Source organism: Hemiscyllium ocellatum, chromosome 14 (genome assembly GCF_020745735.1).
Source record: "Hemiscyllium ocellatum isolate sHemOce1 chromosome 14, sHemOce1.pat.X.cur, whole genome shotgun sequence".
Classification (NCBI taxonomy): domain Eukaryota; kingdom Metazoa; phylum Chordata; class Chondrichthyes; order Orectolobiformes; family Hemiscylliidae; genus Hemiscyllium; species Hemiscyllium ocellatum.
Window position 1 is genome coordinate 19,174,899 of NC_083414.1, and position 144,179 is coordinate 19,319,077.

The following is a 144,179-nucleotide window of genomic DNA, read 5'->3' on the forward strand; positions in this document are numbered from 1 at the left end:
CACACACCTCCTTCTGGAATGTGCCTATGCAGAAGAAGTCTGGAGAGGAATGCAGTGGTGCTTGTAGAGGTTCGTCCCGAGCAGTGCCATGATGCGGGAACCCGTGCTCTACGGTCTGTTCCCCGGGACGCACACCGAGGCGAACATCAACTGTATCTGGAGGATCATCAACGCGGTGAAGGACGCTCGCTGGGCGGACTGAAACCTGTTGATCTTCCAGCTGAAGGAGTTGACGCCGACTGAGAGTTCGATCCATAACACAACTGAGAAAGGTGGGCACTGCAGTCCAGTGCCTGAGGGGAAAGACAAGAGTTGCAACTGGGGAGGGATTCGCCTTCTGTTTTTGAATGGGGGTGACTGTGAAAATGGGCTCCATCTGCATAAAAGCTCCCCAGTGGTTTCAGGAGAGGCAGGCAGCAGGAAGGAGCTGGAGCTGAAGGTGGAGCTGGGGATGGGGGTGTGCGCAATCGCAGGTAACTGGCGAAGTGAAACTCACCTGAAAAGTGCACTCGGGCAGTTCCGGCTGTGGGCAGCCTTGGGGGGGAAAGGGTCAGGCACATGGGGACCCCGGTCAGGAAAGGCTTCTACAGACAAGAGCTGAACAAGACCGTCTGGGAAGTGCCGCTCAGGTACACCGACCTGACCCCGATAGGATCAGGGGCGTATGGAAGCGTGTGGTAAGTGGGCACCAGTCCCTCTAGTTACCTGATTGTACTGGCTTAGGGGGTGAATTATGTTTTAATATGGGCATCTTCGGTGGTCGAGTTGAAGGCGATGAATTTTCAGACAGTGGGTGTTTGAGATTTAGACAGCAGACAGCAACAAATAATATACAGTATTTAGTAAAAAAAACTATTTAAACTAGGGACGCAATCTGTGTGAACGGTGCAGTGTACGGGTTTCAGACAGAAACCATGTGTAAACAGACGGACAACTTGTGCATCCTGACAAGTGTGGGAGTAAGATTCTCCCCCCCCCCACCAGTGTCAGTGGGACCCTCAGGAGGGGGTGCTCAGTCTTGGTAAATGCCTCTCTCTTCCCCCGCGCCCATTCAGGGAGTTGATGTCAAGAATCTAAACATTTACAACTTGTCAACTTCAAGTGGAAAAAAAGTTGGTAAATAACATCAATGTCATAGAAAAAGTAAGAGTATATAATTGTTAAAAGAGGGAAGGGGGGAAACAGGGGGTGGCTCAGCAGGTTAGGTGCATTAGTCAGGGTAAACATATGATTAAATGGGTCTGGGTGGGTTACCCATCGGAGGGTCGGTGTGGACTTGTTGGCCCGAAGGGCCACTGTAGGGATTCTTAGTTTCGGAATTTCATTAATGGGGGAAAAATGACAGGTCTTTCGGGTGGTGGGGGTAGGGGTCTCGTTATATGCGTCTGGTATCTATTTCAGACGCTTGCCTGTCTGCAGTCTTTAAACCAGTACATGTGTGCCTCTCACGTTTTAGACTTTGGACCTTTCTCTCTCAGAAGCACTGTCAAGGTTGGGCTGTATAAATACAGGGGAGGAGGTGATAAAGCCCATCAAAGCTCAGCCACATTGCCAACCCAACTACCAACTGTTTCTCCACTCCTCTGAACAATTTAAATTCGGCTCCCTCTGTGTACCACCCCAGTTTGAACCTGTTCCCCCTACTATTGCTGTGGTTTGAATCAAACATTTAGTAGTTAACCTCACTGTACACTCATCTCTGTCTGTGCTTTGGAGCAGTTGAGAAAGATCAGGGTTGAATTCAATGGTTGTGTCATTGGGCACCACAGGAGATTTATTATTCAAAACTGGATCTAGAACAGAGATGTCTCAGTCCTACTTACCAGCAGCTACATCCACAATAATGATGGCACAATGACACCACAGTATTAGACATAGAGTAACAAAGTCCCATTGTCACTAATGCGAACGCATGCCAAAAAAATTAAAATGTTCCAATATTACTAATGGGACCAGGCTAATGTTCCTGCAGTGTTTATGTGCTCACAGCATGGGCATCATGAGTTCAACAAATCTGCCCCTTTGGAGCTGCACCAAAGCAAAGCAAGCATGGACCTGCCATCCCCACTGGTCCACCTGATATATAGAGACACAATCCCACACTACAAAGTACTCTCTCAATGCCTTTGGAAATGCCCACTGAATTAGTATGCACGCAGAGCTTCTCAGGACAATGAGCCGCATGCGATAACTGAAGTCGTATCCTGTGAACATGTGCAAAAAACAAAATCAGTGAAATGAGGAATCATAAAATTAAGAGGCTGTTGCAGGTATCTATTCTGCTACCATGTGATGCCAAGCTCATCTGCCTTGTAACGTCCTTACGTATCCACGGTAACTCATCTGCAACAGCTTTGTGATATCCATCATCTCCTGACACTGAGCTTGACTTCCCCTTTTTGCTGCCCTGCACTTTATTTGGTGAAGAAATCTCTGTAGCTAGGCAGTTCTGGTCGAGTGACTGAACTACTGATATTTCAATGTCACTTTTGCTCTTGCCATTTATAATACCTCGTCATTTGCCTTATGGGCTGTATGGGATTTTTCACGTTTGTCTCAGCATCCACATTTCAAAATCCTCTATTTCCTTTCTTTGCTTATTGTTCAGGCTTTACTTATTGTTCAGGGGCACAGAATAGAATGTATCATCATATGAATCTTTACTTGTTCCAAGCTTGTCTTTTCTTGTTGTTAATGGATCCTTTTGTTTTCACAAAATTTTGTCTGCTTCACTTATGTCTTCTTCAAACAGAGTCATAGAGCTGTACAGTATGGAAATAGATTCATCCATGCTGACTAGGTATCTTAAGTTAACCTAGACCCATTTGCCAGCATTTGGCCCATATCCCTTGAAACGTTTCTTAGCCATATACCCATCCAGATGCCTTTTAAATGTTGTAATTGTACCAGCCTCCACCATGTCCTCTGGCAGCTCATTCCATACATGTACCACCCTCTTTGGCCTAAACAGATGAACTTATTTATTTATTCTAGTGTGATAACCATTCATTTCAATTTTCATTCCAGTTTCTTCTAATAGATTCCATCTAACTACTATTGGTCTTGGCTTTTTGGCTTTTGAGTTCATACTCAAAGCATATTCTAACTTTCTAGATTTTACTTGATCTATGATATTTTTTAAGACCTCTTCCAATTCTGTTATTAGTGCCAAGTCGTCAATATACTACAGGTCTTTATGTTCTTGTCTCCAATTTTCATCCCAGAAGCACATCTAATTTTCTTAAAATTAGTTGTGTACAGATTGTGTAATTTTGGCAAAGCCTTATTGTACTCCACCTTTCATTTGAAACATTTCTGATTGTCCCTCTTCGAGCCTGGTGTTCCCTATTGGTCCCATTATAGGCCCTGGAGAAATCTCACATCTTTACTGTCAGTTTCAGCAAATTGTCTGTCCACCTTTGGCAATCAACATGACTGAATACATTTTCATTGTTCATGAAACAGAAGTAAATTTTATTGTTTACTTCTAAATATTTATCAACAATTGCTCCCTTTCTTGATTCTACTCTGGGTCAAACTCCAGACCTGTATCGTCAGTTTTTGCTTTAAATGTGTCATTTTTTTTTCCTGTCATGATTTTAAAGATCATTTTAATCAGCTGATTCTTAAGCTTATAGTTCTGAAGTGATTGCAATCCGTTGATAACTGAATGAATAAGTAATGTTTTAAGTCACTTGGAATGTATCCTTTGGTGTATGTTTGATCACAAACGTGTCTGTTTCTCCAAGAGTTTTTGGACCTCCTGGTATTACTTCACCTAAACCTGGAGCTTTACCGTAATTAACAATTACGAACTTTTAACTCATCCTTTAACTTTGAAGTCATAATGTTTGGTTTTTCATTTGCCTCCATATCTTGAGGACTCCCTTGATTTAGATCGTTATACAATCCACTTGTAGATTGTCAAATATTTGGTTTCTGTATCCCTTCCAAACAATATTTTACCATCTTTGCCCATTATCGATTATTATCTCTTGTTAGTCCATTTATCAAAGATTTTACTTTCTAGTGTATAGGCTTCATTTTATGATTTCTTTTCAACTCCAGCACTTTATTACAAATCTTTAATAGAACTTCCTCTTTAGCCTACCTACATTTTTTTAAAAATTCAGTTTCGTTGTACTTTTTTCCTCTCTTTCTATCATCATTGCTAGTTTCTCCTCAGTCATCTTGTCACTTCTTCATATCTATTTTAGTGATATTTGTCTTGCAGCATGATGTGATACTCTTCATCATGTTGTTTCATTTTCTTGCCAGGGATGTTATATGTTAACTCATATTGTACAGTATGCTCTCAACCCAGTGTAAAATAATACTTCCTCAGTAAGCAGTAACCCAATGAGTCATATGGGATAAATCTATATCTTCAGTATGCATCTAGTGAGATATATAGCATAACCTTGGGATATCCTTTACATCACAGTAACATAGTTACTAGACTAGTAACCCAGAGCCCAGGGCTAATATGACATAGGTTTTAGGAGTATGGCAACCAGGAGACAATATCTGAGATCAATACTAAGGTACACAAAATACTGGCAGAGTTGGATAGTACAAAATAAGGGAATAGTAAATTAAGAGGTGGGATCAGGAAAATGGAAAAAAAGAATACAGCTTAAATCAGGGTTGCTGTGCATATATGTGAATGCATGGAGGGTGGTTAGTAAGATTGGTGCAGATTGCCAGGTGGAAATACAATATTGTGACTATAACAGAGACCTGGCTCAAGGAATACTGGGTGTTAATATATGATATTCAAAAAAGATATAAAAGGAAGAAAAAGGGAAGGGGACGCAGTATTGACCAAAGACAGTATTGCAGTGCTGGAGACATGTCCAAAGGGAATAGGGACCAAATCTGTTTGACTTTAGTTAAGGACAAATGAATATACAATTCCATTGTAGTCTACAGACCACTACTGGTCGGAGGAGGTTGAGAAACAAATCTAAGGAAAATATTGTGAGGTGTAAGTATGATAAGGTGGTTGTACTGGGGACTTTAAATATCTGAATACAGACTGGGGTAATAGTAAGCAAAGAACACAGAGGGGCAAGGGTTCCTAGAATGAAAGTTTTCTGTAGAAGTGTGTGTGCTAGAGTAACAAAAAAGGAGGCACTGCTAGATCTGATTGTTGAAAATGAGACAGACATGTAGATCAAGTGTCAGTAGGGGATTAGTTAGGGCACCGTGATTATGATGGTTGACAATGAAAGGACAAAGAATAAACCAAAATAAGAATAATTAACTTTAGGACAGCGAAATTCAAAGGGATAAGAATGGATCTGAACTAGATAAGTATGAGTCAAATGTAGGTAGGAAAAACAGAGGCTGTACAAAGGGTTAAATTGAATTAGGTTTATTGTCACGTATTCATGTGAATGAAAGGTTTACAAGTTCCACACTTATGATGGAGGAGAAAGTGAGGACTGCAGATGCCGGAGATCAGAGCTGAAAATGTGTTGCTGGAAAAGCGCAGCAGGTCAGGCAGCATCCAAGGAGCAGGAGAATTGGCGTTTTGGGCATGAGCCCTTCTTCAGGACAAGGCAGAATAAATAAAGCTAGGAAAGATTGTTGAGAATGGTTCTAGGAATGAGAATTTTATTTGTGAAGATAGGTTGGAATTGTTAGGACAGTGCTTTTTTGGAGAAACGAAATGACAAAGAGGAGATTTGACAAAGGTATTCAAAATCATGAGATTTCTTGACAGAGTAGCTTGGAGAACCTGTTCTCACTTGTCAAAGAATGTAGTAAGGGGGCACAGTTTTAAAGTGATTAGCTAAGTGAAGCATAAGTGATATGAGAAAGATTGTTTTGGCACAGTCAATGATTAGAGCCCAGAATGCACTACCTTAACCAGTAGTAGCAGCAAGTTCAATTAATGCATTCAACAAAGAATTAAACTCCAGAAAGGAAGAAATGCAGGGTTATGGAGCAAGGGCAGGGAAATGGCACTAAGTGAATTGATTATTTGGAACTGGTGCAGACATAATAAGCCAAATGGCCTCTATCTGAGCTGTAACAGTTCTGTGAAGTTCTAATCCCACAATAAGACCTGCAGTAAATTCAAACTCAGTCAATTAAATAAATCTCAAATTTAAGACACACTTGTAGAAAGCACCCCCGGGGGAAAATGAATTTAATATTTTCAGGTAAATTGTTTTTACCTCAATGTTTTGCAACTTAAAGCAGGTAAGCAACTGATATCTCCTTAAATCATGGAAGAAAATCAATTCTCCAATTCTAATTAATATTATTAAATTTACACAGATATAAACTGAAGACAAATATGATGCATTTTGCAAAGTCATTTCACCTGGTTGTTCTTCACAATGTCTGATTTCTGCTTAATGTACTCTCACAGTGAGATTGAAGAGATGGTACTTGACAAATAATGGGGCTGAAGTCTTGTCCTATGATTCAGTGGTATATTGTATTTCAGCTCTTGCCACCATACTTCATCAGACGGATTTGAAACTTGAAAAGGTTCAAAAAGGATTTTACAAGACAGTTGCCAGGATTTGGAGGGTTTGATTTATACGGAGAGGCTGAATGTGCTTGGGCTATTTTCCCAATAGCTTTGGAGGCTGTGGGGTGACCTTATAGAGATTTTCCCCACATTAGGGGAGTCTCAAGCTAGAGGGCATTGGTTTAAGGTGAGCAGGGTAAGATGAAAAAAGGACCTAAGGGGCAACATTTTCAGGCAGAGAGTAGTGTGTATGTATGGAATGAACTGCCAGAGGAAGTGGTGGAGGCTAGTACAATTACAGCAGTTAAAGGCATCTGGATGGGTAGATGAATAGGAAGGGCTTAGAGGGATATAGGCCAAATGCTGGCAAATGGGACTAGATTAGGTTAGGATAGCTGGTCAGCATGGATGAGTTGTGCTGTATATCACTATGACTTCATGAGAAAGCCTGATAATGTACCTTTTGTTCCTATTATGTACAGTTCAGCTATTGACCAGAAGACAGGAGAGAAAGTTGCAGTAAAGAAACTGCACCGACCCTTCCAGTCTTTAACTCACGCCAAGCGAGCATACCGTGAACTCCGGCTGCTCAAACATAACAAACAGGAAAATGTGAGTTTGGGTCATGAGCCTTAGCAAATGAATGCTGAGCATAATGACATATTAACTTTGTTCATGTTTCTTGTATGTCTTTTTAAAGTCAGTCTTGTTTTTGCAGGTCATTTGTTTGCTCAATGTCTTTTCACCAGAAGACTATTTACATACATTCCAGAGCTTGTGAGTACATGCAGCACAGTTGAAAAAAATGCCTTTCTTCTTGTGGTGTTGTGAATTCCACCATGACATGTACGATCTTGCAATACGCCATAAGCAGCAATTAAATAGTGGGGCATTTATTCGTGTTCTCAGTTCTCCCTGCCTTTGCTGCACACATAACCGAATTGCAAATCTCCATTGCATCACGAAATAAGACCTTTTCCTTTCTAATAGATAGGAGACCAGAACTGACAAAGCAATTATTCATCAATTCTATGCATTGTTGAATGTTTTAGAGCAATTCTAATGCCCATCACCTTTCTATCAAGACATCCACACACTTTCTTCCTCACCAACAGGTTGCATGTAACTTTGATGTCCCATTCAACTCTTAAACTGAACTTCAAGTTCCATATTCTTTCAGTCATCGAGACCATCTGTTTGCACCTTTTAAAGAATTGTCTGCTTCTGTCTTCTCTCTCACTACAGAGGAATCCTTCATTAATGACTTTGCCACCTCTAGGCCTGATGTCTTACCTTGCTTTTGTCGATGGCCTTGTTTTGAGTTCATTAATGGGATGAGGACACCATCAGCAGTTGTCCATTCCTAATTGCCTCTTGAACTGAGTGGTTCAGTGGACCATTTCAGAGAGCAAATAGGAACTGAGCACATTACTGTGAATCTGTAGATCAGACATATATGGCAGATTTCCTTCCCCGAAGGGCAATAGTAAAACAGATCAGTTTAGCAACAATAATCTCGGTTTTAGGGTTAGCATTACTGAGATTTATTTTCACATTTCCAAAATTCCACCAATTAATAAGGTGGGATTTGAACCCATGATCTACAGCAGTAATCTGGGTCTCTGCATTACTAGTCCAGTGACATTACCACATAGTCACTGCCTCTCATTTCTATACAAACAACAACTTGCTCATCCACCCACATTCTATCTGGGTGTTCTGTCTTGTTCGGCAGCACCTCCATTGGCTCCCCTGTTCCCTGCAGCATTGAATTTGAAATCATCACAAGCTCCATGCAGCACCACCCTCCCTACCAATCCATTCTCCTGCAATCTGCTTCCCTACCTATGCCCCCCAGACTCGTTTACCTGTTTTCCTTTGCCCCCCATCCTAATCCATTCCACTTTCTATAGCACAGACTCCAGGTGTCATGGCTACCACCTTGGTCCAGCTGGCTATGTCTCTCACCACTTTCAGAAACCTTCTGAAAATTTACTTCTTAATGCCTTCGGACCCGAACACCACCTCTTGCTCAAAGCCTGTTTATGGCAATGTCTTGGAAAATTTTACTATGTGAAAGACATTTTGTAAATATCCTTGGTGGGGATATTATGAGACCCAATGGAAGACAAAGGAAAATAAAACATAAAAATTAAGAAAGAGCCATTTAATCTCTTTCTCTCACTTTATTCTTCTCTGTCTGTCTTTTGTTTTTACTGCTCAAACATTCCCATGCTTCTATCCGTGAGAATAGTTTTGGGAAACAGATTAAATGTTTAGTTACATGATCCCAACCACCTCCACCCTCTCCTCCCCCAAAGCAGGAATGTAGTGATTGCATAAACTCTCACATTGCCACTCTGTGTGGCTTTGCTACAACATGCTGAGAAAGTATTGATGCGGATGATGTGAATACAAGCCAAAACAACTTTAACCTTTCATGGGCTGTGGGTACCATATTTGTTGCCTAATTACCCTTGAACTGAATGGTTTGCTGAGTGTCAGCCATATCACTATGGGTCTGGAGTCACATACAGACCAGACCAGACTAGGATGGCAGATTTCCCTCCCTAATGCACAGCGGTGAATGAGATACATTTTTGCAACAATCAATGATAGCATATAGAACATTACAGCGCAGTACAGGCCCTTCAGCCCTCTATGTTGTGCCGATCTGTGGAACCAATCTGAATCCCATCTAACCTACACTGTTCCATTTAAATACCCTTAAAGTTGGCGAGTCTACTATATTATCAGGAAGGTGTTCCACGCCCTTTATACTCTCTGAGTAAAGAAACTACCTCTGACATCTGTCCTATATCTGTCACCCCTCAATTTAAAGCTATGTCTCCTCATGCTAGCCATCATCATATGAAGAATAAGGCTCTTGTGTCCAACCTATTTAATCCTCTGATTATCTTAAATGTCTCAATTAAGTCACCTCTCAACCTTCTTCTCTCTAATGAAAACAGCCTCATGTCCCTCAGCCTTTCCTCATAAGACCTTCCCTCCATATCAGGCAACATCCTAGTAAATCTCCTCTGAACTCTTTCCAAAGCTTTCACATCCTTCCTATAATGCGGTGACCAGAACTGTATGCAATACTCCAAGTGCGACTGCAGCAGAGATTTGTACAGCTGCAACATGACTGCATGGCCCTGAAACTCAACCCTTCAACAAGTAAAAACTAACACACCTTGTGCCTTAAACAACCCTATCAACCTGGGTGGCACCTCTGAGGGATCTATGTACCTGGACACCGAGATCTCTCTACTCATCTACATTACCAAGAATCTTTCTATTAACCGAGCACTCTTTATTCCTGTTGCTCCTTTCCAAAGTGAATCACCTCACACTTTTCTGCATTAAAATCCATTTACCACCTCTCAGCCCAACTCTGCAGCTTATCTACGTCCCTCTGTAACCTGCTACATCCTTCAGCACTGTCCGCAACTCCACTGACCTTAGTGTCATCTGCAAATTTACTTCTATGCCTTCATCCAGGTAATTTATAAAAATGACAAACAGCAGTGGCCCCACATTAGATCCTTACAGTACACCACTAGTAACTGAACTCCAGGATGAAGATTTCCCATCAACCACCACCCTCTGTCTTCTTTCAGGTAGCCAATTTCTGATCCAAACCACTAAATCATCCTCAATTCCACCCCTCTGTATTTTGAGTGATAGCCTACCCCATGGAAAATACCTTCTCTATTTAGCCTATCCATGCCCCTCATGATTTTATAAACTTCTATAAGGTCACCCCTCAGCCTCCGATGCTCCAGGGAAAACAGCCCCAACCTATTCAGCCTCTCCTTATAGCTCTTTTCTGAACCCTTTCGAGTTTCATGACATCTTTCCTATAGCAAGGTGACCAGAATTGCATGCAATGTTTCAAAAGTGGCCTAACCAATGTCCTATACAGCTTCTCAATTCCTATACTCAATGCACTGACCAACAAAGGCAAGCATTCCAAATGCTTTCTTCACTATCCTGCCTACCTCTGACTCCACTTTCAAGGAGCTATGAACCTGCACTCCAAGATTTCTTTGTTCAACAACACTCCCTAGGACCTTACCATTAAAGTGTATAAGTTCTGAACTGATTTGCCCTAGCAAAATGTAGCACCTCTCCTTTATCGAGATTAAATGTCATCTGCCATTCCTTGGCCCATCAGCCTATCTGATCAAGGTCGCATCGTAATCTGAGGTAACCTTCTTCGTTGTCCACTATACCACCAATTTTGGTATCACCTGCACATTTACTAACTATTCCTCCTACATTCACATTCAAATCATTTATATAAGTGACAAAAAATAATGAAGCCAGCGCTGATCGCAGGCACATCGCTGATCACAGGCCTCCATCTGAAAGTCAACCCTCTACTAACACCCATGATTTTCTACCTTCAAGCCAGGTTTGTATCCAAATGGCTAGTTCTCCAGATATTCCTTGCTAACCAGTCTATCATTCTTAGTCCAATGAATGGAAGACTGCCAGAATTTTTACCCAGTGCTCATCAATCAGAAATAAAAACAGGAACTGCCTTAGGGTTGCCAAAAACAGTAAATATTACAAATGAAAACTTTACTTCCAAAAATAATTTAATGGAAGAATATAGGAATGTAAAGTTTTAAAATGCATCTGAAATTGCTGGAAGAAATTCAATGCTTATATGTGTGTCTGTGTGTGTGTGTCTGTGTGTGTGTGTGTCTGTGTGTGTGTGTCTGTGTGTGTGTCTGTGTGTGTGTGTGTGTGTGTGTGTGTGTGTACATTCTATTCATAGTTACCTGGTGATGCCTTTTGTGGAGAGAGACCTCAGCCATATCCTGAAAAGACAGAAACTCTCTGAAAGTATGGTGGTGTTTCTTCTTTATCAGATTCTCTGTGGATTGAAGGTGAGCAGAATGAGGGCTGTCAGAGACGGGGTAACGGAACAGGGTGAATGTAGATCCAGCCTCGAGCACGATTGTTGTCATGGTGAGGTGAGGAGGGGAAGAAGCTTCTAGTTTGACAGTTCCTTGGGGATAACACTGACCTCAACACCAGACAGAAACAGAGATACCTAATCAGATTAGTGGATGTTAATGTAGCCAAACACTATAGTAATGCCCAACCCACTTATTGCTTTGTTCTTCTGTTATTTTCCCTAATTCACCTGAAGGGGTTTATGGCCATCACTGGGTTCCAGTTCTGTAGGTGCTGATCATTGGCTCACCCACTATTCATGTGTGAGACTGGAGGGTCGTTGCTGGCAAACTGCTCGATTGTACAGGTGCAATCCAGTCCACACCCAACAGGTGAGGGGAGCTGATGTCAACGCTCCTCCACATTCTACCTGTGATATGGAAGGTGGACGCTCAAAGGCCAATTCACCACTTAATTAGCAAATTGAGGGCTTCTTCCAGTGGTTGCTCTCATTTTACCACTAGCAGATGGGCACAAAGGGAGACTGCCTGGTGAATCTAGATCAAGCAGCCTCCCCTCATCATGGCACTGACTGTTCCTATGACAACATTCTTCCCCATCCTTTTAACTCCTCACATCACACCACCCCCTCTTCTTATGACCTGACAGATTAATCCATATGAATACCTTGCAACCTCACGTACATTCTTGCAATGGCAGTTTCCTTCCTTGCATCCTGGGCTGGGCGTAGTCCCAGTGGTGGGTACTGCCTCCCAGGGGTGCAGCTGAGACTAAAATGTGCTTCCATTTTAGGGTGCCACTCTCCCAAATTCCAGAGGGAAATCATGGCAAAGCATATTCCTGAACCAAACTTCTTTCCATCTCTGTTACTTTAACACATCTCAGGCGACTGACTGTGTGGAGTTTGCACATTCTCCCCGTGTCTGTGTGGGTTTCCTCCGGGTGCTCCGATTTCCTCCCACAGTCCAAAGATGTGCAGGTCAGGTGAATTGGCCATGCTAAATTGCCCGTAGTGTTAGGTTAGGGCTGTGGGTAGGTAAGGGGTAAATGTAGGGGTATGGGTGGGTTACGCTTCGGCGGGTCGGTGTGGACTAGTTGGGCCGAAGGGCCTGTTTCCACACTGTAATCTAATCTAATCTAATCTAATCTAATAACTAAAGTTGAATCCAAGCACACCGAAAGTCATTTGGGTAATGTGATAATTATAAAAACATAGGTTAAGACTAAATGATGGCAACCATGTTTTTAACACTCTAATTTTCCCACGATGCCTATCAGTATTTTGAGAAGTGGATTTCTGGATTTGTTCAATTTAATTCTTAATAAATAATTTAATTTTATTTAATTTGAATTGAATCACTGGTTACACTTAAAACAGAAGGCAAATTGTCTCCCCATCTTCCACTACAATCCTCCTCAGTGATTCAGCTTCTCGTCATAACTCTATTTCAGTTCCACTATGAGCGCTGAGTTGGCATTGGGAACGGATGTCAACATGGAGCAAAAGCTTGAAGTGAAAGGAGTTGAAAAGTTTATTGTGAATAAAAAAGGCTTTTTGTCATGTCTGGCAGTGACAGGAGTTGATCTGGCAGCAAATGCCTCTTCATCCCAAACTAATCAGCTCACTAGTTCTGCTAAATTGAAAGGAGCACACATGTTAAAGATTCCCTGAGGGCTAGTGGCCTTGCTATTGCGCTATGGAAGACCAAGCCTTCTGCCTAATTCAGGAAGTAAATTGCCCTGAAGCACCCCTCAAGGATGGCTCTGGAGCAGGTGTCCTGTGTAGTGATATATACACAAATGGCTGTAATTCTATACATATCTTTGAGTACGTGGTAATCTGCACACTTTATAAACTCAAAGCGATCTTTTAACAGATTGCATTGGATCCTTTTCTCGTATGGATGATCTCTCACAGAATCTCAGACTTTGACATTGAAGAAAGGAGAAGGGGGGGGACAAGTAAAAGGGGTAGAGTAAGAGAGAATTCAATAGATTTAAATGATATAAAATCATTTTATAGAGAGAAAATTTGAAACAAAGTGCATGCATTCATTGAATGAGCTGTGAGGTTCCTTAGGTTTCTGTCAGTTGCTGACTGACATTGTGCATTTTGGGTGAGACTGCAGGATCAGACAGATTACCAAATGCTCACCACAGACTTGCATTTACATTGTAGAATTTGCTGAAGTTTCCCCAGGTCCCCTCAGGTTAATTATGGATAGCCGTTAAATGCTAACCTAGCCAGTGGCTTAAAAAAAAATTAGCAATCAACAATGCAGCTTCCCTTTATATTAGATCAAAGTACGAAGCAGATGTTGTGATTACTCAAATAAAAACTAATAAGTTTCAGATACTGGAAATCTGAATTAAAAACAGCAATTGTGCAGAAACTCAGTGGGTCTAGCAGCAACTGTGAAAAGATAAACAGGTTGATGTTTCTAATCCAACATAATTGTTCGGAAGTCCCCTCAAGCAGGTATCCCATACACTCATAACGATTCACATGGCTGTAATTTTGCAGTATATCTTTGAATACATTCCTTATAAACCTAAACATGATCTACATTCCTGAACCTGAGGGACGTTCTGAAGAAGAGTCACACTGAACTCTGTTTTTCTCTCCACAGATGATGCCAGACCTGCTGAGTTTCTCCAGCACATTCTGTTTTTCATATCAGATACTTTGATCATTGTATGTGGCATATTAACTTTTGGCTATATGTTTGAATGGTATAACATGTACTATATTGATTTTACAACATGTTACAGATAAAACACCATGATCAACAACATGGTATATCCCTTTCACAATATATGTTCATGAATCATAAACTGTGTATAATAATTATTTTGTTAAACAAGTCTATTATGGCTGTTCAACCTTTGTTTAGCATTACAGGTGCAATATCCAAATATCTCCATGTTTAATATTTAGTCTCAAGGTAATGGGACATTTTATAGCCTTTTTTCTTCAAGTTGGAAACATCCATTTTTACCAAATCATCACTGGAAAAAAATCTAAGAGTTGAAGTTTTTAGAAGTCCCTAATTATGTCTGCTTGGCTTATACTACAGCTGATTATTCAGTGGAGGTTTAATCTTCAGTGAAGAATTGGACAGCCTCATGCACAATGGCATTAGTGGAACTTATCTTTGTTTTAAAAAAAATCCTCCCCAGATCTGAGTGCACTGGTGTGCCCCATGTCCACTCAAAATACAGTGATCTTCATTTTGAATCCTAAAAGTCGGTCAAATTATTCATTCAAAAAGAGGACCACGTTTTAGATTAGATTCCCTACAGTTAGGGGTACAGACCCTTCGACCCAACAAGTCCACAACGACTCTCCGAAGAGTAACCCACCCAGACCCATTCCCCTACCCTGTATTTACCCCTAACTAATGCACCTAATGGGCAATTAGTATGGTCAAGTCACCTAAACTTTCATCTCGATGTCATGGAGTGAGGTTTTTACTTTGATATTTACTAATATTCTGCCTGGTTTTTCCACAGTACATCCATTCCGCTGGGATTGTGCACAGGGTAAGGCACTTTCTTTCATAATCCTTTGCAGAATGTCACCTTGGGATCCATAACAGGGGATGGTGAATACAGTTTCTCCTAGCAGGAAGTAATGACCACCTCAGATAGCATTATCCTTCTGCATGGTCTATTTATACCATAAGTAATAGTACAGTAATATATAAGCTACTTGCAAAAGGACTATTCCATCTTATTCAATTGATCGACTGCACAGCATCTTGCTGAATCCCTGTAAAATGACAGTTTTGTGTGAATGCTATTCAGGTTGTCTCTTTTAAGAAAAGAAATGCTCCCAGCCTCTTTGAAGCTTCTCCAGATCTGAGATCCCAAGCCACACTGTCGCTTAGTTGGTGTTGCTACAAATTAGATGTGATCATCCCTGGCTTTTCATCATTCCTGATTAAAAAGAATGGAATATCCCTCATAGAAGAAGATGAATCCAGAGCCTCACTGTTTACATTTCCAATCAGAGAATACCAGCGAAAATCTCAGTCCAAACCTACAAGAACTCTGACCGAAGCATCCATAGTCAAATTTCAGTTGACAGGAGTTTCCAACCAGACAATCCAAGATTTCATCCCAGACTGAGAATCACTCCAAGTCAAGTGGAAATCCTAACCATAGTTTGAGTTTCAAACCAATTGACCATTGCTCTCTATGCTGATTGGAAAGGATTTTTTGAGCAGTTTTACTAAAATTAACAAATGAGAAAGATAGTGCTTCTTCTATGGAGATAATTGATGCCAAAATGTTGAGATTATGGTTATGTCACCATTGTCCTTTCAAACCATCAGTCTACCCTCTCATTAGAGAAAGATGACTGGCTGGTGATTTCACCTGAGGACCCCTCCTGAGGGGAGGGGTTGAGAAGGGAGAGGCCTTCATGGTGACCTTAGCTGGTGTAGGCAATTTGAACACATGCTATTGGCATCACACTGCTTCGCAAATCAACCATCCAAACCAACCGAGCTAAACCAACCCTCGGTATATTAGGAAACCTAGTGACAGTGTGCAAAATTGTTAGGGGTGGTAACAGAATGATTAAGAATAAGCCACATTTTCCCCTGATTGAATAAGCCATAACCTAGTGATAGACTTAAAGCTAGAGGCAGGAGGATACCTAAAAGGAAACATTTTCACCCAGAGATTGGTGTGTTTCTGGGACTCAGTGCCTGAAGGGATGGTTCAGGTAGAAACCCTTATAACATTTAACAAGTCTTTAGATTGGCATTTGAAACACCGTGACCTACAAGGCTATGAAACCTACAAACACCATAGCCTACAAGGCTATTGAAAAACAGATGGAAAGCACAATTAGGCCGGATAGCAACTGATAGTTGGCATGATTATGATGGACCAAGTGGCCTCCTTCTATGCTGCAAATTTATATGATCTGTGCTTGAAGCTCTGAAAGATAGTTATTTTTATTGTTCTTTGCAGGACCTCAAACCTAGCAATCTAGCAGTGAACCAGAACTGTGAATTGAAGGTAAGAATAAAGTTATGACACTAATTTCACATTCAATTGAATGCAGAAAACAGGAGAGCACTCAAGACATTAAATGTGAGTTGCATTGTACAATTTTAAAGGGGAGAATTACTCTGTTTTCCAAAGCTGTCAAAAGAATTAATAAATGATTCCTTTTGCTAGTAGGCTGACCCTATAGAGATTTATAAAATCATAGGATGAATAGCCAAAGTCCTTTTCTTCAGATGGGAGGGTGAAAAGCTAGAGGGCACAGGTTTACGGTGAGAGGGGAAAGATTTAAAGGAGACCTGAGGCACAACATTTTCACGCAGAGCGTGGTGTATGTATGGAATGAGCTGCCAGAGGAAATGGTGGAGGCTAGTACAATTACAGCATTTAAAAGGTATCTGGATGGGTATGTAAATAGGAAGTGTTTCGAGGAATATGGACCAAGTGCTGACAAATGGGATGAGATTAATTTAGGATATCTGGTTGGCACAAGTTTGACTGAAGAGTCTGTTTCTGTGCTGTACATCTCAATGGCCTTCTGACTCTAAGAGAGTGTTTGGGATGTTTTTAAGTTCACATCACATTTGTTTGTGCAAAGAATGAACAACAAAATTATGTGAATATTAAAATGAAAAGTTGTGTTGCTGCAGCCCAGACCAAGAGGATGAAGATTCCTTTTCTTTGCTGGCACTGAAGAGTTCTAAGTTACATTAAACAAAATCGTACAGTAAATTATACTTTGTGTTTGCTACTGGCATATCTGGATCCTGATAAAGGGAGATGGAGAAACACAATTGGAAATTGGATAGAGAAGGAGAAAAACAAACTGGGGAGGGCAATGTGCACATGTGAGAGTCAGAATGGGAGAGAACATCGCACACTGGGCCAGGGAAAAACAGAAAGTGCTGGAGAAACTTAGCAAGTGTGGCTGTGTCTGTAGAGAGAGAAACTGAGTGTAGGGTTTCAAGTCTAATATGACTCTTTGAAAATTTGACAATTTAGGTTGTACTTTGTGGTATAACCAAACTCCTGGAACTGCCTTCCTGACAGCACTGTTGGCATACCTACACCACAGAGATTGTAATGGTTTAAGCAATTACACCTTCTTAATGGAAGTTGGTGATGAGCAATACGTGTTGGCCTTCTTAACAATGGACACATACCATGAAAGAAGTTTTATGTCTTGGGAGTCTGGTAGCTTTGATGATTTTTTAATCTAAGAACTAATTCTCAGCTCCCTGAAGCTGGGTAACGTGGTAGGGTGTGGCAATCAATACACTGAATTCAATTTGGTGTTAGTTTCATTTTATTATTTTTATATCCTGCTGAATATTGTAAAAAGTCATAAAGTTGTACAAAGTGTGTTAGAAATTTGTTGCAGCTGAAGCCTATTTTGAATTTTCTTGGTGTTGAGATATTATAGAAATGTAGAACATAGAATATAGAAAAGTACAGCACAGAACAGGCCCTCTGGCCCACGATGTTGTGCCGAGGTTTAATCCTAACGTAAAATATAGTAACTTAACCTACGCACCTCTCAACTCACTGCTATCCGTGTGCATGTCCAGCAGTCACTTAAATGTCCCTAATGACTCTGCTTCCACCACCACCGCTGGCAACGCATTCCATGCATTCACAACTCTCTGCATAAAGAACCTACCTCTGATGTCTCCTTTATACCTTCCTCCTAATATCCTCAAACTATGACTCCTCATACTAATCAATCCTGCACTGGGGAAAAGTCTCTGGCTATTGACTCTATCTATGCCACTCATTATCTTGTATACCTTGATCAGGTCACCTCTCTTCCTCCTTCTCTTCAGAGAGAAAAGTCTGAGCTTATTCAACCTTTCCTCATAAGGCAAGCCCTCCAGTCAGGCAGCATCCTGGTGAACCTTCTTTGCACCCTCTCCAAAGCCTCTGTATCTTTCCTATAGTAGGGTGACCAGAACTAGACACAATATTCCAAGTGTGGTCTCACCAGGGACTTGAAGAGCTGCAGCAAAACCTCACGGCTCTTAAACTCGATCCCCTTGTTAATGAAAGCCAAAACACCATGTGCTTTCTTAACAATCCCATCCACTTTGAGGGATCTATGTACTTGCACATCCAGATCTCTCTGTTCCTCCACTCCGCCAAGAATCCTATCTTTAATCCTATATTCAGCATTCGAGTTCGACCTTCCAAAATGCATCATTTTGCATTTATCCAGGTTGAACTCCATCTGCCATTTCTCAGCCCAGCTCTGCATCCTGTCTATGTCACGTTGCAGCCTGCAGTGCCCTCTATACTATCGACGACACCTCCAACCTTTGTGTCATCTGAAAATTTACTAACCCACCCCTCAACCTCCTCATCCAAATCATTTATCAAAACTACAAAGAGCAGAAGCCCAAGAACAGAACCCCGCAGGACCCCACTCAACACTGTTCTCCAGGCAGAATACTTTCCATCTACAACCACTCTCTGCCTTCTGTCAGCCAGCCAATTCTGAATCCAGATATCCAAATCTCCCTGTATCCCATACTTCCTGACTTCATGAATGAGCCTACCATGGGGAACCCTATCGAATGCCTTGCTGAAGTCCATAGACTCCACATCCACAGCTCGACCGTCGTTGACCTGTCTCATCACCTCCTCAAAGAACTCAATAAGATTTGTGAGGCATGACCTGCCCCTCACAAAGCCATGCTGATTGCCTTTAATCACACTATGCTTTGCCAAATAGTCATAAATCCAATCCCTCAAAATTCTTTCCAAAACTTTGATGACCATAGACGTAAGACTGTAAATGCCTGGGATGTCCCTATTACCCTTCTTGAAAAGAGGAACAACATTCGCCTCCTTCCCATCCTCCAGTACGATTCCTGTTGAGAGTGTGGAGGCACATATCCTCGCCAGCAGCTTAGCCACCTCCTTTCTTACTTCCCAGAGCAGCCTAGGATAAATCTGGTTTGGCCCTGGGGACTTATCATTCTTAATGTTTTCCAAACATTCTAGCACCTCAACTTCGTCAATCATACCTCAAGTCATTTTAAAATTTAAACCATAATTATCTTTATAGCTTTCTGTTCTTTTGTATTTTTGATTGATGTTTGTCACATTATATCTCAAAAGGTCATATTTTAATTCAGAAATTTGAAACAAGGCAAATATCACATGATTAACTATCATATGATAACAACAACTTGCATTTTTATAGTATGTTTACCATCATAAAGCTTGAAAGATGTTTCACAGATACATTATCAGACATAGTTTGACACCAAACTGCAAGGAGTGATAGTCAGATAGGTGATCAAGGTATATCTTAAAGGAGGAAAGATGGGTGAAGGAATAGAGAGAGATTTAGGAAGAGAATTCCAAGCTGAACTGAAGGGAAGGCAGCCAGTCATGTAGTGATTAAAAGGAGGGAAGTGATTAAGGCCAGACTTGTCACTTCCTCAAAGGAATCACTGTGGTGTGTACTGCTATCCATATTTTCTCAGTGTGTGGTTTCTTTAGGGCTTCTGTAGCCTTGACCGTATGAGTGTAGCCACCATTTGATCCAATGAGAGGAGTCTAGTAGAGTAAACAAGATGTCATTATTGCATGTCTGCAAATATTTACAGGTTATAAGAATAGGCTGTAGAAAGGGCTTAGCCTATAGTCTATCTCCCACATAATCATATTTCCCTCACTCATATTGGTGTTGTTTATTACACTCAATCAAATATTAACCCTTTCAGATCCTTCAGATTCATATGCAACAGTTATGGAGGTTAGTCAGAGTAGAATTAGTTGGACTCTGAGTTTGAGTTGTAGGCGTTAAATGACAAACTGACAGAACCCTATTCAGATTGACTCCTTCTGTGAAAGTAACCGAATGTAAACAACCTTCATCCTTTCCTGTGCTTGAATCAGCAACTTACTTGTTAAATTACTAATTATATTAAACATATGATCAGAATGATCTCAGGATTCTGTATTGACTTATTATTGCAAGAAAGAGACAGAAATAATTGGTTATTTTAAACTTTGGACTTCAATGCTTTCATTCTGTCCTATATGTTTCTGTTTGTTATTATTTCCTGTCTAAATAACTTTTCTCTCAGATCTTAGATTTTGGACTAGCTCGTCCGACTGAGACAGAAATGACGGGTTACGTTATAACTCGTTGGTACCGACCTCCAGAGATCATTCTGAATTGGATGCACTACGGTTACTCAGGTGGGAATCTCTGGAAGCCTGAAAGTATAATGAGGCAGCCCGCATAGTTCACTGAAACAATTCAGTCAATAATTGTGATGCAAGTGTAAGATTTCACTGCTGGTTAGTCTGCCTCAGCTGTTGCCAGTAGTATTAAATAGCAATATTGGTTCAATACTGATTCAATTGGCTTTTGTTTCCTGGTCATTCATATTACATGGGGGTTGCTGACAGGACTTATATTTGTTACCTTTCATTAATTCCCATTGACCTTGAGTGCTAAGCTAGGCCATTAACTGCAGAGTAAAAAGTGAGGTCTGCAGATGCTGGAGATCAGAGCTGAAAATGTGTTGCTGGTTAAAGCACAGCAGGTCAGGCAGCATCCAAGGAACAGGAAATTTGACGTTTCGGGCCGGAGCCCTTCATCAGGAATGAGGAGAGGGTGCCAGGCAGGCTCAGATAAAAGGTAGGGAGGAGGGACTTGGGGGAGGGGCGATGGAGATGTGATAGGTGGAAGGAGGTCAAGGTGAGGGTGATAGGCCGGAGTGGGGTGGGGGTGGAGAGGTCAGGAAGAGGATTGCAGGTTAGGAGGGCGGTGCTGAGTTGAGGGAACCGACTAAGACAAGGTGGGGGGAGGGGAAATGAGGAAACTGGAGAAATCTGAGTTCATCCCTTGTGGTTGGAGGGTTCCCAGGCAGAAGATGAGGTGCTCTTCCTCCAACCGTCGTGTTGTTATGTTCTGGCGATGGAGGAGTCCAAGGACCTGCATGTCTTCGGTGGAGTGGGAGGGAGAGTTAAAGTGTTGAGCCACGGGGTGGTTGGGTTGGTTGGTCCGGGCGTCCCAGAGGTGTTCCCTGAAGCGTTCTGCAAGTAGGCGGCCCGTCTCCCCAATATAGAGGAGGCCACATCGGGTGCAGCGAATGCAATAGATGATGTGTGTGGAGGTGCAGGTGAATTTGTGGTGGATATGGAAGGATCCCTTGGGGCCTTGGAGAGAAGTAAGGGAGGAGGTGTGGGCGCAAGTTTTGCATTTCCTGCGGTTGCAGGGGAAGGTGCCGGGAGTGGAGGTTGGGTTGGTGGGGGGTGTGGACCTGACGAGGGAGTCACGAAGGGAGTGGTCTTTGCGGAACGCTGATAGGGGAGGGGAGGGAAATATATCCCTGGTGGTGGGGTCCGTTTGGAGTTGGCGGAAATGACGGCAGATGATACGCTGTATACGGAGGTTGGTAGGGTGGTAGGTGAGAACCAGTGGGGTTCTGTCTTGGTGGCAGTTGGAGGGGCGGGGCTCAAGGGCAGAGGAGCGGGAAGTGGAGGAGATTCAGTGGAGGGCATCATCGATCACGTCTGGGGGGAATCTGCTGCCCTTGAAGAAGGAGGCCATCTGGGCTGTACGGTATTGGAACTGGTCCTCCTGGGAGCAGATGCGGCAGAGACGAAGGAATTGGGAATATGGGATGGAGTTTTTACAGGGGGCAGGGTGGGAGGAGGTGTAGTCCAGGTAACTGTGGGAGTCAGTCGGTTTATAGTAGATGTCTGTGTTGGGTCGGTCACCCGAGATAGAAATGGAAAGGTCTAGGAAGGGGAGGAAGGAGTCTGAGACAGTCCAGGTGAATTTGAGGTCGGGATGGAAGGTGTTGGTAAAGTTGATGAACTGTTCAACCTCCTCGTGGGAGCACGAGGCAGCGCCGATACAGTCATCGATGTAGCGGAGGAAAAGGTGGGAGGTGGTGCCAGTGTAGTTGCGGAAGATGGACTGTTCCACATATCCTACAAAGAGACAGGCATAGCTGGGGCCCATGCGGGTGCCCATGGCAACTCCTTTAGTTTGGAGGAAGTGGGAGGATTGGAAAGAGAAGTTATTCAGGGTGAGGACCAGTTCAGTCAGTCGGAGGAGGGTGTCAGTGGAAGGGTACTGGTTGGTGCGGCGGGAAAGGAAGAAGCGGAGGGCTTTGAGTCCTTCGTGATGGGGGATGGAGGTGTACAGGGACTGGATGTCTATTGTGAAGATAAGGCGTTGGGGACCGGGGAAGCGAAAATCCTGGAGGAGGTGGAGGGCGTGGGTGGTGTCCCGAACGTAGGTGGGGAGTTCTTGGACTAAAGGGGACAGAACCATGTCGAGGTACGCGGAGATGAGTTCGATGGGGCAGGAGCAGGCTGAGACAATGGGTTGGCCGGGGCAGTCAGGTTTGTGGATTTTGGGCAGGAGGTAGAAACGGGCGCCTCATCTTCTGCCTGGGAACCCTCCAACCACAAGGGATGAACTCAGATTTCTCCAGTTTCCTCATTTCCCCTCCCCCCACCTTGTTTCAGTCGATTCCCTTGAACTCAGCACCGCCCTCCTAACCTGCAATCCTCTTCCTGACCTCTCCACCCCCACCCCACTCCGGCCTATCACCCTCACCTTGTCCTCCTTCCACCTATCACACCTCCATCGCCCCTCCCCCAAGTCCCTCCTCCCTACCTCTTATCTTAGCCTGCCCTGGCACCCTCTCCTCATTCCTGATGAAGGGCTCTGGCCCGAAACGTCGAATTTCCTGTTCCTTGGATGCTGCCTGACCTGCTGTGCTTTAACCAGCAACACATTTTCAGCATTAACTGCAGAGGACAGTTAAGAGTCAATCACATTATTAAAGATCTGGAGTCACATGTAGACTAGATCAGGTATGGATGGCAGTTTCCTTCCCTAAAGGGCATTAGTTAGCCAGATGGGTTTACAATTTCGCAGTTTCGTAACACCATTATTGTAACTAGCTTTCAACTCCAGATTTTATTCATTGAACTGAAATTCCATGAGATGCCATGATGGGAGTTGAACACGTGCTCCCAAAGTCTGGATCTCTGGATTACATTAGATTACTCACTGATTAGATTACTCACAGTGTGGAAACAGGCCCTTTGGCCCATCAAGTCCACACCAACCTGCCGAAGCGTATACCACCCAGACCCATTCCCCTACATTTACCCCTTCACCTCACACTACGGCCAATTCACCTAACCTGCACATTTTTGGATTGTGGGAGGAAACCGGAGCACCCGGAGGAAACCCACGCAGACATGGGGAGAATGTGCAAACTCCACACAGAGAGTCGCCTGAGGCCGGAATTGAACCCAGGTCTCTGGCGCTGTGAGACAGCAGTGCTAACCACTGTTCCACCGTGCCGCCTACTGTGCTACTGTGCCGCCATTGTCCATGGTCATGGCCACTTCACTACCATCTTCTCATGTGTGTTGAGGCTGAGATTCTAATGTGCCTCAAAACCCATTCCTGGAGATAAATTCAGGCCCTGTTGCTTAGCCTGGGCTGTGTTGCCCAAAGGTTGAATAGCCATCTAGCCTTTGCTGTTGTTGCCCACTCATTAAGAATAGGAACTTGGAAATGTAGCATGTTCCTGATAATTGTGGAGGTGTTTCTTAATTATTCTGCAATCATTTACAAGTGAACCTCGAGGTGCCAAATGCAGGCAAACTAGACAAAAAGCAAAATGATAAAGATAACCAGAATTTACAGCTAAGAAATATGTCCAAATAATTCTTGTTGCCATCTATGCTCCGTCAAGTCTTGTCCCATCCTTCTTCATCTGATACTATCATCATGACCCTCAATTCCCCTTCTCTCTCATATACTTTCCCTTCAATGCAACCAAACTATCTATCTTCACTAATTTATCGAGTATTTGGTTCCACATACTCACTGCTGTCTGGGTAAAGAGATTTCTTCTGAATTCTCCAGCTGACTTCTGAGTGACCATCTAAATATGGTCTTCGCCAGAAGTGGGAATGTGCTTTCTGTATCTACTGTATTGGGTCCATCTTTAAGTCTTCTCTTTTCAGAGAAAAGAGACATTCTCTGTTCAGCTTTTCCTGATGCTGATTTTATGAAATCTGAAAATAAAAAAAAGTCTGGGATTCTTAGCCAAACAGTCAAAATTCTATGGTGGGTTACAGATGTGAGTTTCCAAAGTAAGATGTCTGGAAGAGATCTGAAACATTGACTGACTGTCTTCTGCTTTTTCACAGAAGCTGCTTGACCCATGTTTCCTTTTTGACCTTTTAGCATGTTAGAGTTTTTGAAAAGAATTGCCATGTGTTGTGTATAATTATAGTATTCCATTATCATAAAATACAAACCACTTTCTTGTACACAGGGAGGTGATGAGTGAATGGAAAATGTGGTGGGTAGCTAAAGGAGAACGAGGATGAAAGAATTCTTACAATAATATAATTTGTTCATTCGTCCGGTGCTTCATCACATTCAACACCTCAAAAAATGCAATTTTTTTTTGAAGTACAATGTTGTTATTTCTGGTATATTAGTCTAACTTTTGTTTTCTATTCTTTTATCCTTTTGTGCAGTGGATATTTGGTCAGTGGGCTGCATCTTGGCTGAAATGGTCACAAGATCAGTGATCTTCCCCGGATTTGACCGTATCCTTGAGTGAAATGCGATCTGATCGGTTCATTTGGATGAGAAGAAGCTTGATCCATTGCTGGGTGAACGCAGATTTCAGAAAGAAGAGATGCATTTTGCTTAACCCATAGGTTCAGGTGGAACACATTTAATCATTCTCTGCCTCTACAAGGTCAAACAATTACTCTCCGCTTAATTGGAAACTTCTGAAGTGAAGTGGAAAGGTAATGGTGTTTAGCTTTGCATGGCCTTTAATATTGCTGGGAGTGAATCAGGTATCAGCACAAATGCAAAAGAACTCTATCGCCTCTTCACTCTGATGCCAAGTTGCAACTTGATACTGAATTTAATTGCATCTATGCTTTAACTGCAGTGGTAATATAATCTGTCAGTTGTTATTTAAAACAAATAATGGCTACAAATTTTTTAAAAACTCTAAAAATCATGAAATTTTAATTTTTTTCTTGTTTATTTTACTTTATGACTCCATTTGAACACTTTCAGAACTTCTGAGGGAGAGTCACATCGGACTTGAAATATTAATTCTGTTTCTGTCAATACAAATACAGATATGATTCCATACATTAATATATATATAAAATGGTAGAGGTGAGTATAATTGCAATATTTAAAAGGCATTTGGATATGTACATGGAAAGGAAAGATTTAGAGGGGTATAGATTAAATTCAGGCAAATAGGCCAAGTTCAGTTCAGGAAACCTGGTTGGCATAGATGAGTTGGGCCGAAGGGTCTGTTTCCATGCTGTATGACTCTGTGACCACAGATGCTTCCAGATCCTCTGAGTTTCTGCTGCGTTTTCTCTTTTTATCCTTCATTTATAACCTGTATCCCCTAGTTCTAGTCTCTATGGCAAATTACTTTGGTAATTCCTTTAACACTTCCTTGAAGATTTTGATCAACTGACAAAGATCATGAATGTGACAGGAACGCCTCCACCAGCCCTGGTGGATAAGATGCAGAGTGAAGAGGTATGTATAAGATTATCCAAACCATCTTTAAAAATATTAAAAATCACGCAATTTTTTGGGGAAAGTTTATTTGAAAGCACTAGCAATTGAGATGGTTCATAAAAATATTGACCATTCCACTTGACAAATATCACTGTGGGTTTACTCCATTCAGCTGAGAGGGCAAATGGGATCTTTGTTTTACATTTTATTTGAAAGTATTTCCAACATTAATATGCTCGCTGGAGTGTCAGATCGGTTAACTTTTTTTTTGGGAGTTGATTTCAACCCACAACGTACTGATTGTCAAAGACAAGATCACCATCACTGAGCCACAGTGCTGTAAGTAATATGAAGAAAAAGACCATTTTTTGTTGGAGAATAAAAATAGATTTCCAGAAGATCCTTGGAATATTTTACTCTCTGCCGTTGTAAACGCTGTATTAATACACCAAAGCCATTTGCTAGTCGCTCTGTGTCTTCCTCTGACAGCATTAACTCCTGACAGGCCGTGCATCTTAGTCAAATGACCATTCGTTTACTGTAAACCAAGATTGAGTGACAATCAAGTGATAAGCTGGTACTTCCACCAGCTGATTTTTGTATTTGTCCTCTCCAGCCACAGTTCCTGAACAGTGCCCAAATGTAAGAAGCCAGGCAAATTGATCTCTTCTTAGAGATTGATGCTAATTATCAGATTCCTCCTGTCATCACAGTTGATAGACATTAATTGCAGGAGGATATCAAAGGGCTTGTTAAGTGGGCAGAGCAGTGGCAAATGGGATTCAACTTCTAAAAGGTATGAGGTAAGGCTTACTTGGATGGGGCTAACAAGACAAGGAATGATACAAGGAATGGTAGGACCAAGGAAAGTACTGAAGATCAAAGAGACCTTGATGTGCATTTCTAGAGATCCCCGAAGTTAGCAGGGCACGTTGCGAAGCCATATAGGATACTTGCTTTTACTGGCTGAGGCATTGAATACATGAGGAGGGAGGTTATGCTGTAACCATATAAAATGCTGGTTTGGCCATAACTGGAGTATTACATGCAATTCTGGTCACTACGTTTAGGAAGAATGCAATTGCATTAGAGAGCATGTAGAGGAGATCTGATCCAACAGGATACTTAGAATTTTTAGAATTGGAATCCGGGTGTATTGTCACATGTACTCAAGTTACAAAAGAGAATACAGTGGGCAGTGTAGAATGTTGCCAACACATGGTAGCACCTTTAGGTACAACAAAATAGAGAAAATAAAGAAAATATTACACTATATATATGCTGGGAAAATAAGAAATAAAGCTAAGAAGAGAGACACTTCATGTCTACCTATAAGGGCTTCCATGAGGTCTGACTGGGTTCCACCAGTTCCTAACCAGAAGCCATCTCCGCTCCAGACCCGCTGACCATCCCACTCTGCTCTGGGCCGCTCTCACTCTGCTCCAGGCTGCTGGTCATCCCTGCTCCACTCCCGACTCACTGTCCATTCCCGCCCCACTCTGGGCTGCTCTCACTCTGCTCCAGGCCACTGGTCATCCCTGCTCCAGGTCCACTGACCGTTCCTGCTCAACTCTGGGCCACTGGTCATCCCCACTCCACTCCAGGCCCGCTGGTTGTCCCCACTCCAGGCTGCTGGCTGCCCTCACTCTGCTCCAGGCCACCGGCCATCCCTGCTTTGCTCTGGGCCTGCAGGTCGCCATTGCTGTGCTCTGGGCAGCTTGCCCCCATCCCGCCCTGCTCTGGCTGCTGGCAGAAGAGAAAGAAAAGGAGAGGAAAAAATACAGAATAAAGAGAAAAATATAGAAAAGGATTGTATGGAGTCAACAAGCTCTGGCTGGAGCATCCTACTCTGCCGCCATCTTGGAAAGATGGCTTGGAGGGTCTGAGCAATGAGGAAAACTTTGAACAGGCTGAGGTTGTTTTCCTTGGAGCATTGAAGGTTGAAAAGGAACTTCACATAAGTGTATAATATTGAGGGAAATTGATAGGATGGATAGGAAGGCACTTGTTTTCATTAGTAGAGTTGTCAATAATTAGGAAGCATACATTTAATGCTGAAGGTTAAGAGAAAAATTGAAGGGAAGTTTCCCTTCAGCTAGAGGGTGGTAGGCATCTGGAACCCACTGCCTGAAAACGTGACTGACTCAGAAACTGTTACATCATTTAAGCAGTATTTTGATATTCACTTGCATTGCTGTAGCCTCCAAGGCTCTGAGGCAAAACCTGGAAAATGGGATTGGTGTAGTCAGAGCTCTGTTGGACCGAAGGGTCTGTTTCCATGCTATACATCTGTATGACTCTATGTTGACCAGTGCAGACATAATGTTGTGCTGAGTCTCTGGGCCTAAGAGATCAGAGATCTCAGCACAGATATTCGCTGGAAATGTGCTGGTGAATGTGGCTCAGATACATTCTGAATTTACTCACTAAGCCATGTGAAATCAAGCCTAAATCACTTTTAATAATACAATGGAGATGTGGGATGCTCACTACTCTGAACTTTGGGTTTCTTCATTTGACATTGTTTGCCAGATAAGTAAACCTGCGATAAGAGGGTGATTGGGACGTGTATTCTCTAGAATTTATAGGAATGGGAAGTGATCTCTTTGAAGCATTGAAAGATTCTAAAGGGGATTAATAGTGTAAATGCTGAGAGATTGTCTCCACTGATGAAGAAATCTAAAACATGGGAGAATAGTCTCATGGTAGGAGAAAGATAATTTTAAACTGAGATGAAGAGAAATGCGTTCACTGACAGGGTGTTGCAACTCACTGGGGTAGTGTGCTGGAAACCTCGTCTCACCATTCCCAGAGTCGTCATCACAAGTTAAAGATTTCAAGAAGTACAGAAAACTCCCTAATTTGCCTGACTTTCACATCCTGATTGATAGAGGCACTGACCAGGTTTCTGTCTTGAACACTAATCATTATTTAGACATGGACGTAGACATAGAACATTACAGCACAGTACAGGCCCTTTAGCTCTCTGTTGCACTGACCTGTGAAACCAGTCTGAAGCCTATCTATCCTACACTATTCCATCTTCATCCATATGTTTATCCAATGACTATTTAAATGCCCTTAAAATTGGCGGGTCTACTACTATTACAGGCAGTGTGTTCCATGCCCCTAATACTCTGAGTAAAGAAATTACCTCTGACATCTGTCCTATATCTATCACCTCTCAATTTAAAGCCAAGTCCTCTCCAGCTAGCAATCACCATCTGAGGAAAAAGGCTCTGCTTATCCTATACGTCTCAATTAAGTCACCTCTCAACCTTCTTCTCTCTAACGAAAACAGCTTCAAGTCCCTCAGCCTTTCCTCATACGACCTTCCTCTATACCAGGCAACATCCTAGTAAATCTCCTCTGCACTCTTTCCAAAATCTCCACATCCTTCCTATAATGCGGATTACAAATAATTTGAGTCTCGCTATAGGTAAACATATAACAGTAATTAAAACATTAATCCCAGCCATGACCGTATTGAATAGCAGAGCTATGAACTGTATGATCTACTGTAGGGATGGCACGGTGGCTCAGTGGTTAGCACTGCTGCCTCACAGCACCAGGGACCTGAGTTCAACTCCAGCCTCAGACGACAGTCTGTGTGGAGTTTGCACATTCTCCCTGTGTCTGTGTGGGTTTCCTCCAGTTTTGTCCCACAGTCCAAAAATGCGCAACTTAGGTGATTTGGCCATGCTTAAATTGCCCATAGTGTTAGATGCATTCATCAGAGGGTAATGGGTCTGGGTGGGTTACCCTTCGGAGGGTTGGTGTGGACTTGTTGGGCTGAAGGGCTTGTTGCCACACTGTAAGGGAATCTACTCTGTCTTCAATTGTGTAAGCTTTGTTTGCAATTAACATGTTTGGATCTTTTCAGGCAAGAAACTATGTTTGCTCTCTCAAACCAAAGCAGAAGAAAGATTTTCAGCAGGTTTTTCCCACGATGAATAAACAAGGTATCGGAATTACTGCCAAAGTTAATTTGGAGTGTGTGAGGGGAGGCTTTGCTAAAGTGGTGGTAATTACACAAGGCTAGTTCCATTTTCTCTTAAATAAATTGACATTCTTTGGAACAGTAAATAGCCTGCAGGCTTTAGTTCCATTGAGGCAAGAGGAATGGAATAGATGAGTGTAGAAAATTTAAAACAAAACAAAAGTTATAATTAAAGAACAATGTGAAAATAGGCAAAATAGAGTCTTCATATTGAGAGTACTGATCACTGTTCAAGGAGAGTGGGTGTGGAATAATATTGTACATCAACATCTGTGTATCCTGGATGTATAGAGCATAAGGCTTGAGACCACATTAACTGATCCATTTTTGTCTCTCCCTCTTCTAGCGGTTGATTTGCTGGAAAAGATGCTGCACCTAGACCCTGATGAGAGAATTACTGCTTGTGATGCTTTAGCACATCCATATCTTATTGAGCATCATGATCCAGATAATGAGCCAGTGGCAGAACCATATGATGATTCCTTTGAAAGTCTAGACCTAAAGGTTGAAGAATGGAAAAGTAAATTTTATTCAGTGTTTCTCACTTTGCAATGTACCTTTTTAACTTTTCATAACTCAGCGTGGTGACTGTCCATGGTTGAAATGAAATGGAGAGGTACTGCTTCCATTCATGGGGTGATGAGTCTCAACCTCCCAGTGAGCTGAGAATCCATCCTCACTTGACTCTTCATGCTAGTGGTACAGGCAGAACAGTAAGCTGTTGTGCGGGAAGGACTTAGGCATGATTTACTCAGTATACTGTATTTCATGGGTATTGTACATTAGAATACTGCCCCATTGTATATAGATTAGTGAGAAAGAACTAGTTAATCCATGGTTTGATACGATCAGGTGAGGATGTGTGAATTGGCTCCCCTTTCCTAATCCTCTCTTGATCTGTTGCAACAATATTTTTATTTATTTTTAGCTTACAAATATATTAAAGGACAATTAAAATATTGTTAAGTAGATTACAATGAAGGAGTTCTCTTGAGTGAAAGAGAGAGTAATTTTATTACTTGCTAACCCTGTGATAAATCATAAAGCATGTCATCAAGTATGTACATGAATACAAGTATAAAGTTTTTTAAAGAGAGTGTTTAGAAGAAACAGGACAATGAAGAAGATGCAGCTTAAAAAGTCCTAGAATCCTTGAGGTTTTGCGTTTAAAAACCTGAGGCAACGTTGCTTAAATGGTGAATTATATTCTCAGCAGGAGCAAAGTTTGGAGATGTTCTTTAGTTCAGAGAATAAGTATTTCTCCGAATCGCATTTCAGTAGCCATAATCATCGGAGAGGTTGAGGAACAGGGAGACTTAAGGCAAGACATCTAGTTCTGCTGTTTTGAATCCATTTTCTTCTCTCTGCCCAAAAACTTTTGCCTGAAATATGGTTCAGCTGTATATTCCCATATCTGGCATTGTAGTTCTTTCAACCTGTATAACCTGCAAATGATGTTCATCCCAATCTGCAATACTTCCAGAATGGTGTGAATCAAAAATAGGAGCAAGAGTTCTTTCAGATCTGACTGGGTTTTGATGAAATATTAACTTTGGCTCAGACTATTTATCCTCACATTATTTTCTTCTCAAGATGTTCAGATGATCACAGTGGCCATCTTAAATTATTAATTTATCTATCTTAAAAACAGCCATTCTGTCAACGACAGTCTCTGGTATGAAAGTCTGACAATCGAAGTTGAAATTGATAGGCTAGACCTTACCGTTATCATGACGGGCTGAAAATATAATTGCACACCTGGCAACTTCTCTCTGGCAATACATAAATTCCAGATGGAAATGGCTGCAGATATTTTATTCAGTCAACTCAGTGCTGTTAAATAGTAGTTGGCTTTTCCCCACTGAGGGTAACATGGCTTCTCTGAGGCTAATTCAGTATGTTGAATGCTTTATTGTATGAAGGGATTCATATAGTTCATCACATTGGGCTGAAAAACAGTTGCTTTTAAAGAAGTGTCCAATTGCATTTTTTATTACATGGTTTCTTTATATCCATAGTCTTCCAAATTAATTTTCTGTTCCTTGCTTATAGAGTGATAATACATGTACGACAAAAACTGTCAAGATGTCGAGACGGATAGTTGAATTTGTACTAATTAGTGTCACTTATTCACTGGTGTTTATTTAAACGCTGATCAACTTGTTACAAGCTTATAGCAGGAAAATATAATTTCAGTTAACATTGAAGGGATTTGGCCCAGGAGCAGGTTGATGGGACTAGTCTAGTTTGGGATTATGATCGGAATGGACTGGTTGGACTGAAGGGTCTATTTTTGTGCTGTACGACTCTATATGACATGGCTAAAATTTCCTGCTCTTTCTTTCTGACGGTAAGAGTGCAATTAAGATATGTGTTGTTGTCCTAACTTAGGGATGCACACATTTCCTGGTTTTTGCAGCACTGACTTCTATAAGCTTTCTGCTGGATTTGGGAAGACATTGGCACCTAATTGGACTGAACTCCTGCTACACTGTTTCTCTTGTAATGTATTTATGTACATCAGTTTTCCTCATTGCTTCCTCCCAATGCTAGGAATTGACCTACATAACTTTTCTCTCACTGTATCCTGAAACCTTTTCCTTAGAATGAATAATTTTGAGAGTGACAATCAGGTGTGAGATTGGAGCATTACCTTGTGGGGAAGAAAGTGACGCTCCTGACCTGTCTTTGCTATTTGGAGCATAGTCACCAATGAAATGGTACTTGCCATGATCACTGTCCCCTACATTTGGAAATGGCTAGTTAGAGGGTACATTTACATGTGAGTTGTGTAAATTCAGGCTCGATTGTGATCATCAATTGAAATGGGTGCGAGATAGAAAGGGTAGTATCTTTTTAGCTTGAGTGTCTATAACTGGATGTGCCCTTAACCTGGTATTGACATTATAATTAAATACCAAAACAGGAACATTATCACGTTTAACAAACAGTAAGGGGCAGAGTACACTATAAAGTGTGGAAATAGCTGGAGAATTATTCGTGACAGGGAAAGGGTTGGTTTGCTGCGTATCAGTAGGAAGGGAATAACAGGGCTTAGAGAAGGAAGCAGAGTATGTTCCAAACCCATCCTGAACATGGCCAGAAATACTGTTAGACATCATGTGATATCACGTGAGCATTTAAAGGCCAACGTGGTTGTCCAAATGTCCTGGAATATGCAGAGATTAGATTTTCAAAGAAAATAACAGGCTGTTTCAATGGATATTGTTGCATATTAAATATTTTCATATGTAATGGTTTGTGCTTTTATTTATGTAGGCCTTCTTCACATGGAGATCACAACATTTGACCCAGATAATCCAAGACAAATGGCAACATGATGTCTCTCAATCATGCTTCGTGATACTTTTAAAATGAGACAATGCTGATTCATTTTTTTTACATCATTAAAACTGAAGTAGAAATACTTAAGATGTGTCATTGATGCAAATTTCGTTGTATCCATTTCCTTCCTTTGCTACACAAAGCAGCAACTTTACAAATGTAATATCAAAGTTACATCCAGCAAAGGTACAATGACAAGAAATAAAACAGTAAATTCCAGGCAAATGGATTCAGCCCAGACCTGTTGTGGACCAAAAGCTTTCCAATAATATCAACTTACAGCAAGTTTAAGCAGCTACAAATGTTTACTCACAAGTAAATGACCGTAATCCTGCAACTAACTCAAGAAACTTTCTTAAACAGAGTGAGACTCAGGTTATTTTAGATGAATTTTTAAAGGTGTTACTTGGATATACTGCAAAGCAGAACTCGTGCAAAGGCATTAAGGACCCTGCACAATCTTTTAGCTTTATGACCCTGTCCTTCTCTGTCCTCCTGATTCACTTTTGGAAATCAATATTGTGCATTGTTCTGAAAAAGTTCTGATTTATACTTAGATTTACTTCACATGATAAAACAAAACATTACAATAATGACTATACATTATCATTACTTTACACACTTCACAGGCTTTGTACAAGAAATGCACTTTAAAATATACAGGGTGGTTCATAGTGTGTTCTTGCAACAGTTTCTAGATTATTTTATGCACAAGTTGCACACAAATATTATGTTATTTTATATTTTCTGTATTGCAGTTTTTAAATATTCATGTAGATATACAGATTTCCAACACAGCAGCATAGAAATGAAATTTTCAGAAAGACAGAAATATAAGTACATTAAAATCTGTGTCAATACGCGTGGATGTAGATCAGTAGATTTATTTGATGGGGTGGCACAGTAGCTCAGCACTGCTGTTTTACAGCACCAGGGACCCAAGTTCGATTCCAGCCTTGGGCGACTGCCTGTGTGGAGTTTGTATGTTCTCCCTGTGTTAGTGTGGGTTTCCTCCAGGTGCTCTGGTTTCCTCCCACAGATCAAAAGATGTGTAGGCTAGGTGAATTGGCCATTCTAAATTGACCATAGTGTTAGGTGCATTACTCAGAGAGAAATGGGTCTGGGTGGGTTACTTTTTGGAGGGTTGGTGTGGACTTGTTGGGACAAAAGGGCCTGTTTCCACACTGTAGGGAATCTAAGTCTTTTGTTCCCACTGCTGAAGTCTGTTTCTTTACTTAAGCAGCTTCATGAATAGTTCATTGTTTTTGTGCCACCCAAATTTTGTTCCTCCAGGTAACTACGTGGTGGTTGTGCCAGTCCTGATCTAAAGTTCCCATCGATTCCTGATTTGTGCTGCGTTGGCTGTTCTCAACCCTGAGTGCTGCAATTGGCCTCAGAGCGAGGCAAGTTTTTAAAATATATAAAAACTGAATTGCAGATGCTGGAAATCAGAAATGAAAACCGAAACTGCTGGAAAAGCTCAGCAGGTCTGGCAACATCTGGGGAGAGAAAGCAGAGTTAATGTTCAGAACCGAGGAAAGGTGACTGGACCCAAAATGCTAACTTTTTAAAATATTGCCTATTGTACCTGCAGCCTAATTGCTGTCTACTGACCTCTGCTGGTCATTGGCTATATGTACAGAAGCTACTACATGACAGAAAAGCCAGTTGATACTGTTCCATATGGAGGTAACACAGGTGCTCAAAGCTATGGAACACTCAACCTAGAATCATTCCAGAACGTCATAGAAGAAAACTAGTTTTAAAAAATTAGAACCCCAGTTAACTTTTTCAGGACATACTTCATTTGTTTGTTAGTTGTTCTGTGTGCTGATAGAGGCCTATAGCAGTAATGGAAGAATTCCAATCATGTTGACTATATTGAGTATTGAAGCTGATGATGTCTTTCAGAGACCAACTCGACATCAAACGTCACATAAATGGATAGGGTAAATAGACACGGTCTTTCCCCTGGGTTGGAGGAGTCCAGAACTTTAGGGTGAGAGGGGAAAGGTATAAAAGAGACCAAAGGGGCAACTTTTTCACACAGAGGGTGGTGCATGTATAGAATGAGCTGCCAGAGGAAGTGGTGGAGACTGGTACAATGATTAAAAAGCCTCTGGATGCATATGTGAATATAATGGGTTGAGAGAGATATGGGCCAATTGCTGGCAAATGGGACTCGATTAGGTTAGGATATCCAGTCAGCATGGATGAGTTGGACCAAAGGGTCTGTTTCTGTGCTGTACATCTCTATGACTATACTGGATTTCTGACAGATTCAAAAACTATGATTTTTGACTTTGACCACCCCAGTCCAACACCAGCACCTTCAAATCATTTCTGACAGATGTCAGTGAATAGTGATAAGGTTCACTAGCTAGTTTACCACTCCCAATCCAAGCACTATCAACATCCACACAAGTTAAACCTGTTTTATATGATGTAATTATTTCCCTGACAACTCACTGCGCTGTCCAATGAGCTATTCAAAAATAGTTTCTCAGTTTCTCTTCATTTAAGCAACAGCTATCACCACATAATTGTTGATCAATCCAGCCTTTGTCGCGTCAGAAATCCTCATCACCGAACACTATATTACATTGTGCTAGTTTTTCAACTTGGGATAAGTTTACTGCTAACGTTCTCATTTAGGGTGGAAGGTGTGTTAGAATTAAACCACTTGCTAGCCTAGTGAGAAGAGGCATGGGCATTATTGCATATTAGCAGTCTAAAGATAAGGGGTAAGCCAGTCAGGACTGAGGTGAGGAAGAATTTCTTCACTCTGAGTTAAGAACCTGTGGAATTCTATTGTGGTTCTGTTCGCCGAGCTGGAAGTTTTTGTTGCAAACGTTTCGTCCCCTGGCTAGGAGACATCATCAGTGCTCTGGAGCCTCCTGCGAAGCGCTTCTTTGATGTTTCTTCCGGTATTTATAGTGGTCTGTCCTTGCCGCTTCCGGGTGTCAGTTTCAGCTGTCCGCTGTAGTGGTTGGTATATTGGGTCCAGGTCGATGTGTTTGTTGATGGACTGGGAAAACACTACTATCATAGGGCAAGCCAGACAGAGAACAGCCAGGGAATTCCTAGAGGCATGGCATTCATCCACAAACTCCATCAACAAACACATCGACCTGGACCCAATATACAACCACTACAGCGGACAGCTGAAACTGACACCCGGAAGCGGCAAGGACAGACCACTATAAATACTGGAAGAAACATCAAAGAAGCGCTTCGCAGGAGGCTCCAGAGCACTGATGATGTCTCCTAGCCAGGGGACGAAACGTTTGCAACAAAAACTTCCAGCTCGGCGAACAGAACCACAACAACGAGCACCCGAGCTACAAATCTTCGCACAAACCTTGAACTGTGGAATTCTCTCCCACAGGAAGTTGTCGGGGCCACTTCATTAGATATATTCAAGAGAGAGCTGGATATGGCCTTTGCAGCTAAAGGGATCAAAGGATATGGAGAGAAAGTGGGAGTAAAATACTGAAATTGTGTGATTGGCCATGATCATGTTGAATAGTGGTGCAGGCTTGGAGGGCCGAATGGCCTATTCCTGCATCTATTTTCTGTTTCTATGAATACAAGTTACATTGATCCAATGTACATATTACAGAACCCGAGGAGGAGGACATGGATGGTTTGTCACTAAATAATTTCACGCGCAATTTATACAAAGTCTAGTATTTTACTCCATTGATATCCAAAGCTGTTTTCTCATCAAGTCTGGTATAATTATAGTGGTCACACTTTACTATTAATCCTTTCAAACTCCTAAACAATACAACACCCTTCATTCTCCAGCTATGGGCAATCTTGGCCTGAACTATCTTATTTGCTCTTAAACAAAATGCCCATGTCCTTCGAGTTTTAAAGAGGTCAGTTCCTCTTGTGTATGAGACACATATCCCTCCACAACTCTTAGCTGCCTAAAAACTCAAGAACATTTCATTCGTAATGTATATTAATATAGCACCTTTAACATTATAAAACATCCCAAGGCATTTCACATATGCATTATTAAACAAAATAGAATACTGAACCATGTTAGATAATGGCAGCATTTAATGCCCTCCCATGAGGAGCCTGCTTTCCAGCCTTTTAGCCACAAACCTGAATAATTCTATGGTGGGAAAGCTCATGGTTGACCTTACTACTAACTGACACTAAGTGACAATTGATGCCCACTTAAGGTGCAGAGAAAGTGAGGGATCCCTCACTCTAAGCCACTCCGGACCCAGAATAAAGGGAAAGGTGATTGCTGAAACTGCCCTTCAATCCCTTTCTCATGACTTCCATTCTGCAATCACTCCCACCTTTGAACAAAGAATAAGGAAAATTTACAGCCCAGGAACAGGCCCTTCAGCCCTCCAAGCTTGTGCCGATCTAAATCCACTGTCTAAACCTGTCACCCAATTCCTAAGCATCTGTATCCCTCTGTTCCCCACCCTATCATGCATCTGTCCAGACGCACCTTTTTGAATCTACTGTGCCTCTCCTACCTCTGCTAGCAAGGCGTGACCTCTCGTTATTGAATCCCTCACCCTGGGAAAAAGCTTATCTCTATCCACCCTGTCAATACCCTTCATGATTTTGTAGACCTCAATCAGGTCCCCCCCAATCTCCTTTTTTCTAATGAAAACAATTCTAGCCTACTCAACCTCTCTTCATAGCTAGCACCTTCCATACCAGGCAATATCCTTGTAAACCTTCTCTGCACCCCTCCAAAGCGTCCACATCCTTTTGGTAATGTGGCGACCAGAACTATACACAGCATTCTAAATGTGGCTGAACCAAAGTCTTGCACAATTTTAACATGACCTGCCAGCTCTTATACTCAATACCCCGTCCAATGAAAGCAAGCATACCATATTCTCAGGTTTGACACACAACCTTCCTTCCTTATCCTTTAGTGGACCAACCCTTTCTCTAGTTATCCTCGTTTCTTATATATGAATAACAGGCCTTGGGATCCTCCTTAATTCTGCTCACTAAAGTTATTTCATGACCCCCTTTTAGCCCACTGATTAGTTTAAGATTGGTCCTACTTTCCGGATATTCCTCCAGGGCTCATTCTGTTCTTAGCTGCCTGGACCTTATGTAAGCTTCCCTTTTCCTCCTGGCTAGTTGCACACTTTCTCCTGTCATCTATGATTCACAAGTCTTGCCTTTCCTATCCCTTGTTTTCAAAGTGACATGCCTATCCTACACTACCTTCAACCTACCTTCACTACCTTTGAAAGCCTCCCATGTATCAAATGTGGACTTCCCTTCAAATAGCTGCCCCCAATCCACATTTGCCAGCTCCTGCCGAATGTTAATTTGATCGGCCTTGGTCCAGTTTAGTACTCTTCCCTTAAGACCACTCTCATCTTTGTCTACAAATATTCTAAAACTTACAGGATTGTGGTCACTATTCCCAAAGAAATCCTCTACCACAACTACTACCACCTGGCCTGGCTCATTCCCCAACACTTTTTTCCTGTCCGGGAGCAGCAGGAGACAGAGCGGAGGTGACGTTGGGAGGTGACATTTGCCTGTCATAGCAATCCTTGACCTTAGATAGGTGCATTACCAGGAGCAGCCACTTCCTTCCTCATTATGTTATCGATCAATGAAGAGATGCTGCACTCTGAGTGACTGCAACTCTCAGTGAACAGGACCTCCACCCAGAACGCCCATTTGGTCAGGTTACTAAAGGCTTCTTCAAATAGATAGGCTTCAAAGAGTATCTTGAAGAACGAAAGCCAGGTAGAAAGGAAAGGTATAGGAGGGAACAGATGGGAGCAGATGTCTAAGAGGGTTGTGGGACTGAAGGAGGTTGGGGATAAGGAGGAGTGAGACCAAGGTGGAATTTAAAAACTATTTCAAGATAAAAATGTTTCTTGAATGGGAGCTAATATAGGTTAGCTAAAGATGATAGTTGAACGCAAGTTAGCACAATTTAAAGAAAAACCAGCAGAGCTTTGGGTGGTTACAAATTTATGGAGGGTAAGATATGCGAGGTTGGTCATGAATGTACTGGATAGTTAGGTTGAAAAGTAACAAAAGTACGAATGAGTATTTCAGCGGTAGATGAACTGAGACAGGAATGAAGTCAAGTGATGTTAGTGACGTAGATATCATTTTTTTTTAGTGATAACACAAATATGCAGTAAGAAAGATGTCAGGGAACAAATATGGCACCAGAATTGCAAACAGATTGATCTTGTCTTTCTCTGTTGGACAGGAACAGAGTTGGTAGCTGGGCAAGGAAGTTTGGAGCAGTAAGCAAAGCAATAACTTCAATCTCATTTTGGAGAAATCATTCACGTGCCTCTCTTATGGAGAAAGAAAAGCTCTTTCTTGCCTGGAACATCCATGACAATCAATTCCATCTTTTATTTGATATTGTAGTGCGCTTCAAGATCAAATAAATTTCTGCCCTTTAAAAAAATATAGGTGATAAACAACAAATTCAACACTACCAACATTCTATTCTCCAAGATGTTGAAATGGTGGAAGTTTTTAAATTCCTCAATCGTACCATATGAACTTTGACCTCTAAGATTGAAGTTGCAAAGTGAATCAATTAATCATTACTGTACTTCTTAAAATTAGGTTTTTGAAAAGTTTATTACTTTTCAAACAGCTAAAACAATTTTCTGTGTAGCACAAACAAGAGATATGACTGATGATGTGTAGAATTATCATTGTTTGGTCATTATTCCAACCTTGGAATGCCCATTTTCTTACACCATGTGGATTTGTTACTAACTTGGATACAAGGTAGCATATGTAAGTATGCAGCTACAATATATGTATTCAACAGATCCGTCTGCATGATCTGGAGTATTATCATAGAATCCCTAGTGTAGGGATTCCACCCAGACCCATTTCCCAACCCTATTACTCTAAATTTCCCCTGACGAATGTACCTAACCTACACTATCCCTGAACACTATGGACAATTTAGCATAGCCAATTCAACAACCTGCACATCATTAGATTGTGGCAAGAAACCGGAGCACCTGGAGGAAACCTACGCAGACATGGGGAGAATGTGCAATATCCACACAGACAGTCGCCCGAGGCTGGAATCGAACCCGGGTCTCTGGCGCTGTGAGGTATCAGTACTAACCACTGAGTCTGCGTACAGAAAATTTCCAGTATTCAGCTAATTGTTAAATTGGCATTATGTGGCCAAAGGGGAGTAACCTCTACTGTTCATTGCAGCTTTAAGCCTGCTGCACTTGTTCAATGCTTGGTTTGGAGAACAGGCCTCACGAAAATTGACAAGAAAACTTTCAACAGGGATTACTGGATTCTAAACAGCAGTAGAAGCTAATCTTTTTCCCAGGAAAAGCATACTGTAAAGCTCTGGGAAAACAATCAACCATTTTACACTTTAGAAAAGGTCTCCTGCTTCATCTTGTGCATGCAGTGATCTGTGTGTGTGTCATTTAGTATCAGGGAATACAAGTTCTACAAAACTGTTTTGTTGCTAAGCGTGAGCAGTGGTGCAATGTCCACTCTAGAGTCCAGCAAATATGGATTATAAACCCAATTAGGCCTAAAATGAGTCATTGCTTCACCTACTCAGGATAGGCAGCCGTCACATTTGTGGGGCAGGACTGACTGATCAGCTGGTCTTTTCCAGCCTGTCATTTTCCTAAATATTCTCCCAATCCAACCATTACCCTTGTACATACTTCTTTAAAACCCAACTTGCTGTCACCACTATAATATCCAACTGGCAATACTTTAATTGATTATAAATCAAATAGGTAAATTACGTTCTTGCTGCAGGCAGGCTTCAAGTTACTAAAAATAAACAATGAGGGCTAGATTTCAAATAAGTCGGCATCAAATTGTTTTAATATGTTCCAGAATGTTTATCCATGTATGATTAAATCCATCAAGGGGTGGCACAGTGGTGAGCACTGCTGCCTCACAGCACCAGGGTCTCAGGTTCGATTCCAACCTCGGGTGACTGTCTGTGTGGAGTTTGCACATTCTCCCTGTGTCTGTGTGGGTTTCCTTCGGGTGCTCTGGTTTCCTCCCACAGTGCAAAGATGTGCAGATTAAGTGAATTGGCCATGCTAAATTGCCCATAGTGTTGGTGCATTAGTCAGAGGGTGGGTTACTCTCGAGGGTCGGTATGGACTTGTTGGGCCAAAGGGCCTGTTTCCACACTGTAGAGAATCTAATCTAATCAAAATAGCTACTGTCATGGAATGTGAGCTGAAGCCTCAGTTCAAACCAGCACAGCTGCAAGTGGTGGCCCTTCGATACAGGGAAAAGGAGGAAAAACAGTCACAAATAATTGAGCTGAGGAGTTTTCTTAAAGTGTTTTGGGGTAAATTCAACCAGTATACTGATCCAGAGACATGAATAATAAAGAGCCTGTACTGAGAGATGCAAATAATACTGGTCAGTAATGAGAAGTAGCAGTTGGTGTGCTACAATTGGCCTCAGTGTCACTGAGCAAAGTGTGGGTAGAAAAGAAAAAAAAATTCAAGTTCTCTCTCTACCCCACTGCTCATGAAGTTCAAGGTCAAATTCCAACTTTAGGCGAGTGACTGTGTGGAGTTTGCACGTTCTCCCAGTGTCTGCGTGGGTTTCCTCCGGGTGCTCCGGTTTCCTCCCACAGTCCAAAAATGTGCAGGTCAGGTGAATTGGCCATGCTAAATTGCCCGTAATGTTAGGTAAGGGGTAAATGTAGGGGTATGGGTGGGTTGCGCTTCGGTGGGTCGCGCTTCGGTGGGTCGGTGTGGACTTGTTGGGTCGAAGGGTCTGTTTCCACACTGTAAGTAATCTAATCTAATCTAATTTATCTTACTCCCTTAAATATCGCACACATTGGGACAGGAGATCCAGCCTGCATCAGTACCTTCGGGAAGAAATTTGTTTTTCCCTGATAAACACTACAGAAAATGCAAATTCTGTAAATTATGACAGTGGAGTAGCAGGACAGAAACCAAACTGGAAAATAATCTTTTCATACAGGATGATTGACAGGTGAAAAAGGCTGCGTAGAATCATTTCACTTTTATGTCCTATCCTGAGAGAGTTGAGTGAATGGGCAAGGCTGTAGTGATTGTAACACGGTCAGCCAGGTGGATCTCATAGAATATCAGGAGCCTGATTGGTCCAGATTAACAGCCCCAGTCAGGGAGCCCTGGTGGACAGATATGATCAGGGGTTCTGCTCACTCTAGGAGCCAGTTCTGATCTAGCTGGGTCAGTGTCATATACTATGCACGTGTAAATAAAGTGTGACTTGGCAATGAGATACTGGCCTTCATGTATTTTTTCGGTGGCAACGTGTTACTAATTATGTAACATTGCAAAAACACCTTCTTGCCAGAGCCCAACTGGACTTTGAACAGGGACCACAATTGGCTTTTTTATTAGAAAACGTGGCAAATACAGCTTGAGTTACAAGGTATGCCGATGGAAGTGGACTGCCAATCTGACTGAGCTTGGGGAACACCACTTGCCTGAAGGCAATTGCAAGGCCTCACTCTGGACATACCTGAACACAGGAACTCCAGGTCAGCCCACAACAAAATCCCAAAACAAAGCCCAGCCTTGGCCAAATGGTTAAAATCTGCTGGAGGATCCGGGCTGGTAGGCGTTTGTTGTTGCTGCCAGTATGTTGACATGAGACAGCAAAAGAGTTCAACTAGACCTGAACTGAGTAAGAGAATTCATAAACCAGGATCCAGGAGAGTGCACACCCAGAGTGGAAAGTCCATCTATTGCTGGCTTGGAACAGTGAAATTCCTTAGCAACATCCAAATCAAAACCAATCAAGATAAATGACTAATCAATGATCACCCAGTTCTAATATGCCATTTTCCAGTGCACGATGGAGAGCACTTTACAAGGGCGACACAGGTTGCCATTTATCTGTATGCTAACAACCAAGACAACTAATAAAGAGCATTTAGAGAACTTGGACATAGTATTTAATCATTTCTGCCAGGCAGATGTACACCTTAGAAGGGGAAAATGTGTTCCAGGCACCGAAATGGCCTATTTGTCCTACAGAGTTGACAAAAATGAGGTTACACCCGTTGGAAGATAAAACGAAGGCAATCAAAGGTGCCCCGGCTCCCATGTCTGTACCAGAGTTTAGTTCCTTGCTTGGGTTGGTGCATTTTTATGGAAAATTCATACATAATCTGGCCTCCATCCTGGTATGCTTACAACTTCTACTGAAAAAGGGTCAGCTTTGGAACGGTCTCGTAAGCCATGCTGCTTTTAGGAAAGAGAAGCAGCAGCTATAGCATCTAAGATGTTGGCACACTATGAGATGTGGTGCTAACATGCAATGCAGTGCTGATGCCAAGTGAAAATACGCCCAGATGGAGACAGAAGGCTTGGTGGTCATATTTGATGGGAGAAAGTTCCACCAACCCTTTTCTAGCCGTCAATTTATAATAGTAACAGACCATAAACCTCTGCTAGGGCGACTAAAGTGGACAGGGCGGTGCTGCCCATTGCTTCAGATTGAATTCTGATTCTTATTGCGTACAATTACAAGTCGGAACCCTGTCCGGGAGATCAAGGGGCAAATGCAGATCCGACTCCTGCTGATGCTGCCACTAGATAAGTCCATTCTAGTATTAAACTTTCTGGACACACTTCCCGTCACCACTGACAAGATCTGACTGTTGTCACAAAGGTCAGCCAAGTGTTCTTCATAGAATATGAATTCCCTAATTGGGGCTGTTAATCCGGTTCAGTCAGGGAGTCCTGGCTGACAGATACAAAACAGGAGAGTCCGAGACCTGGAAGGGACATAGAGGTGGGCTGCCTTAGAGTGACCGGAAGGTGGGAGGGACGGGTGCACTTTTTAAAAAATGTAATTGGACTGGCTTGTATGTATTTGTTATTGTTTTGTGGTGACTGATAGTGGGATTTGAAGTCTGTCATCAGTTCCTGAAAACTGGTTGAACGGTAGGGTTTGGGACCTGGTTTAGCAGCCCCTCTCCCTTGTAAATTGCTGTTTTACTGTAAACAGCTGTTAATTGTTTTGTAAACTGTGCATTATAAAATAAAATTAAAAACTGTAACTAGGGAAAAAAAAACAGGAGTGTCAGGGGTTTGCTCATTTCAGGAGCCAGCCCTGAGCTAGTTGGGTCAGTTTCATATACTAGGCATAATTGTTGAATATGAAAATGATCTAATGCTATTTAGTACAATGGGGCTAGTGTCAAATTAATCATTCTAGGTTGAAGAGAAATGAGACAACTACTAAACAAATTGTGTTGGCAATTTGCTTGGTGACCAGATTGTAGTCTTTGTGGAGTTAATTCAAAGGCCTTTTCTGCTGGACTCCTCGCTATGTATTTGGAATATAGAGAACTGCATGGACAGGGAGCACTGGTGCTGAAATCATCTGTCAAGCATAACACAAGGACTGCATGTCACTGAACGTCACTGAAAACAGTTTTCAAACTTTACTGGAGGCAGAAATTGTGACAAATTGCCTGACTTCTTTCTAGAATCATTATAATCTTTTCTTTAAAACTTTTCATTTGGATAACTGCAAAGCTTTGATTTTTAAACCTTCCTATCCAATTAAAAGTTTATCTCTTCTGTGAAGCAAAACAAGTCTTCATGTATCTGGTGTATTTTGAAATAAAACGTTCCTTTACAGTAAAAGAATCTCTTGATCTAAATATCTATTATCCATATAGACAAATGCTCCATGGTCTCAAGAAATCAAGATATACAGGAATTCCTGCTCCTATTTCATCTATCCTTATCTTTCATCCATTTGGAAGTGGGTGTAATGCATAAAAACCAATGCCTTTTTAAAATTCTCAACTTCCAAGCAAATTACCAGCAGTTTTTTTTTAGTAGTTGTCTCATTTTTCTTCAATCTAGAATGATCGACACTTGCCCCATTGTACTAAATAGCATTAGATCACATTGATATTGTTTTCTGTGCCAGACATTTTAGAAAAGCTGAAGTGAATCTCCCAGAGAGCAGAGAAATCTGATTTGAGATGATCCTGGAGTTTAAACAATGGTTTGGAATTGTCCTAATGGATTCGAGGAGTTCTCATCACTTATATAATGATAATTTGAATTGGCAAGAAGAATGTAGACTGTGGTTGTCAAAGGGCTTACATGATTATATTATCTTAGAAAATTAAAATCTTTGAGTTGACTCTACGATTGTGAACTCTACTTTACAGCTATAGTGAAGACTGCTTTCAATTTTGGAAGCCTTGCCAAGTACAGCTATCTTCAGGAAACTTACTGCTTAAGAGTACAGAGATTAGTAAAGTGGGCAAGAAAGGTTTTAAAGAGTTGATCTACTTTGATGAAATCTGAAAGAGTTTTGCTAAAAGGTGTCATGAATAATGAGAATTACCTGTTGTCTTGGTAGGTCTGCTGGACGCCTTCAAAGACTATAATTCCTCAGATGCAGATCAAAGTGACTCCTGAACTTAAATGCGCCATTCTCCCGCTGAACATATAACTAAAGCTGATGTATAGGCGAGGATATGTTTTCGATAGGTTCACTGACTGATTATTTGAATATCCCTGCAATTGTTTTAACACATTTTAAATTAAATATAGATTTGTGACTTTGTCTATTATTTACTATGTAATTTATTTTAACAAGAACAATGCACCCAAAATGCATTTCCCTATGGAATTTTCCAAATGGGAATTAAAAGTGAAAATAAAGTGAATCCTTAGGTTTGAAGCTTCTTATTCCAGTGTTCAGTTGGCTAGCAATATTGAATGATCTGCATAACAACAGTGACTCATTTCTAAAAGCAATCTATTGGCGAAATGTCCAAAGGGTGTGAGAGGCTATTTAAACACAGGTTCTTTCTCTCTAAAGATAAAAAAGAACAAGGTCAAGATAATACTGCTCACAAAATTTTAAAAAAAACTTCAATTGCCAAAACTAATTGTCCCAATTATTGGAAAATAATATCCACTTTTCTCAAACAGCAAAAAGCCTACACGCAACATTCACGCACTGCAGTGTCTTTCAATTCCCTTTGAAAAGCACATATAACACTGGCAGGGTGAGGGCGAATGCAGCATATGTCAGTACAGTGTTATACACAGAATTTGCTCGGATATGTGATTCTAGCCTTTTCTCAGTCTCTGCTAAGCCATCAATCATATTCTCTGTAGCAAGAATCTGCCAATCCTGTGTCAATCCTGAAGAAACAGTCTGTGATGCCTTAGCCTGTGTGGCAGATTTTACTGTCTTAATGTCAGATGCCATCTTTCCAAGTGCCTGTTCCACACCAGTTAATTTCAATTCTAGTCCTTCTAATGCTGCACTGGTCTGTTTTGAGGAGCTTGCTTGTTTCTTCAAAGCATCCATGACATGATCTGGTTTCAGACCAGATTCTGCTTTTTTCAGTTTAGCGGTGGCCTCCTTACCTGCTTGCTGAAATGCACTTTCATCATGTACTAGTTCCTTCAGACTTGTTACAAGTGTACTGAGTTCTTGGCTTTGAATTTGGTGTACGGAGGCTTGCTCTTTAAGAGCTTCTTGCAAGTTAATTGGCCCTTTCTGTGCCTCAAGAAGTAATCCTTTCAGCTCCTGCAAGCGAACTCTGTTGATGTAGGTTGATCCCAGAACCCCGATCATTGCACCCAACACAGACCCAATCACAGACCAGTTTTTTGTTCTCTCTGCTCTAGTCCGCTCTTTCTCATGGCTTTCTCGCACTGCTGCAGAAAAGAGAGCGAATGTTTCACGTTCCAGCTCCTCTGCATTTTCATGAGCTGTTCGGTGCCGTCGCTCTTCCTGATCAAAAAAAGAACATTACAAGGAGGCTTAATTTTACGCTTTCCATTTAAGAAATTAGGACAGGTAACATTACGTGAGGGGACAAGTAATGCGGCTAAAATAAAGTTGGGTTCAGATTATTCAGATCAGATTACACAGCTCCCTCGATTATCCAAATATCAGTTATCCAAATATCGGATTATCTGAAGGAGATCTCAAGGTCCTGATAGAAACATTACATGAATGAGCTGTTTCAACAGTGATTGTGTCTTTTGTTTACACTGATTAAAAACGATCTCTGCCAAGAACAGTCCTGGACATCGATGGGAACCCAGGCATCGTCACCATATGACAGACGTCCTGCCCTCTCCCCACACTTTCCCTGGAGTTCTACATAGCGGCGTATGCTAAACCCCCTTTCCCCAGGTATTCTCTCTAACATTGCCCTGTACAGGGCAGAGGTGGAACTTGTCAAAAAGTTGCAATTAAAAAGGTTGTGTGTGTGGGGCTGACTATGTAAATGTGTGCGCTATTTGGAGACTTAGCCCAGAAAGGTAGCAGCAGTCTTACTGTTGGTGTCCAGTCCGGCTCCCCTGGAGGGGAGGTGGTGGCTGGGGTGCATGGGAAGTGGGGGGGAGTGGTGCTGGACAGGGTTGGGGGGGGGGGGGTGGGCAGAGGAGGCAGTGTTGGACAGGGTTGGGGCCGGTGTTGGATGGATTTGGGGGGGGACAATGTTGGTCAGGTTTGGGGTGCGGGCGAGGTTCCGTTGGACAGGGTTTTGGGGGCAGGCATGGAGCAGACGGGGTTGGGGAGGCAGGGCCTTGCGAGCAGTGTGCATCAGTCTCCTGAACAGGGAGCAGATTTAACAGAAAACTCCTGAGCCCCAGAGGAAAGGCATTGAATCGATTAAGCAAATATTCAATTATCCGAATGAAATAGTACTCATCCACCTCGTTTGAATAATCAATACCCACCCACCTCGTTCTGAATAACCTGTATTCAGAATTCTATCATATATTACTGTCATAAAACGTTGATGGCAGGGTCCTTGTGCAAAGTGGTAGTTACCCTATCTTTGAGCCAGGAGGCCCATGTTCAAGTCAACTTCCTCCAGATGTGTGTCATAACATCTCTAACATTTGATTAGAAAATATCTAGGGCTCTTGTGGTTGCAGTGGTAGTGTCCCTATGTCTGAGTCAGGAAGTTCAGGTATACATCCCAATTGCTCCACTAGCAAACTGATTTAAAAGAAAACCTAGAATGTTTGCAGCCCAGAAAGATACCATCTGGCCCACTGCTTCTGTGCCGTCCAAGAAATGAACTGTTCAGCCTAATCCCACTTTCTAACCTTGGATTTGTAAACCTGTAGAATTTATCAGACCCCAATCACCCTCTCGGCAAAAAAGCTTTTTCTCGTCACCCCTCTAACTTTTCATCCACTCACTCTAAATCCATATTATAGTCACTGAGCACTCTGAAAAGGAAACAAGTTCTTCCCATCCACTCTATCCAGGTGCTTCACAATGTTGTACGTCTCAACCAAACCATGTCTCAACCTCTTCTGTTGCAAAGAGACAATAACAGTCTATCCAAGTTTCTTCCCTCATTGTTGCAATTTTCCAGTTCTAGCAACCTCCTCATAAATATCCTCTATATCCGCTCTGGCAATTGCGTTCCTTCTGTATTGATGTGAAAGCAGCAGTTTTACACATCAAAACTAAAAAGTGGGATTAGGCTGCATAGTTACATTTCTTGGCTGGCACAGATGCAATGGGTCAAACTGTCTCTTTATGGTTCTCACTTTGTGGTCTAACTGATGATTTATACAGGTGCAGCAAAAGAAACCTCTCTGCTCTGATAAAATCAATAAGATGGTTAATAAGGGCCTTCTTAGGCCTTCTGAAACCACTGTATCAACTTCTGTTACTTTCAAAGAACGACATTCTCTCCAAGATCCTTAACTTGCTCTATACTTCTCGCTGTCACCCCATTATTTGTTTCATTAAAAAAAGGTCAAATGCTTTGTACTATTTTAATTTACAAACAGCCCAAAACTTAGCAGGAACACAATGTAAAATCGAGAAGTAAAATGGAAAAAAAACATTTCCTCACCTGTAGCAACTTATGCTCCTGTGTGGCCAGTTCTAGATAGCGATTGTCCTCTCGTGAGACTCTGTCTAATCTGTCTCGAACTTCCTTCAGTTTCGACTGCTGATTTTCAAGGGTTTCCCGACTCTGTCGAACAACACCTCGAGCCACCATGAAAGCTTTCTCTGCCTGACAGAAGTAGCACACCCAGTCAATCAAAACAAGTTTGGTATAGTGAGCCTTTTTACACTGGAACTCTAGTTTACTTTGGATAGTTCCAGTGTATTGTAGTGACGAAAAACATTATTCAGATTTAATAGTGCTGGAAGAAGGTAGCATTTACATGCCATTTTTAATGCAACAAAAGATCTCACAGGAGTATTAACAAACAAAATTTGACACTGAGTAACAGGTGGCCAAAAGTTTTGTCAAAGATGATAGAGATACTATTTATTAATGATGATTTGATGTAACACTTGCTTTCAGTGGTTTGACATCAAGCCATAATCAAAACAACCTCCTGGTTTATATAATCGAATCCCATTTTCATTTGCTAACACACCACAATCTTTGTATTTCAGGAATAAACCTTCATTGGAATTGAAGTGTTAACTTTGTTGTTAATTTCCAGATGCTATCTGACCTGCTGACTGTGTCCACTGCTTTCAGTTGCAAATTCAAATTTCCAGCATATGAAACACGTATATATAAATATACAATAAAATTCCACCTTGTACGCTCTTTACAGTCATTTTATATCTGCATGCATACATATTACAACAGGGGTCATTCCATTCTTTTTATAGGGAAATCAAGAGACACAGGACAAGTATGGAAATGTGGATGTGAGGAATGTCAAATCAGTAATGATCATATTGAATAGTGCAGCAGGCTTGAGGGGCTGAATGGCAACTCTTGTTCCTTTTTCTTATGGTCTTGTGCTGCATGATGCACAGGACCCCTAACTTTCTTTTTTAAACTCCTTTGGTAAATGGTGTTAAGACCACTTGGTGTGCCGCCAGCAAAGTCAGCACAGACCAGGAATAAAACTTGGTCATTGGACACAAAACAATAACTCTGATTTCTTTCCACAGATGCTGTTTGACCTGCTGAGATCTTCCAGCAATTTCTGTTTTTATTTCAGATTTCCAGCATCTGTAGTTCTTGTGGATTTTTGAGAATCTTTCTGCTATTCAAATCCTTAACTGTACTGGCCAGCAGTCTACAATGGGCCCAGGGTAATACTTTAGATCCCTGGATTTAAACCTATCATGGCAGTCTGAATTCCGTTAATAGATCTGCAAAATAAAGCTAGTCTGAGTGCTGGTGAACATGTCAACTATCATCAATTGTCATAAAACTCATCACTAATCGTCTTTTAACGAAAGAAATCTCCTGTCCCCACCTGGTCTGTCCTACACGTTAGTCTAGGCCTGTGGTTAACTCCTAACTGCCCTCTGAAATGGCCAGGCAAGCCTCTCAGTTCAGTGATAATTAGGGATGGGCAATAAATTCAGTCTTGACTGTGACGCCTACATTCCACAAAAAAGTAAAAATTTTAAAATTAAATTAAAATTTAAAATTCTTTCACTTTCTCTTCTTGCCAATGAGAACAGGTTTAACTTTTTTAGGTACTACTCACAATTGATCTATCTGGACCACAGGTTACATATCAGCATATAAATAGCAAATGAAAGCAGCAGCACAATACCTCAGTGACTTTGAACTGTGCCTCTTGCACCTCTTTCAGTCCAACAAACTCCTCATATTTCTCCCACATGGAATTGGTTGTGATTCGAATATGCTCTACAGCCTTTTTGCTTAAATCTTTGCTCAGTTCCACCCACTTCAGCTGCGTAGCACCGGTGGTTTCATATGGAGTCCTGGAGATGGGTTTTTGGGTGGGCTGTGAGCAGTAAACTCGCACTCGAAGATTGTTGCTTCTTGCAACATGAAAGCAAGATACACGGGAACACATCACACTGAGCAGCTGTCCCTTCATCTCGGAGTTCACTTCAAAGGGATGTTATTCAGCCAGGTCTACAAACAACAATCTGTGAATACAGAGACAAACATGACTTACAGGCCTCATTCAGCAATGTGAATACTAGCCAGCATTTAGATAAAAAGGCAAGTTGCTTCACAGAAACAATATCAAATAAAACGTGATATCAAACCATATAATGAGATATTAGGGCAGGGCCTTTGGTCAAGGGGTAAGCAAAAAAGGTTAGAAAAAGTGAGGCAAAGGGTTTTAGGGAAGGCATTCCAATGTGTAGGCAGCTAAAGACAGTGTCAATGTTAGTGTGAAGAAAATTAGGAATGGTCAAGAAGCTAGATAATTTGGAAAAGTGCAGCTTTCAGGGGCCTGTAAAGTTAAAGAAAATCACAAAGAAAGGGAGGGGAGAACATGAGCATTTTAAAAGTTGAAGTGTTAGTTGGGAGTCAATATAAGTCAACAAGTATAGAGGTGATTGATAAATAGGATACGGTGAGAGTCAATTCTGCTGCCTATGTTCTTTAGATGACTTCCAGTATAAGGAGGGTAGAACGTGCAAGGGCATGCAGGAGAATATACTGAAACAGTCAAGTCTAAAGGGGTGAATGAGATGACTTCAATAGAGCAATAGTGAAAGAGATTGAAATTGTAAATCATAGTAATTTTGCAAGTAGATGGTTAACATTCATCTTGGGGTGAAACAAGGGTCACAAACAACCCTTTGCTGTTTGGTAATGAAAAGCAGCTCTCCCAATTATTCTCTACTCCACATATACCAATTCATCCATTCAAGGTTAAAAATCATACAACACCAAGTTATAGTCAAACAGGTTTATTTGGAAGCACTAGCTTTTGGAGTGCTGCTCCTTCATCAGGTGGTTGTGTAGTATAAGATTGTAAGACTCTGTGTCTTATGATCTTATACTCCACAACCACTGACGAAGGAGCAGCACTCTGAAAGCTTGTGCTTCCAAATAAACCTGCTGGGATGATAACTTGGCGTTGTGTGATTTTTAACTTTGTAAACCCCAGTCCGACACCAGCATCTCCAAATCATGACTACTGTCATCCATTCAAGGCATCATCTAAAGAACGTAATTGAGTTGTTCTAGAAGTATGAACAATGTAAATCTTCTACTTGTTTGTTTGAAAACATCTCATTCACTTCAACAAGTTACTGTAAAAGTAAAGGAATAATTTGCTTTCAAATCTCACTAACATTGATTGACAGTTATGATTTAAGTCCTGTTCTATCATTGCACTGTTAATGGTTCCACTATCTTGGCCATGGGAAATTCAGGGTGTGGGGTCTGGGTGAGATACTGTTCAGAGGGTCAGTGTGGATTGGATGGACCGAATGACTTGCTTCCACACCGGAAGGATTCTATGAGACAATGCAACATCGCTGTCCCACACAACGGGACGGCCGGTCACTTTCTCCAGCTTCATACCTTTGCTTCATCAAACTCACACAACCCGCTCCGCGACAGAAGTCACCGGCCTCTGGGGTTGGGAGGAATTCACCTCGCGCTTCTCAGTGCGACAAGGCTGGCTCATATATAAATCTATCAGATCGCTCTCGGTGTGAGTGGCAACTGCAGCACAGGTTCCAAGGCCCAGGCTGGAGTTTTTGTGCTGACTGCCGCATTCCTGCTGAGAGCCTCTGCCTCCCAGCTCCGACCTTTCACCCCCAGCTCCGACCTTTCACCCCCACTGCGATCACGGCGCCTCCGCTGAAAGGAACCGGTTTCCCTGGAAACCGCAGCCATTTCTCCCCCCCCCCATCATCATCCCCTTCCTCCCTCGCTGCCGCCCGCCTTGACAACGGTCGTTTGCTACTCCCTCCCCACCGAGCGCCCCCGCGATCCCGGGTTCCGCCCAGCGACATCGTAGCGAGTTGAAACCATTACATTTGAACTAATTTACGGGAGCCCCGCCCCGCCTCCCTCACCAACCGCAAACGCATCCACTCAGTTCACCATCCGCGTCAACCGATTCGTCTAAATCATGCCGGCAACTGACATCTCACATAGAAAGAAACCCGGCACTCTCCCCTTCTGTTTAGAATATGTTATTTGTACTTTTATTTCCAGTTGTTGCCATTGCCACTGAGTGTCCGTTTCGGAATTAGTTCTTTCGAAAGTGCGGGTGATAAACCAGTCACTGCATTTGCTCTCCGGAATGTCACTCCCCATCACTCCCAGCAGATTCGCTTCTTTCATTCATTCTGATAATTCAGGCAGCTGGAAAACAGAGTTGCTTGTGAGCGCTCAGAATAAATGGACCAGGGCAAATCGTCGCAATGCATATATTTCTAGTCAGATTTTCCTCTTTGCGCCTTGCGTGTTTTGTTCCAGGAAATTAATGTGGTGTGGATTGTGTTGAATGTGCTGTATACTGAATGCAGAGTCAGTTGTTGGTGGAGGAGGCGCCTTTGTTCCATCTTGTGAGTGGAACCCTGGGTTAACATTCAAACTGAGGGGGAAAGAGCCATTTGGTAACAGAGAGAGAGGGTAGGAGAGGCTGGAGCAGGTCTGGACTCTGTGTCTGTGTGAGTTTGGCTCTGTGTTCAGTCTCCTCCTGAACCCTGGCTTCCTCTGTGTGTGAGTGGGGGTGGGGATGCCCATGCCCATGGGAGAGATGCTGTTGTTATGGAGCCCACAGCCTGGTTCCTTTACTGACTGACTGGTGGTGATGGGCCTGCTCTGGAACAGCACACTGCAAATCCCCATCATCTAATCACACACACCATCACCTCTCTACACTGACATCACCACAGGAGCACAACAGAAATGATCCATCCTCTTAACTTGGTAATATACTTAAATATGTATGTTTTTCAGTTGCTCTATTCTTAAATGCTTAGCCAGTCCAACTCCTGCTCCTCAGTTATAAATATTTGTTGTACAATATGCTGATAGACGGAAGGAAACTCAAAGAACAACTTTAATTTTGATACGTTTTGTCATTTATTTGCAGAGCTGATGTTTTGTTGAGGCTGCCAAAAGGATCCAAGTGTCACTATGGCTGATGTGGTTTTTCAGCAAATAGTTGAATTTAGTTCACAATTATTGTGCATGTATGCTGATTTGGCAGGCTAATGCTGCTATTATCATTGAGCTGGTTATGCTTATGTGTGTTCTGCCAAACTAAGAGCTATCTCCCTGATATGTCATTGTTGGAGTTAAAGGTTAACTTGCAGTTTTGTGAATATATGATGAATGAAACTGATAGAATTGGAGTCAGATGCTTGTTGGTACTGATTTGTCATTTGGTTGCAGTCAAATTTGTTCTTTATTGTGTATGAAGGATGGTGTTTAAAGCACCATTGCAAATGTGGTCAATGTCTTGCTTGCAGAATGACGTATGAAGTTACATTTTTGCTAATGTGTTCTGTGTGTGGAGTATTTTTTTTCTTTATTCATACATGGAATGTGGGCATTGCTGGCAAATCCAGCATTTGGTGCCATTCTTAATTATCATTGAATAGAGTAGCTAGCAAGGCATTTCAGAGAGCATTAAGAGTCATCACATTGCTATCGATCTGGACTCGCATATAGGCCAACCAGGTTAGGATGGCAGGTTTTTCTTCCCGAAAGAAAGTTAGTGAATTAAATGGATTTTTGCAACAATCAATGACAGTTTTATATTCCAAATGCAGTAACCAAATTCAAATTCTACCAGCTGCTGTAGTGAGATATGTCCCCAGAGCATTAGACTAGATTAGTCTAGTTCACAGACTTTATCACTACACTGCCATCGTCCCATTGGTGCAAGCATTAGATTTGAAATATTTCAGGCAGATTATTGTGTTGTTTATCTGACAATTACTGCTGTGCACACAACACTGAACTTGAAAATGTTTGTGGTATTGCACAATTTTATAGGCATTGCCCATGGATGTTTGTTTTATGCAGACAACATTGGATCTGGCATCCCTGGGTGAACACAATGCTGTGCACAGATGATGTGACTATGTGAATCACTTCACTTTGAATGTGGTTGATTATCACTTGAGTTGCATCTGTCATTGCTAAAGAAAGGTTGTAGCTTTTACAATTCCACTTTGCTCCATGAACATTTAGTTTTCAAGCCTTTTATTGATTACTGGCTGATTAGATTTTGTAGATTAGACTTACAGTGTGGAAACAGGCCCTTCGGCCCAACAAGTCCACACCGACCCGCCGACGCGCAACCCACCCATACCCCTACATTTACCCCTTACCTAACACTACGGGCAATTTAGCTTGGCCAATTCACCTGACCCGCACATCTTTGGACTGTGGGAGGAAACCGGAGCACCCGGAGGAAACCCACGCAGACACGGGGAGAACGTGCAAACTCCACACAGTCAGTCGCCTGAGTCGGGAATTGAACCCGGGTCTACAGGCGCTGTGAGGCAGCAGTGCTAACCACTGTGCCACCGTGCCGCCCATGATCTTCCATGGTATTGCTCTAGATTGGCTTATTGAATGACTGGTGCTGTTTGTGCTGTTCAGCTATCAAGTCAGCCTGTCTCAGACCACTGCAAAGGTGCTTTGCATCAAGAAGTTATTTCGGTAGTAATTTCTTTGGCTTTTTTGGAACTAAACTGAAATGGAAGTGTTTAACTTTCTGATCGCTTCTGCCCTGAGGTAAAAGCCAGAAGACAAGTAGGAAACACTTGGCTTGATTATGTTCTGGTGTTTCAGGGTATTCCACTCTGATATGTTTTGTGCAAAGTAAGATCTAATGGAAAAATATACCAGTGAGTTTATGCACTCCCAGATGTAGTATTTAAAAAAACATGTATTGCTGAATGTTCTACATGTCTCTTTCTTTGTTTGCAAAGCAAGTGGTTTAACTGCTTGTTCTGCAGCCAGTACCAGTGGCTGTGTCATTGAAACCATCAGGGTTGCAAACGCAGTCCTGGCTGGTATGGTGTATTTAACTAACAAGTGTAACCGATGCTATGAAATGGAAAAAGTCTTACTTTTATGTCAGATCACTTGTTATGTCTTTTTATGAATATACGATTAGCTTGTACCAAAGCCTGTTCGAGTGCTGGCCTGACCAACCTCCCACTTGGGACCCCTGTAAACTTGAACTTATCTGCAAGTGAGCTGCTCACTTCCTAACTCAACAGGTATTATCACTCACCAGTTCGTTGACCTACGTGGGCTCCTAGCAATCACCAGTTTTTAAAACTCTAATCCTTGTTTTCCAATCTCTCTATGGTCTGTCTCCTAACCATCTTTGTCAACCACTTTCAGCAAAACAATCCTTTGATATCTCTGTACTTCCCCCAGTCTAGCCTTTGGACAGCCCTTTTTAATGCACTCTACCTTTGGCAGCCAAGCCACTTCCTGGGCCTGAAGTTCTGAAATTCCCTATCTAAACTCCTGGAGTAATCTCTGCTTCTTTCAGATGCTCCTTAAAACCTATGTGACCAAGATTTTTCACTTGACTTTATATTGCTTTATGTGGCTTCATGGCAAATTTTATAATTTGATAATGCTCCTGCAAAGCACTGAGAGATGTCTATTGATAAGTTGTTTTTGCAGTGGCAAGGTTAAGTATCCATAATGTCATTCCATTAATAATTATTTGAAACAGCAATGGATTTAGTCTTCAAACTCTCAGATTTTTGACTGCATGAAAGGAGACAAACTTGCTTTTCTTTTAGATTAGATTCCCTACAGTATAGAAGCAGGCCCTTCGGCCCAACAAGTCCACACTGACCCTCCAAAGCGTAACCCACCCTGACCCATTCCCCTACCCTATATTTACCCCTGATTAATGCACCTAACACTATGGACAATTCACCTGGCCTGCGCATCTTTGGATTGTGGGAGGAAACCGGAGCACCAAGAGGAAACCCACACAGACACTGGGAGAATGTGCAAACTCCACACAGAGACATGAGGACACTGTGAGGCAGCAGTGCTAACCACTGAGCCACCGTACCGCCCACTTGACCAATAACATTTGCAACATACTTAAACATGTGGCAATTCTTATGTGGCAAGTTGTCAATAACTAGTTCAGGAAGCTCTAAGTTGAGCCCATGTATTTTTCTACAAGGAAGTCAAATTGTGGAATGGACAAAATTGTGTGTATCCTAATTGTAAACATGAGTTATCTGTTAGATCGTAGGAGCAGTTTGCACCTCATGCTCAGATGTTAGAAGGAAGGAGCTGGGTTCACAAAGGAAGGAGTAAATATAATTTATAAAATTTAAGTTAAAAGTTAAAGATAAAAATACCAAAGCATTTCCCTGGATTTGTCAGTGTTTGAAGTTGTGCTATGTTAAGGATCCTTGCAAGTTACCATTCTGTTTTTCTGGTAAGTGATGAGTTTGAACTCTCTTTGGGGATTTATATATTCAGTGACCAAGGTGATACTTTCGTTTCATGGCAGCAATGTTGAATTCCGAAAAGTCCGCAGCAAGTTCTCAAGTTCTGCAAGCAGTCATAATTAAACAGAGGATCAATAAACAGGAGTGCAAGACAAACGTGGAATATTGACATGGATTTAATGCTGTGTGTGGGATAATTTAAATTGTCCAATTAGTGCATCTTCCTAGTTTTGTTCCCATTCTGGTATCTTGCTATAGAGTAATAGAATTGTACGGCTTTGAAACAGATCCTTCGGTCCAAACAGGCCATGCTAACCGTAATCTTAAACTCATCCTATCCACCTGCCTGTGCTAGACCCACATTCTTCCAAACGTTTCATGTATTTATCTAAATGTCTTTTAAACGTTGTAACTGTGCGCGCATCCACCACTTCCTCTAGAAGTTCATTCCACACATGAACTACTCTGTGTAAAAAAAAATTGGTCCTCATGTCTTTTTAAAATCTTTCTCCTGTCCCCTTAAAAATATGCTCACTAGTCTAGAAGTCCCCCACCCTAGAGAAAAGATACCTGTCATTTACCTTATCTATACTCCTCATGATTTTATAAACCTTCATACGGACACCTCTCAACCTCCTAAGCTCTGGTGATAAAAGTTCCAGCCTATCTAGCCTTTATTTATAAGTCAAGCCCTCAATTCCCAGCAACATCCTGGTAAATCTCTTCTGAACCCTCTCCTCTTTAATAATATCCTACCTATAACTGGGAAACCGCAACCAGACACAGTACTCCAGAAGAAGCCTCACCAATGTCCCATACAACCTCAATATAATGCTCCAACTCCTATACACAAAGGCCTGAGCAATGAAGGCAAGTGTGCTCAACACCTTCTTTACCACTCTGTCTACCTGTGATGCAAATCGGTTTTTGACCTTTTCGTGTTTTTCCTGCATGATTCAAGCACAGTAACATTTAATGTGCTGAATGAAACTCCACACAGTCAGGTGCAGTAGTCGACAAGTATACCATCTTAAACGAAACATATTTATTACAACTTAAGTACATGCTACTGTGATTCAAAACTGATAGTACATTCGGTCATTCATGCACCGCAATAGCATTAATGTCATAATGAACTGAATGCTCTCTAGCTCAGTTTAGCACAACACTGAAAAAAACATGAGCTAGTTCAAACACAGCAGTGTGTTGCTACCAGGTGACATTGCTCAGTCTGACTAAACTTTTCACCCAATGTCTTTGCACCACATTGTGCTGAGTGAATCCTGCCCATTCAAGGCACCGTGGTGTATTTGACTTGTTCAGTAAGATCATGAATAATGAATGGCCTGTGACGATTTTCCATCTGTTTTTATTACAGTTGCTACTGTGCTCTCTATTGAGTAAATTACAATGGTTAGGTAAGCCTTGTCGCATGTTGGAAATAGATTAAATTGGTTAAATATCTCAAGTGCAATACTTTTGTTTTATTTGCTTATACCCACTCAGCATTTTCAATGAGCAACTACATATCTCATCACCATATCTGGTTTTGACACGTTTTGTGATTCCAGCATCTGGCTGAAGCAGAGCAGTGCTTTGTCTAATGACTTGCCATTAAACTGACCTGACTTGTGAAGAACATGTACAGCTGACGCTCGACTTGTTCTCCTAACCTGTCACCCTGTAATCATGCAAATTATCCTTGGTAGTAATCTTCCTAACTCAAAAAACATTTAGATCACTAGATTAGATCAAGTCCCAAATACTTCAATTTTGGGGATATAATATTAACAACCAAGCACAGCTTGTAAAGAAATATCAGAGAATTCCAGAAAAGTTACCATCTTATGGATTTTTATTTCCTGCTGGAGTCTATTCCCCAGTGGCACAACTCCATATCTTGAACTCTGTAATTCAGATGATGTTAAAAGATTGTATCTAATGAGACTGTCCTGTTGATATGTAGTATGTAACACTGATTGGATTTTTGTTTCTGTTTTCAGGAATAGCAGGATGGGTCTGGACTTTGATGTGAAAACATTTTGTCACAACCTGCGTGCAACCAAGCCTCCTTATGAGTGTCCGGTGGAGAGCTGTCGGAAAATCTACAAAAGTTACAGTGGCATTGAGTACCACTTGTACCACTATGATCATGACAACCCCGCTCAGCAAACCCCAGTGCGGAAGCCTAAGAAGAAGGGGCGTAACTCGCGGACGGGCACACAGCAGTCTCCGAACCCGTCGGAGATCTCCCAGTCACCGACCCGGGAGATGCTGACGTATGCTCAGGCGCAGCGCTTGGTCGAGGTGGACATTGAAGGACGGCTGCACAGGATTAGCATTTTTGATAATCTGGAGGTGCTGTCAGAGGATGACACGACAGCAGAGGATATTGTTGAGTGCAACAGCAACAAGGAAAACGCAGAGACTCCGACGGCAACCCCGAAAGCCAACAAGCACAAAAACAAAGATAAGCGCAAGGACTCCAGCCATAACACCAGTGCTTCTGCTACCAAACTGCCTGAAGTGATCTATCGTGAAATTGACCACAGTGCGTCAGATGCTCCTCCCCGCCCATTGTCATATTACCGTTACATTGAAAAGTCTGTAGAGGAATTGGATGAGGAGGTTGAATACGACATGGATGAGGAGGACTATGTTTGGCTGGACATCATGAATGAGAAAAGGAAAAACGAAGGAGTGAACTTTATTCCACAGGAGGTGTTTGAGTACCTCATGGATCGGCTGGAGAAAGAATCCTACTTTGAAAGCCACAACAAAGGAGACCCAAATACATTGATCGATGAGGATGCTGTCTGTTGTATCTGTAATGATGGCGAGTGCCAAAATAGCAATGTGATTCTTTTCTGTGATATGTGTAACTTGGCTGTACACCAGGAATGCTATGGAGTCCCCTATATCCCTGAGGGCCAGTGGCTTTGTCGTAGGTGTCTGCAGTCTCCTTCACGGGCAGTAGATTGTGCATTATGTCCCAACAAGGGTGGTGCATTTAAACAGACAGATGATGGGCGATGGGCACATGTAGTCTGTGCCCTGTGGATCCCAGAAGTCTGCTTTGCAAACACTGTTTTCCTAGAACCGATTGACAGTATTGAGCACATCCCACCAGCGCGTTGGAAGTTGACTTGTTATATCTGTAAGCAACGAGGGTCGGGGGCATGTATCCAGTGCCACAAAGCCAACTGTTACACAGCATTTCATGTGACCTGTGCACAGCAAGCGGGACTGTACATGAAGATGGAGCCTGTGCGGGAAACTGGTGCGAACGGCACCTCATTCAGTGTACGCAAAACGGCATACTGTGACATTCACACACCACCAGGGTCAGTACGTAAGCCTCCTGCTCTTTCCCATAGTGAAGGCGAGGAGGAGGAGGACGATGAAGGAGAGGACGGGAAGGGGCCCAGTTCAGAGAAAGTGAAAAAGGCCAAAGCCAAGTCGAGGCTAAAAATGAAGAAAGCACGGAAGATCTTAGCAGAAAAACGGGCTGCAGCGCCTGTAGTTTCAGTACCTTGTATTCCACCTCATAGGTAAGTGTGTTTCAGAGTGTGCACTTTGTAATGGATACTTGTTAGTCTGTAAATTGGATCTGAGCTGTTATAGGTATTTGTCATCTATGACTAAATAATACAAAGCTGTCTCAGTAGGTATTAGACTTCAAGGGGTTAACTTGTTATGCTAATCAGGGAGGAATGATTTGAAAATGCATACCAAAATCCCCATGAGTGAGGGCAGTGTGTGATCTTTCTCATGACATGTACATTTTATTTAACATCCTTGTACATTTGCTGAACTAACAGTTGTTAATGATGCCTGTTTTTATAATATAACAGTATTTTTACATGAATTGAAACAGATAGTCGTACTGGAGGAGAGAGTTAATATTTGGAGTAAGTCCTGGACAGCACCCATTCCAATGTGTATTCCAAGAGATTTTAGCTGTGGATGGAATAGCCTAATGTCAAACAGTGACTGCATTGGGAGAAGAGCCTGTCAGGAGTTACTAATTCTGACAGTGTGAAGGAGTTGAATAAGTGCACACCAGTTGAAATAAATTTATCCCAAGAGACATGGGATTAATAATAGTATCTATGTTGGCATTAATTTACTCCCTCACTCTGGCTCGATAACTCTGAGCTAAATTTGACAGAAAATATCAGCAGCAGCAGACAGGATACTCCTGACAGTTTTCCAAATTAAAATTGCAAGTCATCAATTTAGTGTTTTTAAGGATGCATTTAAAAAAAAATGTTGCTGTCTGTTAGCTGTTACTACATCTAGGGATATAGTTGGCAGAGCAAATCAGTTACCCTTAAGGCTATGTTTATACCTTTGTGAGTGGCCATTACAGAGCACTGGGGAGCAATTTTTAATGGCGTGTTAACTTCAAAATTTTAACTAAACTTACCCACTGGCCCTGAAAAGCTAACTATATATTTGTGCAATGTTATATTTCTGTCTAAAGCTAAATAAATTTGCATATTTCAAAAAAGACTTAAAAGAAACTCCTTTTTTGCATATTTGCATGGACTAAGATGGAATCTAAAACAATCATAATTGTGTAGAACTCCATTGAAAATTTGAATTAAAAGTGAGGGATTCACCACACCATAACCAGCCTCCCCTCTACCAAGCTGTTTCAGTACAGTTACAACACTGTTATCAACCTAACAATATGGAAAATTGTGCAGCTACATCCTGTACACAAAAACCAAGATAAATTCGACCTGGTCAGTTACCACCGTAAGAGTCTAATGTCAGTTATCAGCAAGGTAAACAAAGGGGTCGTCAATTGTGCTATCAAGCAACACTTTCAAAGAAATGTAACGGTGTTACAATTGAGCAAAGGTAACTACAAAGAGATGAGGGAGGATCTGGCTAGAGTTGATTGGAAGGGGAGCCCAGGTTCTAAGATGGTGGAGCAGCAATAGCAGGAGTTTCTGAGGATAATTCAGGAGGCACAACAGAAATTCATCCCAAGGAAGAGGAAATATACTAAGGGGAGATTGAGACAACTGTGCCTGACACAATGTGTTAGGAACAGCATAAAAGCAAAAGAACAAACATATAATTGGTAATGATTTGTGGGAATCCAGAGGATTTGGAAGTCTTTAAAAGCTGGCAGACGACAAGTTTAAAAAAAACTAAGGGTGGAGAGATAAAAAATGAGGTTAAGCCAGCAAGTAATATTAAAAAAAATTGCAAGAGCTTTTTTCAGATATGCGAAAGGAAAGAGACCAGAAACTGGACTGCTGGAAACTGAGGTTGCAGAAGTCGTAATGGGGAACTAAGAAATGGCAGAGGAACTGATTAGGTACTTTGCATCAGTTTTTGCATTGGAAAAGCTGTAGAATAGAAGCAGAAATTCAAGAGGGTTAGGGAATGAGGTGGCCATCACTAAGGAGAAGGTGCTCAGGAAGCTGAAAGGCCTAATGGTACATAAATCTCCTGGACCGAATGGATTACGCCACACCGTTCTGGAGGAGATAGCTGAGGAGATCATGGATGTATTGATAGTAAGTTTTCAGCATCTCTAGTCAGGGAGCATCCCAGAGAACTGGAAAATGGCTAATGTAACACCTGTGGTTAAGAAGGGAGAGAGGCAGGAGAAAGGAACGTACAGGTCAGTTACCCTGACCTTGGTTGTTAGTAAGATTTTAGAGTCCATTATTAAGGATGAGGTTGTGGAGTGAAGTGCAAGGTAAAATAGGGCTGAGTCAACCCGGCTTTATCAAGGGGAGGTCATGGCTGATAAATCTGTTGGAGTTCTTTTGAGGAGGTAACAAGCAAATTAGACAGGAGAACCATGGATGTGATATATTTGGATTTCCAAAAGGCCTTTGACAAGGTACTGCACAGGAGGCTGCTAAATAAGAAAAGAGCCCATGTTGATAGGGGCAAGGCAGTTGCGTGGATAGAGGATTGGCTGACTGGCAGAAGCAGAGAATGGGAAGCGAGGGTGGGAAGCCAGTGACCCATGGAGTCCTGTAGGAGTCAGTGTTGGGACCACAAGTATTCACATTAAACGTTAATGACCTGGACGAAGGAACTGAGGGCATTGTTATGAAGTTTGCAGATGAGATCGATATAGGTGGAGGGACAAGTAGTCTTGAGGAGGCAGGGAGGCTGCAGAAGGAATTGAACAAACTAGGAGAGTGGGCAAAGAAGAGAGTATCTCATCATCATCCCATGACATTCAGTGGTATCACCATTGCTGAATCTCCCAAGATCTGTGGGATTACCATTGATTAAAGACTGGAGCCAACAGCAGTCATACAAATACACTCTACAAAAGCAAGACAGAGGCTAGGAATTCTGTGGTGAGTAATTCACCTGTCTGCCCAGAGTCTGTCCACCATCTATAAAGTGCAGGTCAGGAGGGGGATGGAGTTGCCTGGAAGGGTGCTGTTCCAATGACACTCAAGAAGCTTGACACTATATAGGATAAAACAGCTTGCTGTATTGGCAACCCCATCCAGCACCTTCACTATTCACTCCCCTCACCTCAGATGCATAGTGGCAGTCAGGTGTACTGTTTACAAGATAACTGCAGAATTCATCAAGGCTCCTCCAACAGCACTGTCCAGACACATGACTTCTCCCACCTAGAAGGAAAAGGGCAACAGATGCATGGGAAAACCAGCTGCAAGTTGCTCTCCAAGTCTCACAGCATCCTGACAGAATCATAACACTATTCCTTCAACATTGCTGATTCAAAATCTTGGAGCTCTGTTCTGAGTAGTACTGTGGATATGCCTACACCCTAAGGAGTGCAGTGCTTCAGGAAGGCAGCTGACCACTGCATTCTCAAGCACAATTGTGGATGGGCAATAAATAGTGGCTTAGATCATGTTGTACATATGAACAGACAAAAAAGGAATTACCTTATTGCTATCTGAGAAGATTTCAATAGTTGACCTGTTTACTGATGTCCGTTTGACTTGGCAGCAGATTTAAATTGCAATCAGGAGACAAGAAAACATTGCCATAAGGATTGCTAGATCTTTGAGGGCTGCTTTCTTTGAGGTCAATGGCACATGCTTTTATTTTAACTGCAAAACCTTTTGGCTAAATGAAACTTAGGATTGTGATATTTAAACACTTGAAAGTCCTGGTGCTATTCATCTTCACGGAAATTGAGATAATCGGATTGGCAGAGGAAGACATGAGGAAGAATTCAGAGTATATTTGGGACAGTTTCTAGAACAATATGTTGAATGAAATCACCTGGTGCTGTGTAATGAGGCAGATTTAAGAAATGCTGTTGAAATGAAAGTTCCTCTTGGAAACAGTGACCATAAAGTGGTAGAACTTGGTATTCAGTTTGGGATGTGCAGGCGAGGTGGATTAGCCATGGGTAATACAGGGTTACAGGGATAGGGTAGAGGGGTGGGTCTGTGTAGGATGCTGTTTTGGAGGGCAGTGTGGACTCAATGAGCCAGATGGCTTCTTTCCTCACTGTAGGTATTCTACGAGAAAGGCACGTGTCCTGAATGTCTTAACTACCTTATTAAACTGCCCTGCTACTTTCGTGGATTAATGGACATGCACCCTGAGATTCCTCTGTTCTTCTGAGCTTCCTAATGTCCTACTGTTCATTGAGTAGTCTCTTCCAACGTGTATCCCCACACTTAGCAGGGTTAAATCCCATCTGACCAATTCTTTATATTCTCCTGTAACTGGAGACCTCCTTCCCCACTTTTAACCATCTGGCCAATCTGTGTGTCATCTACAAACATACTTCTTATTCCAACCCCTTACACATATTCTCATCTCTATCATTTATATACATCACAAGCAATAAGGGACCCCGCACTGCCACTCGATACCAGCCTCCAGTCACACAAGTAGCTTTCCACCATCACCCTCTGCCTCCTGCCACTGCACTAATTTTGGATAATAATGGCAGAGGATTTGAATAAGTACTCTGCAGGAGTTTTCACATAGAAACCAAGAATAGCACTTCAAAATTACTAAATAATCAAGGCACCTTCACTGATGTTTGCTTTGAAGGAATTAAAACCTGTATTGCAGGGTGTATTTTCTTGTCTTCCAAAACAGACAGAAGGGAGGAGACAAAGAGAGCCAAGCCTTGGTGAAAGGCTCATTGCTGTCAATACTTCTTCATTTTTCATCAGATTAAGTGCTCTGTTCTCACCTTAAAGAAGACCACACCCATTTCAGTTACTTGTCAGTGCAGAGCTGCATGTTGCTACATTATAACGTGCAACTTCATAATATTTCCCTGACCAAGGGATTCCAATCTTCTGTATCCTTTCGGATTAATGTAATTGAATTAATTTGTAAGATTGCCCTCTTTAATGTATTATATTTTCCCAATAGGATAAGTGGGGTGAAAGTTCTGGAACCATTTAGGAGGTAGTTAGACACTGATCAGAGATGTAGGTTTTCTGTGGAGAGTTGAAATACGAGATGGACTAACTTGTCCATCCTTTTGGTTTGTTGTCTTTTTTTCTGTCCGTCTACTTCACTATAATAATGACGCCTAGAGGATTCACAATTTTAAGTTGCTTTGTTATGTATCTATCTCACCAATTAAAAATAATGCACTGCCTTAATTGCCTGTTTTTCATTATGACTGTAGCAGTATTGAATACAGTAATGGATATAATGAAGCGATATGTATTTGTGAGAAATTATTTCTTGTCTGTTAGCAATGCATGCTGTAATAACTTGTATGCTTCTACAGTGAAGTTGATAGGATTTAAATTGATTTCTAAAAGAGCATTGTAGTTGTAGGTTTGTGCTGGTGAGGGTCAGTTAGTGATTAAATGCTGTGCAAACAAGACCTTTTTTTTGGCAATAGTGTCAGAGTATGATTGACGGAGAGGAGGAAGAGATAGTATAGAACACTCATTATAGAGGACTGGATTATGATAATGATTGAATCAAATAAATGCATCTGCAGAAGTTAATGTCACCGGGCACTCATTCTCACAGTCCAGTTCCCTACAATGACTGTGCAACTTTGTCATTTCCTTTAGTACAGTCATACTTTTACACTGGCTTGTCAAATATCAAAAAAAAAGTGAGCTAGGCAAGACAGAATTCAACTGCAAGTAACTGCAGTAAATTTAGCCTATAGTTACATTGATCATTAATGTGCATATATTATATTATATTACGTTAATAACCTTATTCTAGCTTCAGCAGGAACAGGAAAACAATTCAACGGAAATGTGAAATGAACAGGGGTGTTCAAACCCTGTGGTTTAAGGTTTAGCCCATGACTGCCCATGCTTAGGTTGGGGATAGCTGAATAGAGCAGACTGCCTGCCTTTGTGGCTTGTGCCATGATTAATATTGTGGATGTGGTTGATGGAAATTCAAAAAAGGGTTAAAATTAAAACCCAGTACAAGGGGAGACAATGAAGCTCACTGTGAAAATGACAGTTGTGCAAACTTCAAAATACAGATGGATGTTCAGCAACACGTGAAAACAGCAGGGCAGTGGCACCACCTATCTTTCACTAACCAGTCTTTGTTCTCTGTATGAATGTTCAAATCATTGGGAGGGTTAAAAAAACGCAAAACTTGTGGTTTGCTTGTGCCGTTGTGCTTGAAAGGACTTGTGAAAGTGTAGCTAATTTTCTTGTTTTTATTACAAATGCACTTTGGGAAAAGCCTGGTGTAGATGCATTGGTTAATTTTAATATGTGTAATATTTACTGTACATACCTATACATGTCCTTGGAATGTGAACTATAATGGCAAGGATGCATTTTATTGCCCACCTATTGTTGCCTTGAAATTACTGATGGGGCCTTCCATTTGAATTGTGCCATCCTTGGATTGATAGTGGCGCCATAATGGTGTCACATAGAAGCGGCTGACCAACTGCCTAGTATAAGGTTGAGAGTGTGTTGGGAGTGGCATGTTTTTTGGCCAATATCCGAGTGAAATGTTTGATCAAAGAAAGAGCCAATGAAGGAAAATAAGAGCAAAATCGACAACTTGTGAGAAGTTTCGTATGATTGTTGAGTGTCTGCTTTGGATGTGAACTAGAATATAGCCCAGCTCTAGCACACTGACTATAGCGACAATTCTCAAAATTTAACCATCACTTCGAGTATTCCAGAGAACAAAGGCGTAGCAATAAATGCTGAATTTCTTAAGTAGATGTTTAGAATTTTATGGAGCAGCAGATTTCACATGTTATGCGTTTTTGTCCTTTTCTTTGTTCGGTGTTAACACTAGCATCTGTAGTAAAGAATCCTCCCCCTTCCACCCCAATTCCATTACTTTCAAGCAGCTTGCTTTGAAAGTATGTTTCTAGAAAGATGATAATATTATCGAAAATTTAGGATCTTAATAGGAGTCACAATCGCTGTGAAATACTATGAGTTATAATGCATATCTCTTGTTAAGCTGAATGTTATATCGAGCCTTTTAAAACACAGAATCATAAAGCATAGAAGGAGGTGATTTGAATCTGTTGTGTTTGTGTTGTTCCTTGAAGGCATTATCTCATTGACCTTTTTTGTTTTTCAAATATCTGTAGAACAGCTTGGACAGTAGCTCTCCTAAATGTTATATTTTTTCCCTGTTACTCTGTGTTACTCCACACAGTGCATAATGAATCATTGATCAACTGAAATGTCAGGCGACCTCAGTGTTGGGAAGCTACCCCATGGAGCTTTTAATTGGTGTTAGAGTATCAGGAATATGATTCACATCCTCTCCCATTGGAAGTGCCTAGCTCCGCCACCTCTCTTCATCCTCCATAAATTTAGTGGCGGAGAGAAGCAGTTATCTATTGTGAAGAAGAGGATTGGAAGAATGGCTCCTGATCTGTAGCAGGCAAAGCAGGCTCACCAATACTGGTAACCCAAGTCACAGTATGAGCTGGAGTATAATAGAGGGGAGGGTTGAGAGAACTTTATTTGGAGGACCTTTTTCTTATGTCTTTACTGTGACAGACTCTCGATATCAGTGAGGGTATGTCCACTGTGCTTACTGTGAATAGTTCAACAGTAATGCACAACCTAATGTCTTCAAATAATATGGAGAAATCAAAGCTACTTATTCTGGTCTTTTCACTGACTACTCACTGATATTGTATTGTATCTGTAATGTCATCTGTTTATGCTGATGAAGCTTTTATGTTCCATTCTCAGTATGCATTAATTACTATCATTTTAAATAGAAATAAACGTGTTATATCCTATTATTTATTTTTAGGTTAAGTAAGATTACGGGTCGACTATCTATTCAGCGTAAGAGCCAATTTATGCAGCGACTTCACAGTTATTGGACGTTAAAGCGACAGTCAAGAAATGGTGTCCCACTCCTTCGGCGGCTGCAGTCCCACTTGCAGTCTCAGCGAAATGCAGAGCAGGTACACTTGCTGTTATGTGGTTTGACCAGGTGACAAACTTAATCTGTAATGATAGCTAGAGCTACCAGTTAGAAAATAACATGACAAATGATTTGAAACACCCACATGTTTTCTTGCACTCATTACTGTTGCAGTGATTAGGGGCAAGCAGGAAGTAGAAAAAAGTTCATTCGTTGGCCCTTGTTCACCTATTGTTTAGATTCTATTCAGAACAAACGCTAAACTAATTTTTATTCCCTCTCTGCCCTGATACAAAGTTAATATTCTTTCAGCAAGAAATAGCAAAGTTTAATCTTTCATTTGCCAAATTAAAAATTAAACTTTGCTAGGTTGCCAATCTTTGTGTTCCTTTATGTCATAGAATCAGAGAATCTCTACTGTGTGGAAACAGGCCCTTCGGCCCAACAAGTTCATACCAACTCCCCAAAGAGTAACCCATCCAGACCCATTTCCCAACCCTAATACTCTATATTTACCCCTGACTAATGTGCCTAACCTACACATCCCTGAACACTATGGGCAATTTAGCTTGACCAATTCACCTTACCTGCATATCTTTGAACTGTGGGAGGAAACTGGAGCACCCAGAGGAAACCCACGCAGACACTGGGAGAATGCGCAAACTCCACACAGTCAGTCGCCCGAGACTGGAATCGAATCTGGGTCCCTGGCGCTGTGAGAAAGTGAGGAAATGTGGAAGTGCTTAATACTGTTTTCTTTTTAACTTCAGAGAGAGTCAGAGGAGAAAAATTGTGCGTTGAAAGAACAGCTGAAATCATGGCAGCGACTGCGACATGACTTGGAAAGAGCACGGCTGCTAGTGGAACTAATCCGTAAACGAGAAAAGTTAAAGCGAGAGGAGGTGAGGCAGCTCTTTAATTTAAATAACCGTGTGGTCTGTTGTAATGCTAAGTTGTTTTCGTATGCATGGATTTATTTTAACTTTTAAGTTTTGTTATGTGTCTATAGTTTGAAAAACCAGTTTCAAGGTAAACAAAATACTTAACACAAATGACTGAGGTTGCTTTGTAACCGAATAGAGGTCTTTACATTTATCAAAGGGTTTGATAAGGCAGATACTGAGAATATTGTTTCCACTTGTGATAAATACTTGCTGGAGGGATCATAGGTTTAAGGTAGTCACCAGTACACTCATCAGAGAATTCAGAAGAAACCTGTTCACCCAGCGTTCTGAGAATTGTTAACTTCCTACCGCAAATGGTTGAGACATATAGCTTGGATACCTGAAAGAGGAAATTAGGTAAGCACATGAGTGAGAAAAGAATGGAGGTTGTACTGATTGGCTTAGACAATTTAGATGTTTGTCCTGCAGACTCCAAGTAATTCTGTCAGAATAATTGGCTCAATTGTGTGGAAGTGGAGCAGGTCAGGCAGCATCCAAGGAACAGGAGAATCGACGTTTCGGGCATAAGCCCTTCTTCAGGAATGGAATTCCTGAAGAAGGGCTTGTGCCCGAAACGTCGATTCTCCTGTTCCTTGGATGCTGCCTGACCTGCTGTGCTTTTCCAGCAACACATTTTCAGCTCTGATCTCCAGCATCTGCAGTCCTCACTTTCTCCTCAATTGTGGGGAATCCCTCTTTAAATATAGCATATATCACTTCATTAATTATTACTGTTCATATATTCTAGTCATGTCTCATTAATAACATCAGTTCATCTGTTAAATGGAAATGAGGTGAGCCAATAGATGAAGTGTCGTTGGGAAAACACTTGGTGTGACTGCGGAAATGGATGATGAACAATCCAGAGTGAGGATAATTAATGGGGAAAATGGGGTCAGAACAATCTGGTTCAGTAATTGGAATCAAAAATTGGCAGGCAAAACAATATCTAAGCAATGGTCTGCTTTTAAAGAAGAAATCACTCCAGCACAGTCATCACATATTGCTTCGAAAAGGAAAGGTAGGGCAAACAAATCCAGAGTTGCCTCGATAACAAAGGAGAGAGAAATTATGATGAAGAAAACATGCGCATGTGACTGATGTCTGATAGAGAATGCAATTAAGAACTCGCTGAATCCAAAAGGTTCGTAGAGTGGTAGTAAAAAAAAAAGACAAATGAGGAAAACAAAGGGAGCGTGAAAAGAGACTGGTAGTGGAACCCGAATATATTCTGTAGACATTTGGATATATGAATATTACAAAGGTGGTAAAAAGAATGACAATTAGGTGCCAAAAAGGGGATGTACATGTATGCAGAGGTCATGATTGATGCTAAATTTAATACTTCAATTCCATCTTCACCAGGCCATGGTGAGAAAGGGGGAAATTCAGTTGCCAGAGTGTTTAAAATTGACAAGAAGTGCATATTGGTTCAGCCATTTTACTTAAATGTTGATAAGACACCAAAATCATACATTTTTTACTCATTTGAAAGTATGTGGGCTTCAATAGCTATGCATATGTTTATTATCCATCGCTAATTGCCCTAAAGAAGGAGGTGATGATGTGCCTTCTTGAACTACGGCACATCCTTTGGGTAAAAGTGCATTCAAAATGCTGTTCGGTAAAGAGTTCCAGGATTTTAATCAGCGACTGTGAAGGAACAGTGATATAATTTCAAGTCAGGATTGGGTGGGGCTAGGAGAGGAACTTATATTTATTGCCCTTGTCTGTCTAGGTGGTAGAGGTCATGTGTTTGGAAGGTGTTTTGTCGGAACTTTGGTGAGGTGTTGCAGTGCATCTTGTAGAAGATGATGTACCACATAGCTGGTGAAGGGAGTGAATGTTGAAGGTGGGCTGCTGTTCCTGGATGGTGTTGAGCTGCTTGCTTGTTGTTGCAGCTGCTTGGCAACAGGTAAATGGAAAGTACTCTGCTATACTCCTGACTTGTGCATGAGAAGTGATGGAAAGACTTGGGAAACAGGAGATGAATTCGCCTCCACAGAATTACTGGCCCCTGACCCATTCTTGTAGAAAAATTTATGAGACGCCATTCCATTCTCACAGTTTCTCTGTTGCATCTGTTTTGATAATGTCATCTTCTGCAGAGGTCTCAGAAATAGAATCATTGAATCATAGAATCCCTACAGTATAGAAGTAGATCACTCTGACCATCGAGTCCCCACACCCTCCAAACAGCATCCCACCAGACCCACCCCACCCTTAACCCTTGTAACCCTGTGCTTCCCATGGTTAACCTATTGAGCCAGCACATCCCTGGACACCATGAGTAACTTAGCATGGCCAATCCACCAAACTTTCACATCTTTGGACTGTGGGAGGAAACTAGAGCACTCTGAGGAAACCCACGCAGAATATGCAAACTTCACACAGACAGTCGCTGAGGCTGGAATCAAACCCAGGTCCCTGGCGCTGACAGGCAGCAGTGCTAATCACTGAGCCACTGTACCACACATACATCCACTTTTTTCCTCAACCGTGGGTTCCCCACTACTGTGGTTGACAGGGTCCTTAGTCGGGCCCAACCCATTTGCCAAACCTTTGCCCTCATCCCTTCTTTTCCCTCCTACAACACAAATAGAATCCTTCAAGTCTTCACGTTCCACCTCACCAGTATCCACATCCAGAGGATCATAAGCTGCCATTTCTGCCACCTTCAGTGGGATGCCACCACCAGACACACATTCCCCTCTCTTCCCTGGTCAGCACTTTGCAGGGATCATTTCCTCTAGGACACTGTGGCGCACTCCACATCCACTCCTAACACCTCTCACAGCCCCACTGCACCTTCCCATGCAATTCCAGAAGGTGCAACACTTGCCTATTTACCTCCTCCCTCCTCATGGTTCCAGACACACCTTCTAGAGGAAGCAGCAATTTACCTGCATTTCACTCAATCTAGTCTACCCACACAATGGTCTGCTGTACACTGGGGAGTCGAAGTGCAGGCAGAATGACTACTTTGCAGTTCTGCCTGTTAAAAATGACCCTGAGTTTCCAGTTGCCTGCCACTTCAACACACCACCATGTTCCCTGGCTAATGTTTCTGTTTCAGGCCTGCTGCACTTCTCCAGCGGGACTTGGTGCAAGCTGGAAGAACAGCATCTCATCTACTGGTTGGGAAGCCTGTAGCCTTCAGGACTCAATACCTATCAAGTTCACTTGACCATCTGCTTCCATGTCCTTTACCCAGGCTACACCCCAGGCTCTGCCCTGACATGGACTGTTTTCAGCACAGCCAACTCCATTCCATTTACTCATTGTTCCATTATCAGCTTTCCATCTTCCCTGGCTTACTGTCAACTATCCCTTTGTCTGCCTAACTTTCTTTCACTCTCTGTCAGGACTCCATTTCCATCTATCTGCTCACTATTCCCCTTCCTCCACCCCCTCCTTGTCATCAGCATAAATACCACCTTCTCTTGGATGCTGCTGTCAGTTCTGAAGAAGGGTCACTAGCTTTGGAAAGTTATCTCTACTTTCTTTCTGCACATGCTGCCAGACCTGCTGAGTTCCTCAAGCATTTTCTGTTTTTGTTTCATATCTTCAGCATCCACAGTTCTTTGTTTCACTTCAATCTTTTGCTACAATTTCAAAATTTGCAGCTGATAGAAAACTTGGAAACATTGTAAACTATGAAGGGTAATAATGTAGAACTTCAAAAGGATATAAATAACTTGGTGGAATAGGTGGATCGATGGCAAAGTAAGTTCAATCTGGAGAAGTGTTAGCTGATACATTTTAATCATGAAAACATGGCAAGACAATATAAAATTATTCTAAAAAGGGTGTGGGCGCAAGGAACCTGGTTATGTATGCATGTAACATAATGTGCGTAATGTAGGGAAGGTTCAGAGAACAGTTAATAAAGTACAGTAGACTATTAGTAAGGGCATAGAGTACATGCAAAGGGGTTATTTTAAACTTGTGCAAGATATTGGTTTAGTCTCAGGTGGAATATTGTGCCCTGTTCTGGGTATCACATTTTATGAAGGACCTAATGGCACTGGAGAGTGTGCAGAAAGGTTTTACGTTTCCAGGGATGAGGAATTTCAGTTCTGAAGATCGAATGGAGAACTTGAGATTGTTGTCTTTGAAGAAGAGAAGGCTGAGGGGAGATTGGATAGGCCTATTCAAAATCATCTAGGAGAAAGTGAGGACTGTAGATGCCGGAGATCAGAGCTGAAAAAATGTGTTGCTGGAAAAGCGCAGCAGGTAAGGCAGCATCCAAGGAGCAGGAGAATTCGTTGTTCAGGAAGGGCTTACGCCCGAAACGTCGATTCACCTGCTTCTTGGATGCTGCCTGACCTGCTGCGCTTTTCCAGCAACACATTTTTCAGCCATATTCAAAATCATGAGAGGTAAATAGGGAGAAAATGTCCCACTGGTGAAAGGATGCAGAAAGAAAAGGTGTACATTTAAACTATTTAGGAAAAGAAGCAAAAATGATATGAGGAAAATATTTTCCACACAAGTAGTGTTTAGGGGCTGGGAAAGCACTCCTTGTGAATGCAGTAGAGGCAGGTTCAATTGTAGCATTCAAGAGGGAGTTAGATGTTTGTGGAAAGGCAGAACACCCAGGGTTACTGGGAGAAGGCTGAAGGTTGGCAGTAGGTGGGATGCTCATTTGGAATGCTGGCACAGGCACAATGGGCTGAATGGCTTTTTTTTGTAGCTATCTTGTGATTCTGAATGTTATTGTCTGCCCAGGAATTGCAAGTATCATAGTTTCAATGTTATGACATTGACAGTTGTCTTCCTCGTATGGATGGCCAATATTGTGAACCTGTGTTACCCTTAATCCTGTTGCCTTGCCAGGAGTGGCCCTTTAGTTGGCAGGCTGCAGGCACATTCAGGTGCCTTTAACATTTGTGAACTTAATGGAGTACCACTACAGCTGAGTTTTTTAATAAAGGATTTCTGTATTACTGACTTAGAGTTGGATGCTGCTAAGTTAAGCTTAATGCTGGCTCTGTTCATAAACACATTTCTCAATGGGATCTGTCAGCAGGTGTTAGACTTCTGTTGACACAGATAAGGCTGTTTTAGTCTCACAAATATAATATCGGGATCAACACCAAGCACATGCAATCCCACTGTAAATTAGTGTACTTTGTATCCTTTCTATTAACCAAAAGTGGGTGCAGTTCATGCTAATTTCTACCCCTTCATGTTCCATTTCAACAATTTATTTTGCTGTACAATGCTCCTGTACCTGTCACAGGCATTAATACATTAATTACATTTGGTTGAGTTGCCTTCCCGTATTGACATAAACAAGTTCTGCTTAACACAATGGGGGGAGGTGCATGATAGCAGAGGTAAAGAATCATTGGCTTATTTTGCTAAATGATCCTTTACCAGGGCATGGTTTCAAAAATTCAGAATCAGTGAAATATATAATTTCAAGAATTGTTTAGCACATTCAGCATTAATTCTGTGTGCTTCGCTGAATTTGTATAAAACATTTTGTAGTGACTTATTAGAAAACTGATAAGAATATTCCATATATTTATATAGTGACTCAATTTTGAAACATATGTCTAAATGCTGACACGGTGAGATTTCACCTTTTTGAAGTGCATCAACTTGTATGGATCTAAAAGCACAACCCTTGATACCACAAAAAGCAATGAGAGAAATGGTCAATTAATTATGCTTTTAACAGTATTGTTTGAGAGGGCAATGTTAATTTTAACACTGACTGAGATAGTAGATGCAGCTTCAGTTTAATGTCTCACCCTGAAAAATGGGACCTTCAACAATGAGCCGAAGAGTACTGTGCTGAAATGGTTGCTGATATTATGAACTTAGCTTCTGAAGTGGGACTTCAAATTTCAATTTTTGGCTCAGATATGAAATTTGTAAGTTATAGTAAGAAGGGCTGTTTGAACAAAGAAAGTATTTTAACATGAAAGAGAAGAGTTTTGTTCATTGTAAATTATGTTTCTAATTTGAATCTTTTTGATTTGGTTGGAACCCAGCTTAAGATACAGCAGTTTGCAATGGAGTTGCAGCTGACTCCGTTCCTTATCCTTCTCCGTAAGACGCTCGAACAGCTCCAGGAGAAGGATACAGGAAACATATTTGGTGAACCTGTGCCCCTAAAGGAGGTAAGCTTTTCTAATTGTGAACTTCTGATAATTGACTTTTGTATTTTAATATATTTCTAGCTTTGGAATATTAATTAAATGTATTAAATCCTAAGTAAGTTAAGTGCCAGTTTAAAGACAAATGACATTAATTCTAATAATTGACTTTTTGTAATGTCCAGGTTCCGGATTATTTGGATCACATTAAAAAACCGATGGATTTCCAGACCATGAAGACACAGCTTGAGGGCCATCAGTATCGGACGTTTGACCAGTTTGAAGAGGATTTTAACTTGATTGTGAATAACTGCTTACAATATAATGCCAAGGATACAATCTTTTACCGTGCAGCGATCAGGCTAAGAGACCAAGGAGGTGCAGTGCTGAAATATGCTCGCAAACAAGCAGAGAAAATTAGCTTTGATTATGAAACAGGAATGCACGTACCTGAACCTGTGCCAACGGAAGATACGGGACAGCTCTTCTGGGAAGATGGTGAGTTCATTTTGAATATTTGATATTTGTTTTAATTGGAAATGCCACCCAGTTATGGTGAGAAGAGCCAGGATATCAAATTCCTTCTGTTCGAAAAAGATCTGTTTACCAAACGTGGAAACTCATTGTGTTCAGTTTTACTTTGGATCCCAATTTGAGTTCTCAAGTCAATTTATTTAGTCCTTGGCTATAGAATAGAAAATCTATCATTATCTTTGAAGCAAAGAGAGGCAAGGTGTTTTGCAAATTGCAGTGTTTCATATTCCATGTCTAATTTGTTCCCTTTCTGCTCTGAATGTACTAATTCCTGGGATGGAGTGATGTAAATTATATGACTTTATATGTTGTCTTAGATAGTGAGAGTCAGTCAGATAGCCCTTCAACTTTGGAGGTTATCTACATGTGAGACTGAACCTAAGGTCTTAAAGGAAGTGGCAGCAGAGATAGTGGATCTTTTGCTTATAAAATTGCAAAATTCTCTGGATTCAGGAAAGATTCCAGTGGATTGGAATAATACAAATATAAGCAGCCTTATTCAGAAAGACAGGGAAGTAGAAAGTAGGAACTACAGCCCTGTCAGTTTAATATGTTCTTGGGAAATTGTTAGAATCCATTATTAAGGAAGTAATAACAGAATGATTGAAAAGTCAAAATATAATTTATTGGAGTCGTCTTTTTTTTATGAATGGTGAGTCACGTTGGATTAATTTGCTGAAGTTCTTTGATGTAGCAAACAACATAGACAATGGTGATCCTGTACATGTGGTATATCTGGACTTCAAGAAGGCATTTATTAAGATGCCTCATAAAGGTTTATGCAGAAGGTAAGATCAGTGGGGTTGGGGTAATTCGTTAGTTTTGACACAGGATTGACTAACCGTAAGAAAGCAGAAAGTTCACAGGATTGACTAACCGTAAGAAAGCAGAAAGTTAGAATAAATGAGTCTTTTACTTGCTGGCCTTTTATGAATTTTTAATGGGGTGCCACAAGGTTTGGCCCTCAGGGCTGTAACTTGTTTCAATCTATATAAATATCTTGGATGTTGGGGTAAGAAGTACTTTAGAGTCAAGATTAGAGTGGTGCTGGAAAAGCACAGCAGGTCAGGCAGCATCCTGATGAAGGGCTCCTGCCCAAAATGATGATTTTCCTGCTCCTCAAATGCTGCCTGGCCTGCTATGCTTTTCCTGCACTACTCTAATCTTGACTCTAATCTCCAGCATCTGCAGGCCTCACTTTCGCCTAGGAAGCACTTCAGCCAAATGTACGAATGACACGGATGGAAGTTGCGATGAAGAAATAAGAAATTTACAAACGGATATGGATAGATTAGGTGAATGGACCAAATTTGGCAGATGAAGCTTAACATGGATAAGTGTGAGGTTATCTATTTTGGCTAGAGGAATAGAAAGGCATCATATTATCTAAATGGAGAAAAACTTCAGAATTCTTCAGTGGAGAGGGATCTGCATACCCTCAAGCATGAACTGCAGAAAATCAGTATGCAGGTACAGCAAGTATTAAGAAAGGCAAATTAGATTTTGGTATTTATTGCTAAAGGAATAGAGTATAAAAATAGGACAGTGATGCTGGACCTATACCTGGCATTAGTGACACTGTACCTAGAGTATTGTGTACAGTTTTAGTCCCCTTACTTGAGAAAGTGCTGGAGGCAGTTCAGAGGTGGTTCACTCAATTGATTCCAAAGATCAGGGGGTTGTGTTAAGAAGAGAGATTGAGCAGTTTAGGCCTAAAATCTGGAATTTAAAAGAATGAGACGTCTAAGGTATATAAGGTAGTGAAAGGGATTGACAAAGTAGACAGAAAGACTATTTCCTCATGTGTAGTAATCTGGAATGAGAGGGCATAATTCTTGAATAAAGGGTATCATACAGATGAGAAACTACTTCATTCAAAGAATTATGAATCATTAGCCCAGAGTATGATGGATGCTGGGTCATTGAGTAAATTTAAGGAAGAGTTAGACACATTTTTAGTTAGCAGTGGGCTGCAGAGTTGTGGAGAGCTGACAGCAAAGTGAAGTTGAGGTGAGCCATAATCTTGCCATACGGTGGAATAGTCTCAAGAGGGTAAATTATCTGCGTCTGCTCCTAGTTTTTAGATTAGATTAGATTCTCTACAGTGTGTAAACAGGCCCTTCGGCCCAACAAGTCCACACTGACTCTCCAAAGAGTAACCCACCCAGTCATTTCCCTCTGACTCATGCACCGAACACTATGGGCAATTTAGCATGGCCAATTCACCTGACCTGCACATCTTTGAACTGTGGGAGGAAACCAGAGCACCCAGAGGAAACCCACACAGACACGGGGAGAATGTGCAAACTCCACACAGACAGTCGCCAGAGGCTGGAATTGAAATCTGGTCCCTGGTGCTATGAGGCAGCAGTGCTAACCACTGAGCCACGTGCCGCCTAGTTCTCATGCTCTTAGAATCTTATGCATATATAGAAGTATAAGTAGAAGTAGCTGGTTGATAGTCAGCAGCAGAAACCTTGGCTAATGTTATTTTGGTTTTATTTAATCTTCTCTAGCACTGGACTTTCTTGGCCCTTCCACCATTATTCAAGCTGAGATTACAACTTAGAGATAAAATGGGATTTGAGATCAACTAGTTCACCACACCAGAGATCAAATCTGAGACATTCCTGGGTTACACAATACCTAATATAGCCCTTGTTAAAACTTGGAGTTCAGTCTTGAACAAGAATATTTGAAACTGTAAGGCTCAGCTTGAGAAATAGTTAAATGGTGCAATAAAAATAATACAACAAGTCTGTGTGGACTGGTTGGGCCGAAGGGCCAGTTTCCACACTGTAGGGAATCTAATCTAATCAAAAAAAGCATAAATTGTGGAAAGTAGTTTTTTTGGAAAATAGCTTGAATTTTAACAGGATGTTTGGATTTCAGAAAACCCCACCCCTTGTACTTAATTGATGAATAAAACTTTGAAATGAGTCCAATGGTAAGGACAACAGTAAACGCATGGGAAAGGTGTCCAGTTCAGTTCCCAGTCTTTGATGTTAACTCCAAACTTGATACAAGTACTGTAGCCTAGGACAGGAAAATCAGCACTGTTGAAACAGACACGTGAGTGTGATACTCATTGGAATGTACAATTTGTTTTCAGTGATTAATCTGATTTTAGAAGAACAGAGACTTTGCTGTGAGAACAGATATCTGTGGAAGTGTCCCTTAACAAGAACTAACATCTTACAAAGAAGAAACTTGTCAAAGTAAAAATGTCATTTCCATAACACTGACATACAAGTAGCTGGTTATCCTTTACAAAAAGAGGTTTGGTCACTGGTCTGCCACGTGCTATATCCTGCACTGGAATACGTGTGATTTTTGAATCAAAATCAATTTCTTGTTTCCTCTGTCACTAATGATTTCTTTGATTGCTTTGGTCTTTCTCTGGTCCCCATTTCTTGCCAGAAGTGGATCGACTGCTGGTTCCTGAGAACAGATCCCATATGTCACTGGAGGAACAGCTGAAATTGCTTCTTGACAAACTGGACACAATGAGCTCGGTGAAGCAGAATGTTGGGCGCTCACGTCAAGCTAAGCTTCTGCGAAAGGAAATTGCCATGATTCGACGGAAACTTGGTCAGCACCGAGAGCCAAACGCAGGATCGGATCGGCATGGTGCCCCTGGGCGTGGATCTGCGGCTGGGCTTAACCCATCAAGTAAAGATGGACAGACAGACAGTGCTGCTGAAGAAAGCAGCAGCCACGAGACTGGGAAAGGTAAGGTGAAACCAAGTTCTCAATCTTAATTTCATACTAGGGCTTATAGAGAAATTTAAAAAAAAAAATTTCTGAATGAAGAATGACTAAACTAGTTCAGGCTTTTAAAGAAAGATATTTGTATAGAGCCATATTTACTTCAGGTTGGTATTTAAATCGCTTTAGGAGATTTGAATCCACTTAGGTTAAGGGAGAATCAGTTTGTCCAGCGATTGGGTGTTTTGGAAAAATTATAGGCTGACTTGTCTTTCAGCAAATGACATCAGAAATTGCTAATTCTTGCTTGGATGGGTACAGCTCTAACGACTCAAGAAGCTTGACACCATTCAGGATAAAACAGCCTGCTTGGGGGTTAGCACTCCATCCCTCTACTACCGACACTCAGTGCATACTGCTGCTACTATCTACAAGATGCACGACAGAAATTCACCAAAGATCCTCAGATAGTACGTTCCAAACCCTCAACCATTTCCATCTGGAAGAACAAGGGCAGCAGATACATGGGAACGCCGCAACCTTCAAGCTCCTCTCCAAGCCACTCACCATCCTGACTTGGAAATATATCGCCGTTACTTCACTGTCATTGGGTCAAATTCCCTCCCTATAGGCATTGTGGGTCAGCCCACAGCAGGTGGACTGCAGTGGGGGTTCAAGAAGGCAGCTCACCGCCATCTTCCCAAGAGCAAATAGGGACTGGCAATAAATACTGGCTAGCCAGCAACACCCACATCCCACAACTGAATAAAAAACAAATCTCATGAACACTTATTTTTGGTACCGGGGAAGGAAATGCTTCCTTCGGTTTGAATTTTTACTATGAAACCATGTGCTATGGCACTATCGACAGAAAGTTTTGAGATTTGCTTATTAACGGGGCAATGCCTTGTTTGAATTTTCATGTAGTCCTATAAGTTATAAAGTGATGGTAGCAACATATTTGTTAGAATTTCTCAGTTGCCTATTGTTTTAGTGGTTAAAGCTCCTAGCTCTGTATCCAGGGAGCGGGCTGTTTGCTTTGAAGTCGCTAGCATGGTCAATAGCCATGTGCTGCTGCAAGGGATCCAACTAATGCTTGGAATTGTGCTAAATGCCCTATCTTTATTTACTGATTACTGTTGTTCATAGGAGACCAGGCTACTGATCTAAAGTGAACAGAAAATGTTAACATGTTCAGCTCAGGCAGTCCTGGCAAATCCAGTTCTCTTTAGGCAGCCTGTGTTGCGTTATAGTTTGTAAAAGCTAAATAAAGTATTGAGAGATGACTAAGATCATTAAATGCAAATGCCTCAACTCTTAACAACAATTTGGTACAAAAAAGTACCAAATGCAGCAGTTATAGAGTCAATAGACAATAGGTGCAGGAGTAGGCCATTCTGCCGTTCGAGCCAGCACCACCATTCATTATGATCATGGCTGATCATCCTCAATCAGTATCCTGTTCCTGCCTTATCCCCATAACCCTTGATTCCACTATCCTTAAGAGCTCTATCCAACTCTTTCTTGAAAGTATCCAGAGACTTGGCCTCCACAGCCTTCTGGGGCAGAGCATTCCATACACCCTCCATTCTCTGGGGGAAGAAGTTTCTCCTCAACTCTGTTCTAAGCAGCCTACCCCTTATTTTTAAACTGTGTCCTCTGGTTCGGGACTCACCCATCAGCGGAAACATGCTTCCTGCCTCCAGAGTCTAATCCTTTAATACTCATATACGTCTCGACCAGATCCCCACTCAGCCTTCTAAACTCAAGCGTATACAAGCCCAGTTGCTCCAATCTTTCAGCGTAAGATAGTCTCGCCATTCCGGGAATTGACCTCGTGAACCTATGCTGCACTCCTTCAATAGCCAGAATGACTTTCCTCAAATTTGGAGACTAAAACTGCGCACAGTATTTCAGGTGCGGTCTCACCAGGGCCCTGTTCAGCTGCAGAAGGACCTCTTTGCTTCTATACTCAATCCCTCTTGTTATGAAGGCCAGCATGCTATTAGCTTTCTTCACTGCCTGCTGTACCTGCATTGACTGATGTACAAGAACACTGCCCCTTTACCTAACTTGACTCCATTTAGGTAGTAATCTGCCTTCCTGTTCTTGCCACCAAAGTGGATAACCACACACTTATCCACATTAAATTGCATCTGCTGTGCATCGTCCACTCACCTAGCCTGTCCAGGTCACCTTGTATTCTCCTAACATCCTCCTCACATTTCACCCAGTCACCCAGCCACCCAGCTTTGTGTCATGAGCAAATTTGCTAATATTACTTTTAATACCTTCATCTATATCATTAATGTACATTGTAAAAAGCTGCAGTCCCAGCACTGATCCCTGCGGTACCCCACTGGTCACCTCCTGCCATTTCGAAAGGGAGCCTTTTATTACTACGCTTTGTTTCCTGTCAGCGAACCAATTTTCAATCCTTGTCAGTATTTTGCCCCTAATACTATGTGCCCTTAGTGTGCTCACTAATCTCCTATGTGGGACAAAGGCTTTCTGAAAGTCCAGGTAAACTACGTCCACTGGATCTCCCTTGTCCATCTTCAGAGTTACATCCTCAAACAAATTCCAGAAGATTAGTCAAGCATGATTTCCCCTTCATAAATCCATGCTGACTTTGACCTATCCTGTTACTGCTATCCAGATGTGTCGTAATTTCATCCTTTATAATTGACTCCAGCATTTTTCCCACCACTGAGGTCAGACTAACTGGTCTATAATTCTGTTTTCTCTCTCCCTCCTTTCTTAAAAACTGGGACAATATTAGCCACCCTCCAATCCACAGGAACTGCTCCTGAATCTATAGCACATTGTAAAATGATCACCAATGCATCCACAATTTCTACAGCCATCTCCTTCAGTATCCTGGGATGCAGACTATCAGACCAAACAGTCTCTCCAACACCATTTCCTGCCTAATATAAATTCCCTTCAGTTCAGGTCCTTCAGCAACAATTACATCTGGGAGATTGCTTGTGTCTTCCCCTGTGAAGACACATCTAAAGTACCAATTCAACTCTTCTGCCGTTTCTTTGTTCCCTTAATAAATTCACCCGTTTCTGTCTTCAAGGGCCCAATTTTAGTCTTAACCATTTTTTTTCTTTTCACATACCTAAAAGAGCCTTTACTATCCTCCTTTATATTTTTGGCCAGTTTACCTTCGTACCTTATTTTTTCTTTGCGTTTTTCCTTTTTAATTATCCTCTGTTGTTCTTTAAAAGCTTCCCAGTCCTCCGGTTTCCCACTCAACTTTGCTATGTTATACTTTTTCCCTTTTGTCTTTATATGGTCCTTAACTTCCCTCGTCAGCCACGGCCAATACCCTACCTCTCCTTAGGATCTTTCTTCCTTTTTGGAATGAACTGATCCTGCATCTTCTGCATTATACCCAGAAATACCTGCCATTGTTGTTCCACTGCCATTCCTGCTAGGGTATTGAAGCATTGAACTTTGGCCAGCTCCTCCCTCATAGCTCCATAGTTCCCCTTATTCAACTGAAATATTGTCACTTCCAATTCTACTCTCTCCCTTTCAAACTGCAGATTATGGTGGTCACTACCTCCTAATGGCACCTTTACTTTGAGGTCCCTGATCAAATCCGCTTCATTGCACAACACCAGGTCCAGAATTGCTTTCTCCCTGGTAGACTCCAGTACAAGCTATTCTAAGAATCCATCTCAGAGGCACTCCACAAACTCCCTTTCATGGGGCCCAGTACCATCCTGATTCTCCCAGTCCACCTGCATGTTGAAATCCCCCAAAACAACTGCAGTAATATCTTTGCGACAGGCCAATTTCAGCTCCTTATTCAACTTACACACTACATCCAGGCTACTTTTTGGGGGCCTCTAGATAACTCCCATTAGGGTCTTTCTACCCTCAGAATTTCTCAGCTCTATCCACACTGACTCTACATCCCCTGATTCTAGGTACCCCCGTGCAAGGAACTGAATATCATTCCTTACCAACAGGGCCACCCCACCCCCTCTGCCAGTCAGTCTGTCCTTACGATAGCATGTATAGCCTTGAATATTCATTTCCCAGGCCCTGTCCACTTGAAGCCACATCTCAGTTATCCCCACAACATCGTAACTGCCAATTTCCTAATGAGCTTCAAGCTCATCTACCTTATTTCTAATGCTTTATGCATTCATATATATTTTTGTTACTCCCCTCACTCTTCTTATCAATCCCTATTTCACTTGACCTTATGGCATGATAGAGGTGTACAGCACGGAAAAAAATGCTCCGAATTTGTATTAAAGCCTTTGAGCCAAACGTTTCACTAATCGCAGACTGGAATAAGAAAATGCAAACAGCAGGTAGAGATAGGAGAAGATGTTGGTGTTGTGGTAATTGAGTAATACAGAGGCCCAGATATCTTAACCTCAGAGTCATAGAGATGTACAACACAGAAACAGACCCTTTGGTCCAACTCGTCCATGCTGACCAGATATCCCAACCCAATCTAGTCACACCTGCCAGCGCCCGGCCCATATTCCTCCAAACCCTTCCTATTCAAAAACCCATCCAGATGCCTTTTAAATGTTGCAATTGTACCAGTCTCCACCACTTCCTTTGGCAGCTCATTCCATACATTTACCACCCTTTGCATGAAAAGGTTGCCCCTTAGGTCTCTTTTACATTTTTCCCCTCTAATTCTGGACCCATACCCCCTAATTCTGGGCTCCCCCAACCCAGGGAAGAGACTTTGTCTATTTATCCTATCCATGTCCCTCATGATTTTATAAACCTCCATAAGGTCACCCCTCGGCCTCCAATGCTAGTCACAGGTGAGGTGCCAGAAGACTGGAGGTTGGCTAATGTGGTGCCACTGTTTAAGAAGGGTGGTAAGGACAAGCCACGGAACTATAGACTAGTGAGCATGATGTCGGTGGTGGGCAAGTTGTTGGAGGGATTCCGAAGGGACAGGATGTATTTGGAAAGGTATGAACTGATTAGGGATAGTCAACATGACTTGCATTTGTAATAAGGGGAACAAAATGAACATATATCTTTTGGCAAAAATCAGATTTTAAAGCAGAAGATAGGCTGGGACTTTTTTCCCAAGGAGGCTAAGGGGTGAGCTTTTTAAAATCATGAGAGTCATAGCGTAGGGTGAATAACCAAGGGCTTTTCCACAAGGTAGGGGAGTCAAAAACTACAGGGCAAGGTTTAAGATGAAAGGGAAAAATATAAAAGAGACCTGAGATGCATCTTTTTCACTCAGAGGGTGGTGAGGATATGGAGTGAACTGCCAGAGGAAGTAGTAGAGGCAAGCACAATTACAATTTTTAAAAGACATTTGGATGGGTGCATGAATAGGTAAAGTTTAGAGATGTGGGCCAAATGCAGGCAAATGGAACTAGCTCAGTTTGAGAAATCTGTTTGGCACAGACCAGTTGGACCAAAGGGTCTGTTGCTGTTCAGCATGACTCTATGGCTATAAATATGCAGTCAAATGGCACTAGTGTATTGCCTCTCATGTCTTTTACTTTGGTTCTTATAATGTTTTTATTTAATGCCTTCAATCATTCTTGGCCCCAGTTTTCCAGATTACTGGTACTGCTGTGCAAATGTGGTGGCAGTTGAAGGCTTTACCACCACAAGCATACTAACGTATGAATTATGAGCAGGAGTACATCATTTGACCCCTTAAGCCTAATCTGCTATTCATTAAGCACCTGGCTGACCTGATTGTAGCCTCAGCTCTGCATCCTTATCTCCCACCCACACCCTTTGACTCCTCTAGCCTGATATAATGGTCATCTTGCTCACGTTGATATCTCTTGTACACCCTGTGTCTCCATCTAAATCTTTTGCTCTGTACATCCTTGCTTCCTATGATCTGCCTGTACTGTTTGTAAACCAAGTTTTTCACTGTACTTCGGTACACATAACAATACATCAATCAATCCCTTGTCAATTAGAAGTTTAGGAAGCCTCCATAGAGTTCCACAGACTCATGGCTCTCAGAGAGAAAACAATTCTCACTTACATCTTAAAATGAGGAGCGCATATTCTTCAAATGGTGTCCCCTAGTTCGTCTCTTCCACAAGGAGAAACATTGTTCAACATCCACTCTGTGAAGTCCTTTCAATTATTTATATGTTTCCATAATATGACTGCTGATCTAGTAAATTCCAATGGATACAGGCATAAAAACAAACCTATTCAACTTCCTCGTAATATAAGAGCCCCATCTCATTTCCAGGTTTTAGTTGGGTGAATCCTGCCTGGACAAGACCCACCACATTTCTGTTGTTTCTTAAGTAAGGAGACAAAAACATTACTCCAGAAATTAAAATTGAATATGAATTTTGTCTTTTAACCATTGAATTGAATATTTAGACTTCAGTGGTTTGCTGATAACCCGAGATTTGTTTAGGTTTTACCAACCTTTCAAGTTGTCTGTTGTGGGAGGTTCAATCTGTGATTGCTGTTCTCATTAGACTTCCCATTTGTGCAGAGCTTGTTTTTTTTAAAAAAAATCAGCTTTCATTCACCTCTTAGAAAGATAATTGAGACAAAATCATTTTTGCTTATTGTCAAGTGTTACAGATGGAATAGTCAAAGTGTGATGTACACATATACTTGGGAATTGAATATTGCCTCTGGTTGTTTATACTAGTTAGTTTACCATTGAGACAGATCATAAGACATACAAGGATGCCCAGGGGTATTGCCTCGACCCAATGTGTTTATGTACATTTCTGCAGAATAAAACAAGGAGAAAGGAAGTTGAAGGGGCAGATTGGAATGAAGTTCCAGAGTCAGCTCTCAAGTCCTGTGTGAGTCTAATTCTGGATTCTTAAGGTCCAATTGGATCGTGTAGTGGAAACAAATGAAAATCCAGGAGGGAAAGAGAATGCATGGAGGGAGCGTGTCAGGGATTAGAATCTATTTGGTTAAAGTTAAACAATAGAAGTGCCATTACACCCTACAGATAAGTTCATTGAAAGTTTGTAAAGGACCAGGGATTTAGGGGAATTTAATTTTTCTATGGTAGGCTAGGATAGTTCTAGTAGCAGAAAAGGGGAAGATTTCCTGGTGTATTCAGGAAAATTTCCTTGATTGTCTTTGACTGGGCTGACCAGGAAAAAGGCAATGTTAGATATGATGAGAAGGTCCTGGTGTTGGACTGGGGTGGACAAAGTTAACAATCACACAACACCAGATTACAGTCCAACACATTTATTTGGAAGTACAAGCTTTCGGAGCGCTGCACCTTCACCAGGTAGCCAATGGAGCTAAATATGATTCAGATGAGTGAGGAGAGGTCAAATGAATCAAATATCAGTTGAGAAAGGTTTTAATGAACAGTGATCAGTTTAGATGAGCTAAGATGACGAAAACTCTGGAGGAAAATACTGGGGGAGGACCAACTTGCACATTGGATAAGGTGAATTGACAGTGGACCTTTCCCAAGTAAATTGATGTGGAGGTGCTGGACTGAGGTGGACAAAGTCCTAAGTCACATGATATGAGGTTATAGTCCAACAGGTTTATTTGAAATCATGAGCTTTCAGAGAGCTGCTCCTTTGTCACCTGACGAGTGCTCTGAAAGCTTGTGTTTTCAAATAAACATGTTGGACTATAACCTGGTGTTGTGTGACTTATGGCCAAGTAAATTGAAATTGGGGGATCCTCAAGGAAAACTGTAGTAGAACAATTAGCTACCTTCAAAAAAAATGATAGTTGGGCACAATTCCATGAGAGGAAGGTAGGACAAACACGTCAGTAACCTGGATGAAAAGTTCGACAAATAAGATGAAGCAGACAAAGGGTGTGCATTGCAAATGCCTGGTCAATAATATCATTGAGAAATAAGCTGAATATAGAAAGCTCTGGTGGGAAATGAAAAATGTTTAAGGAGCAAATTGTGTGTGAGTAGAGGTCAACAGATAATGCAAAAGGGAATCCAAAGTCTTCACAGGTAAATGAATAGTAGAAGTGCAGTAAAACTGCTGGAGCTAATTAGGAACCAAAAAGGGGAATTGATTACAAAAGTAGGGAAGTTCTGCTTCAGTTTTACAGGGCATTGGTGAGACCATGTCTTAAATACTTTGGAATAGTTTTGGTCACTTTTTATTTAAGAAAGGATGTTAATGCATTGGAAGCAGGTCAGAGAATACTTACCAGACTACCTGGAATGAGTGAATTATCATATGAGGAAAGTTTAAAGAGGCCAGCCTTGTTTCTATTGGAGATTAGAAACGTATGAGGTGACTGGATTGAAACATACAAGACCTTGAGAAGTCTTTACAAGGTATATGTAGAAAGGATCTTTACTCTTATTAGTCATGGAGAGAGCCAAAAAAAAGGCCTCATCTCTGTTTTAAATAGGCAATCTCTGGTTTTTAAACAGAGGGTCATGAGTCTTTGGAACTCTCTTCAAACAGTAGTGGAAACAGAGACCTCGAATATATTTAAGATAAAGATAGCTAGACCTCTTTATGCAAAGCAGTGAAATGTCATCAGGGATAGGCTGGAATGCAGATTTGGATTTATAAGAAGACCAGCCATATCTTACTGAGTGGTGCAGCAAGCCTGAGGGTTGGAATGGCCTACTTCTGCTCTTTTATTGGTATGTTCAAAGAAAGATATGAGAGATGATGTCAGAGCATTTGAGCTTTGCAAACGTTACACCCTGGATAAACTGCAGTCTGATAACTTAAACCTCAATGGTGAGAAAGCTTTTCGACATGATAAGGTGTGGATTATTTAAGACAAGCTAGCAAGGATTTGTTAAAGATAACGAGAGTTACTTAAATTACTTCATTAAAAAGTTAATTTGGAGGTTATTTACGTGTCAGTGCAGTTCATAGAGTCATAGAGACGTACAGCATGGAAACAGATTCTTCAGTCCAACCATGCCAACAGATATCCTAAATTAATCTACTCCCAATTTTGTTACGATCTACACAGAATTAGAAAAGGCTGTGCAAAATAGGAAAAGTACTACATGATTGACTCACCAGCAAAGTTGAAGCCCAATGGCATAAAATAGGCAGTGGCAGCTTAGATGCAAGTTGGCTATGTGACAGGAAACAGTTATTGGTGACCGACATATTCCTTATTCAAAAAACAGTGGGGCTCGGCAAAGGTACATAATGGGACCACTGCTTATCTTGATATACGTTAATGGCTCGGATGTGTAGGGCCATTTCAAAACTTGCTGTGGACTCAAATTTGGGAAGATTGTAAAGCAGGTAGAGAATTCCAAAGATTTGTAATACTTTGCCTGAGGAAATTCCTCATCATCCCCTTCCTAAGTGTTCATTGCTTTATCTAAGACTGTTCTCCAATATTCTAGAAACAACATCTCAGTGTTTAACACATGGAACCCGTTCAGAATCAGATCACTCTCAGTCTTTTTGCTTTGAGGGAATACAGGCCAAATTTACCCACAAAAACCTCTCCAGTGTTGTTGTGATAAACCCTAATATAATTTTAGACTGGGCATGAAGGTTTTAGAGGGAGTGCAATAAAAGAAAAATAAATAATAATGGTTCCAGGAATGAGGGGCTTCAATCATGTGGATATGTTGGAGAAGCTGGGTTTTTTCAATTTTGGGAAAGAGAAGGTTGAGCAGAGAAAATTGGAGGGGTTCTAAAATCGTGAAGGGTCCAGACAGAGGGGATTGAGATAAACTATTACCAATGTTGGATTGATTTGAGAGCCAAAAGGCACATATTTAGGTGACTAGCAAAAGGGCTAGTAACCAAAATAGTTTATTTGAGAGTATGGCAGAGGTAGATTCAAATTATGGCTTTCATTAAAAGCATTTGAAAGTGAAAACAAAATTGCAGGACTATGGGGTTAGGGCTTTTGAGAAGACCTAGCATAGACCTAGTGGGGCAAATGGCCTCCTTCTGTGCTCAGAGTCATAGAGATGTACAGCATGGAAATAGACCCTTTGGTCCAACCCATCCATGCCGACCAGATATCCCAACCCAATCTAGTCCCACCTGCCAGCACCCGGCCCATATTCCTCCAAACCCTTCCTATTCATATACCCAGCCAAATGCCTCTTAAATGGTGCAATTGTACCAGCCTCCACCACTTCCTCTGGCAGCTCATTCCATACACATACAACTCTGTGTGAAAAAGTTGCCCCTTAGGTCTCTTTTATATCTTTCCCCTCTCACTCTAAACCCATGTCCTCTAGTTCTGGACTCCCTGACCCCAGGGAAAAGACTTTGTCTATCTACCCTATCCATGCCCCTCATAATTTTGTAAACCTCTATAAGGTCACCCCTCAGCCTCTGACGATCCAGGGAAAACAGCCCCACCCTATTCAGCCTCTCCCTATAGCTCAAATCCTCCAACCTTGGCAACATCCTTGTAAATCTTTTCTGAACCCCTTCAAGTTTCACAACATCTTTCCAATAGGAAGACCAGAATTGCACACAATATTCCAATAGTGGCCTAACCAAAGTCCTGTACAGCTGCAATGTGACCATTTGATTGCTTATTTCAAGTGATGCAAAGGACAGTCTCCTCTTGAACTATTGTGAAGTGTTGCCTTCTATCACTTGTTCTTTATTAAAAAGTATTTGTCTTGTAGGTCTTGGCACTACTTCTTCATCAGCGTCGGCAGCAGAAGTTGGTAGACGGACAAAATTCCTCTTCACAGCAAAATCCAAGAACAAATGCGTTGGATTGCCCAAACGTCCAGGGCGGCCACCAAAGAATCGCGACACTCAGCTTCCGCCGAACCAGGGCAGTAGCCCTCAGAACCCAACAGCAGCACAAACTCTGACCAGGTCCAGCCAGCCAAGGAAACGAGGCCGGAGCCCCAGCACGAGCTCTGAAAGTGACAGTGACAAATCAACTGGAGGTGGTGCACATATAGGTAAAACATAGTGTTTTACACTAAGCTGAGAAAGCAATTTAACTGCAGAGATAACCAAAGCTAAACATTTTAAATTCTGACCATTGAGGCTCCAGTTGAGATACTGCAGTTGGAGCAGCTGGTTAGAATTTGAACAATGTTATCCTCTGTTCATAATCAGCAGGTGCAAAATGTATCCCAATGACTTTTCATCTCTGGAAACTGATGATGAACTTACTCATTATTGATGGAATGCACATCTCCCTTTTGTATGGATCATGCAGTTCCCATATGGATTGTTGGCATTGTCAGTCTAGTTGCCCATGAAGTTGTACATCATACAGAACGAATTGTAAATTAGTATATGTTGATATAAACCAGAAGGACTGATTTAGATTTTTGGCCGACTGCCCAGACTGGAATCTAGCATGGGGGGTGGATTGCTTGCCTTATAAAGTACTTACATAATACTTACAAGTTGTAAGTAGTCTGTTTCACCAGATTACCTTCCAAATAATGAAGTGGAAAATCTACACTGTACCTGACTCTGAGACACTGGAATGTATCCTAATCTAAGCTGGTAATATTCAGTTAGGGAAAACTTAATGTGGGCAGCAAGCAGTAAAGCAGTCTGTTTTGACATCCAGAACCATGATGAGTACCTGAAAAAAAGTTGAATACGCAGCTTCTCCTTCATGCTGACTAAAAGTTGTTGATTGCTTTATTCCTAATGGAAATTACAGTCCTGACATTCAATCAAATTTCTCATATTAGAATGAGCTGTATTGTCACGTACTCATATGAGTACAGTGAAAAGTTTACAAGCCACTGCTTATGCTGCCATCTTAGGTACAAGTGTACAGATTCTTAAGCACAATTTCTTAGGAAAAATTAGAAAAATAAAGAAATACAAAGTCCAGCATGATAGACCTTCACACTATTCTTATGTACAAAAGCACAAAATCATAGGAATAAATTTGAAAAGTAATGAAATAAAAAGTTGGGAATAACAGATGTTCTAACGGAGTCTGCATTGGCAGCTCACCTCCAGACAGAGCTGGTCTTGCTCTGGAGGATGGGAGTCCGCGCAGTCCACACTGTGGCCAGAACTCCACGCTGGCTTCATCTCAAGGCCAGGGGTCTGTGCTGACTTCACTTGAGCCTCCAGGATGGTGCATAAGAAGAAAGAAGGAAAAACAAAATACAAAAAGAGAGAAAAAAAACAAAATGGACAGAGCATGCGAGCTCCAGCTGAGGAGTCCTACTCCATTGCCATCTTGGAGAATATTCCATTGTGAATGATTGATAGCAATATATACAGTCTTATAACCTTCAATACTTTGAGCTCTTGCTAATCTGTCTGATTGGTTCTCTGATAAGCTAGGGTTATGTTCAAGTTTTCAATTGTAGTTTTTGCTGTGTTGGAGGTAGCAGGGAGATAATGAACTGATACTTCCACCACAGAGGTGGAGAAAACATTGTAGTTTGTCCTCCTTTGCCAGTCTACAAGGGCACTATTGGAATGATGGCAAAAGAATTTTGTGAGAAAGCTTTGGTAGAACACAGAAAAGAACAGAAGGCCATTGTGATCATCAAACTGGATTTTCCATTGACTCCTTGTCTGTTTGTAGGCCAGGTCAGACCTGTTATGTGGTTTAATTTATTCAACCAAAACACATTCGATAAAGTAAATATTTTGTAATGCCTTTTTTAATTCTGAAAAGTAATTGAGTAAAAGCCTGGGACTGTCATCAGTTTGCTGCATCCTAAGAAACATGTACAGTTATAACCCTTATTACTAGTGTGTCTGAAACTATAAAATTTTAATCTGGCTTTGGTAGCACATGGGGCATAATTCTATGCACCACAGAATTAATGGAGATCTAACCATAGTGCAATATCTCGTGTAATTCCTGTACGGTACATTGATGTATGGAGGCTGTGAGAAGAATGAGGAAGAAAATGATAATGACCAAAGTGATTGTATTGTGAACAATGGATGTGTTTTGTGCTTTCAGGTTTGCCAACAAATGGGTTTGATGGAGGCAGTCAACCCGTGAATGAAAGCTTCCGTGTATATCGGAATGAACGAAGCCTCCCACGTAGTAGTTCTGACACTGAGTCCAGTTCTAGCACAAGCAGCAGTGCAGCTTCAGATCGCACCAGGTAGCGGAGTTGTTTTTTATTGTGTATTCAGTGCTGACATCAATGTCTTTTGGCTTCTATGAGTTAATAACATGTAACCACTCGTTGTGAATAGCGGTCTAGCAGACCTGTTGTGTATTTGAGACTTCCTTTTTGATGCTGTGTTTTCATGATTGGAGTAAATGTGTAAAGTGTGCTACAGAGTTTGAAATTGTCTGTCCATGCTGCAGCATACTTCATGATAGTACCACTTCTCTTTAACATAATGTGAAAGTTTGTATACGAAAATGAGGATGCAATTGCAAGTGTGAGTACCAGTACCAGTCATTCACTGGGTGGCAAGTAGAAGTGTGCTGAGCAAATAGCAGGAAATAGCACATCTATCCTAAAAAAGAATCTTCTTCCTCACACTAGCACAACCCCTTCGAAGCAGGGTCGAGGGAAACCTTCCTTTTCCCGAGTGAATTTCCATGAAGATAGTAGTGAGGACACTTCCTGTACAGAGAATGAATCCTATCCAATTGGATCAAGCAGACATGGACACGGTGGTGAGTCCACTTTTGGAGGGGGTTAAACAAGTTTTAGAATTTCTCAGTTAAGTTCTAAAACATTTTCCTTTTATCAAGTCATAAACACAAATGGTACTATCAAGCAAGGAAGATGAAAGTTTGTTCTGAATGAGGTATGTTCCATCAAGTTTGACAACAGCACCTGATCTTTGAGAAGCAAAGTACATGAAAACATAGTGTATGCATGTGTCTGTGTGCACATATGTTCATATGTGACATCGTACAAAATGCTACATTGTGTCTTAAATGTTACGCTACGTTAGAATATAATTTTTGAGCGATGTAGGATGCAAAGTGAATAAGAAGAAAGTTTCTATGTGTAACAAAAATGTATTCCTGTAAAGTTTACAAAAGCATAAGATCAAAGTTTATTGTAACAAGGCCAAAATATAACTGCATAGACACAAATCTTGAGCACACATGGATAACATCAGTTAATATTTTACATCTGTACATTTGAAAGGTTAATGGATCTTTATTCTTTACAGTTGCCATGGACTTGCTTTGTGTTTCCAGCATTTTCAGTTCATTTGACAAACTCCAGTAAAAACAAATTATATTTATTGATATTTAATATACTATCATAAGAGGAATGTCAAGGTTTGAATTTCTGTGCATTGTACTCCTTTTTCATTAATTTGTTTAAGAGTTATGTTGTGCATGATTTCTGTGACCAGTGTTTTCCCTTTCACTTTGAATGCAGAACCTATCTTTTGTGTCTGTCTTGCTTCAGTGATCCCGACAAGCATCACAAAAAACATAAATTGCTGGTGAAACTCTGCAGGTCTGGCAGCATCTTTAAGGGGAAAGCAGAGTTAATGTTTCAAGTCCAGTCTTCAGCTTCTGATGAAGAGTCACCGGACTTGAAATGTTAACCCTGCTTTCTACCCACAAATGCTACCAATCTGCTGAGTTTCACAGTTCTGTTTTTGTTTCAGATCTTCAGTATCTGCAGTTCTTTACATTGTACCCATGAGCATCACACTAGTTAGTACATATGGATTGGATATAACCTGAGGGAAAAAGATTTGGGAAAATATGTGCACTTTTCTGGTTTCATATCATTCTTTCCTTGTACTGTGTAGAAACGGCATATATTCCAAGTGAAAGATCATTTTAAAGAAATCTTAATCTGACTCTCCATTATGGATTTTGTATTGTATCACTGGGGAAACTGCTTGTTTATCAGTGGCCTTAATAAGTGTTTTTCAAATATTGGAAGTGTCCAGATCCATTTTGATTTAGACCCCTCAATGTCTTCCAACTCGCCCTCACCTTTAATCGTCAGTATTGCTTTGAACAGGCTTTGCAGGTAAATTAATCAATTGGAAAACATGAGTGGTTAATTATCATGGGTGCTCTGGTGATGGGGGAAAGAAAACATTTAGTTGCTTGCAAGAGCACTTCTAGATTTGAATTTTTAAAATGAAAATGTTCAGAAAGGGCTCTTGTAGTATAGTAGTTGGTCCCTACCTCTGAACCAGTATATCCAGGTTCAAGTTTCACCACCTCTAAAGGTATGTCATAACATCTGAAAACAGGCCAGTGAGAACTCTTGTGGTGCAGTAATACTGTCCCTACCTCTGAGCTAGATGGCCTGGGTTCCAGTCCCCCCTGCTTCCTTTGAGTAGGTCAATCAAAATATCTGAAAATGTCCTGGAGAGGCCTTAATCATGGTTGGGGGGGGTGGGGAGTGTAGGTGCTCACACTTCTTTCCTGTTTCTGGTGCCAAGTGGGGATCAGAGAGAAACCAGTCCCGCTGTTAATCTGCATTCTATTTGAATTGTTAAATATTATTAATAAACATCATTTTATTCTTGGGGAAACACAACATTTTCATTCAATTTAAGTCAGAAAAGACTTCATTAATCATTAACTATTTATATATCCAAATGCAGTGTACGAGGAGGAATACTCTCCCTTTTCCAGTAATGTCTTACCACTATCATACCGACCAACTCTCCAAAGCCCATTATTTAATCCCAATCATTTGCTTTCACTAAATAAAAGATACTCCAAATGCATATTGCAAACTCCTCAAATTTCCTTACTTTCAACTCATCCAAACATTAATGCCATTACTCAGTCTTCTGAAATACTCACCACATATTGCCAGTACCACTATTTTCCCTCATCACTAACTGCTAACTCCCCAAATACTTAACTTGTGATTATCATAAAAGGCTAGTGTATCAACAGTTTTTTCTCAGCTATTCCAGGAACCAAGGAGGAAACCAAAAGTCAATATATTTCAGAATTCTTCTGATCACTAACTGAAGTCTGAGCTAAAATAACACAGCCGTAGAAATATATTTTGTAACTTGGTCAGTTCTATATTTAAAGTTACATTATTAATTAAGTGATTAAATACCCTTGTATTAGCAATTACTGAATTTTAATTGTTTCCTGCAACTAACATAGAGCTGGGATTCATAGTTTTCCCAGAGCTATCATTTCATCAGTTGAGAAGGAAACAAGTTTATTTTCAAGAAATTTTTTTAATATGTGCATTCATTTATGGGATGTGGCCTTCACTGCCAGGCCAGCCTTAGTTCCCATCCAATGTCGTGGTGATAAGATTGTGATGATGATAAAATAGTGGTAACTTAAGATGGGGTCACATAGGTGAATAGTTTGTGGAGCAGTGACTGTGTACTTTGGTTCCCTTCATATATGTATACAGTCTAGCAAGGTCATGTATGGACCTTATATTGTTGCTATGAACTTTATCCTGTGTTACATGCACTAATGCATTTAATGCTGAAATACTGAAGTCACTGGTGATTTTATACAAACTCATTGGCTCACGGTCTTGATGGGAATAAAAGTTAAACAAAGTCCAGTAATCTGAAATGGCCTAGAAGCATTTTACATTTGAGTACAAATCATAAAAGTGCTATAAATACCTGATTTCTATCACAAAAGAAAATTCAGATCTTTTGTCCTTAATTGCTCTCACTCTGCATATGGTACATAGGATTCTTTTAAAACTCTCTATTGAATATCTCTTTTCTAAATCTCTCCTTCTGTAACAGTGCGTAAAGGATTAAGCCGATCTACGGGCTGGATGTCAGATGATGAAGACAGTCCTTTGGAGTCTCTGGATTTGGTCTGGGCAAAGTGCCGGGGATACCCATCCTACCCAGCCCTGGTACGTCCTTTGACTTAAAAGTGTATGATGAAGCAGCAAGTGGTCAGGACATTTTGCCTCTGAGCCATTCCTCCGAGGACCAGATATCTTTCTTTGTGATGTTAATTGAGGGATAAATATTGGAGGCAGTGTTCTCTCTAAGCTGTGCGTAAGTGCAGCAGTTCTGATGTTCTGGAGTCACTGCCATGCGTGAACCTCAAAGGCATGTGAAGCCAGTTGGAAAATTAGGGGGAATGCTGATTGAACATTAAATCATTTTCTTTTCATTTTTTTGATCCTGATTTGACTATAACTAGGTATACCTTGCTCAATCTCCCTCGAAGGGAGATCATTACACTGACATCACTGAGCAGGGATCTCTCATGTGATGTCACTAACTTCATGCCACATAAAAATATTGCTGTGGTCTGATTTGATAAATGTAAGTTGTAAAATACGCTGGTAATTGGAATAAAGAGGAACCTTTAGGCTTTTGTGAGAACCTACCAGCCCCAGAATATACCTCCATACCTCTCAATGAATTGATAGCACGGATCCAAATTGAGACACAATGTTGACACAAAATTATATTGAAAACAGAGTGTATTATTATGCTGATAATATCCCTGTCCAAGTCAATCAACATTCTGATTGAAAATGAAAGTTTCCAGACTTTTCAGAATGCACAATGAATTAAAATCATTCTATGCATGTAGAATTCTGTACCTTCCATCTGGGAAAGTAGTATTAGTGAAATGGCCTCATGCAAAACAGCACAGCCATGATGAGGAACATGCCTCTTATGGGATCAGTCTGTATTCCATCATCCCGTGGTGATGTACCAGTTTTTTAGCATGTTGCAATCCTATCCGCAAAAGGCTGTATTTATTGCCACCTCACTGACAGAGGATGCACTGGCTGCCCAGTCAATCATAGTGCCTATGATGTCACTGCCAGCAATACATCAAGAATAGGAGCAATAAATTCAGATCCTGGCACTGTCATTTCCTCATTGGTCTGTTCCAAACACATCTCTGACCTGTTCCTGACCCCTCACTGCCCCTCCACTCCCACATTTTACCATGTTGCCTCAACAGGTGATGAGTGAGGGAGAGGCAGTGAGGGATTAGCAGTAGAGCACCTCATGAGGTAGGAAGTGGAGTGGTGAGGAGGGATATGCTGAACAAAGAGTTGACTGGGGCTGCTGAATGAGGCACCAAGAACACGGAGTGTGGCAGGATAGTGAGATATGAGTAATGCTGTGAGTGTGACCAGGGATAATTGGATTTTAGTGGTATTGTGCATATGCAGCTGGTGCCAACTCTAGGCGCACATCGACGATATCAGTGGTGCCAACCTCTTCTGCCTTTGCAGTAACAGTGGATTCTTCATAAATAAAATAATCGCGTTGTCCAGGATTTCGACACAAAAACAGCAGTGGATAGACCTCAACAAAACATAGCCATGAATTTCAATGTGAAGTTGTATTTACAAAAGACTAGCAGGGCACACTCCTGAATTGTGCTACCACTGACTGTGAGCTTATATGTTTCTTCTCATTCTAATGCAACAAACCATAGTTAACATTTCATTACAAGTAGAGGTCTGGTATGAAGGTTTCACATTGCAACAGTTGGTTGCTATTATGATTCTCATTGAGATCTATCACCTTTTAAAAGGTATTTGAATTCCCAGTGACTGGAAGGATTGTGTGACAAGAATTCAAGTTTAAGACTTTTATTGTAACAAACAAATTAAAACAAAACATTGACTAAACACTGTTTTTGCAGGCAACTTAAACTCATTGCAGAAAAATTATCCCATTTAACTTTTTGAATGACTGGAAATTCTTGCCATTATTGTGCATTATGCTGTCCCTAAAATGAGCATTTGATTATCTTCTAATCCCAGAATTGACTTTTATAAAGAGATGGTTACCATAGCAACTCTTTCCACTAGGCAAATTTTCCAGTCTTTACCAATTTAAATTATCACAAACCTGCTCTCAAACCAGAATATGAACTTCCACTGATGAAGACGTTTTCTCTGCTTTGGGGGCAGGAGTGGCTACCTCTTTCTCAGCTTTCTCTGTCACATTCTTGTACACAGCTTTGTCTTAGAGAATTTCAAGGATACGTTAGAAATACGCTGTAATCCAGTACAATGTGACTGACTTTGCTTCTTCTCCTTACAAATTCTATCACATGCCAAACTGAATCACATGGACTTTGCATCCAGGTAGAAATGGACCCTCAACTCCATTCTAGCTTCAAAGTAAATGGTTTATTTAATCACTTGTAAACCTGATATCCCTAATAACTCCTGAGAGATTTGGAAACTAACAGTCTCCCACAGTTACTGCAGATGCTCTTGCTTTGTCTACACAATGAAATGGTGTGAACACCTTGCATTTATTCCCTTTAACCTTCAACAACTGAGCCATCAAGATTTGCTATAGTGCAATTAAAGATCCAGAACATGGAATATGCCCACTTTACTCCTCCATTTCATTCTAAATTAAAAGAGATAATTGCAAAATATAAACCTAATAAACTTTGTGTTTGTAATATTACTAAGAAGAGAAATTAGTTGTTTTAAACTATGTGGTACAAACTGCGTTTGAAAGGAAATCATATTCACTAAGATGTTGTTGCATATGTGTAACTACTCTAGATTATTGATCCGAAGATGCCTCGGGAAGGGCTTTACCATCACGGTGTTCCAATACCTGTTCCACCACTTGATGTGCTCAAGCTGGGAGAACAAATGACTGTGGAAGCCCGGGAACACCTCTACCTCGTTCTTTTCTTTGACAACAAGAGAACATGGTAATACTGAAAGAACTTCTCTTTCTTGTTCAGACCACATGACTACAGAATTGAATCAGATTAGTTAGGCTCAAGGACATCACCATTTTAAAATAGTCACTGACAGTAAGGGAAAAATAAGTAAATACTTGAAGCACAGCAAGATAAAAGGAATAGGGGACAGCAAGGTATTGGGATTAAATAAGATTATTCTAGCAGATTCAGCACAGATGTGTTGGTCCAAACAGCAACTTTTGCACTGTTAAAGTATATGTACAAATTGAGCTTTATAGTGGGGTTCGTAATCTCAAAACATGTTCTGCACTTGGTAAGCATTGATAAAACATTAATAAAATCATTAACTTCAACCTGATTAGAAAGCCACAATTTGTACATTCATGTCTTCTGTAGATGTTTAAGACAGAGATATGTAAATTTACACTAGTCTCCAAGAGAGAAAAAAAATCTCCAGCTCTAAAAGAACAACCTACAACTACCCATTTGCTCTAACTGATCAGATAAAAATTACTTAAAAATAAATTTACCCTATCAAAACAATAATTTACTTTTTGTTTCTCTGATATTTGTCATGAGATGAGTATTCAAAATATCTTTGCGAACAATCCACAGAGCATAAATTCAGGTCCCACAATTGCAGTCTGAGAGCTTTGTTTTTATTAAATCAGGAAATAAAAAGCTGGTATCAGTAAAAGTGATGAGAATGCTCTCGGATTGGTATATTAACCCAACTCATTCACTCACATTCCTTAGGGAGTCAGACCTGCCATGTTTACCAGTGCTGAGACTCAAGCCCATATGTGCCTCCAGTTTGGCTCCAATGTAATTGATTCTAAATTACCCTGCGAGCAGTTCGTTTGTTATACCGTGCCGGTACATACTGATTCAAGAAGAAACATTGCTACTTCCTCAGGATGACCAGAAAAGAACAATAACTAGGCCTTTGCAATGAGTACATATAACTGAAACATATAGTTAAGTGGAGGGAGAGTGGAAAGAAAAGGAAAGAGATTGAAGATGCTGGAAAATAAAGTACTGTGAAAATATTTATATATGTTATTTATATAAGGCACTTTTTTACAATACTATACATAATGTGTTTTTATTACTCAGGCAATGGCTCCCTCGAACAAAGCTCGTCCCTCTTGGTGTGGACCAGACCCTAGATAAAATGAAGATGTTAGAGGGGAGGAAATCAAACATCAGGAAATCGGTGCAGATAGCATATCATCGTGCCATGCAACATCGAAGCAAGGTGCAGGGCGAGCAGAGCAGCGATTCCAGTGACACTGACTGACCATAGAAATTTCATTCATTTTTTAATGTTTTATTTTTTTAAAATAAAAATGGACCTGCAACTCAGTGATACTGAGTGTAAAATGCAGAAGACAGCACCGTCTCAAAGCACTGAATTTTAAACTATAAAGTACGGAGCAGAGACAGAACAGTGCTGGCCGCTAGACATGAGCCGATGGACAGCCGAGGGTTCTGAAAACAGGAAGCAGAGCAGCTATTCTGACAGTACTAAACTGTGTTAAACAAGAGTCAAACCATTCTTTAAAACACAAAATTAAAATAAGGAATACAGTCATCAGATCTGGCTAAACCTCTAAGTCTAGATTTTTTTATATAAAGTTGGCAAAATCGGAAACCACACAAGTGGCTTTAATTAAATTCAGAGCATAAAATGAGCAATATAGAGCATCGGATACTGTGAAGCCATGGATTGCCTTAACTCTTACTTGCTTAGAATTATGAATAAGTGATATTATGGACTTGCAATTCCTGTTTGAAGTCCATTTCTTATGATCGTATTTACATAATGAAAACCCTCGTAAAGAACAGGTTTATGCCAGGACTTAAAATTCCTCCATTACATTACTTATCCATAATTTCCAGTTGAGGACAGCTAAACTCAACTAACACTGATGACCTAAAAAGGAAAGTGAGAAGGGAGCTCTGACCAGAGGGAAGTAAAAGCTGAAAGCATTGACAATAATTAAATGTGGAGAAAAGTGACTAACATAATGAAATTGAGTAAGTTCACTGCTAGATTCATGTTTGTTTACAAATTACATAAGACAACTCTAATTGTTTTGGGACAGTAATTCTAATTTTAAACCTGCTGCTAAATACCACACTTCAAACAAGCAAATTATAATATATACACTGTCATTTCATTGAAGTTATAGCCATCTTATTCATCCCATAAAATCCGTGAAGACTTATACTATTGATATTAAATATACTGAGTACACTTATCTATTCATGTATACAGTTGCACATATATCTGTCGCCCTTGGGTTTCTCTCACAAAGTCACATTTGTGCTTCCAGATTTAACCTTTGACTTGCCTGTTAAATTACTGGAAAACTAAAGTCTGACCTTCTGCAAAACAAGTTAATCTGAGAACGTGCCCAAAAAGAACCCATTCAACTTGTTTTTGTCCTTTGGCTTAAATTATGCTGGTAGTACTTTCTGAACTTTGGGATAGATGTGTTTTTCTTGACAGAAAATAAGTGAGAAAGTGAGGACTGCAGATGCTGGAGATCAGAGCTTAAAATGTGTTGCTGGAAAAGCGCAGCAGGTCAGGCAGCATCAAAGGAACAGGAGAATCGACGTTTTGGGCATAAGCCCTTCAGGAATGAGGAATGAGAAAATAAGTGAGAGTCAGTTATCAGAGTTTTATAGGCTGTTAGAACTGCATTTTTTCCCAGTCTTAGTGTATAAAAATATGCACAGCTGGGATGATTATCTCAACTTTTGCATTCTTGTTTAGTCACATTTTCACCCTATCTGTTCTGTTTGGGAAAGGGTCAATATCTTCTTCAACAGGATAATTAACTGTGGTGAAAGGTACCTTTGGTAAGCTACATAGGTTCATTCAATTACCTATGATTTCAGTTGTTCACTGCTCTGAATTGAACATTAAGTCTGTATTTTAAAAAGACTGTGGTGAACAGGATTATTAGATTCCCTTGAGAGAGGCTGATCACTATAGGGATGTGGAAAGACCATCTCCTTAATGTCAACATCTTTGTTGCTACATGTGACATTATTTTTAAAGCAAATAGTTTTTGTTGAGTTTCTCTGTTCAGTTTTTTCTTAACAATTTGCCATTTTCCATCCAAAACAGACACCTTATTTGGTCAAGGGGGAGTAATTTAAGAGCAAGTTGTATTATGTAATTATCAGGCAGGCAGATCATACTTCAGTTTTATTTCAACTTCTGGTTTGATAGAGGTTTGACAGAGTCACCAGATAGGTTGGTGCTGCTTAATTTCACAGGTACAGTATTGTGTCAGGTACATGGTGCCTTCTGTTCTCCTGAAGACCATACTTCAAACTTGATCGTAGAGATAGACTTTCACCAGAACTCAATGTTACTGTAAGTAGAAAGCTAAAGTTTTTAGGAAGAAAGCTGGAACACTCTGTATGTATGTCTCAGGCAAAGGGAGGAGTACTTCCATTGTTAAGTACTTTAATGCCTCTCCAGAGAAAATGGAAAATAATTAATTAGAACATATCTCATTGTGGTTAAATACCTTGTCAGGACTGTCTGATAATGATAAGTCATGTAACTAAGGAGGTCCGAATACACTCTGGTCTATGGTGATTTCAGTTTGGGTATAAGTGGAGATGCTATAGTTGATCTCAATGTTGGGTACTGACAGTACTGACCAGCTGTTGGATGACTTTAAACTGACATGGAAAAAGACTCAGGTGACTTGGACTTCCATTGTGTGTGTGTGTGTGTATGTAGAAGATCTGAGGAATGGGCTGTATTTAGAAAAGCTGTTTTCTAACATGGGAACATGCATTTGCAGAGGGTTACTTAGGGGTAATGCATTTATGTGGTTGGAATATCCCTGTGGGAAACTTTTTCTTTTAAAGTAGATATAAAATTTGTTAATGGCTTCAGTGTGGACTTGTTAGTTGGTGATATCTAATTCTTCTGAAATGCCACTTAGGGTGACATGGTGTCAACAGTTGAAATCAAATTAGCAAAAGTGACCACTTTTTATGAATAACTTTCCAAATTGCAATAAAAGCAAAAGGAGATTGATAGCATTCAGTCATAAGTATTGTCACATGCATCAACAGTGCATTTCAGTCCCTCCTATACCCAGCAGGTGCACATAACTTCTCACTTATTAGAACACCATTCCAAGGCAGGGATAGAGCTGCAAAAGAGAAGCAGTCAGTTGGACAGCTGAATCTCTGTGAATGGTATCTTGTGCTGCAATTGCACGGAAATATCTAATTAGCAAGTGGATACTATTACCATTAGAACTTTGAAATTGGAAATTACAAGTATTTGCTATCAGTGTTGATGCATGGATGTTCAGTATATTCTATTTTCTGCTGTATGCTATTTTAAAGAAAATATTGTCTCCCCTTTCAAATGACAAAAACAGGAGTCTGTCTGTTTAGTAAAATCACCAGCAGTAATTTCTAGTTTTTAAATCATTCACATTTCTGGCCAGTTCGAGGATTTAAAATGGAGTTGTTTGTGTAATCATTGTCTTTCTTGGAAATACCTTTAGTGTACTTTGTGAATACTTGACCTAGTTTACATCCAATCCACTAATGCCCTTCGCTGAATAAGTGCCAATATGGTTCAAGGCTTTATTTGCTAATATTCAGAAACTACATTAACCAGTCAGTTTTTATCCTTTCTATAATGGCTAACTGAAATGATAGCCACCTATTGGAAATTGATGAGATCTAGCAGTAGGTGGGTGAATGAGCCAGAATTTTCACAGACACTTAATATGTAGACGCACTTTTATTAATCTGTCCATGAAAAAAACACTTTGCTGGATAAATTTGTCAGCTTTAATTATGTGTATGTTTTATCTATAGCTTTTTATACAAAGCAGTGAAAAATAAAGACAGACATTTAAAACACTTGCTAATATCCTAAAACATAAATTAGAAATTCCATTTTTTAAAAGTAAACAGAACCATTCATACTTGATCATCTTAGAGCCTCAAGCTTCCTACATATACATACTCATTGGGTAACAGCTCCTTTCTCAATACACCCCCCCCCCCCCCCCCACCCCGCCAAAGAAAAGTCTTACTCTGCTGGGCTCACACTGCCACAGGTCACCATTCTGAGCATCCAGTTTGGAACTTGTCAAACCTTTAAATAAGAATAGAAGCATTCTTTTTTGCATGCTGGGCTGGGGTGGGGTTGGAGGGGGCATCTCTACATTGTGATCATACAAGTTGTAGTGTTTGTGGCTTTGGTAGCCAATGAAAGAGAAACAAGTGATGGGCTTGTCCTTTAGATGTTTGTGACCCTCTGGATGTTGGATGTCAGTACTCAGTGCTCGAATTGCTGAGCTCCTCCTTTTATATTTGTTTCTAATCACTTTGTGTATTTTAGACTAAATTAGGACACAAAAATAATAATTCTGTGACTGAAGATCTAATTTGTTTTGAGTTTTAAGATAGGTTCAGTAAACTAAACTATAATTACATGCAGCAATTCTTATTTCTTCTAATCCTTTGAGGACATTTTTGGAGAAATGGATTAAAATGGCTTTGGATGCGTTACAGGGCTTTGAATGGGTATATTTCATTTTAGTTAGATCCACAAATAAAGGTCTCTATTTTCATAGCAATGATGGCTTCTCAACAGATATGTAACAAATTAGACTTCTGGCTGCCATTAGGGAATTGGATTATTACAGAGGTTTCAGCTAAAGAACTCTTTCGAACCCATGCAATGATAGTTCCATCAGTGCAATGTTGGTATATAGCTTATGTCATAAATTCTCTGGATATTTCAAACTCCTTCCAACACACATCTGGAAACAGTCTGTTAAATGAATAGGTGGTGCAATGAAATTCTTAATACTTTCAGTTTACTTCAGGGATTTTTTGTGCTCCCAAATACTTAAGCTTACTATTTGTTTTCCTAAAAGAAGTGTCAATTCAGGGCAATAGCAGGATTAAAAGGTGGCAAATTTTTCAATTCTATTGACGCTGGTTAGAGACTGTGTAATTTAGCCGTGTTGCAGAGCACTAGGCTTAATGGCACTAATGTTCAGTTTATTAACAGCTCAACCATTTTCTATTAATTCTGTGTCATACATACTTTACAGCTAACCCTGAGTTTAGCAAGATGACTCATCTTGGGTAAGAAGGAATGGTTTGATTATTTGTCTTAGAAAATAAATTGGTATTTTTTTAAATTGATGAAATTTTAATTAATTCCTTCTATTTTGAAGTTTTTTGACAAATCTGTTTGTCAGTTTTCACCTTGTTGTACATCTAACACTTTTCACTTTGTTTTATTAATACTGCTTTTTTTCTTTTGTTTTATATAAGCCCACCTATTATAGATGTGATATTAGATCTGCAAACAAGGAAGAGACCATGCTGCTATTGCAGTCCACCTGCAAAGTGAAGCTCATGTTCTATTTCTTGCGGAATCTGGACATAAAATTCTCTTGTGTCCATTTTGGAATTTCACTAGGTGCCATAATTTTGCTGTAACCCGAATAATTTGTAAATTCTTATTGGATTGCACTTGCAGAATGTTGTGTGCATGCCTGCTGTTATGGATAAACTTTTTAGGGGTATTTCACAACATTGAAAGTTTAAAGAAAAATTGATTTAGAAGGATGTGAATAATTCTTTGATGAGTGTGCTTTGTTAGTACATGAGATGGTCAGTGGGGTAAGTAGTTACAGGGGAATGATTGAGATCAGATGAGTAGGGAAGTGTGAGGGAGTAATAATGTTCCAAGCTTGTGAAATGCAATTGCAACTATCAGGGGAAGTAGTCACAGCATAAATACATCCTTGTCTCCTGTACAGCCTAACTTTTTTTCATGGAGTTGTTCTGACCCATCAGGAAAAATAGTTGTTAAAAAGGAAACTCCATTTCAAAGATAAACTTGGGCAGGAAGACAAAAATAAACTTAATCTTGATCAGTCTGCACTCAAAAATCTTTCCTGTTAATGGCTCACCTTTAATGTTTAAATGACACTAATTTGGCAGTTTTCCTTTATACAATGATTTAGTGCCATGCTTGACTTGAAAATATTCATTTTCTGAAGTAGAAAAATTGTCACCTCCTTTTTCAGCCGCCTCCTTTTCCCTTTTTAAAAAGCCTCCTTCCCCAACCCCTGATGAGCATCAAGTGGTTTCATAAGACAGTTGAACAGATTGATTAAAAATATCTACAAGAGCACTTTTCTACATGAAGGTTCAGACAGTCTGATGTAACACCCTTTGATCAAACTCCTCAAAGTGTGATATTTTGCAGCATCCCTCATTACATTTGCATCAGGTGTAAAATTATATTTAAGTTGTAATATGGATATATTGAAACCTGCAGATTTATTGGGTAGACTCCCCCCTCCCAACAGACTTTTTTTTAAAAAATGTAATTTGCTTTCCAAAAGAAGAAGAAACATGTAAAAAAACAAACCCTCTGGTCTTTTACACACAGGACATGGGTACCAAAATTGGTGGTTCATTGGTGGAGAACAAGGACACCAAACAGTGCAATGCAGAAGAAAGTTGTCTACCTGGAAAACGCATTTTATATAAAAGCTCTGTCTGTTAACAGGTGAACATGAATCGATGGCTCAGTCAGCTCAAGGTTATGCCCTAGGCAAATCCGTTGTAAATAATGTACATTGTTATGCTAAGGATTTTTAAATTATTTTTTTGTTTGTAAACATTTCTTGACATTTCTAGGCTTTCAGCAAAAATACTTCTTTGAGTACATTAAAATGGACATCATGAAACCTTTTCTAAATTTTTGCAGGTAATTCTAGTGGGCAGCAAACTGGTGTGGTGTGATAGCAGACACATCTTTTTAAACAAGTACAATTAAAAATAACCATACTACAAAATACAAAAACCCTTTCATACTTTGGGCTGGGAGCATGGTACTCCAATCCAGCAAAAAAAAACCTAGATACTCCTTTAATTTCTAGAATGTTTTCAGTTTGTATTTATTTTGGAAGAAAAAAATCTATCTGATTCTTAGGAAAATAAATAAATGGCTATTTGAAAACTTGTCACTTGTTTCACATTATTCAAGCTTTTGCCAATTCCTCCTATCTTTCATTGCACCCTAAAATGGAAAAGGAAGACTGATGACAAGAGGCCTCTCCCACCTTTAGAATCCCACCAATTAGAAAATACATGCAATATAATTAGTTTCTATCTGACATGGGAATGTTAACATTGGATATCTATGGTAGCGTTTTGAGGGGCTTGAAACGCAGACGGACCTGGAAGTGCATAATTGCAACTCCTTGAAGATGGCACAGCAAGTTGATATGGCAATTCAGAAGGCTTTGCAAATTTGGGGAAATCATGTTAAACAAATCATTTGTTAGACCTTGGATAAAACTAAAAGAAAAATTTTCATGTCACGTGACTACAGGATTATCCCAAAGCTTTTTCCAGCCATGGAAATGCAGTTACAACTATACAGTAGGAAATAGCAACCAGTTTTCACACAGCAAACTCTTACAAACAACAGTGTATTCATGACCAGACCCTTTTTGATTTTGAGTGAGATGGGGGTCATATTTGCTGAAACTTCAAAGATAACCTCCTCCTCCGCAATAGGATAGAATAATGGGAATCTTTGTGTCAAATGGACAGCACCAGGGAAAAAAAACGTAGGGTGATGGGTGCTTCTGTATAATTTTTCCCTACACACTTTCTGCCTACTTTAAACTTTTCCTCCCTCAATCAGGCATGTACTTTCCCTTCTTCTCAGGTTTACATATCAATTTAATGTAAGCTTTTCAAACTCAATCATCGACTCCACAAATTGCAAATATTTACCATGTTTACTTATCCATTCTTAGAGTCATAGAGATGTACAGCATGGAAACAAACCCTTCGGTCCAATCTGTCCATACCGACCAGATATCCCAACCCAATCTAGTCCCACTTGCCAGCACCCGGCCCATATCCCTCCAAACCTTTCCTATTCATATACCCATCCAAATGCCTCTTAAATGTTGCAATTGTACCAGCCTCCACCACATTCTCTGGCAGCCCATTCCATACATGCACCACTCTGTGAAAACGTTGCCCCGTAGGTCTCTTGTATATCTTTCCCCTTTCACCCTAAACCTATGCCCCCTAGTTCTGGACTCCCCAACTCCAGAGAAAAGACTTTGCCTATTTACCCTATCCATGCCCCTCAATTTTGTAAACCTCTATAATATCACCCCTCTGCCTCCGCCGCTCCAGGGAAAACAGCACCAGCCTGTTAAGCCTCTCCCTATTGCTCAATTCCATTCTTGATGTCCTTCTTACGTGGTTCAAATTTTTATGACAATGCTGCATTTCCAAAACTATTTGGACTGAATGTTGTTAGAATATAAAAAGACAAATTTTCAACATTTGCGAATAAAGGAGTGATATCAGGATAAAAATTAATAATCGATAAAAAGGTGAATCTAAAGTTATCTTTTTATGGAAACAAAAAATAAATCCATCTTGGCTTCTTCCTGAGGTGCCTAGTATCTCAAATGCCAGTTTTCAGCCAATTCGATTCACCACATGATAACAAGAAACAGGTGGAAGGACTGGATGTGAAAAGGCTATGGACACTGACAACCTTTGGGAATAGTACTGTACAGGGTGGTTCAGAGCTTGTTGCATGCCCTGGAAAACTTTCACTAGAGCTACAACACTGACATCTAACCCACAATGAGGAAAATTGCCAAGGTATATGCTGTACACAAAAATCAGGACAAATCCAACCCAGAAAAGTATAGCACGGTCAATACTTTTAATTGTCAACAAAATGATGGAAATGGTAGTGCTACCTAATGGCACCTCCCCGGCAATAACCTGCTGACTGATACTCCGTTTTAGTTTGCCAGGTCCACACAGCTCCTGACATCATTGGCACAAACGTAGACAAAACAACAAGGGGGAAGTGAAGGTGACTATTCTTGACAGCAAAGCAGCATTTGATTAGGCATAGTATCAAGCAGCCCAGGCAAAACTGAATTCAACAGGAATTAGGGAATGTTTTCTGCTGTTTGGAGTTGTACCTAGCACACAGGAAAATGGTTCTGGTTAGACGTCAATCATCTTAGCTTCAGAACACCACCCAGGCCTAACCATCTTCAGCTGCTGTGTCATAATGTCATGGGGAATATTCATGGATGACTATAATATTACGCACCATTTGTAATTCTTTAAATACTGAAGCAATCCAGAAGCAGCAAAACCTGTAGAACTTGCAGTCTTGGGCTGATAAGTAGCACTTAACCCTAAGTGCCAGGTAACAACCATCATTTTTAATTCATTCACTGCATTTATTGTCCACCCCTATTTGGCAGGTAGTTGCAAACGAATCATATTGCTGTGGGTCTGGAATCACATGTACATAAGACTGGGCAAGGATGGTAGATTTCTTTCCCCAAGGGCATTAATAAACCAAGTGGATTTTTATAACAATCGCCAACAGTTTCATGGTCATCCTTACATTTTTTTTAAAACATTGGAATCCAAGTTCAGCCATCTGCCACAGTGGGATGTGAAAACATGTCTCCCTGAATGTGGGCTCGGTCTCTGGATTAATAGACTTGTGCTAATACGATTGTGTCATCGCCTGCCCTGACCATCTCCTCTCAGAATTCAATGGCATAACTATTTCTGCATCCTTCCCTATTAATATCTTGAGCATTACCACTGAGTAGAAACTGAAGGGACCAGCCTATTAAATATTGTGACTACAACAGTAAGTCAGAGTCTCGGAATTCTGTGGCCAGTAATGCCTCAAAGCCTTTCCACCATCAACAAAACCTAAGTCAGGGCTGTCATGGAATACTCTCCACTTACTCTCACAAGACACAAGCAGCTCAGCAGGATCTATAACTTATCTACACCCTTTCAAAAGTGCCTTCCAAATGTGTGACATCTACCATCTGGAAATTCAAGGGCAGCAGATGCATGAGAGAACCATCAATTGCAAGTTACCTTTCAACCCAACACTATCCTGACTTGGAATCATATCACTGTTCCTTTAGGTGCGTTGTAATCCTCAAACTCCTTTTCTAAAGCTCTCTGAGTGGCCCTACACTATATGGATTTTAAGAAGTGGCTCACCACCACTTAGCATGGAGAATTAGGAATGGGCAATAAATACTGGCTGACACCCATATCCTGCAAAACAAAATCTTAAAATACTTTTTGGTCACCCCTCAGCCTCTTTCAAGAGAAAAATGGGCCAAATCTTTTTTTTTGGCTAAGTCTCCGCTGATCAGTTTTTGGACAGTTTTTCACTGTGAGGCCTAGCAAGATTTCTCACCATATCTTACCACTCACCTCATTAACTCCTTGCCACAACTCTACAGCATTGCACTTGTCCGATTCTCACTCCATTTTATCACAGCAATTTAACACTCAGCAGATTGGCACCCATGCCATAATTAAAAGACAGCTCTGCACACGGATGAGCACTGGCATTCTGAAGCTGACCTACTCAGACACGGACATTCAGTCAGAAGATGTCAGAGTGGTGAATCCTGCATGATTATCCGACAGGGGCCTGGTACAAAGGAGAGGGGAGACCTCTTCTGGGAGGACTGGCTCACAAGGGCAGCTTATTCCAAAGGTGACATCCGGGCTCGAGTCATCTCCATGGTGCAGAGGAACTGCCCATAACACTGGAAGAAGCTCAATGACCTTCTGCACTCTGCCAGCCATAGGGAGCCAATGCTTTAGGAACACCAAGAATTAGCAAGTTCACAACTCTGATTTTTCATTCCATCACAATTAATGACCAGGGGTACCATTGACCAGAAACTGAACTGGACCAGCCACATGTACGTAGTGACTACAACAGTAGATCAAAGACTATGAATACTGTAGCATTTAAATCACCTATTAACTCCTCAAAGCCTGTCCACTATCTACAAAGGCACAAGTGAGGAGCATGATGGAATACTCCCCCTTGCTTGGATAACAGCAGCTTCAATAACATTCACGAAGCTTGAAACCATCAAACAGCCTGTTTGATTGGCACCACATCCAAAAACATCCTCTCTCTTCCAGAAGTATAATATACTGAAGAAATTTGCCAAAGATCCTTTGACAGCACATTTCAAATCCATGATCACTTCCACCTACAAAATACTTGGGAACACCAACACCTGCAAGTTTCTTTCCAAGCCACTCACCATCCTGACCTGGAAATATACCGCTGTTCCTTCTCTGTCACTGGGTCAAAATCCTGTAGTTCCCTCCCCAGCAGCACTATACTTGCAGCACATGGACTGCAGCTCAGCACGATCTTCTCAAGGGGAGCTAGGAACAGCCAATAAATGCTGATATAGCCAGCAACACCCACATCCAATGGATTAATTAAAATCAGTAAGTCTATGCAAAATGTTTGTAAGATCTCAATCAGCAAGATACTTTAGGGAAGTGCACTCATAAGGGGCGGTCAGGTGGCACAGTGGTTAGCACTGCTGCCTCACAGTGCTGGGAAATGAATATTCAAGGCTACACGTGCTATCGTAAGGACAGACTGAAGGGCAGAGGGGGTGGAGTGGCCTTGTTGGTAAGGGAGGATATTCAGTCCCTTGCTCAGGGGGACCTAGAGTCAGGGGATGTAGAGTCAGTGTGGATAGAGCTGCGAAATACTAAGGGTAAAAAGACCCTCTTGGGAGTCATCTACAGGCCCCCAAATAGTAGTCTGGATGTCGGATGTAAGTTGAATCAGGAGCTGAAATTGGCCTGTGGTAAAGATGGTACTACAGTTATTATGGGGGATTTTAACATGCAGGTAGACTGGGAGAATCAGGATGGTATTGGACCTCAAGAAAGAGACTTTGTGGAGTGCCTCAGAGATGGATTCTTAGAACAGCTGGTGCTGGAGCCGACCAGGGAGAAGGCAATTCTGGATCTAGTATTGTGTAATGAACCAGAATTGGTCAGAGACCTCGAAGAATTGGGAAGTAGTGACCATAATACAATAAGTTTCAACCTGCAATTTGAGAGGGAGAGGGTACAGTCGGAAGTGACAATATTTCTGTTGAATAAAGGGAACTATGGAGCTATGAGGGAGGAGCTGGCCAAAGTTCAATGGAGCAATACCTTAGCAGGGATGACCGTGGTGGAACAATGGCGGGTATTTCTGTGTATAATGCAGAAGTTGCAGGATCAGTTCATTCTTAAAAGGAAGAAAGATCCTAGGAGGAGGCATGGGCGGCCGTGGCTGACGAGGGAAGTTAAGAAACATATAAAGTTAAAAGAGAAAAAGTATAACATAGCAAAGATAAGTGGGAAAACAGAGGACTGGGAAGCTTTTAAAGAACAACAGAGGATTACTAAGAAGGAAATACGCAGAGGAAAATGAGGTACGAAGGTAAACTGGCCAATAATATAAAGGAGGATAGTAAAAGCTTTTTCAAGTATATGCAAGGCAAAAAAATGGTTAGGACTAAAATTGGGCCCTTGAAGACAGAAACAGGGGAATATATTACAGGGAACAAAGTAATGGCAGAAGAATTAAATGGGTACTTCAGATCTGTGTTCACTGGGGAAGACACAAGCAATCTCCCTGAGGTAACAGTGACTGAAGGACCTGAACTTAAGGGAATCTGTATTTGCCAGGATTTGGTGTTGGAGAGACTGTTAGGTCTAAAGGTTGATAAGTCCCCGGGGCCTGATGGTCTACAGGGTACTGAAGGAGGTGGCTCGGGAAATCGTGGATGCGTTGGTGATCATTTTCCAGAATTTGATAGATTCAGGATCGGTATCTGAGGATTGGAGAGTGGCTAATGTTGTACCACTTTTTAAGAAAGGTGGGAGAGAGAAAGCAGAAAATTATAGACCAGTTAGTCTGACCTCAGTGGTGGGAAAGATGCTGGAGTCCATTATAAAGGATGAGATTACTGCACATCTGGATAGTAGTAACAGGATAGGACAGAGTCAGCATGGATTTATGAAGGGGAAATCGTGCTTAACTAATCTTCTGGAGTTTTTTGAGGATGTAACTCTGAAGATGGACGAGGGAGATCCAGTAGATGTAGTGTACCTGGACTTTCAGAAAGCTTTTAATAAAGTTTTACATAGGAGGTTAGTGAGTAAACTGAGGGCGCATGGTATTGGGGGCAAAGTACTAGATTGGATTGAAAATTGGTTGGCTGATAGGAAATAAAGGGTAGTGATAAACGGCTCCATTTTGGAATGGCAGGCAGTGACCAGTGGGGTACCACAAGGATCCGTGCTGGAACCGCAGCTTTTTACAATATATGTTAATGATATTGAAGATGGTATCAGCAATAACATTAGCAAATTTGCTGATGATACAAAGCTGGGTGGCAGGGTGAAATGTGATGAGGATGTTAGGAGATTACAGGGTGACCTGGACAAGCTAGGTGAATGGGCAGATGCATGGCAGATGCAGTTTAATGTGGATAAATGTATGGTTATCCACTTTGGTGGCAAGAACAGGAAGGCAGATTACTACCTCAACGGAATTAATATAGGTAAAGGGGCAGTACAGAGAGATCTGGGTGTTCTTGTACACCAGACAATGAAGGCAAGTATGCAGGTACAGTAGGTAGTGAAGAAGGCTAATAGCATGCTGGCCTTCATAACAAGAGGAATTGAGTATAGAAGCAAAGAGGTGCTTCTGCAGCTGTACAGTGCCCTGGTGAGACCACACCTGGAGTACTGTGTGCAGTTCTGGTCGCCAAATTTGAGGAAAGACATTCTGGCTATTGAGGGAGTGCAGCGTAGGTTCACGAGGTCAATTCCTGGAATGGAGGGATTACCTTACACTGAAACACTGAAGCGACTGGGCTTGTATACCCTTGAGTTTAGAAGACTGAGAGGGGATCTGATTGAGACGTATAAGATGATGAAAGGATTGGACACTCTGGCAGCAGGAAACATGTTTCCGCTGATGGGTGAGTGCCGAACCAGAGGACACAGCTTAAAAATACGGGGTAGACCATTTAGGACAGAGATGAGGAGAAACATCTTCACCCAGAGAGTGGTGGCTGTGTGGAATGCTCTGCCCCAGAGGGCAGTGGAGGCCCAGTCTCTGGATTCATTTAAGAAAGAGTTGGATAGAGCTCTCAAAGATAGTGGAATCAAGGGTTATGGAGATAAGGCAGGAAGCGGATACTGATTAGGAATGATCAGCCATGATCATATTGAATGGCGGTGCAGGCTCGAAGGGCTGAACGGCCTACTCCTGCACCTATTGTCTATTGTCACAAACCCCCTCCAAATGTGTCATCCAACTTGAGTGCTTCTAAAACGTCCTATATTTAAATGTGTAATGTATATTATTACATGTGAAGTACTAAAGGATATGTTTGAAATAACTCAAGGTTTCTTCAGCCCTACATCACTTGCTGCTCGTGCCTCTGCTGGTGTTTTGGAGAGACAGGGAAAACCTCGGGAGACATACACTCGGCCAGCCTACAGTGTGGAGGAGGAGGATGAAAGCAAATACCCCGCAAAAAACTTCAGTCGGCCATCTCGGGGTGAGGCTCCGCGCGGCCCAGCTATCGGAAGCGACGAATCTTATTAATAAAACCGGTACCGAGCGTATGCGAAGGTATACAGGGGAAGTGGGAAGGTGTGAAACCAGAACAAGTAAAATTAAAGTCTAAATTTAGCTTTCAGTCTCTAAAAACCAAGCGGACATTACCAAATGGACGGATTGGATGGAGTTTGTGTCTGTTAGTGACGTGAGGCGGAGCTTGTTCCTGAGTGACGGAGGTGGGCGGGGCTTATCTCAGTGTGTACGTGAACGGGGCGTGATTTGTGTAACGGAGGCAGGATTTGTTTCCGAGTGCCGAGAGGGGGCGGGGCGTGCTCTGAGTGACGGGAGGGGGCCGGGTGTGTCTCGAAGTGCCGGGAGGGGGCGGGGCGTGTCTGAGTGACGGGAGGGGGCGGGGTGTGTCTCTGAGTGACGGGAGGGGGCGGGGTGTGTCTCTGAGTGACGGGAGGGGGCGGGGTGTGACTCTGAGTGACGTGAGGGGGCGGGGTGTGTCTCTGAGTGACGGGAGGGGGCGGGGCTTGGGACTGAGAGCGTTATCAGGCACACTCTAATATGGAGAAGATGAGGACTGCAGATGCTGCAGAGTCAAGACCATGGTGCTGTAAAAGCACAGCAGGTCAGACAGCATCCGAGGAGCAAGAGACTCGACGTTTCGGGCATTAGCCCTTCATCAGGAATGAGGCTTGTGGACTGCTGGGGGGCGTGGACCGGACAAGGGAGTCGAGGAGAGAATGGTCTCTCTGGAACGCTGATAGGGTTAGGGAGGAAAATATGTCTGTGGTGGTGGGGTCCTTTTGGAGATGGTGGAAGTGGTGAAGGTCGATGCAATGTATATCCTCCGCCACTTCTGCCACCTACATACGGACCCCACCACCAGAGATATAATCCCCTCCCCACCCCTGTCAGCATTCCGGAGGGACCATTCCCTCCGTGACTCCCTTATCAGGTTCACACCCCCCACCAGCCCATACCCCACTCCTGATGCCTTCCCCTGACACCGCAGGGAGTGCAAAACCTGTGTCCACACCACTCCCCTCACCTCCATCCAAAGCCCCAAAGGATCCTTCCATATCCAACACAAATTTACCAGTCCATCACCAATGTCATCTACTGTATTCATTGCACCCAATGTGGTCTCCTCTACATCGGAAGACAAGACGCCTACTTGCAGATCATTTCAGACAACATCTCTGGGACACCTGCACCCACCAACCACACCACCCCGTGGCTGAACTCCCCTCCCACTCTGTCAAGGACATGCAGGTTCTGGGCCTCCTCCATCGCCAAATCCTTACCATCCGACGCCTGGAGGAAGAACGCCTCATATTCTGACTTGGGACCCTGCAACCACACGGATGTTGACAGTTTCTTCAGTTTCCCTTTCCCCACACTATCCCAGTCCCAAGACTTCAACTCGACACTGCCTTCCTGACCTGTCCATCACCTTTCCCATCTATCTGCTCCACCTTCCTCTCCAACCTATCACCTTATCCCTCACCTTCATCTACTATCGCTTTCTCAGCTACCTTCCCCCTGCCAACTCCACCCCTCCCTCCCATTTATCTCTCAGCCCTCCAACACACAAGTCTCATTCCATTTGAAGGGTCTATGCCTGAATTGTTGATTCTTCTGCCCCTCAAATGCAACCTGACCTGCTCTGCTTTTTCAGCACCACACTCTCGACGTAAGATATAGGAGCAGTATTAGGCCATTCAGCCCATTGAGTCTGCTCTGCCATTAGATCATGGCAGATAGGCTCCTCACCCCCATTTTCTTGCCTTCTCTCTATATCCCTTCAACCCACAAATTCCACAGATTCACAAACCTTAGGGAGAAGTAGTTTCTCCTCAACTCTGTTATAAATTTGCTACCCCTTATCCTAAACTAAGACCTCTTGTCATAGAATTCTCCACAAGAGGAAGCATCTGCTCCATGTCTATTTTATCAACACCTTTTATCACCTTGAATACCTCAATTTGATCTCCCCTCATTCTTCTAAATTCCGTTGAGAATAGGCCTAAACTGTTCACTCTCTCTTCATATGACAAACCCCTCATCTCTGGGATCAATCTTGTGAACCTCATCTAAACTGAACTCCTCTGAGTGCCTCTGATGTCACTATATCTTTCCTCAAATAAGGGGACCAAATGGTTTCCCCATTGTAAAATTTCTACTCCCTTTACTTCCAACTTTACTTTTTTTTTGCACTCCTAATTCATTTTTCTCTTTTCCTGCAAAATTGTAGGAATCAATAACTGTGTATGTTACACTTTAAGCTCCAGCTAATATCTTAAGTAGAGGGCTGTGACCAGCTGAGTTCTTGCAGAGACAGGATGGGCTGAACAATTTCCTCAGTTAGAGCCAAAAACCTACAGATGCTGGAATCCAAAGTAGACAAACAGGAGTCTTCAGTTTCGGGACTGGGGAAGGGTTATACCTGAAACATTGTCTTCTCCACCTCCTGATGCTGTCTGGCTTGCTGTGTTCCTCCAGCCTTCTGTTTATCTGAATGATGTCCTCAGCTGGTGATGAGAAGGGTCTGTGAGATCCTTTATGTACACACAGTCAGTCTGTGCCACCGCATTCTGCCCTCGACGTGGCTCTAGGGGGGTGTTGAAACTGTCGCACATCTTGTAGAATGTGCCTTAGCAAAGGAAGTCTGGCGGAAGATACAATGCTTTGTGTTGAGGTTCACCTTGAGCAGCTCCATGATGTGGGACTCTGCTCTATAGTCTGTTCCCTGGGATGCACATCGAGACAAACAACAAGTGGTGGGACCATCAACTCGGTGAAAGACGCTCTTTGATCTGCCCGAAACTTGTTGGTCTTCCGGAGCAAAATGTTGACCCCGACTGAGTGTTGCAGACTGGCACAATCCCAGGTCCAGGACTACACGCTGAGGGACGCGCTAAAGCTTGGGGCAGCTGCCACCAAGGAGTAAAGTCTAAGGTCTTCCTGCTAAAGTTAAATGGGTTCCATTCAGTTATTGGATCCTCGTAATGCCTCAACATATGTAACTATTAATATTGTATGTGTAGGAGAGGTCTTTGGTTTTTTGGATAGAATCAAAGTCCAATGTTTTATCTATTTACTTGATATTCAACTGTACAGAACCGAACTGCTTTTGTGACAATGTATGTACACAATTTTTTTCATGAATAAAGTATGGTTTTGAAATATAAAAGACTTTCTGCTGTGCTTGCACAATTTAGTGATTATAAAAATAGGTGTATGGTGGTGTACTGGTCATGATACTAGACTAATAATTCACAGGACTTCAAACCTCATTTGAGAAATTAAATTAGCTGGCAACAGTAATAACACCCCAAAAGATGCGCTGATGTCCCGAATGGACCTACTATTCTGACATGCTGACTCCAGTCCTACATCGATGTCATTAACTCTGAATGACGAGCACGCTGCTGCTACATCAGCTGTTGTGGTGTTTTTGGAAGGTCGCCACCACTACCTCCTCAGGGCAATTAATCCAGTGATGCCTTTGTGGCAAAAATCAGTGAATTAAAAATTATTTCCTCCCCTGAGGTTTTCATTTTTGTCCTCTTCTGAACGCCTCAGGTTGGGACCTTCTAGTACTTGCTACTTCAATTCTCTGGGCCACTTTCTGCTCTGATCTCTCTGTCCTCGGGTCCCTGTGAAACACATTGGAAGGCTGAGGATCAGCACCTTGTCCTTCAATTATGCTTTTAAAACGCAATGTTTAGTTGAACAATGTCTGATTATAACCACTGTTCCTATCTTTTTGGAGAGCTGTAATGAGATTACCGTTCTGACTACCATGTTGACTGAGCGCCAGGGACTCGGATTTGATTCCAGTCTCGGGTGACTGTCTGTGTGGAGTTTGCACATTGTCCCCATGTCTGTGTGGGGTTTCTTCTGGGTGCTCTGGTTTCCTCCTACAGTCCAAAGATGTGCAGGTTAGCTGCGTTGGCCAAGCTAAATACAACTTTCGAAGGTGGGATGCTCTTAGAGGGTCGGCACATTTGTTCTGTCTTTCTCACACCTATCCCTGCCTCTTTGTTTGCTGAAGACTTGTTTACAAGTCTGACGAAAGTCAACGTGCTGAAATATGAATTGTTTCTCTGTGCATTTCTCCAGAAAGTGAGTTTTTATGTTTCTTGTAGTAACATTTGTTCACTCAAATATTTTTACAGGGTAATTGGTGTAGTCGCGGTTCAACTGATAAACAAAGTCATGAAGCGACATGCCACACTGACTACAGACCCAACACTGTGGAACTTCATCCCCTGCACTCGATCTGAGCTGTGGCTTGACGTCGTGCTTTCTTGTGGTCAGTCATTCCGGTGAGTTTACGTTGGTGAGATTTGGTGTCAATTAGAATGGGATGAGTGTGCTTCACCATTATGGAATTAATTCCAGTGAAAACAAAGGCACATGTGAATAACACAACTGTTGTGTAGCCTCAAAAGGGAAAACACCAGGGTCAGATATAGATGGGATCATGGTACAGAGTGTTATCAAACACTCCAAGGTCAGTTCACACATGACTCTGATGAAAGGACATTGACTTCCTCCATTGATATCGCCTCACTTGCTGAGTAACTCTATCGTTTTCTGTTTTTATTTCAGTAATAACATGGGTTGAATTGGGTGTAAAGATTCTGTCTCCTGTCATACAGCTCCAATTGCATGCCACAGGAACACTGTGGCATTCACAATTGTAACTCCAGCCACCATTTCTCTTTTCCTTCACAGTTACTGGCAGTGTCCCTAGGATAAAGTGCCTGAAAAAGTGATAGACGCAAGGTATGATTAGAATTTTTAAAAGCAATTTGATAAGTTCGAGGATAGGAAAGGTTTAGAGGGATGTGAGCCAAACGCAGGCAAGTGGGACAAGTTTAGTTTGGAAACTTGTTTGCATGGATGAGTTAGACCGAAGGGTCTCTGCTGTGTGACCCTAAGACTGGGTCTTGCTCCACTCTCCCATCCAATATCTGTATAGGATACAGGGACAAAGTCCTATTCCTACATCCTGCCCTGGGCTCAGTTTAACACACAGCCCCTCCACCAGTGGGAATGCTGGCACTCTCTTCCCTAGGTGCCACATGTCAATGTTGGCTGGGGAATTGGGACCCATTCCATCCGTACCTTTGCTTGTCCATCATGTCTAGCCACTGAAAGGAGAAGAATGTCAGTGGGCCCTGGGTCAGCAGTGGCTCAGCCCTCTAAAGGAGGGACACAGTCAAGAATTGGGCCCTCTTACTCCCTAATAACTTCAAAACCATAATACCTTCTAAAGGACAGGTTCAGGTCACAGAAGAGAGAGGAGACTCTGCCTTTGTTACTACATACTAGAGAATAATTCAGTCCCCGTGATTCATCCCCAATTCTTTTGACTCCATTGAGATTAAGCAGGCTGAATTTGATTTTTGTAAGGGTGGTTCCTAACATTTTGAATTGTGAGGCACGAGAGCTGAGGAGAAAGTTTGAGTGAGAGATGACAGGACTTGTAACTGAGCTAACAATGGTGCTTCAGCAACCAGCAAATAGTTAGAACTGAAAGGCAGCAGGCAAATGTAATCAGCACCAGCCTGAACAAGGGTTTTCTGTTGCAGATGGCAGGAAACAAGACCTGGGCACTGGACAGGCGTCTTAGCCGATCGTGTGTGGACCCTGACGCAGATGGAGGATAAGATCTGGTATCGGACGTATTCCAAGGAGGCAGAATCAATGAGAAACAAGAAGAGGAGAGGACTTTCCACAGATAGTATCAATGTTGAAGTGAAAAAAGAAAGTGGAACAGAGGCTCAAATTAAAGTTGAAGATGGGAACTTCCAAGCGACAGAGATGAAGTTTCCTCAGGTGAAACTAGAAGCCGTGCAGCATGCGCATGATGCCACACCCGGACGATTGAAGTTGGAATGCAGTGTTGTGGATGGAGAGGAATGCCGGATTTTGACCGACTACTTTCAGCTGCATGTCTGCCTCTCGGAGCTCTACTCACATTGGAGTCAAGCAGACAAACACTTCGAGCAAGTAGCACAAGATTTCCCAGGTGGGTGGGTTCCTGAAAGAGTTCAACAACTAGTATTCTAACAGAATATTATTTCATTTGAGGATCTGATTAATATTTTGTCACCCAGCACAGCAAATACCATGTAGGTTATTAGAAGATACTTTATGAGAAGAATAAGCGCAGTTTTGAAAGCTTTGAATTTCTAAGGGAGGCTCAACAGGGTAGATGCTCAGTCAATGTCCCTCTCATGGGGGAGTCTAGAACTAAGAGACACAATGAGGAGTGTAAATTGTGAGAAACATTGCTTTAGATTGCATGAGGATATAGACGGGGGCCGGTCAGTTCCAAATGAAATTCAATCTGGGTAAAGGTGAGGTGTTGCACTTGAGCAAAACAAATGATGCAAAGGAATTCAAGATGAACAGTGGGACCCAGGGAAGCACCGAGGATCAGAGGAATATGTGAATATCCACCGGTTCCTTAAGGTAGTGGGACAGGTAGATAAAATGTTTAAGATGGTACATGAGATACTTGCTTAGCTAAGCATAGAAATTAAGAGCAGGGAGATGATGCTGGAACTGTGTAACACATTGGTTAGAGGACAGAACAACCTCAGTTATCCAAACATCAATTATCCGAATTTTGGATTATCCGAACAAGATCTCAAGGTCTTGTAAAAACGCTATCCGTTATCTGAACAATCAGTTATACGGACAAAATGCTCCCCATCCATCTCATTCGGATAATCAAGGTTGTTCTGTATTTTGTGCAATTCTGGAATTCACATTATAAGAAGAATGTCATCAGAAGTCACACGACACTAGGTTATAGTCCAACAGATTTATTTGAAATTACAAGCTTTTGGAAGGCTGCACCTTTGTCAGGTGACAAGGTCACTTCATGTGGCGAAGGAGCTGTGCTCTGAAAGCTTGTGGTTTCAAATAAACCTGTTGGACAATAACCTGGTGTTGTGTGACTTCTGACTTTGTCCATCCCCTGCCAACACCAGCACCTCCACATTATAGGAAGGAAGTAAGTAACAGCACTGGAGAGGGTAGAGAGGAGATTTCCCAGGATGTTGCCTGGGCTGGAGAGTTTAAGCCATGAAGAGAGATTGGATAGTCCGGGGTTGTTTTCCTTGGAGCGGACGAGACTAAACGGCGATATAATTGAGATGTATAAAATTATAAAGGACATAGACAGGGTAAACAGGAAGAAACTTTTCCCCTTGGTGGAGGGATCAAAGACTAGGAGCATAGATTTAAGGTAGCTAGAGGAGATATGAGGAAAATGTTTTTCACCTAGATACTAGTGGGAAACTGAAATTCATTGTCTATAAGGCTAGTAGAGGCTGTTATGGACCAGACAAAAGACCCCTCAAGATATATTTAGAAGAAATGCTGAACCCTAATTTTTTCTTATTTTAAAGATAGGTATCAGGTGTTGCGTTTCCGATGCAAATTGATTGGTCAAACAACTTGGCTTTAAGCAAAACTCCCTGTATTTTAACTGTAATGAAAAAATAGACAAAATAACAAGAAAAGAAAAGAATTGGCTTAACTGTAAGTATCAAAATGCTTAACAACATAATATATTTTAATGACTGCTAATTAAGGTTCCAATATTGTGACATCCCATAAACATACCCTTGCCAAAGACAAATCCTGTAAAATAGATTGGCTCACATGCAATTCTAGCAGCAGGAAGAGAACCCCAGCTCTGAGCTGTAACAGAGAGAGGAATAACTGCTTCCACACTCGGCTTCAAGACCCCAGGAACTGCTGAAAGCAACAACTACAAATCTCAATTCTGTGGGAACTTGACCCTACCCATTCAGACAGCTTGTATTGTTCCAACTTAAAAAAAGACCTCACAAGCTGTCTATTGGCATTGAGCAGAACGCTTGACACCTCTGTCTCAATCTTCGATATAAAAGAAAGGACAAAGTAAACCTCTTAAAGCCATAATATTGCTACAAGGTAGAAACCCTGGGGGTGGTACGCTGGCTCAGTGGTTAGCACTGCTGCCTTACAGACCCAGGGACCCAGGTTCGTTTCCCACCTCGGGTGACTGTCTGTGTTGAGTTTGCAAATTCTCCCCGTGTCTGCATGGGTTTCCTCCGGGTGCTCTGGCTTCCTCTCACAATCCAAAGATGTGCAGGTTAGGTGAATTGGCCATGCTAAATTACTTGCAGCGTTCAGGGATGTATAGGTTGGGTGCATTAGTCAGGGGTAAATGATGTGGAATGGGTCTAGGTGGGTTACTCTTCGATGGGTAGGTGTGGACTTGGTGAGCCAAAGGGCCTGTTTCCACACTGTAGTGATTCTATTCTATGGATTCCACGAACCCTTATAATATTAAGAAGTATTTTGATGTGTATTTGCCATGCCAAGGCATGTGACACTATTGACCAAGTGCTGAAGAAAAGGATGAGAGTGGTTAGATGGTTATTTTTGACCAGTATGAACACAATGGGGGCTGAAGGGCCAATCTCCACAATGCACATCTCTGACTCTATGAGGATACTTTTCCTCATCTGAGTCCTAAATCACAAACCCTTCATTTAAAAGGAGACGCAATCTGGAATGTACCCATTTTATTGACTTTTTGATGCCTCAAGAGACGAATCCGTAAATTCCATCTAATACATATTTTACCTACAAGAGCAGAATTGCTGTAAATTATTTTTAATCTACCTATTCAAACATGTTATGATATATCTCTGGAGGCAGATGGGACTTGAACCTGGACCTGTTTATCCAGAGATAGGGACATTGCCCCACACCACAGGATCCACCACTGACATCCTGTGCCACTGTAATTGGCTATCCATCTAATTTAATTCAGAAGTACCTCTTGTCATGACAGAAACATCTCTGTTTGGGTGCCTTGGGGAAGCACTGTGGCTCAGTGGTTAGCACTGCTGCCTCAGCGCCAGGGACCCAGGTTCAATTCCAACCTCGGCTGACAGTCTGTGTGGAGTTTGCACATTCTCCCTGTGTCTGCATGGGTTTCCTACGGGTGTTCCGGTTTCCTACCACAATCCGGTGAATTGGCCATGCTAAATTGCCCATAGTGTTAGGTGCATTAGTCAGGGGTAAATGTAGGGTAGGGGAATAGGTCTGAGTGGGTTACTGTTTGGAGGGTTGGTGTGGACTTGTTGGGCCGAATGGCCTGTTTCCATACTGTAGGGAATCTAATCCCAAAGCCTGTCACAGAAGTGTTTGCAAGCAGGATCTGATCCTGAGCCACATAAGGAGCCACATGTGCTGTTCTGTATTGACTATGTTAACTTACTTAGTCCAGTTAAATAGCAATCTATTGGGTTGGGATTAGGCTGTATAATTTTAATGTAAATTCAGATTTTTTTTACTGGGAATGAGGAGAATGATGAAGTGGCACCTGAAATGTTCTAGTAAGCTAACAGGGTGAAATGATGAGGGTAAATTGCTTAGACTAACCTGTGGTCCCTCACAGTTTGGTGATGTAATTTAGATTTTTATAGGATTTAATAAAGTAAATAATTATTTTTGCTGGTGGGACGAATCCAGAAAAGAGATGATAAATAACCTTATCTTTAGGATTAAGATCATTCAGATGTGATGTCAGGAAGCACATTCTCAGAAGATGTGGGAATCTAACATTCTTCCTCCAAAAAGCTACTGAGAATCAGTGCCAATTGACAGCTTTAAAACTGTGACTTTTAGATTTTTGATAGGAAGCGATGTCGAGAGAAAGAGAGAGAGAGAGAGAATCGAACAGGTAACTGGGGCTATGGAAGAGATCATCCATTATCTAATTGAATTCAACGGCAGGCTTAGGGGCTGATGGCCTGATCCTGTTCCTAAGCTGTTGTGCAGTCTGAAGGGTTCTCCATTAGTCTTGCTGCTATTTAACTAGAGGCTGCAAGGAGCTAGTGATATTGAACTGTCACTAGATTAGCAATGCAAAAAGCCTAGTGTTCTGGGAACGTGGGTTCAAATCCCACCATGGTAAATAGAGGAGTTTGAATTTGATAAGTATTTGGAATAAAGAGCTGGTCTAATTGTGACCATGTAACCATTGTTGATTGTTGTTAAAACCCTTGTGGTTCACGAGTGCCCTTCTTTAGGGAAAGAAATCTGTCATTCTTTCCTGGTCAGGTCTACATGTGACTCCAGGCCTACAGCAATGTGGTTGACACTTAACTCCTCTCTAGGAAATTTATAATTAACAAATGATGCACACACCCCATGAGCAAATATATTAAAAACAACAGTAGGTGGCTGTGTGTTCCTGCTGTGTAGTAGGGTCTTGTTGGTGCTGCACTTTAGGGGGTTAGTACCACTGTGTGTGTTTGCAATATAGTGTGTTAGCGACAATATAGTGATTGTGTTACTGGACCAAAATTCAAGAAATATGAGCTAAGACACTAGTTTGATTATTTAAATTGAGTTTTAAAAAAGTGCTAAAAGTTAAGATTAAAAAAAATGACCATGAAGGTAATTGAATCAATGTCAATGACCTTTTGATTTGAATTATTTATTGTCACTTGTACCGAAGTACAGTGTAAAGCTTTGTTTCCGAGCAATTCAGGCAGATCATAGTCAGCAGGGATATGCAGAATAAAGGGTTTAAAAAGAGGCATACAGGTAACATTATATAGGGCATACAAGAGAGATCAATGTTAGCAAGATCAGCATTATTTGAAGTTAGAGAGTCCATTCAATAGTCTAATGACCTGGACCTCTTACCCAGTTTAGTCTTTATGTGGCTACAATTCATTTCAACCCCCATGATTACCTCCATTGTCTCTAACCAGGGATGGCCAGTAAATGCCAGTCCAACCAGTGACACTCACGTCCTAACCATAACTAAATAAAAACATTTCTTGCACTGTCATTTCATTTGCAAACAGAATGCCCTTCTCAGCAGATTTCCTTAAACTCATTTAGTTCAAGAATAATTTTCAAGTCCAAAGCTTCTGGCATATGATGAGATAAACCAATGCATTACATTCAGGTGATTGTTCAACGTGCAAAAAGAGAGTGTGCTGGTTATTGTGGGACAGTTTCTGTATTCAGCTCTGCAGTGAGTAATGAGTTCATTTCTAACTTGAGCATGCTCTGTGCTGTTTCAGGTGTTCGCCTCCTGCGACAAGATCCCACTGAGTGTCTCTTTTCTTTCATCTGCACCTCCAACAACCATATCTCGCGTATCAGTGCAATGATCGAGCGTCTGTGCCAGACCTTTGGAGAGAGGCTGTGTAAACTGGACTCGTATACCTACTACTCATTCCCAACACTGCAGGCCCTGGCAGGTTAGTGTCACAGCAAGAAGAAGTTGATCTGGCTTCTGGCTAGTGCAGGGCCTGTGCTATTGCCCATTTTGATTTGACTTATTATTTTCACATGTGTCTGTGTGCAGTGAAAAGTTTTGTTTTGCATGCGGTACAGGCAGATCATGCCATAGAAAGTGCGTGAGGGTATAAAGCGAGGACTACAATGTTGTGGCTGCATAGAATGTGCACAGAGGGTGAAATAAAATTAAATTTAAAATCTGAAAGGTCCATTCAGAAGTCTAATAACAGCAGGGATAAAGCTGTTCTTGAACCTGTCGGTACATGTGTACTTTTGTGTCTTTTGGCTGACAGAAGAGGTTGGACGAGGTGGGAGAGGTCTTTCTGAGCCAGTGAGAAGTATAGATGGAGTCAGTGGGTCGAAGGTTGGCTAGTGTTCACTATTTTCTGCAATTTCTGACAGTCCTGGCAGAGCAGTTGCCATACCAAGATGTGAAAGCATGGAAGAATGCTTTCTATGGTGTATGTATAAAATGGATCGATAGTGCACGTATAGAAAGCAAGAAAAATCAAACAGGAACCCCACTCCTTGTCACTCTCCAGTGACAGTGCCCACCCCTCCTTTCCTGGAACAGATCTACAAGCATTTTCACCCAGAGCTTGGGGCTTTCTTGTGATGCCCAATGTGGTTGAGTAGTCTCTATCACAGCACCAAGGCTTAGGCATGAAGAATGGCTCAATGTATGGAGGATGGCCAGTGGGATGTGAAACTGAGTCAATGCTTTGGGTGTTGAGGAAGGATGGATCTCAGCACCAGTCTGAATGAGGGTTTTCTGTAGAAGATGGCAGTGGAGGGGACAACACATCGAGCTCAACAGGAACGGATTTTGAATTGTATCTGCCTGAGTCCAGCCTGGTGATTTGAAGTTGTTTCTCTGGCCTCTGGACACCCCAAAGGAGATCACAGCCAATGAAGTACTTTTCAATTATTTTCACTGCAATGGCTGCAGCCAATTTGAGGACAGCAAGCTCCCATTAACTGAGGGTTTGAACTATCAGGAGAGGCTGAATAGGCTGGGACTATATTTCCTGGAGCATCAGAGGCTGAAGGGTGACCTTCGAGAGGTTTATAAAATCATGAGGGGCATGGATAGAGTGAATAACCAAGGTCTTTTTCCCAGTGTAGGAGAGTCAAAACTAGAGGGTGTAGGTTTAAGGTGAGTGGGGAAATATATAAAAGGGACCTCAGGGGCAATGTTTTCATACAGAGGGTGATGTGTGTAATGAACGAGCTGCCGAAGGAGGTGTTGGAGGCTGATACAATAACAGCATTTAAAAGGCATCTAGATGGGTACATGATGAGGAAGGGTTAGAGTGATATGGGCCAAATGCTGGCAAATGGGACGAGATTAATTTGGGACATCTGGTTGGCATGGATGAGTTGAACCTAAAGGTCTGTTTCCATGCTATACATCTCCGTGAGCATAGGAGGTGTAGTTAGTAAATTTGCAGATAACACCAATATTGGAAGTGTAGTGGACAGCAAAAAATAGTTACCTCCGAGTACAATGGAATCTTGATCAGATGGACCAATGGGTTGAGGAGTGGCAGATGGAGTTTAACTTAGATAAATGTGAGGTGCTGCATTTTGGAAAAGCAAATCAGAGCAGGAATTATTCACTTAATGGTAAGGTTCCGGGGAGTGTTGCTGAACAAAGAGACCTAGGAGCGCAGGTTCATAGCTCCATGAAAGTAGAGTTGCAGGTAAGTAGGATATTGAAGAAGACATTTGGTATGCTTTCCTTTATTGTTCAGAGCATTGAGTATAGGTGTTGGGTGGTTATGTTGCAGCTGTACAGGAAATTGATAAAATTGGAACATTGCATGCAAAATGTTTTGTGCAGTCTTTGCGTGGAATCTTGCAAGAAACACTATGTAGGACAAACAGGCAGACAATTAGCAATCCGTATCCATGAACACTAACTAGCGACTAAACACCATGACCAGCTCTCCCTAGTAGCCACACAAATGAAAATGGCCACAAATTCAACTGGGACAACACAACAATCATAGGACAAGCCAAACAGAGGACATCCAGAGAATTTTTAGAAGCATGGTGCTCATCCTCGGACTCTATCAACAAACACATTGACCTAGACCCAATATACCGGCCACTACAATGAACAACTGGAACTGGCAGCTGGAAGCAGCAGAAACGGAACCAAATAAATTCCAGAAGACACAGTACAGCAGCGCTTCACAGGAAACTCCATAGCACTGAGGGTGTCACCTAGGCAGGACAAAACGTCTGCAAGTCAACTTCCCAGCTCGGCAAACATACCCAAAACTACATTCAGGATAATCTGTTCCTGGTTTTGCAGTATAATCTCTGACTATTGCATTTCCCTGTTACTGAGAATCATTTGAAAAATGTTTTGGTTTCTTTTCCCCTATTTATTTGCCAAATGAAAGTTGCAAAATGTTGCTGTGGAAGGAAATTTCTTGAAGTATCTTCTCAGTGGCTTGCCAAGTTTGTCAACTGATTAGCTGACCAGGACATCCTGCTGAACGTGTGCTGACTTGAGTGTTGTCCAGAATGAGACTTTAATACTGTCCAACGTTAATGACTGGGCACATGATTGATTAATTTGAGTCAACAACCCTTCTGGGTTCACCTGCAGTCTTCAGAATTAAAGGTTAACATCGCAGACTTGCATGGTTGCGAAGATGGAAGTGAGTTTAATAAATGGCGCTTTCTCTCTGTGCTGAAGTGGACTTGTTTAACCAAGCTGCAGATTACTTTTTGGATCGTGGTGAATTCTTCGCGATTACTATATGCGGTCACAGAATTTTGTAAATGCATAACCTGTATTTTGCCAATGGCTCAACCAATTATCTGTGTAACTGTTGTCAAGTAAATGCGTAACCACTTCCAGGTAATCCTATGGCTGCAGTCATGTAACCTTGTAAATACCAGTAAGTAAAATCAGTCATGTAATCATATTACCAGATAACCAGATAATCATTGTGTGACCACAGCAAGTTACCTGGCCCTTCCTGCCAGCGGAAATCAGTAGGTAAACTGGTTATTCCATTGTAAACGAGTTTCAAGCTATTCAGTGTCCAGAGTATATCCAGAGTTGGCAAGTCTATTAATAAACATTTGAGGGAGTACTTGTGGATGAATGGAGGTTAATGCCTAGCCATGGATTCACAGCAAAGTATGAACACTTTGAGGAGGTAGGGAAGATAAGAGAAAGCAAATAATCTGTAAATTAGATTATTAGCAACTTGTACGGACAAGTTATATGACTCTATGACAAACACAGCACATATCAAGGATTGTACGAGTGAAGAGATTGTATTTGTAGCTTATCTCTTTTACCACAAGATGGCAATAATACACTGGAAAACTCTAAGTTTTTAAAAAGTAATAAAAGAACAGGTCCACTGCCTCCAAATGGTGCTCTTCCAAACCACACCAGTTACAATGGACCAAGTCTTGGCCTGCTGTTTCACAAAAGAAGCTGGGAAATTCTGAGGTCTCCAACTTCTGTCTTACTGGATTAACTTTGAACACTGTGATCTCCAACCATTGTTGCTTTCAGTACAGATTCCAGCATCTGAGTAATTTACTCCTAAGTTGCCAAGTTTTGTTGAACTCTTCAGTGATCTACTGTTTTGGCATTATTGACTGATCAGACAGTGTAAATATTAGGTGGATTATTTGTGTGATTTTGGTTGTGGGTTATTTGGTTTTTGCCTTTCCATTAGGAGCCTTTAGTTACTTGGTGTAATGAGTATGTTTTAAACTGCAAAGTGGATCAATAATTCGGATTAGCCTTGTTTCAGTCATCACTCTCTCCCTTTAGGTCACCCCTCTTATAAAACTGCTGCTGTGGAGATTTAGCACACTCTCATTTGTGAGAACCTGCTCTTCAAAAATTAGCTGCAATGTTTTGCTACAGATGACTATGATTCTAAGGTATTACGTTGGCTGTAAAGTGTTTTTGAGCCATCCCTCAGACCATTAACAAGGGGATGCAAAAGGAGACAGGCTGATAGACATACATTGCAATCATAGCAGCTAAACTTTAGAGGCTCTAGCATCAGAAATGATCAACTTTAGTCAGTATAATAGGTGAGTTTGTGTACAGAGAGGTATTGCGTGAGATATGTACACAGGGTAAAATGATTAATTTTTTTAATCATGTACCAAGCACGAAGTGGAACAGATTGAGTGAAAGATACCACTGGGCAGGGAATTCAATGAGGTATAGTTTCAAGTTAATCAGGAAATGAAGAACCAAAGAATATGCTGATTTTTATGTTCAGGCAATGATGTGCCATAGCAGTGTTTTGGATGGAAGATGATATGAGCAGAATCGGATCAGAGAATGCAAAGGTTCTGGCAACAATGGGGGTTACCATTGATCACAAACAGAACTGGATCAGCCATATAAATACAGTTGCTACAAGAGCAGGTTAGACTGGAAATTCTGTGGCCAGTGGTTCATTTCCTGACTTCTCAACGCCTGTCCACCACCTAGAAGTCACTTGGCTGGATGAATGCAACATCAAAAACACTCAACACTATTCAGGATTTGGAGGTACAGGTGTTGGGGTGTACAAAGTTATAAATCACACAACACCAGATTGTAGTCCAACAGGTTTATTTGGAAGCACTAGCTTTTGGAGCGCTGCTCCTTCGGAGCAACCACCTGATGAAAGAGTCTATAACCTTGTGTTGTGTGATTTGTAACTTTGAGCATTATTCAGGGCAGCCTGCATGATTGGCATTCTATCCATTGTCCCCTTCAATAGTCATTCCCTCTATCACCAGTGGCAGTGGTTGTACCATGTGTATGATGCACTGAAGCAACTGGCTCAGACTGTTTTAATAAAATATTCTGAGCCTTCAACCTCTACCACAATTGGAGGCAGCAGATGCATTGGAACACCACCACCTGCAAGTTTCCCTTCCAAATCACACACCATCCTAACTTGGAAATGTATTGCTTTCATTATCAATGGGTCATGCTATCATAATCTCAGAACTCCCTACTTAACGGCCCAGTGGATTTACCCACACCATAGAGACTGCAGTGATCCTGGATTGCAGCTCACCATCATGTCCTCCAAGTCAGGTCTCGCTTGTAGGGGTTTCAGCATTCAGTGAATGATGTGGGTAAAAAGGAAATGGTAAGAAGGGAGATTAATGTGGCAAAGCACAGGCAGGATGGAGGGTAATGTGGGAAGCATGAAGATGATATGAAAGAAGACATTTATTTTTTCTGTTGTAAAAGATAATGATTTCCTGTAATTTTTCCACATAGGAGATGATGTTGAAAAAAGGTTACGGGCTCTGGGATTTGGATACAGAGCAAAGTTCATCAATCAAACTGCGAAGATGATACTAGAGACACATGATTCAAATTGGTTGAATTCACTTCGTGAGGCACCTTATGAGGAAGCAAAGCGTCTGTTGCGAACTTTACCAGGTGTGGGGGCCAAGGTGAGTCCGCTAACCTGTAAATGGCAGGATCCTGACATTCTGGGAATGGTGGGATTTTAAACATTTTGCTTCCACTGTTCTAAACTGAAAGAAATGTATTTCATTTTCATCAATTTGAATTTTCTAATTGCAGGTTCAGTTTCACTTTAATGAAGGAAAACACAGAAGAGAGTTAATCACGAACATTTCTCTATGCTTATTATTCTGTTTGGATTGTGTGCTAATCATAATGACAGCCAACAATGCTGGGGAATTGAACTCCCACTCTACATTAAAGCTGCCTTGTGACATTGATTGCTAGTATTAGACTGAAGGCATTTATGAAGTCAGTGTTTGAGATTTGTACCAACAATTAAGAGCCAGATTTAGTGGCTTTTGCATTCTGTTTCCATTCACTCCTCTCCCATAGAACTGAAGTGTGAAACAAGCAGAGTTTTTCTGGGTTTGTGGACAGTTCACACTATGTATTTATACTATAGATACCTGCACAAACCATTCATTCCCTGCAATCAGTTCCATCATTCTATTAGATCATCGCTAAATTGTATCTTAATTCCAAAAGAACTGCATATGCTGTAAATCAGAAACATAAATGGAAGTTGCTGGAAAAGCTCAGCAGGTCTGGCAGCATCTGCGAAGAGAAATCAGAGATGTTTCAGATCCAGTGACCCTTTTAAGGAACACCTTCTAAGGGTCATCAGATCCGAAACATTAACCCTGATTTCTTTTCACAGATGCTGCCAGACTTGCTGAACTTTTCCAGCAACTTCTGTTTTTGTATCTTAATTCCATTGACCAACCAAGAATCGGGTGATCTCAGTGTTAAATTTTATTTGAGCTAGAATCCACAGCTTTTTGGGGGAGCAGTTTTAGATTTCCACTGTTGTTTTGTGTGGAAAATAATGCTTCCTGATCTCCATCCTGAAAGACCAATCACCATTAGAACATAGAACATAGAACGATACAGCACAGAACAGACCCTTCGGCCCACGATGTTGTGCCGAACATCTATCCTAGATTAAGCACCCATCCATGTACCTATCCAATTGCCGCTTAAAGGTCGCCAATGATTCTGACTCTACCACTCCCACGGGCAGTGCATTCCATGCCCCCACCACTCTCTGGGTAAAGAACCCACCCCTGACATCTCCCCTATACCTTCCACCCTTCACCTTAAATTTATGTCCCCTTGTAACACTCTGTTGTACCCGGGGAAAAAGTTTCTGACTGTCTACTCTATATATTCCTCTGATCATCTTATAAACCTCTATCAAGTCACCCCTCATCCTTCGCCGTTCCAACGAGAAAAGGCCGAGAACTCTCAACCTATCCTCGTACGACCTATTCTCCATTCCAGGCAACATTCTGGTAAATCTTCTCTGCACCCTCTCCAAAGCTTCCACATCTTTCCTAAAGTGAGGCGACCAGAACTCCACACAGTACTCCAAATGTGGCCTAACCAAAGTCCTGTACAGCTGCAACATCACTTCACGACTCTTGAATTCAATCCCTCTGCTAACGAATGCTAATACACCATAGGCCTTCTTACAAGCTCTATCCACCTGAGTGGCAACTTTCAAAGATCTATGTACATAGACCCCAAGATCCCTCTGTTCCTCCACCTGACTAAGAACCCTACCTGTATTCTGCATTCTTATTTGTTCTTCCAAAATGGACAACCTCACACTTGGCAGGGTTGAACTCCATCTGCTACTCCTCAGCCCAGCTCTGCATCATATCTAAGTCCCTTTGCAGCCGACAACAGCCCTCCTCACTGTCCACAACTCCACCAATCTTCGTATCATCTGCAAATTTACTGACCCACCCTTCGACTCCCTCATCCAAGTCATTAATAAAAATTACAAACAGCAGAGGACCCAGAACTGATCCCTGCGGAACTCCACTTGTAACTGGGCTCCAGGCTGAATATTTACCATCTACCACCACTCTCTGACCTTGACCGGTTAGCCAGTTTTCTATCCAATTGGCCAAATTTCCCTCTATCCCATGCCTCCTGACTTTCCGCATAAGCCTACCATGGGGAACCTTATCAAATGCCTTACTAAAATCCATGTACACTACATCCACTGCTCTACCCTCATCCACATGCTTGGTCCTCTCCTCAAAGAATTCAATAAGTCTTGTAAGGCAAGACCTACCCTTCACAAATCCGTGCTGGCTGTCCCTAATCAAGCTGTGTCTTTCCAGATACTCATAAATCCTATCCCTCAGTACCCTTTCCATTACTTTGCCTACCACAGAAGTAAGACTAACTGACCTGTAATTCCCAGGGTTATCCCTATTCCCTTTTTTGAACAGGGGCACAACATTCGCTACTCTCCAGTCCCCTGGTACCACCCCCGTTGACAGTGAAGACGAAAAGATCATTGCCAACGGTACTGCAATTTCCTCTCTTGCTTCCCACATAATCCTAGGATATATCCCGTCAGGCCCGGGGGACTTGTCTATCCTCAAGTTGTTCAAAATGTCCAACACATCTTCCTTCCTAACAAGTATCTCTTCTAGCTTACCAGTCCGTTTCACACTCTCCTCTTCAACAATACGGTCCCTCTCGTTCGTAAATACTAAAGAAAAGTACTCATTCAAGACCTCTCCTATCTCTTCCGACTCAATACACAATCTCCCACTACTGTCCTTGATCGGACCTACCCTCGTTCTCGTCATTCTCATGTTTCTCACATACGCATAAAATGCCTTGGGGTTATCCTTGATCCTATCCGCCAAGGATTTTTCATGCCCTCTCTTAGCTCTCCTAATCCCTTTCTTCAGGTCCCTTCTGGCTATCCTGTATCCCTCCACTGCTCTGTCTGAACCCTGTTTCCTCAACCTTATGTAAGCCTCCTTCTTCCTCTTTACTAGACATTCAACCTCCCTCGTCAACCAAGGCTCCCTCACACGACCATTTCTTTCCTGCCTGATAGGTACATACATATCAAGGACACGCCGTATCTGTTCCTTGAAAAAGTTCCACATTTCCACCACATCCTTCCCTGACAGCCTATGCTCCCAACTTATGCTCCTCAAATCCTGTCTTACAGCATCGTAATTTCCCTTCCCCCAATTGTAAAATCTACCCTGTTGTGCACACCTATCTCTCTCCATAACCAAGGTGAAAGTCACAGATTTGTGGTCACCATCGCCAAAATGTTCACCCACTAACAAGCCCATCACTTGTCCCGGTTCATTACCGAGTACCAAATCCAATATGGCCTCCCTTCTGGTTGGACAATCTACATACTGAGTTAGAAAAGCTTCCTGGACACACTGCACAAACACCGCCCCATCCAATCTACTTGATCTAAAGAGCTTCCAATCAATATTTGGGAAGTTGAAGTCACCCATGACTACGACCCTGTGGCTTCTGCACCTTTCCAAACCATTGTCCTCTTGTTCTGAATTCCTTTATTGGGCAACATCATTTCTGTTTTGAATTTTCCTTTTAAAACCCACTCTGTGTTCTAAAATCAAAGAAGTGCAAACCAAATTTATGTCGTTTATTTCATCAGGCAAGTTTTGAAACAATTAATTGACACAATTAATTCCCTGATCTCTGGCTCTAGGTGGCTGACTGTGTTTGCTTGATGTCTCTGGATAAGCCGGAAGTTATTCCCGTGGACACACATGTCTGGCAGATCACTAAGCGTAATTATCTCTCCTACTTGGGGGCAGGTCAGAAGACCCTTACTGACAAGGTGTATCGAGAAATCGGTAAGAAAAAGATAAACTCTGGTTGTTAATGGGATAAATAAACTGCATTGTCCCATCACTAGTTGGATAACTATTTATAGATTCACTGAATCATACAGTACATAAGGTGGCTGGTTAACTCCCTCAGATTTTGCCAGTCTCTTCAAGAAGCAGCTTATTTAGTCCCAGTCTCTGGTCCATTCTTCATATACCTGCAATGTATTCCTCAAGTCTTTATCTAACTTCCTTTTTCCAAACTACAATTGGACCTGCCACATCAGACACTACGTTCTGGGATCTTAATCGTTCATTGCTGAATAATGATTTTTCTAAGTTAGCTCTGGATCTTCTGCCAATCATTTTAATTATCATTAGTGAACCTTCTGTTACTGGAAACAGGCTCCATTTTACATTCTCCAAATTATTCACTGATTAAAACTCCTCTGTTAAATCTCCTCCTAGACTTCACGACGCTAAGTATTAACCTCATCTTGTCTAGTTTATCCAAGTTACTGTCATCCCTTATTACTGAAACCATTCGAGTAAATCTTTCTTATACTGAGTCTAAGGTCTTCAGGGTTCCTTCTAACATGTGGTGCCTAGGATTAGCCATAATATTCCAGGAGGCCAGAACCAGCATTTGATATGGGTTGAGCTTTATTATATCTCTATATAAAATATATCTCTTTATAAAATCCACAACCTCGTTTGCTGATTTATTAACCTGTCCTGTCACCTTCAAAGACTAGTCTGAGGTCTGCTTGTTCTGTACGTCCTTGTAAAATAGGATCATTTTAGTTTGTATTGTCTGTTCTAATTCTCCCTGCTTTTCCAATTTTCTGCATTGAATTTTGTCTGTTAAGACTATGATGGGAAGGATGTGCTAATGATCAAGCCCCACTGCACCAGTCACATAAATGCATTGATTCAAACCCAAAATGGTCAATTGTTTCTCTTTTGTCCAGATTAGCAGAGACTTTCACCCACCACCTTTATTTAAGTCAAAATCCATTTATTGTAATACCCATTTATTTTAAAAGAAATGACAAACACTGGTTAACATCTAAGCTATAATCTGCAATTATAGTTCCGAATCTTTGGAAAATAACTACCAGTTCGCTTTGCACAGCTTCTGAGTTAGTTAGAAATACTGAAGTTTGGAAACTTTATCAGGTCCTCAGAAACATCTATCGAGAGAAGAAGAGAGACTTGGGACCTCTGAATCATATCATGACTGACATCTTTGGTTTGTAAAACAGACAACTGAGGTCAGTGAGAATTGCTAGGCAACCACTCCACAGAAACCCCATTGTCTTCCCAAAACCTGGTTAAACGTCATAAACCCCACTTCTTATCTCCTTGAACATTTTGCTTGCCTTTTCTCCAAGATTTCTATTGTCATTTTCCTATCCTCTGGGACCTTCCCTAACTTCTAGTAATTCCTGAAAAATCACCACCAATATCCTTTCAGCTATCATCTTCCCCAGTAGCTTCACCTTAATATAGGCCACTGCACTCACCTCTGCCCCCTGATTCCCTTCAAGTTCTGGGATGCTGCCAGTGTCTTCCACTGTGATTCTTCTAAACTGTAAACAAAGCTAATTTATTTACTTCTTGTGAGTCCCTCATTTTGTAAACATTTTTCCACTAACACTGTCAGATTTGTCAGGCATGACCACTCCTTGATGAAGCTCTACTGACTCAGCCCTATCTTACCATGCACCTCCAAGCACTTTGCAATCTCATCCTTAATAATGGACTCAAAAATCTTACCAACAATCAAGGTCAGGCTAACCAGCCTATATTTTCCTGACTTCTGCCTTCCTCCCTTCTTAAACAGGATGTCCAGTCCCCTGGGACCCTCCTTGACTCTAATGATCACTAAAAGATCTCCACCAATGTCTTCACAACCTTCTCAGCTATCTCCTTCAGGGATGTAGTCTATTTCTAATTCACTTTATTATCTAATATGGTTTTCTTACATGTTTCAGCTTTATTCCAGTGCTTTTCTATTCTCTGATCTCTGATATGGTGCAATTATGTACATTTATATCTGGTAGAAATGATAAACACAGGTTCTGCACAGTAACACCTTATCACCAGATCATCATATAAGTGAGCTTTCTATTCTATACTTCTAACATGAAGTTGTTTTATTGTAATATCAGAAAACTTTGACTAGCTTCTATATTTTTATTTCAGGCGATTATTTTCGTAGCCTATGGGGTCCTTTTGCTGGCTGGGCACAAGCTGTAAGTAATAAAAATGCACAATTCATTGACAGCTGTAAGAATCATAATGATCAATAGAACCATAGGAGACTAGCAGAATTCTAGATTTTGTAACAAGCGGTAAAAGTGAAGAGGTAATGATGAATCTGTCTAACCTTAATATGACCTCAATTAGATAGGGTGAATGTCACATTGAATAAGAGTATTGAAGCATTATTGAGGGTCCAACAGACTGAATAGCTACTGCCTGAATAAGGAAATGAACTTTGAAAGATGCCCTTGAAGATTGCAGCCTTTTTAATAAATAATGCAGATTGCAGGGTGATAGGATAGAAAAGTTTAAAATTTTGGAAAGATTGATGAGTAAGATTAGAATGCTTTTAGTCGTTGAGTGAATAGGAGGCTTAAGTCAAGGCAACGGTAATCGCAGGGTTTATTTGACCTGATCATGTGCCATGTGCCGTGACCATTTGAGCCCAGCAATCTGAGGAGTGGGAATGTCCAGTGTCTGCCTGCATACTCAAGGCCTCCTGTAGCTGCTGAAGTGTATCATCAACATCTGAAACTTTCGCCTTTATGAACACTTGAATTAGACGCAAGAGGAGGCCATTCAGCCCATCAAGCCTGCTCTGCCATTCAATCAGATCACTTGACTCTACATTACCACTTACTGCCAATAATCTGAACTGATCATACAATTGATGGTTAACCACATTAACTGTGTCATCATACCCTCCCCCAACAAGACAATTGAACTCATGTCTCCTGTGCGTTAGGTAGGGAAATTAACCATGATCTCATAAAGTTAAATAAAGTTTGAATTTGATTTGTTAAGCCTCCTCAAAGACCGCAATTTCCCCTCCCACGTGATCAATAATGCCCTCCAGAGCATCTCCTCCACTTCCCGCAACTCTGCCCTTGAACTCCACCCCTCCCAACGCAACAAGGATAGAACCTCCGGTCCTCACTTTGCACCCCACCAACCACCAGATACAACACATCATTCTCTGCCATTTCCGCCATCTACAATCAGACCACACCACCCGAGATATATTCTCTCCCCTCCTCCCACCCCCACCCCTATCTGCATTCCGCAGAGACCTTTCCCTCTGTGACTCCCCCATTAGGTCCACGCCCCTCAACAACCCACCCTCCACCCCTGGCACCTTCCCTTGCTACCGCAAGAGGTGCAAAACCTACACCCCTACCTCCGCCCTCACCTCCATCTAAGGCTATAAAGATGCTTCCATATCTGGAAGAGATTTTCCTGCACACCCAAACTCCTCATCTACTGTGTCCATTGTTCCTGCACACCCAAACTCCTCATCTACTGTGTCCATTGTTCCTGCACACCCAAACACCTCATCTACTGTGTCCATTGTTCTCAATTTGGTCTGCTCTGCACTGGAGAGACCCTGGATGCCAAATTGTAGAATGGTTCAGGGAACATCTCTGGGACACACACACCCAACAACCCCACCGCCCCGTGGCCAACTTCAAGTCCCCCTCCCACTCCACCAAGGACATGCAAGTCCTGGGCCTCCTCCGCCTGCAAATCCAAGCCTCGCGACAACTGGAGGAAGAACACCTTGTCTACTGCCTTGGGACCCTCCAACCACACAGGATCAAAATCGATTTCACCAGTTTCCTCATCTCTCCTCCCCCCTCCACTTTATCTCAGATCCAACCGTCCACCTTGGCACCACCCTCTTGAACTGTCCTACCTGTCCATCGTTCTTCCCACCTATCAACTCCACCCTCCTCTCCGACCTGTCACCATCACTCCCTACCTTCATTTACCTATCGCCTTCCTAGCTACCTTCCCCACAGCCCCATCTCCTCCCTTATATCTCTCAGTCCCCTTCTCCTCCCTCACATTCCTGAAGAAGGGCTTATGCCCAAAATGTCAACTCTCCTGTTCCTCGGATGCTGCCTGATTGGCTGTGCTTTTCCAGCGCCACACTTTTTGACACCTGATTACAGTAAATGTCAATCACGGTCAGCAAAAGGATTAGACCAAGAGGCTTTAGGTGAAAGGTTAAATCTTAGACTTTTGAAACAGGAGAGCAAGAGGATCATTGCATAATTGTGTATGCATTCCAAAGTTAATTAGTTGAGACAGAAACTGTTGCCTTTCAAGGATAAATTGGATTGGTGGAAGAAGGAAGAAAAGAGCTAACATAGGTATCGGAACAGGATGGTTAAATCTGTTCAATTTGAGGGTAACTACCAGCTTTGATTAGATAAACTGCACAATTTTTTTTGCATGTTGGCATTTCTGAGTAATCTATGCACTTTAATGATTAATCGAGTCAGACTGAACATTGTATCTAAATTCAGCAATCGCACGATAATCTCTTGTGACATACTCCCCAATCCTGAGAGAGCTGCAAGTGTAATTAATAAGGAGTTTGTACCTGGCTTGAATCAGTTATATGATTTGTGATAATTCCTTCACCTTGGCTGATATATTGGTGCAAATTGAAAGGGCAGCAGTTGTAGAATTAGACAGCTTTTGGCAACAAATGGACTAAGATTTGTGTAGCGACTGTGTGTCCTTCTTTTTCCCTCAGAGTAACTAATTGCTTGTATTTCCCTTTGCCAGGTTTTGTTTTCTTCAGATTTGAAGAAATTTCAGGGGTACAAGTCTAAGCAGGATTTACAGTAAAACTGAGAAAGCAGGAGCTACCAGCAGGAGTTACTATTGGTCCCATTTAAAGTAGAGGACGATGGGATTACGGTTTTTCATTCCTCCAATGATATTGTAGTTGTGACCACCATCTTGCCTCACTGTTTAAGCTTTCCCTCCAGCAAGCCTGGGGCCCAGTTTCGCCTTCCCCGTGGAGGAACACAGACTTGTCTCTTTTCCAGTTTGCTCATCTTTTACTTTGCAAATGTTTGACAGAATTATCAAGGCCAGATATTTTGAGCTCCTATTTTCTGTCATGATTTTTATTCTTAAGAATGCTACAGTGGAGCAGTACTGCAATCATACAGCAAACATAAGAGTTTCCAAACACTATTCAAACTGGGGTTACTTGGTTTTGTGTTCACCTTAACAGGAGGCAGCCTGGGTGTTACTATCAAATGAGAGAATTCTGTAAAGTAACTTTCAAGCAAAATCCATTTCAGTTATAGATGAAAATCTCATTAAGTTACTGTTTAAACCACTAGGCATCTAGTGCTACAAAGCCCCTCAAACTCCCCCAAATGCCCCCACCCCACCAGTTTAAAAGTACATGCTTCTCTATTTCTGAATTTTTAGCCTTTGGGTGTGGTCTGTTAACATAACAATGTAAGAGATAGGAGTGAGACATTAAGCCGCCTTTGCTATTCAGTAAACGCTCATCTAGGCCTCAACTCCACTCCCCACCCATTCCCCATAACCTTTAACTTGCCTTTATGTTCGTGAAAGGGACTGTTGGGTAAATTGGAGATCATGTTGCTATTTGAGGAAGCGAAAACTAGGTTTGGTAAATATCAATTAGATTGTAATAAACTCCAGTGGGTAATTCAGGAAGTGGAACACAGAGCAGAAGGATCTGCTGATGGGAGGGGATGTGTGGACCATAAATGACAATACAGACCAGTTGAGCCAAGAGACTTGTCTCCACGCAATACTTTCTGTGTTACCGAAACACCGTCAAGCTGCCTTGGAAGGGAAGCTTTGAGGAAAGTGTACATCTGTATATGAATTTGATACATGTATAAACGGCTAATTGTTCTATTAATGTATTTTTATAAACCTAATAAAGAGAAAATGTTGCTAACATTGGATTTGACATTGACTCATTGAACATTATTAGGAATCTAGTTCGAAGCTGAAATGTAATTAAGTCTTCTGGTATAATATTAACGATGAACATTATTAACTATATCAACTATAAACATTTTATTGGACGACACTTACAGAGCTATGGAAAAGGAAACAGAGAGCGGGATCGATTTGATGGCTGTACCAAAGAGCAGGTACTATGAACCAAATATCCACTTGTTATACTGTAAAGATAGTCCTCATTCTGTATTCCCACTTCACATTATTTCATTTGAGTTGCATTTTTTGGCTCTGCTTCTTCAAATCACATTGACATTTCCAGTTTGATGCCATTTTGCATGTTTTGCTGGGCATCAGAATCATCTGATAGTGGGACTCGATTCGTACCATTTGCAGGAATTTGGAGAAGGTTTAAACAAGAGTTTAATTTTTGCAATGGAGATGGTGGGAAAAGACAGACCGAGAGAGAGAGCGAGAGACTGAGTGAAATAATTGAGTTTCAAGTGGGTGAGACATGGAAGTAATTGAAGTCTGTGCTCCTCAGCACATGTAATCACTTTAAACATGAGCCAGATACATCCCACAAAGTGGTGGCAGTAAACCTCTGGGCCATTGGCTGCACAGTGAAATTGGATGTATTAAAATATTGGTGCTTGAACTACATCCTACACTGCCAAAATTAAACAAATTGCAGAGTGAATCAAACTAGAAACAGCACAGTGGAAATCTCTGCATTAGACTCTGCATTAAAGATCAACATCAGTGCCATATATCTCTTAGTTTGATGGTCATCCATGAGAAAATCCAAAACCTGCATGAAGACTTGCAGAATGAGCACAATGAGGAACAAAGCAACCAGAATAGGTAATTCAGTCTCCTGAGCCTGTTCTGTCATTCTAAGTCATGGCTGATCATCGACCTCAAAGGCATATTCCCACGAAGTGTTCCTCGGAAGAGTCATTGATTTGATTTGGTTCTTTGTAGTCACGTGTACCTAAGTACAGTGAAAAACTTTATTTTGCGAGCAGTACACGCAGATCCGAGCAAACAAGGACATCCAAATCATAGGGTGCTTAGATCAGTCAGCCACTCGGGATGGGCAGACTTAAGATCCTCCTACGTACAAGGTGAGGATTCAAACATCAGGCAGCCCACCACTTGTCTTGACACTTTTTTTGCCCTATGGTAGGCTGTCTTCTTCCTGGAATGAGAGAGAAGTAGATACTATAGATGATTAGATTAGATTACTTACAGTGTGGAAACACGCCCTACGGCCCAACAAGTCCACACCGACCCGCCGAAGCGCAACCCACCCCTACATTTAGGCCCTTAGCTAACACGACATGCAACTTAGTATGGCCAATTCACCTGACCCGCACACCTTTGGACTGTGGGAGGAAACCGGAGCACCTGGAGGAAACTCACGCAGACACGGGGAGAACGTGCAAACTCCACACAGTCAGTCGCCTGAGGCAGGAATTGAACCCGGGTCTCTGGCGCTGTGAGGCAGCAGTGCTAACCACCGTGCCACCCACAGATGGAAGTGGGTGGCATGGCTGAGACTGTTACATTTGCAGGTTGTGAGGGGTTCTGAGCGAGTGATTAGCCATCGCAAAGGGCATACTGGATTTGTGATGTTAGGAGGAGGCTGAGTTCAAGTGAGGGAAGAACTTTCATGTGAGAGTGGTCGAGCACAGGTTTTGGTAGGAGTTGGGTACAATAGAGGAGGTGGAGTGAATGTGAGGTGTTAGAGAGAAGATGGTGGCACGCTGATGGAGTGGAAATGGGCATTAACCTTCCTACATTGCTGTGCATTCTCCATATTGCTCAGACTGTACTAACCTAGGTGGCAAACTCAGACCAGGCTGGTATGGTCTGGCATCATAGCTTCCACTGCTGGTCTTGGGGAAAGAGGAATACCTTTGCACCATCCGATCCAGCAGGATTTCCAGGATCTGCCTGCAAAGCAGGTCGCTAATACCTCCTCTCTGAAAGTTCGGAGAAAATGTCAGGAACTGTAAAGAGTGGCTTCACACTGATAGGGCTTCTCAAGATGTGCAATGGAGCCTTTTGAAGTTGGTGTGGACACAAGGGTTGCTGGTAAATTCTGGGATATCTGCTGAGTGGTAAGTTGTTCTGGGGACAGCACGTGGTAAAATGGCGTGGTATCAGATGTGAGCAATGCCATGTGGTTGAATAGTTAGAGTCATTGAGTCCGACAGCATGGAGAAAGGCTCTTTGGCCCAAACTGGTCCATGCTGACCCAAATGTCCATCCACACCAACCCCATTTTCCCACACTTGGCCTATATCCTTCTAAATCTTTCCTAACCATGTATTTGCTCAAAGGCCTTTTAAATGTTGTTAGTGTACCTGCTTTAACCACTTCTGTTGGCAGCTCTTTCCATATGCATGCCACTCTCTGTGTAAAAATATTGCCCCTCAG

At 41.6% G+C, this 144,179-nt stretch overlaps 4 protein-coding genes across 8 annotated transcripts; 3 read left to right on the forward strand and 1 right to left on the reverse strand.

Annotated features, from left to right (window-relative positions):
- The first annotated feature begins 420 nt into the window (after positions 1 to 420).
- Positions 421 to 33,433, forward strand: zgc:171775 (STKc_p38 domain-containing protein). 3 transcript variants are annotated; one of them, XM_060835446.1, is made up of 12 exons: positions 421 to 677; positions 6,970 to 7,099; positions 7,188 to 7,264; positions 11,277 to 11,388; positions 14,933 to 14,962; positions 16,403 to 16,450; positions 20,533 to 20,647; positions 24,980 to 25,051; positions 25,945 to 26,024; positions 29,890 to 29,968; positions 30,353 to 30,526; positions 33,286 to 33,433. In XM_060835446.1, the coding sequence occupies exons 1-12, from the start codon at positions 559 to 561 to the stop codon at positions 33,345 to 33,347; spliced, it is 1,098 nt and encodes a 365-aa protein (XP_060691429.1). In that variant the 5' UTR covers positions 421 to 558; the 3' UTR covers positions 33,348 to 33,433. The 3 variants fall into 3 exon arrangements, with proteins under 3 accessions (XP_060691429.1, XP_060691430.1, XP_060691431.1); XM_060835447.1 differs by having other exon boundaries at positions 422 to 677; positions 7,206 to 7,264; XM_060835448.1 differs by lacking the exons at positions 7,188 to 7,264; positions 11,277 to 11,388 and having other exon boundaries at positions 422 to 677.
- Positions 33,434 to 45,426: 11,993 nt separating this feature from the next.
- Positions 45,427 to 52,876, reverse strand: ccdc51 (coiled-coil domain containing 51). The gene is made up of 4 exons (XM_060835109.1): positions 52,658 to 52,876; positions 50,919 to 51,261; positions 49,232 to 49,396; positions 45,427 to 47,136 (listed from the first exon to the last, which is right to left on the reverse strand). Exons 2-4 carry the CDS (start codon positions 51,207 to 51,209, stop codon positions 46,363 to 46,365), a joined length of 1,230 nt encoding a protein of 409 aa, XP_060691092.1. The 5' UTR covers positions 51,210 to 51,261; positions 52,658 to 52,876; the 3' UTR covers positions 45,427 to 46,362.
- A 758-nt stretch (positions 52,877 to 53,634) lies between these two features.
- On the forward strand, positions 53,635 to 107,728 carry brpf1 (bromodomain and PHD finger containing, 1). Of its 2 annotated transcripts, none has more exons than XM_060835449.1 (14): positions 53,635 to 54,019; positions 59,547 to 61,094; positions 68,767 to 68,923; positions 69,654 to 69,785; positions 75,833 to 75,961; positions 76,123 to 76,435; positions 79,892 to 80,203; positions 90,765 to 91,052; positions 93,050 to 93,197; positions 93,591 to 93,724; positions 96,781 to 96,896; positions 99,549 to 99,703; positions 100,814 to 100,955; positions 107,172 to 107,728. In XM_060835449.1, exons 2-14 carry the CDS (start codon positions 59,557 to 59,559, stop codon positions 107,286 to 107,288), a joined length of 3,681 nt encoding a protein of 1,226 aa, XP_060691432.1. In that variant the 5' UTR covers positions 53,635 to 54,019; positions 59,547 to 59,556; the 3' UTR covers positions 107,289 to 107,728. The 2 variants fall into 2 exon arrangements, with proteins under 2 accessions (XP_060691432.1, XP_060691433.1); XM_060835450.1 differs by having other exon boundaries at positions 79,895 to 80,203.
- Positions 107,729 to 115,212: 7,484 nt separating this feature from the next.
- ogg1 (8-oxoguanine DNA glycosylase) lies at positions 115,213 to 141,695 on the forward strand. Of its 2 annotated transcripts, none has more exons than XM_060835110.1 (8): positions 115,213 to 115,286; positions 119,405 to 119,554; positions 120,827 to 121,266; positions 126,347 to 126,526; positions 131,842 to 132,020; positions 135,602 to 135,749; positions 137,931 to 137,980; positions 140,565 to 141,695. In XM_060835110.1, exons 1-8 carry the CDS (start codon positions 115,279 to 115,281, stop codon positions 140,625 to 140,627), a joined length of 1,218 nt encoding a protein of 405 aa, XP_060691093.1. In that variant the 5' UTR covers positions 115,213 to 115,278; the 3' UTR covers positions 140,628 to 141,695. The 2 variants fall into 2 exon arrangements, with proteins under 2 accessions (XP_060691093.1, XP_060691094.1); XM_060835111.1 differs by lacking the exon at positions 115,213 to 115,286 and adding an exon at positions 119,967 to 120,017 and having other exon boundaries at positions 119,467 to 119,554.
- The last annotated feature ends 2,484 nt before the right edge of the window (positions 141,696 to 144,179 follow it).

Excerpts from the sequence above, each read along its gene's own strand:
- zgc:171775 (XM_060835446.1), top strand. The coding sequence starts at position 559 with ATGGGGACCCCGGTCAGGAAAGGCTTCTACAGACAAGAGCTGAACAAG. Across the intron at positions 678-6,969 it reads GGGGCGTATGGAAGCGTGTG|TTCAGCTATTGACCAGAAGA; the intron begins GTAAGTGGGCAC and ends TATTATGTACAG. Across the intron at positions 16,451-20,532 it reads ACCAGAACTGTGAATTGAAG|ATCTTAGATTTTGGACTAGC; the intron begins GTAAGAATAAAG and ends CTTTTCTCTCAG.
- ccdc51 (XM_060835109.1), bottom strand. The coding sequence starts at position 51,209 with ATGAAGGGACAGCTGCTCAGTGTGATGTGTTCCCGTGTATCTTGCTTT. Across the intron at positions 49,397-50,918 it reads CACAGTTCAAAGTCACTGAG|GCAGAGAAAGCTTTCATGGT; the intron begins GTATTGTGCTGC and ends TACTTCTGTCAG. Across the intron at positions 47,137-49,231 it reads AGGAGCATAAGTTGCTACAG|GAAGAGCGACGGCACCGAAC; the intron begins GTGAGGAAATGT and ends TTTTTTGATCAG.
- brpf1 (XM_060835449.1), top strand. The coding sequence starts at position 59,557 with ATGGGTCTGGACTTTGATGTGAAAACATTTTGTCACAACCTGCGTGCA. Across the intron at positions 93,198-93,590 it reads GCAGCTTCAGATCGCACCAG|CACAACCCCTTCGAAGCAGG; the intron begins GTAGCGGAGTTG and ends TCCTCACACTAG. Across the intron at positions 100,956-107,171 it reads CCATGCAACATCGAAGCAAG|GACATGGGTACCAAAATTGG; the intron begins GTGCAGGGCGAG and ends TTTTACACACAG.
- ogg1 (XM_060835110.1), top strand. Across the intron at positions 132,021-135,601 it reads TACCAGGTGTGGGGGCCAAG|GTGGCTGACTGTGTTTGCTT; the intron begins GTGAGTCCGCTA and ends CTCTGGCTCTAG. Across the intron at positions 135,750-137,930 it reads CAAGGTGTATCGAGAAATCG|GCGATTATTTTCGTAGCCTA; the intron begins GTAAGAAAAAGA and ends TTTTTATTTCAG.